At 28.0% G+C, this 142515-nt stretch overlaps 16 protein-coding genes across 33 annotated transcripts in view; 8 read left to right on the forward strand and 8 right to left on the reverse strand.

Moving 5' to 3' along the window:
- Window positions 1-317: 317 nt before the first annotated feature.
- Window positions 318-11766, reverse strand: LOC141535260 (acetylcholinesterase). Its single transcript, XM_074255118.1, has 6 exons — window positions 11555-11766; window positions 9118-9877; window positions 6821-7112; window positions 4722-5519; window positions 3792-3967; window positions 318-1028 (listed from the first exon to the last, which is right to left on the reverse strand). The coding sequence occupies exons 2-6, from the start codon at window positions 9836-9838 to the stop codon at window positions 895-897; spliced, it is 2121 nt and encodes a 706-aa protein (XP_074111219.1). The 5' UTR covers window positions 9839-9877; window positions 11555-11766; the 3' UTR covers window positions 318-894.
- Window positions 11767-21859: 10093 nt separating this feature from the next.
- On the forward strand, window positions 21860-25025 carry LOC141534274 (uncharacterized). 3 transcript variants are annotated; one of them, XM_074253534.1, is made up of 6 exons: window positions 21860-22137; window positions 22728-22849; window positions 23183-23339; window positions 23501-23692; window positions 24658-24763; window positions 24828-25025. In XM_074253534.1, exons 2-6 carry the CDS (start codon window positions 22840-22842, stop codon window positions 25023-25025), a joined length of 663 nt encoding a protein of 220 aa, XP_074109635.1. In that variant the 5' UTR covers window positions 21860-22137; window positions 22728-22839. The 3 variants fall into 3 exon arrangements, with proteins under 3 accessions (XP_074109635.1, XP_074109636.1, XP_074109634.1); XM_074253535.1 differs by lacking the exon at window positions 21860-22137 and having other exon boundaries at window positions 22700-22849; XM_074253533.1 differs by lacking the exons at window positions 21860-22137; window positions 22728-22849 and adding an exon at window positions 22880-23123.
- Window positions 25026-25168: 143 nt separating this feature from the next.
- Window positions 25169-27885, reverse strand: LOC141534276 (NADH dehydrogenase [ubiquinone] 1 alpha subcomplex subunit 1-like). Its single transcript, XM_074253536.1, has 3 exons — window positions 27656-27885; window positions 25686-25772; window positions 25169-25319 (listed from the first exon to the last, which is right to left on the reverse strand). Exons 1-3 carry the CDS (start codon window positions 27752-27754, stop codon window positions 25287-25289), a joined length of 219 nt encoding a protein of 72 aa, XP_074109637.1. The 5' UTR covers window positions 27755-27885; the 3' UTR covers window positions 25169-25286.
- A 355-nt stretch (window positions 27886-28240) lies between these two features.
- Window positions 28241-32114, forward strand: LOC141534624 (uncharacterized). 12 transcript variants are annotated; one of them, XM_074254076.1, is made up of 9 exons: window positions 28391-28546; window positions 28746-28983; window positions 29181-29367; window positions 29435-29511; window positions 29866-29944; window positions 30028-30172; window positions 31184-31369; window positions 31444-31564; window positions 31919-32114. In XM_074254076.1, the coding sequence occupies exons 5-9, from the start codon at window positions 29878-29880 to the stop codon at window positions 32069-32071; spliced, it is 672 nt and encodes a 223-aa protein (XP_074110177.1). In that variant the 5' UTR covers window positions 28391-28546; window positions 28746-28983; window positions 29181-29367; window positions 29435-29511; window positions 29866-29877; the 3' UTR covers window positions 32072-32114. The 12 variants fall into 12 exon arrangements, with proteins under 12 accessions (XP_074110173.1, XP_074110177.1, XP_074110178.1 ...); XM_074254077.1 differs by having other exon boundaries at window positions 29435-29507; XM_074254075.1 differs by having other exon boundaries at window positions 29181-29336.
- Window positions 32115-32261: 147 nt separating this feature from the next.
- Window positions 32262-34716, forward strand: LOC141534623 (uncharacterized). Its single transcript, XM_074254069.1, has 5 exons — window positions 32262-32658; window positions 32737-32887; window positions 32976-33164; window positions 33556-33661; window positions 34282-34716. Exons 1-5 carry the CDS (start codon window positions 32571-32573, stop codon window positions 34435-34437), a joined length of 690 nt encoding a protein of 229 aa, XP_074110170.1. The 5' UTR covers window positions 32262-32570; the 3' UTR covers window positions 34438-34716.
- LOC141534625 (uncharacterized) lies at window positions 34477-42451 on the forward strand. The gene is made up of 6 exons (XM_074254083.1): window positions 34477-34616; window positions 34742-34830; window positions 34897-35044; window positions 35164-35352; window positions 41700-41805; window positions 41872-42451. Exons 3-6 carry the CDS (start codon window positions 34968-34970, stop codon window positions 42115-42117), a joined length of 618 nt encoding a protein of 205 aa, XP_074110184.1. The 5' UTR covers window positions 34477-34616; window positions 34742-34830; window positions 34897-34967; the 3' UTR covers window positions 42118-42451.
- A 4118-nt stretch (window positions 42452-46569) lies between these two features.
- Window positions 46570-49187, forward strand: LOC141534824 (ketohexokinase). The gene is given in 5 exon segments (XM_074254403.1): window positions 46570-46872; window positions 47241-47565; window positions 47633-47886; window positions 48654-48821; window positions 48823-49187. Coding segments are annotated over 5 exon segments (1158 nt in total). The 5' UTR covers window positions 46570-46732; the 3' UTR covers window positions 49094-49187.
- Window positions 49181-52714, reverse strand: Firl (firelighter). Of its 2 annotated transcripts, none has more exons than XM_074254404.1 (7): window positions 52128-52663; window positions 51900-52054; window positions 50897-51074; window positions 50632-50761; window positions 50311-50434; window positions 49905-50030; window positions 49181-49375 (listed from the first exon to the last, which is right to left on the reverse strand). In XM_074254404.1, exons 1-7 carry the CDS (start codon window positions 52266-52268, stop codon window positions 49306-49308), a joined length of 924 nt encoding a protein of 307 aa, XP_074110505.1. In that variant the 5' UTR covers window positions 52269-52663; the 3' UTR covers window positions 49181-49305. The 2 variants fall into 2 exon arrangements, with proteins under 2 accessions (XP_074110505.1, XP_074110506.1); XM_074254405.1 differs by lacking the exon at window positions 49181-49375 and adding an exon at window positions 49421-49822 and having other exon boundaries at window positions 52128-52714.
- A 3303-nt stretch (window positions 52715-56017) lies between these two features.
- Spab (space blanket) lies at window positions 56018-60700 on the reverse strand. The gene is made up of 5 exons (XM_074254582.1): window positions 60543-60700; window positions 59906-60090; window positions 59542-59671; window positions 58553-58705; window positions 56018-58443 (listed from the first exon to the last, which is right to left on the reverse strand). Exons 2-5 carry the CDS (start codon window positions 60062-60064, stop codon window positions 58208-58210), a joined length of 678 nt encoding a protein of 225 aa, XP_074110683.1. The 5' UTR covers window positions 60065-60090; window positions 60543-60700; the 3' UTR covers window positions 56018-58207.
- A 1662-nt stretch (window positions 60701-62362) lies between these two features.
- On the reverse strand, window positions 62363-68975 carry Flz (transmembrane serine protease filzig). The gene is made up of 6 exons (XM_074253665.1): window positions 68608-68975; window positions 65414-67825; window positions 64141-64327; window positions 63789-64054; window positions 63554-63708; window positions 62363-62781 (listed from the first exon to the last, which is right to left on the reverse strand). Exons 1-6 carry the CDS (start codon window positions 68699-68701, stop codon window positions 62620-62622), a joined length of 3276 nt encoding a protein of 1091 aa, XP_074109766.1. The 5' UTR covers window positions 68702-68975; the 3' UTR covers window positions 62363-62619.
- Window positions 68976-82210: 13235 nt separating this feature from the next.
- Np (serine protease notopleural) lies at window positions 82211-125300 on the reverse strand. Of its 4 annotated transcripts, none has more exons than XM_074254802.1 (10): window positions 125239-125300; window positions 93685-93787; window positions 89487-90851; window positions 88796-88939; window positions 84581-84754; window positions 84186-84262; window positions 83995-84095; window positions 83230-83501; window positions 82981-83135; window positions 82211-82843 (listed from the first exon to the last, which is right to left on the reverse strand). In XM_074254802.1, exons 1-10 carry the CDS (start codon window positions 125257-125259, stop codon window positions 82679-82681), a joined length of 2577 nt encoding a protein of 858 aa, XP_074110903.1. In that variant the 5' UTR covers window positions 125260-125300; the 3' UTR covers window positions 82211-82678. The 4 variants fall into 4 exon arrangements, with proteins under 4 accessions (XP_074110903.1, XP_074110905.1, XP_074110902.1 ...); XM_074254804.1 differs by having other exon boundaries at window positions 83230-83432; window positions 88796-88945; XM_074254801.1 differs by having other exon boundaries at window positions 88796-88945.
- On the forward strand, window positions 99133-106250 carry Npf (neuropeptide F). Its single transcript, XM_074254806.1, has 3 exons — window positions 99133-99289; window positions 103368-103651; window positions 105915-106250. The coding sequence occupies exons 2-3, from the start codon at window positions 103443-103445 to the stop codon at window positions 106186-106188; spliced, it is 483 nt and encodes a 160-aa protein (XP_074110907.1). The 5' UTR covers window positions 99133-99289; window positions 103368-103442; the 3' UTR covers window positions 106189-106250.
- LOC141535097 (uncharacterized) lies at window positions 101012-124575 on the reverse strand. The gene is made up of 7 exons (XM_074254887.1): window positions 124444-124575; window positions 121875-124346; window positions 120222-120503; window positions 111896-114211; window positions 106782-109532; window positions 104385-104404; window positions 101012-102484 (listed from the first exon to the last, which is right to left on the reverse strand). Exons 1-7 carry the CDS (start codon window positions 124448-124450, stop codon window positions 101012-101014), a joined length of 9321 nt encoding a protein of 3106 aa, XP_074110988.1. The 5' UTR covers window positions 124451-124575.
- Window positions 125301-126655: 1355 nt separating the features above from the next.
- On the forward strand, window positions 126656-128557 carry Bin1 (histone deacetylase complex subunit SAP18). Its single transcript, XM_074254807.1, has 2 exons — window positions 126656-126797; window positions 127956-128557. Exons 1-2 carry the CDS (start codon window positions 126726-126728, stop codon window positions 128349-128351), a joined length of 468 nt encoding a protein of 155 aa, XP_074110908.1. The 5' UTR covers window positions 126656-126725; the 3' UTR covers window positions 128352-128557.
- Window positions 128558-128709: 152 nt separating this feature from the next.
- Window positions 128710-133375, reverse strand: Cos (kinesin-like protein costa). The gene is made up of 2 exons (XM_074254805.1): window positions 133239-133375; window positions 128710-131829 (listed from the first exon to the last, which is right to left on the reverse strand). The coding sequence occupies exon 2, from the start codon at window positions 131803-131805 to the stop codon at window positions 129304-129306; it is 2502 nt and encodes an 833-aa protein (XP_074110906.1). The 5' UTR covers window positions 131806-131829; window positions 133239-133375; the 3' UTR covers window positions 128710-129303.
- Window positions 133376-134513: 1138 nt separating this feature from the next.
- The window catches only part of LOC141534173 (uncharacterized), an 8332-nt gene continuing 330 nt past the window's right edge, over window positions 134514-142515 (forward strand). The window contains exons 1-4 of the mRNA XM_074253348.1: window positions 134514-135378; window positions 139079-139315; window positions 140731-140971; window positions 141964-142515. The exon at window positions 141964-142515 is cut by the window's right edge and continues 330 nt beyond it. Coding sequence (XP_074109449.1) covers window positions 139081-139315; window positions 140731-140971; window positions 141964-142102 — 615 coding nt within the window. The 5' untranslated portion in view covers window positions 134514-135378; window positions 139079-139080 and the 3' untranslated portion in view covers window positions 142103-142515. The remainder of the gene's footprint in view (window positions 135379-139078; window positions 139316-140730; window positions 140972-141963) is intronic.

Consider the following 142515-nt stretch of genomic DNA (forward strand, 5'->3'; position numbering starts at 1 on the left):
AACAAATAATTTCTCTAATTATTAGCATATAAAATAATTGAACAAAAAAATTTTTTTTTATTTTTAATTTACAAACAACTGTTTAACTTTTTTTTCATTAATTACTGGAAATAAATTTTTTTTTCTATTTTTAATTCATAAAAAATTGTTTAATTTTTTTTTCAAATTTTGAACTCACCAAAAATTGTTTAATTTTTTTTTATTTAATTATTAGCAAATAAAATTGAAAAAAAAAAATTTTTTTTTTAATTTAAAATTTCTAAAAAATTATTTAATTTTTTTTTCTTCAATTTTTGAATTTTTTTTCATCACCCAGCAGCAAATAAATTTTTTTTTTAAATTTTTAATTAAGAAAAAAAAAATGTACAAAATTTTTTTTAAAAATGAAATTATTAAAAAGAAAAAAAAAAAACTGAAATTTATCTTCTTATAATCCTGTGTATCTTATGTACATAGTCGAATATATCTCCGTAGGTATGTATTTATCTGTAACATATGCAGTACATAATATATAATATATAATATAGATATATATCTACTGTATAGCATTTTACGTAAAGAATGATATGTCTGCGATTGTATAACGAGTTGCAGATCGATTGTTAATCGAGCGTAAAAATCAAATCGACAGTCACTTAATCCGCAATTCGTGAAGCGAGAATAAACTCGGTGTAAATATACATGCCGTGTTGAATATAATACGAATATAGTGACAAAATTTTATAAATTTAAAGTAATACTTACACGTATTATTTATATTTTATTTTACAAATGAAAAAAAAAAAAAAAAAAAAAATAAATAAAATGAATATAATTATTTTAATAATAATTAAAATATCTTGAGAATACTATATATCAATAATAATATTTGTTGATGAGTGACTAGATGTAGCTTCAAGCCGGTATGCTGGTGATGGGCAGTACTGAAAACACTAAGAGACTGGTAATTGCCAGACAGACCGTAAAAACAGTGTCCGTACCCGACGTACTGCCACTGCAGGTTTCTTTTGATGACATCTCCAGTGTATCTAAATAAAAAAACAACAAATATTAATTAAAATAATTATTTTATCCGTGGATTTATATTGGTTGAATAAAAAATCAGATTTTATGATTCTTATGATACTTTTTAATCTAAATTGTCATCTCGCGTGTGTTATTATCCATCTATCTATCTATTTCAACATCAATAATCAACATACATATCATAATAGACTAGTTTTATACCTTTTTTATACCCACGAGAGGTATGATATAAAATGACGGTTAATATTACCCTCAAGGGATCTTTTTACCTCTCAATGCTCTCTCTATATAATAATAATAACAATAATACTCTTACTCTTCCGAATTGTAATATAAACTTTTATCCTCCAGGCCATATAAATGCTTTTTAACAATATTTATATGAATTTAAAAACTAGGTTACGGGAATTACTTATCACGCTCTATTTTTATGGGTTTATCAACAATAACTAATACATCACGCTATTTAAGTATCTAATCGATATTATTACAGGATCTGTCAATAAAATAATATATTACCCGCCGAACAATATCCACAAATTCGATAAAAATAAAAATTTAGGGGGATGCACGTCAGTGTAATTAAATACAATATATTAATACGGATTTGAGGGATGAAAAAGCTCAAAGGGAGAGACACGTGGTGCATTCATTTTATTCTTATTATTATTTTTATTTCTAGATTTGTGAGTGTAATGACGGGAGCAAGGATTTACACAGAATCTATTTCCCCTAAATAATAAAAAAAATATTGTACAGAGCTGCATCGGAGGGGAGAGACGAGGGTCTCTCCCAAACACGAATCAGCTTCATAACCAGCTGTTAAAGCAACAGCAGCAGTAAAAGCCCGCCAGGACGTAGACGTAGACGTCAACGTCGGGATAGGAAAGAGAGGTGAACCAGGCGTTTGGGTGTGCGCGACCCGCCGATGCGGTGGCATCGATCCATACCGGGTAGAGTCTCTCACACTCCCTATCGTTGCTTTCACGTAATACTACCCGTCCCGCAATTCCGCTTTTCCTAACTATATATATATATATTTTTTTTCTGCTTTATTATAACATCCAGTGTCTTTTTTCTTTTTTTTTCTTTCTCTAGTGAATCTAGTCTCCTTGAGTGTACTCAAACTCACCAATCTCATCTTAAGATGAGATGACTTTTTTTTTACATATATACAAACGATTATTCTAATATACATATATATTTTGCTTATATATATAGAGATGCTCTTGAAAAACTTTTTAACAGAATAAATCTTGTTGGATAATTTTTAGTAGATTTCATAGAAATCTAACTATTGCAATTTTTGAAAAATATTTGTATATTCTTACTCAGCTCGTCAATCTGAGTCAGAAAATGTATATGGTTCAAAAGTTTGTGTACATACGATATAACCGGCCTTGTCTCTACTCTAACTCTCTCAATTTTTAACGGATCTTCATTAAACTTAGCGTCCATATTCTACGGATAATTACCGAGGTTAAGTTCGAGAATGAGATGAATCGGTCGGTTATTTTAGAAATACGAGCTGATTCAAAATTTTGAAAAATTCAACTTTTTTTGGTTTTCCTTGCAATAACTTTTGAATGCAATAACTTTTCATATTTTTGTAAATTGTATCTTGAAGCTTATTTAATAACCTTCAATTTCCATGCTTATTCATTTCCCTCAATCAAGTAGACCACGAATAAGAGCAGATTAAAAATTTCAAAAATCGCGAAAAAATTCAACTTTTTTTGGTTTTTCTTGCAATAACTTTTGAATGCGATAACTTCGTTTTTTTTTCGTAAACTGTATCTGAAAGCTTATTAAATAAGCTTTAATTCACATGCTTCATTATCTTCCTTAATCAATTGTGTCAGAAATGACGATAAATTAAAAGTTAATTCTAATTAATGAAATTTCATTAGTAGATTTCATAGAAATCGAACTTTGTCGTTGGTACTCTGCGTCGGAATTTTAAAAAATTGTTGTACATCCTTACACACTATATATGGCTTAATACCAAGGTTAAGTTCGAAGATAAGCTCAATCAATTGAATAGTTTCGAAATTAGAAAATTTTGAAATTTTCAAAATCGTAAAAATTCACATTTTCTCACTTTTTTCCTTAAATAACTTTTGATTACGATAACTTTTTGAACTTCTAAAAATTACATCTGAAGGCTCTTTAAATCAATTTTAATTTAAGTACCATATTATATGTGTAGTCTTAAAATTAAGTCATAATCCGCTATGCTAAATATAAAAATTTGCTATTGCACTCGTTTTAGTAGATTTCATAAAAAATCAACAATTTCCAAATTATTGGAAAGTTATTGTATTGTAAAAATCGAATTTCGATGAGATTGATTCACTTAAAAGTTATTTGGGTTTGAATATTCCAAAAATAGTGTTCTGTGAAATTCCTATCAGATTTTTAAGCTCAAAATTTTAAATATTTTATTAATTTATATTTAAAATAGTGAAAAATGGGAATTATTATTATCAAAATGAAATCTACTTCCGTTCCGGCCTTTTTATTTGTTAAAAAAATTTTTTTGGTATAACTATTAGTCTAATGTGGATGATAAAACGATTTATAGATGCACGATTTGGCATTAAGCCATATCCCACATTTGTGCGACAGGAAACCGCTGAGCCGCGCGGTTGCCAATTACGCGACAATTAACGAGATCGATTGTCTCTTTGAAGCTCCTGCTGTAATGCTAAGTGATATGACACCCGACGATTATATAAGTTAATTTAATGAAGTTAAATACTCACTGGTGTCGGCAATGAGGTTTGGGAGGTAGTTTTTCCAGAAAGCACACTGTCGCACTCTTATCCCCTGACCAACTTCGGTGGTGTTTGTGTCTAGAGTTAAATATTCTAGATTTTTAGCCGTGTGTTGGGGCCAGAATGCTTCAGTCCACGATCCGTCGTCTCCCATATTTGGATCTCTGTTAAATATAATAAATAACAAATTATTTGTTTAGTATATCTTTACCAGATAAATAAAATAAAAATAAAAAAAAAATAAAAATATTTAATTTTTTTAATAATAATTTTGTTATAAAAAAATTCTTCAAGAATTTCCACTGATAATTTTTTTTAAATTTAAACATTAATTTTATTACTATAAAAATTTCTTTAATTTTCATGTAGGGAATTTTTTTTTCATTAAATTCTTTTGATAATTATTTCATTGCCATGAAATAACAAATTATCTATTTAGTAAATTTAATTTTTTTAATAATAATTTTATTAAAAAAAAATTCTTCAAGAATTTCCACTGATAATTTTTTTTGTAAATTTAACATTAATTTTTTTTACAATAATTTTATTAGTGTAAAAAATTTCTTTAATTTTCATGCGTGGAATTTTTTTTATTAAATTCTTTTAATAATTATTTAATTGCTATAAAATTATAAAAAAAAATTTTTTTAATTTTCACATAATAAAATTTTTTTATCAAATTTTTTTAATAGAAATTTAATTGCTACAAAATTTTTTTAAAAATTTCCACACAATAAAATTTTTTTATTAAATTTTTTTAATAGAAATTTAATTGTTAAAAATTATAAAAAATTTTCTAATGCCTTTAAAAATTATTTCAGTGTCTTAAAAAAACATTAAAATTATCTCTAAAAAAAAGTTTGAATTTAAAACAATAAAAAAAATTAAATAAAAATAAAAATTAATAAAATAACATACCCAGTTTTAGCAAAATTAGCCCAATAACGCATCATCCTTTTAGAAAGAGTAATTTCTTGCGGAGTGTATCCTTTAGAAGGATCCAGGGGTTCTCCAAAAATATAACTAATTTCATCAGCATGCATAACCCCGGTCCATCTTGGCCAGGGATTATTAGTAGATCTGTGCTGATAGTAGTACATATAAACAGTATTCCCGGTCTCAGCGTACCGAGCTGCAAATTCATTGACATTGCAGGTAAACTGATAGTCCCCGACAATTTTGTCAATCGCATTGCGATTAGCATTGGGATCATCGGGATTTAGCCAATTAGTGTATTCATAAATAATAGCGCGCCTCGCTATAGAATTAACATAGGGATTCAATTCAGTAACAGCTCTGTGAAACTCTTCTTGAGAAACTTTAACATCCTCAGTGCCGTCTATGCGGAATAATTCTGTCAAATAGTAAATAATAAAATAATATCCCTCCTCGGTGTTTGATCCCATTAAAATGTTAGCTTTTTTGAAAGAAGCGGTGGCAAGTGACTGCTGGGGTGTTTCGTCTAAAAATGCCCCGTCGATAACCGGGACGAATGGAAATTCACATATACCAAGTGTGCCCCATTCATTGTTAACTAAATCCAGTGGATCTATTGTTACAAGACAATCAATCACTGAGCGTAAATTATTTCTATCGTGAGGACATCCAACAGCTTCGGCTAATCTTAATCCACGTACAATAGATTCCTCACGGGATATTATTGCCCAGGGAGCTGTTGGTGAGCCGGACTGCATAATTGCTTGGTTAAATAGATGCCTATTGTTTCAAATAATTAGTATTATTTTTATTTTAGTATTTTATTGGTATTAGGACTCTTGATACCCTGAAAAAATATCCCTGAGACTAAATATCACTGCGACAAAACATTTAAATATATAAATATTAATTTTCATTTTTTTTAAATTAATTAATAAGGTACCCGCGGGTAATAAGGCCTAAGTGATATATACACGGAGAAAATTAAATGATAGAAATTATCATCAGTTAAAATCAGGATGACAACAGTTACTATCAGGATGGTTATATTTACTATCAAGGATAGTAATTAATATTATTGAATTCTATGAAAAAATTGATCAAAAATTCAATAATTTTCAAGTACATGGAAAGAAAATTAAAGAAAATATATTTAATATATTTATATATATTATATACATGTATATATGAAAAATATATAAAAAATGCATGTGGGTACTCAAACGAAAGCTCTTGATGAGTGTAATCTAACATCAGGATGAGCTTATATCAGTATATATTTACGTCTTTGACTAGTTTTTAAACCCTGATATTTAAATTCTACTTACTACCTTAGATAGTAGCTGCTATAATTCCTGATGGTAAATGTTACCATCAGAAATTATAAATATAACTATTTAGGATAATAATAGTAATTAACTATAATTAACATACAGGATAGTAACAATTATTATAAATATGGTAAATGCTACCACCTAGATGATTTCTACAACCATCTAAATAGTATTCACTACGATCAGGTTGATGGTAAAATTTTTTACCACATCTAGATAGTAACTGCTATTATTTAATTTTCTCCGTGTAGAAATGCTATTTAAAATAACCGCTTTCGCTAAAGTCTTCTCTAGTAGAGAAGAGTAGAAGAGTTCTCTAGTAGTAGACGCCGGTACCTTAAATATTAATTTTTTTAAGATTAATTAATACACGAAAAAAAAAAAATGGAAAAATTACATTATATAATGCAAACGTGGCCCGTCGAAAGAACATGAATTATTGATAATTGTCAATAAAATATTTACTTTTCTGAAAATTTTGAAGAATTGATCAAAGAAATTTTTTTTAATTCAATTAAAGCTAGTTTTTTGTTTACCTAGACTGAAAAAAATATTTTTTTTCAAATTTATTGGATTGAATTGTTTTATTGAAAAATTTAAGACAAAATATTTAAAATATTTTGTCTGGGATTTTTTTTTTTTTTAGGATATTTTATCTGGGGATATTTTTGCCGGAATATTTTGTCGGATTATCAAGAATCATGGAACAATTGTATCAATTATTTTAGGATGACTTTGCGGAATTACCTGGAAAGCGGCGAAAGCAAGTGCATTGAAACAGATACCGCGCCTGCGCTCTCTCCAAAGAGGGTAACATTATCCGGATTACCTCCAAACGCGGCGATGTTGTCCCTGACCCACTGGAGCGCCATCATCTGATCAAAAAGCCCGGCGTTCCCTGGGACGTCCGAAGTACCGAAATACATGAACCCCAAACTGGCGACCCGGTACTGCATTGACACCAGCACGATGTTCTCCTCAGAGACCAGGGTCTTCGGGTCGTATACGTCTAGCGTCGCTGAGCCGGAGTAAAACCCACCTGGAGCAAACGCGTGCCAACGCGTATACGCGTGGCTGCTGCAAACGAGATCGTATCGAGATGCGCTAACGATGAGCGCTTACCGCTTTATTTGCGGGGTTTTATTCCTTTCTTTCTTTTTTTTTTTTTTTTTTTTTTTTTTTTTTTTTTTTGCACGCCTCATAACTTTAAAAGGTTACTCCTGATTAGTCAAGGTCAAGAAAAATTCTCATTATTGGAAAAATAAATTTATTTGCTTGAATTTTTAAATAATTTTATTAGCTAAAGAAATTAAAATTTTTATCTTTGGGTTTTTTTTGCTAAAAAAATTTTTTTTTCGATTTGAAAAAAAAAATAAAAACAATTTTCAAATTTTTAATAAAAAATTATTTTTCTTCTTAATTATTTTCTCGAGCAAAAAAAAATTTTTTTTTTACAAGAAATTTCACTTATTCCAACAAAATTAATTCTCTTGCTTTAAGAGATACGTATGTTGATTCAAGAAAATTTATTTAAGTCAAGAAACTCTTCTTGTTTTAAGAAAATTCAGTCTCTTGCTCCAAAAAATTTTGTTCTTGATAGAAGTAAATTTTCTTGCCTTGAGAAAATTTTTCTCTTGCTCCAAAAAATTAAATATCTTGATAGTAAATTTTTATTAATATTTTTAATGACTAACATGTCAAATGGGAAGATCAAATAATATTAAATCATTTTTTTTCATTCAATATGTATAATTGCACGCTAAAATAATATAAAATGGGTATCAAATATTCAAGAGAAAAATTGTCTCAGGGTGAAAAAATTTTCAATTCAGCGACGTTTCACCATGAACCATGGCTTCTTCAGGTATCTATTACATACAAACATAATTACACATTACAAAATTATCCTACACAACATATTTTTTACAAAACTTCTTTAAACAACAAAAAGAACAATATTCTAGAAAATGTTTCAATAAATTTTTCAAAAAAATTTTCTCCTAAATTCTCTTCAAAAATTTTTATAAATTTTTTTTTTGTTATTTAAACAATTTTAAAAAATTTCTTTTTGTTGAGGAAATTTTGTAAAGAATATTGCTAATGTGTAATTATGTTTGCATGTAATAGATGCCATGGTCCATGGCGATATTAAGATAGAAAGAATTGATCCATAATAACCTGAATCACTTAATTTAATTATATTCACTGTAATCTGAATTACTTCGTAGGATAATTTTTTTTTTATTTTTATTACTTATTCTATGCATTTTATAATTTCATTACTCACACTGAAAAAAAAAATTAACTTGAATCAAGAGTAAAATTCTTGAACCAAGAAAATAATTTTGAAGAACTTTATTGTCTTGAATCAAGACAAAAAATTTTTAAATCAAATAAAAAGTACTTAAACCAAGTGAAATTTCTTAGTTTAAGGTAGTACTACCGGTTTTAGAATTGACGTTCAGAATTTAATGAAATTTGGTAAATTGGTACTTTATAATATCATAACTAAGTAGTAAAATTTTTGAAAGCCTGGCGAGTCCTGAAAAAAAGATATTAATATTTACACATTTTTGCTTTTACCATTGATCCTTATGGAAAATCACAGACTTTATTTTATTTCACAAAACTGGACGTTCAGAATCTAATAAAAATTAAGACAACCAGAGTAAATAACATCTAGAACATATTTTATAACAGTCAGTATGGTTTCCGAGCATATGAGAATATTTATTAATAAAAAACATTCAAAATTTATCTCTGTCTCTCTTTCTTCAACGTGATTTAGTATAAGAAAATCTACTACGTTAATAAAATAAGGTTAGGCTTTGGGATTTGACTCTTGTGGTAACGGTAGTACTACCTTAAGAATTTTTAAACTCAAACCAAGAAGATGAAATTCTTCAAAATTTTTTTTTCTGTGGAAAAAATAAATTTTTTCTTAAAAATTAAAGCACTGTTATGAGACGTGCTTTTGGATTTTCCAAACTTAAAACTCTTACTGCAGCAAAGTAGAAGAAAAAAAAAAAAAAAAAAAAACTCACCACCAAAAATCCATACCATAACAGCGGCGTTCCTCGGACGAGGCTGAGGAACGACGACATTAATGTAGAGACAGTCCTCGCTCAAAGGAGTGTTGGGGTTCCACATGGTCGCTCCGACAAAGTCCCCAAAGACTGTATCGAGGATCTGGACGCAGCTATTAGGCAGCTGGGTGGCGTTAAGTATGCCATCCCACCGCTCGGCCGGCCGAGGATGCCGAAATCTGAGGGCTCCTATCGGCTTTTCCGCGTAGGGGATGCCATACCAGGCGTCAACCTTCTTGCCGCTGGCGGCCGTCTGGGTGACACCTTTCACTCGGCCCTTCCTCGTCTTTACGATCAACGAGTCATCTCCGGGCTCAGTAAATAACGCCTCTGCCCTGGCTGCCCCGAGATCCTCAAACTCTTTCAAACTGTCCAGCTGGTGGTGCTCCGCCGCGCCGCTGGTCATCTTGAGCGGAATGCTCTTTTGCGGCTGCTGGCGATGGTGGTGCTCATGCTCGTGCTCGTGGTCATGCTCGTGCTCGTGCTCGTGATCGTGGTTGTGCTGCTGCTGCGGCTGCTGCTGCTGCCCGAGCTCTTCGTGGGAAAAATCCGCATGGTGACGACTTCTGTGCGAGGGTGTTGCTCTTGCTCCCAAGTCCAGCGTTGACGCAACAACCACCGTTAACACTACCAACGTTTCTACATTAAGGAGGGCGCTTCGACCTCTCGTCATTGCCATCGTCCTCGCGCCACTCCTCTCCTCAACTCCCCTTCACGCCTGAAATTCCAAAAAATTTTTATTTATTTCTAATTTACGAAAAATTTCATCGGGATGAGACATTCGTTATTTATTATAGTGACAGCTACTAATCACTTGATTTCGATATTAAATTATAAATTCTGGCTTTTACACTTTCTACATTAAGTTCTGTATAATATTTATTTTTTTGCCACCCCGATGTCCGCTTTACTAATTGAAACTATAAAAATTAACCGGAATCCGAGTGAATTTTACAGTTTATTTTTTTCCGTGTGATAATTTTCGTAATAGTTGACAAATGTTATCTGATAACTAAAATTAAAAATTTTTGTAAAGTCTTGCTACAAATATTTGTTGAAATTACATTAATAAGTGTTAAAATAATTTACGAAAATTTAATCGGGATTTTTTATTTCTTCTTTTCGATTATTTTTTATTCATTAAAAAAATTTTTTAAACTAAGAAACATTTGTTGATTTAAATAAATTTTATGTCGATTTTTTTTTCAGTGCAAGAACATAAATTATTGATAATTGTCAATAAAATATTTTCTTTTTTGAAAATTTGGAAGAATTGATCAAAGAAAAATTTTTTAATTCAATTAAAGATATTTTTTTGTTTACCTAGACTGAAAAAAAAATTATTTTTAGAAAAATTAGCAATAATGTAATCTATATTATTAAAAGAATAAGAAAAATTTTGTGTCCAGGATAGTCATATGACAAAATCGATTATTTTAGTGAAATTTAGTATCAATGCAAAGGTCTTGACTTAAATCTGTACCTTTTCAAGGTTTCATATCATTCTCACCAATAGTCAATTTATGATGAAAAGTATTTAGGCTGCATTCAAAAATTTTCTATCTCTAGATACATAGTTAAAAAATTACTTTGTATTTTGAGAATTGAGTATTGACATTTTTAAAGATATAAGTTCACTCCGACATTCTACTCATCGAGACCTTTCATTTGAGTACCCACATCAATTTTTCATATATTTATATATATTATATATATGTATATATGAAAAATATACCAAAATGCATGTGGGTACTCAAATGAAAGCTCTTGATGAGAGTAATATTGGGATGAGCTTATATTTTTAAAAACGTAAATAGTTAAGCAAATACGGTGCAATTTAACAAAATTCATTATTTCATTAAGCCAAATTTTATTTATTTATAGTTTAAAAGTCACGGCAGTCATATAGTGACTGCAAGGTTGCTAGTAATTTGTTTGAAATTTAAAACAATTTTACTTATTAGCTGAAGGAATAAAAATTTTTCTTCTAAATTGTGATATAAACAAAATTTTGGATACAGACATACAGACACCATCGCAGAAATAGTCAGAGATGCTTTCTAGAACCTCAAAACGTTGAGATATAATGAAAACTCGATTTTCGAAAAACAATAACTTCCCGATTTTTTTAAATTTTCAATTTTTTTAGCGGGAAGATAAAAATTCTTATTTCTTCAGCAAAAAAAATTAAAATTTCAATCAAATAAATTTCTAGTTTGTAAATTTTTTTAAAAATAATTTTTTCTCAGTTAATTGTAATAATATCAATTATTAATTTTTTTTTTTTTTTTTTTTTTTTTCAATAAAATAAATTCTTTCCATCCAATAATAAATCTTTCTCTCACAACATTCAAACTTGAGTTTATTGTAAACAATTTTATTTACAAACTTTTACCTCACGTCGATGAGGACGCCCAGACGTCCTTCTCCGTTGACAGGGGGATGCTGATTATCGATTTTAATTGCCAATCACTTAATAATTCAATCACTCTGACAGTAACAATTGGTCTTTCTTGTGGGAGAAAGGGATTTATCATCAAATTACACGTCCCATCAGCTACATCCCCGAATAATTATCAATCATGTTTTTTTTTTTTTTTTTTTTTTTTTTTTACCCTGAAAAAAAAAAAAAAAAAGTAATAGTAAAGCAAAAGCATAATACATAGATTTAACAACGATGTACGAGTAAATATATACTATAGTGTATAGGTGATATGTTTCAGAATCACGCGAGGGAGCATGCGATAGTGGCCCGTTACGAGAACCAACAAACGAAAAGTAATCCTCTTTCCTCGTTCCTCTTTCTTGTCTTAGCTTTATCCTTCCGTACCACCTTTAAACTTTCAGCAGTATATATAACTGTATAAATATATATAGCACAACTAGTACAACCAACCCCCAACGAGTTCGGTGTAACGAGTGACCTAGAGGTGTCACTGGATTAACGTGCTCCTAGGCTATCCATAACTCTCGACTACGACCCTCTCGACTCTCAACTCAACTCTGTATTATACATATATATACTTTGATACATATTTCCTTTTCCAGGTGAATTTTACTTACATTTTTATCACTCTCTAGCACATTATACACCCCGATGATACCAATATATATGTATGTATATATAAAATAGAGCTGGACGCTCTTTAAATGCTAATCTTCCGACATCAAAGTGTCATAAAAAATCTGATATCCTTTTTTTCACCTAAAAAAGTTTACTCGTGACATTTACTCTTAACAGACAGTTGATTTTTATTTTTTTTTAATTTTTTCGAAGGGCAAATAATTGAGAAAATAAAAAATATTCAAGTGAATCGTTAAAAGCGATCACGCGAGAGCGATATCGCGAATTATGACAGGCCCATATCTTATCAATCGGTCAAGGTTAAATTTTTCGTCATCAGTCATGATATAATAGGCACAATAAATGATTCTGTCTACAATAACGATTCAGATAAAAATTTTAATTGGAGTGCAATACAAAAGAGAGAGTATTTTATATCGGAAAATCAGAGTAATCTGTAGATGAAACCGAGTGTTGACTCGATGGTAATCGAGAACCCATTTAAATTTTATGACAGCTCTCTGGAGACGTATATATGTGTATATATATATATATAGTAAAGGGGTATTGTGTGGTAACGATGGTCATCGTTGATAACGAGAATGGGCTCGGAATAGCTCCCTACTTTACTATACACTCCTTAGTGCCATTATTCGCCCATTTCCTTCCTGTTCCATACCGCAACCCGACAGACCTCAAATAGACTCTGCAATGCACTACCATATACATATATATATATATATATATATATATATATATATAATATATATCTAACAAGGTAATATCTACACTCTCTCTTCAACACACACGTTTAATATAATAATAATAATAATAATAATAATAACTATAATAACATGGACTTTTTATTAGGTCACACCATTACATCATACGATTGTTGTTATAGATATAAATTAGTGGGACGCAGGCCAAGTTTTACCGTGACTTGGGTTTTAAATTTACAATATTAACTACGTATGCCCTAATACTATTAAATTCTTCAAATAAATCACTACTGAATTGACATTGAGCTTGCATAAATAAATTCATTCATTATTAAAATTTAATGATATAAAAAAAATATTAAATATTTATTTTTTTCAACATTAAAATTCTAAATTATAAAGTGAAATTTATTTATTGATTTTTCTTCTTCAAATTTATTTGATTAAACTTTATATAAATATATCATCAGTACTTATGTGATATTATTTAATTTTTTCCATTTGAATTTTTTTTAAATAAATAATAATAATAATACAATTAAAAAATAAAAAACATTATATTATAATTATTTTTAGATTTTCAAATCTTTAGAAAGAAAAAATATTTAATTACTATTGTTATTAATAACATAAAATTTTTGTAGAATAATAATAATAATAATAATAATAAATAAAAAATTTTTAAAAAAGTTTAAAGAGGACAAAGAAATTATAAAGAGGCGCATTGCGTACATTTGGGCATATACGTATATCTAAATACAGAGAAGAGTCTCTCTGAATTGAATTTCATACAGTCGATTTGGTTGTACGAATATATCCGTATGATGGCGCTTCTATTTTTATTATTTTTTATTTAAAAAAAGTCGTCTAATAAAGTCGAGGATGCTAGAGGTATGTGATAAAAAGCAGCGGTATTATCTATATAGAATAAGGATTCGCGTAGGTGCTAAAGAAGATATACATATGAGAGAATGTTGAGAATGTGTAGAGGATGATGCAGTATTTGCCGCGTTAACGGCCACTGGTACCAGACACCGAAACCTATTTCCCCACTGAAACTACTTTATACCGCACTATATGGCTTTACTAAACTGAAATTTCTATCTGCCTTTTGGCCTCAGCTACCCTCTATTCCTGGGTCTACATTTACACTACTTCCTTCCTTTTTTCTTTCTATTTATCGAAAAAAAAAAATTTCATCCTTCCATAGAAACTTTTTTTGTAAATGATGAATAGTCTATTGCCTGGTGCAGGATAATGCAACTGATGATGCAGCAATGCGGCATATGTGCTAATACAAACTAGCAGCGGTAGTAGCCTAGAGACATGTTCCAACGATTGACCCCACATACAAAGAGGCAGCATAGATCAAGCGCTATTGCTGCAGCAGTAACAATAACAACAATAATCGCAGGAGTTTCTGCGTATGCACAGCATCAGTATCAGTATCAGAGCCCCGCTATTGCTTCTGGTTATGCTCGAGCTTTAGCCCCGGCTTTCTGATACATAATGCAAACTGTGCTATCAGCAAACTCCTGTTTACTTGCTTCAATATACTCACTCGCTCACGGAATTAGCTGCTGGTTATTAATCGTACGAAATAATTCGCTGAAATGAAAAACTATTGAATTAACATGTCGGGGATTTTATTTTTATTTTTTTTAATTTTTTTTTTCTGGCTTCTGAATCAAGCTCGATTGTAATTAAACTAACAAGGAACGAGAGAAAAAGTGATTAGAGTTTTTCGGGCGAGAGAAACTTTCAGAAGAAAATAAAATTAAACTAATGGTAAAATAGATGTATAGGAAGCCAAAGGAGAGATAAGTGTGTCGAGTGTGTGCGATGTGTTTTATAGAGATAAAGGAAAAAAAAAATAAAAGGGATAGAGTGGATGGAGAAAGAGGCGCAACGATGAAATTCTCTAAAGCCTACACTCTAGTATCGATTGACCCCGACGACGGCTACGGCTACGACGACGACGACGACGACGACGACGACGTTGTACTATGGTTAGCCGGTGGATTGTGCGCCAGAGAAAGATAAACTCTGTATCAGATAGACGGATAGAAAGCAAGAGATGAGAAAGCATAAAAGCTGGGATACTCTGGTACGCTGGCTGGTGGTACTCCTGCTCTACTCCGCTACTGATGATGCTCAGAGAGCAAGAGTCCGATCCTGAGAGAAAAAGTGAGTGGAAAATGCTTTTTTATTTCTCACAACCTTTTCACTCCCCTTTTGTGTACTCTCGCTCTTTGAGTAATCGATGAAAGATAATTAAATTCGTTAACATTTTACACATACATCAATAAGATATTACTATTTTTTTTTTTTTTTTTATCATTTTATTTATTTATATACTCTCAAGATATGGCTAAATTATTTCCGTTTCAATCGATTGTCCTTGTTTTATTTCCATTTGATAATAGTCTTTTTATAAACTTAAATCGTATCATATTTTTTAATAAATTTATTACAAAAAAAAACTAATTTATTTAAAAATTTTTTAATTTAATTTTTTTCTAAATTTTTAAATTTTAAACAAGTTCAAAGAGCGTTATCATATTTTTTCATAACTTTATTATAAAAAAAACTAATTTATTTAAAAATTTTTGAATTCAATTTTTTTTTTAATTTTTAAATTTTAAACAAGTTCAAAGGGCGTTATCATATTTTTTTTATAAATTTATTACAAAAAAAAAAACAGACTAATTCATTTAAAAATTTTTTAATTCAATTTTTTTCTAAATTATTAAATTTTAGACAAGTTCAATGCAATATATATTTGCAAGAGTCTAGAGGTCTTTAAGCGTAACTGAAAAGAAGTACAACTCAAGAAACGTTAAAAAAAAAAAAAAAAAAAAAAAAAAAAAAAAAAGCGTACAGACTGATGACTGAAAAGTCTAGAAAGGTCAGAGGATATTTTTGGCAGGTTGCCCAACAATTCTATTGTATTTTACGACATTTTATTATATTTCTCTTTGTTGTTTTATTTTATTTCACAGTCGAAAGAGTACACAACAGAATTTGATGTTATGTCATCCCTCGGTTTTGTTAATTTAAAATAAATAAATAAAATTTTACTTTTTTTTTTTTTTATTTATAAATAATAATTGGGAGGTATATCATCCCGAATATAATTAATAATTATTTTATTGGTATGAATAGGAAGTGTTTCATTTCCTGGATTACTCGATGGTATGTGTGCTATTGAAGGATTGAAGGAGGATAGTTTATAGTTAACGAGTTTCTATGGGTCAACAGAGAGTTAAGAGGTCAGTTTCAGAGTATTAGGTATATATGGAACAAAGTATTGTACAAGTGTGCATGTACTCTTGTTGGTAATACTTCCTTCTTGAGTTAATTTTGTGGATGAGTTAAGAATTTTAATTTTACGAAAATTTAAGTATAATAGTATATTACACACCGAGGGAAGTAAAGTAAGAAATGTCTCAGATCACATGTAATTGTTGGCCGAGGCGAAGCCGAGGTCAACAAACATGTGATCTGAGGCTTTCTTATTTACTTCCCGAGGAGTGTATACTATTTTTTTCCCTGACGAAGGTGTAAAGCGGAAACTTTGTTTAGCGCAGCGGGGCTAAAGTTGACGCTTTACACCCGGAGGGGAAAAAAAGTAATATAAGAGAGAGTTGAGGGCCTCTTGAGTATATACTTTTTAAGTACCCACGTGAGTCAATTATTTTATACGTGACAAAAACTTTTAGTTTACTTTGTAACTACTTATTTTATTTTTATGAATTTATTTTCATTTAAATTAAGCCTGCGCTCTTAAATTCAAAAAATAATTCATTCATTTCTTCATTTAAATTAAACAATTTTTTTTTAATAAATAAATTTATTTATTAATGAGGGTGAATTTAGCAGACAGCTAATTTTTAAGAATTTGTAGATTAATTTTAATTTAATTGTTGTAAAAAAAATTTTTAAAATTGCATAAAAAAAGTTTGTGAAAATTTTCATATGCATTTTTTAATTTTATTTCTTTTGTAACAAATAAATTGTTTACAAATTATCAAAAAATGATCAGATGTCTGCTAAATTCACACTCACATTTATTAATAAATTTATTAAAATTTTTTTTTTTAATAAACTTATTTTTTAGTAAATTTATTAAAAAAAAATTTTTTAGTAAATTTATTAAAAAAAAATTTTTAATAAATTTATTGAAAAAAAATTTTTTTTTAATAAATAAATTTATTAAAAAAATTTTAATTAAGATAAAAATTCTTGAACCAAGAAAATAATTTTCAAGAGTTTAATTGTCTTGAATCAAGACGAAAAATTCTTGAATTAAATAAAAATTTACTCAAATCAAAAAGACAAATTCTAAAAAATTATTTACTTGATTCAAATAAATTTTTTTTTCTATGTAAATAAATTAAAAAAAAAAAAAAAAAAAAAATATCAATTTACGTTTGATATAAATTCATACATTCTAGACGTCCATCTCTGACAAATTTTCTTATTACTTCAACTGCGTCAACTCAATGCAGAATTGAATAATAAACTTTAATTTATTGCGTTCATATACCATTTTATTCTTCGATTATTATTATTATTATTTCCTTCCTCGTTTTCATTTTTTTTTATAACTAAAACAATAAACCTACATTCATTGTATATAGTGGTAAATATTGTAATTTTATTCATACATTCATACTCATTATAATTATTTAAATAAAAAACTGCTAAAAAATATTAATTTTATTTTTCGCAACTTTTATCTCAATAATTAATGCGAATAATTTTATTTAAAAATAAAAAAATGACTAGGTCTGATAAAAAAAAAAGCGCATACCTACTTGTTAGTAAATCCAGCGGTAATTAATCGAAAAAAATAGATAAAACAATGACAACGGACGGAATCTCTTGATTATTATTTATACAACTTAACTATTATTTTTTTTATCAATATTATTGTTGTTATATTTATTATTATTATTGGGGTAAGTAATAACTAGTTAATTAAAAAAAAAAAAGGAATTTTAAGAGCGATTAATAGTGAACTCGATAAAAAAATAAAATGGATTTAATTTATTAATTATCGTTTAATTAAATAACATTTAGCGATGAAAAATAGTGTATATAACACAGCCACACTTGGACACGCACGATGTAGGCCGGCTAACGGTTCAGGCCGTACTGAGGACTCCTCAAAAGCTACAGAGCTTTCCTAGCTGCGATACCTCGACAACAGCCACCGTACCGCGGATACAGACACACGGGTGTATAGCTATAGGTATCTAAAAGCAGCAGAATCACCAGCACCAGCACCAGCACCAGCCACCAGCAGTAGCAGATATACAGATATATAGATATACAGATATAATATTGGTGTATAGACAGGAGATTGTAGAAGGGGATCTGTAGTAGGGTAGGAGCTTTATTTCAATCTCTTTTGCTTATTCGCTCTTACTTACACACCCTAGATATTTTATACTATTTCATCTCGTTTTTACGAACTTATACAATATGTATTCCCCTTTTGTCCTGAAACTCTCCAGACTTTTATCGCTTTTTTCTGGAAAGATAATTAGATACATTCCTAAATTTCACTTTTATAGAGCTCAAATTTTATTTTATCAAATTTATTTATTGAGAAAAAATTTTTTTTTTAGAAAATTAATAATTTTATTAATTATTAAACTCGCCAGATTTTTATCGCTTTTTTCTGAAAAGATAATTAGACACATTCCCAAATTTTACTTTTATGGACCTCAAATTTATTTATTGAAAAAAAAATTTTTTTTTTAGAAAATTAATAATTTTATTAATTATTAAGCTCTTCAGACTTTTATCGCTTTTTTCTGAAAAGATAATTAAACACATTCTCAAATTTCACTTTTATAGAGCTCAAATTTTGTTTTATCAAATTTATTTGTTAAGAAAAAAATTTTTTTTTTTAGAAAATTGATAATTTTATTAATTATTTATTTGTTTGAAAATGAATTAAAGAAATAGAATTTTTTTTTTATTATTTATTTATTTATCGTCGCATAAACGTCTAGGTCATGAGCGTCTACTAAAAATTACATTATTGAATAAATTATTTAAATAATTAGATATAATAGATACAGTATTGGAGAGATCGGTAAATCTTTATTTTGGTGGTCATTTTTAATTTTTAATTTTTATTAAGATTTTTATCGTCGTTTAAGTTCTTTGCCAGTTTCATGGGCATGGTTTAACCAGGGTATTCCTCTAGAAGATGGTGTATTGAGATGAGGGCCTCACACCTTGGGCATTTTTCTCTGGCTAGTGGTGTCATTAAGTGATTGTGGGTCAAATATGTGTGGCCTATTCTCAGTCGGATGTATATTACTTGGGTTCTACGTATGTTTGATGTTGGGGATAGTTCCCATATATTTAGCCTTATTTGGTGTAATAATGATTTTGTGTTCATCCATATGCCGTTCAATTGTGCCCATATATATATGTGTTCACCAGATTTTTAAATTCATCAGGTACACGGAAAGAACAAAATTACACTGCATACTCTCCCATATTATACTCAGTGTAATTTGAGGTGAAAAAAAATTTCAAATATCAAATATAACCCAGATTATACTAAATTATTGTTGTATTATACTCAGTGTAATCTCCGATTTGATCAAGTAATTTTTCTGGTTATACCGCCCTAGATTACACTGGATATAATCCGAAAAAAATATCCCGTATAATTTGAATTATACTCAGTAGAATCTTGGATTATATAATTTTTTCAAAAATTGTGCTGTTCAACTTTTTTCTTTTTTAGTTGATAAATTTTTTTGAAAATTAAAAAAATTTGTGAAAATTGTGATCAATAATAATCAATAATAATAGTAATAATAATAATAATAATAATCAATAATTTTTTCAAAAATTTTGATATTCAACTTTTTTCTTTTTTGATTTATAAATTTTTTTGAGAATTTGTTAAATTTGTGATGACTAACTTTTTTTGTTAATTTTTCTTTTTTTTTTTTTTTAAGTATTTTTCATAAATGCAATGCAATGCATGGATAGAAAATATTCAAAGAGCATTTAAGCACAATTTTTCCGATAATTTGGAATTGAAAAATTTTTGATAAATATTTTCAAGTGGGGTCACCATTTTAATTTTTATTTTTTTGAACGAAAAAATTAAAAAATTAATTACTAAATTTGATACGATCTGAAATTTTTTTTCACCACAGATTACACTGAGTATAATATGAGAAGATATGCAGTGTAATTTTGGTCTTTTCGTGTATAGCTGCAATGTCTGTTATTTTGATACCTCCTGAACGGAGAGAAAAGAATATAAGTTATTCCTATGCAGAATGTTAACCATTACCATGTTATACATACACTGAAAAAGTAAAATTCTTAACTGGAGTAAATTTTCTTGGCTTAAGAAAATATTAAGGAAGATTGAAAATTTTTTGAATGAAGTCAGTTTCTTAAGTCAAGATAATTTTTTTGAGCCAAGAAAATTTTTTCTTGCTCCAAAATAACTTTTGTTTTCCTTAAAATTTTCTTGGGGCAAGAAATTTATTTTTGTGTGTAGTAACGGAAATTTTTGTGAGAACCCTGTGTAAATTTGCTAATAAAAATTTTAGAAATTTTGATAAAAATATGAACAATCACTCATTCGATGGGGAATTAAATTCTGAAAATAATGTTGTTTTTTTATTCTTTTGATGAAAATTTCAATTTGTTATTTATAAAAAATATAAATAAAATAAAAAATCTCAGTTTTTTGTAAATAATTCAATAGCTATTGGTGATATCAAAAATTGAAAAAAAGATCCTTAAAGAGGAGGAAATTTCTGAAAAAAGTCTTGACTCGTGGAACTCTCGCTTGAAAAACAATAATTTTTATTTAATGTTGAAAATAGGGTTCCGCGCGACTTTTGTCACACGGCCGCGCCGATGCTAAAATACGACAGCAGTTGTGCTAGTGCTGTTTTTGCTGCTTGATCTACTGCCTTATTGCCATGTAGTTCTTGGTGTGATGGTACCCATGCTAGGACCGTATGGAGTCTGTTATTGTTGATTTTATGGAGCTTGCTTTGTATAATTTTGACTCTGGGGTCTTTGTTGGTGGTATTAGTTATGGTCAGTTAAGATTATGGCTCTATAAATATTTTTCTATGTTATAATATCAATTGCCAATAAAAAAATTTTTATTGTAAAGATTTTTTAGCCGGGTTAAAACAAAAAAAAAAAAACAGTAAGAATAGTGAGAAAATTTTCAATCAGTCGCCATTTTTTAAAAATGAAAATTTTCAAAATTCTGTACGTGCGACGATAACTACATCCTTACTGATTAAAAAGCAATTTGGGTTTTTATTTTCAGATGATCCGTTTTTGAGTTATTGAACCGACCATGGAGGGGGAAATTTTTTCTAGTGCTCTACGAGATTGTTAATAACTTTGTAATAATTAAATATTTTTTAATAAAAATTTAGGGTAATAATCTTTAATGTACCCTTAATAAAATAAAAAAAATCCGATCCCTAAATTCCTTTATTTTCCCTGTCAAAAAAATTCCCGAAAATCACATCTTTTTTTCGATCATCAGTGACGTTTCTCCTTAAAAATTTTTTTGTTAAAAAAAATTTTTGGATAAAAATTAGCAAGTTGTTTATCTGAAAAAAAATTTTTTTTTTAAATTAACAATGCAGTAAATAATTTATTTTTTAAAAATTTTATTAAATAATTAAATTTTATAAAAATTAAAAATAAATGAAAAAAATGTGGTAAAAATATTTCTTTTTATTTAATATTAAAATTATAAATAATTTAATGGAATTTGATTACTGATTTTTTACATCTTTAAATTACTTATTTAAACAATCAATCAATTGTAGTACTTATGTAATTACAAAAATATAAACTTATTATCATGTATGTTTACCTTGGCATATAAATAAAACAAATAAAATAAAAATAACTTATTCGAATGGTTTAATTTATTACAAGAAAAATAAACTGAGTAAAAAAAAAGAGATAGAAATTAAGAAGAGGCGATTGAATGTCTCGAGATTACAAGAGATTTAATGAGAGTTCCTATTAATGATACTTAAGGCTTCAAGTAGGAACAATTGAAACGAGAGTTCGTAATTCAAGTGGAAAATAATAAAAAGAGAATATTGCGCACAAAAGGCTACAGACAATTCATTTTATTTTATTTTTTATTCACAACTTGTGAGTGTAATAATGCGTGTGTTTACAAATCCGCGCGTTAATTAGATAGAGAAAAAAAAAAAACAGAATGATTTTTTATTAATCTTGTGATAAATAAAAAAATTAAACGTCTAAATTATTATTAAAAAATTTTACACTTAAAAATTAAAAAAAAAAAACAATGATTTTTTATTAATCTTTTGAAAAATAAAAAAATTAAACGTCTAAATTGTTATTAAAAAATTTTATACTTAAAAAATAAAAAAAAAAAAAAACCAATGATTTTTTATTAATCTTGTAAAAGATAAAAAAATTAAATGTTTAAATTATTATTAAAAAAATTTTACACTTAAAAATAAAAAAAAACACAATGATTTTTTATTAATCTTGTGAAAAATAAAAAAATTAAACGTCTAAATTATTAAAAAAATTTTACACTTAAAAATTAAAAAAAACAATACAAGTGCAATTTTTTTAATAATTAATTTGTAAAAAAATAATTAAACGTCTAAATTATTATTAAAAAAATTTTACATTTAAAAATAAAAAAAAAATACAAGTGCAATTTTTTTAAATAATTAATTTGTAAAAAAAAATTTTTCTGATTTCAGTAAAATGATAAATGATAACATAAGAATTTATACAAAAGCCAATGGACGATAATGATACCATATAAATATAATAGATCAGTCGATCCATTACATTCAGTTAATATTTTGGCGAATGATAAAAGGTATTAAATTTTTATCTGGCAAAAGTATTAAAAAAAAAAAAAAAAAAAAACATTGTTTAAAATTGAAAATATATTGTTTATTATATCTTCATAAGTACACAGTATTTTAAACAAAGTAATAAATTACAACGTAGGTTAAAAGTTAATTATAAATTAATACGGGATGTTAGAGCATCCATCATTTGATTCGTTATGAAATTCTTCGAGGTCATTTTCACGGTCATATTAATCGCCGATAATGTTATTGGATATTATATTATTGTTCAGGATCCAGGTGAGTTTTTATTTATTTATTTTTTAATAATTTTATATTTTTACTTTTTTATTAATTAGCTTCAACAAAACAAAATGACGATGAAAAATTCCGGGAGTTTCTTGAAGTTAAGTTACGTGAAGTAATGAAGAAAGGAGATATAGAATTGGGAATCCCTGTTCTTGATCCTTTTGTTGGAAATGATAAAACTATTGAGTACAACAGTCAAAACCTTGCGTTAGTATATCTTCTTTTATTGATTGGTTCTATATATATATATATATATATATATATATATATATATATATATATATATATATATATATATATATATATATATATATATATATATATATTAATAAATAAGTCTATTGATTATTTGTTTGTTGTTTGTTCAGATTCATTGGAACGTTAAATGATTTTTATTTGAAAGAGTTATCGAGTTATGTTGTTAAAAGTTCTAATCTCAATCTCTTGAAATTTCGAATTTCATTAAATATAACATTCCCAAAAATAGTTTCAAGTGGTTTATATCAACTTGATGGTATAGCTTATCAAGATGTTCCAATTTATGGTAAAGGAAATTTTCAGTAAGTATTTTATTTTGTTTACTTAAATATTTTTTATAATAAAATTTTATTATAAAAAAATTAATTCCAATGTCATTTTACATTACAATAATTTTGATATTTCTTCTTTTATCTGATTATGTAAAGACTAGCAACCTTGTAGTCACTATGTGACTTCCGTGACTTATGAATTATAAAAAATTAAAATTTTGCTTTATTAAATGATGATTTTTGTTAAATTGCACTGTAATTTTTTAACTATTGACCTTTTTTAAGATACAAGCTCATCCCGATGTTACACTCATCAAGAGCTTTCATTTGAGTACCCATATGCATTTTTTATATATTTTTCATATATACATGTATATAATATATATAAATATATAAAATATATGAGAAATTGATGTGGGTACTCAAAAGAAAGGTCTCGATGTGTGTAACATAGGGATGAGCTTATATCTTAAAAAATGTCAATAGTTCATAAAATACCGGGTCATTTCTTAACTATGGACATTTTTAAAGGTATAAACTCATCCCGATGTTACACTCATCAAAAGCTTTCATTTGAGTACCCACATGCATTTTCATATATATATATATATATATATATATATATATATATATATATATATATATATATATATATATATATATATATATAATATATATAAATATATAAAATATATAAAAAATTGATGTGGGTACTCAAATGAAAGGTCTTGATAAGTGTAACATCGGGATGAGCTTATATATATTAAAAAATGTCAATAGTTCACGAGATACCAGGTCATTTCTTAATTATGCATCTAGAGATCAATTGACTATAAGTGAGAATGATTCAAAGCCTTGATAAGGCCCAAATTCAAATCAAGACCTTTGCAACGATACTAAATTTCACTAAAAAAACTAATTTTGTCATATGATCATCCTAGACAAAAAATTTATCTGATTCTTTTAATAATATAGATAATATTAAATTTTTTTAGATTTGTTGTATCAAATTTTTCAATTTTCGCTGAATCAACTGTATCACTTTCTGGCGGCGTTTGCATAAAATCATTGGATCTTAAACTTTCACTTGAAAAAATAGAAGTAATTATTATTTTTCTAAAAAATAATTAATCTTAAAAATTCTAATAAAATTTTTAATTAATAGTTTAATGCAACGGGAATCTTCTATGACGACAGTACATCGATAGTATTGAGCCAAGTAATATCAGATGTATTACCGGAAATAGTAACTGTTCACTATCATGACAATATAACGGCGATAGTTGCTGAGAAAATAATTGATATGGCTAATGAAAAGCTAGAAGGTAAAACTTGGAAAGATTTACGCGAATGGCTTGGTTAATTTAATAATTAATCAAATTTTTATTTTTAAACATTTTTTCTACAACTAAAAAAATTTTAACTGCAGAAATAATATTTTTAATTCAATTCACATTGTTATTATTGAGAATTTATTTGTGAGATTGTGATTAAATTAAATCAATATTTGAAATTAATTATTTAGAATTTTATTACGATAATAATATTTTAATTATACATATCGCAATAATTAATTTTAATTTACAAGTTATCTATATGAAAGTTTATATTTTATTTTAGCGATCTAATTATTTTCATCTGGGAGGCTTTCTAGTCCCTGAAAAATATTTATTATTATTAATATATTATTTAAAAAAATTATTATTATACTGAATGAAGTTAAGCATTTGATTATTTTTAGGATTTTTTTAACAAATAAATTACATAAAAAAAAAAATTTTTTTTAAATCAGATTCTTCATTAAAAACGTTGAAAAATTATAAATCCATTTTTCAAATAATTTACTAGTTTTTTTGTCGATTAAAATCTTTTATGGCAATTAAATTATAACTTGTAATTTTTTATTAAAATTATTTTTTAATAATTTTGTTGTTATAAAAATTCTAAAAATTCACAGATGTCTGTTTATTTCAGTATCATTAATTTTAATACAAAAATTGTTTTAATTTATTTAATAATTTACCTTAATAATCCACGGAGCACCTCCAACTCTTGAATCTCTGCTAAACATGTTCCGATCAAAAGTAGAATCCAATTGTCTTCTATAATGCTGTAATATAAATGAAACTAAAGTTAGTTGACCGCAAAAAATTTTCATTTTTTTTAATTAATTAAATCTATACACATATAAGAGATTTTTAGGTATATAGTGACTCATCACAATATCTCTGGACCTATAAGGCGTAGAGACTTCAAATTTGGTAGGAATATTACTTTAGCTATGAGGAGGTCAGCTAAGAATGGATTTTAAGAAATTCCTCCCTCAAAGGGGTTTGTGGGGACGTTAACAATGAAAAATTCCAATTTTCAAACCACAGCTCCTATAGACTCCAAATTTGATAAGAATCTTCTGTAAGAGATGTAGAAATAGTCTATGAACGAATTTTACGATAGATCACCTCACAGGGGGTTGCGGGGGTGGGTATCAACAATGAAAATTTTTAATTTTCAAACTATAGCTTCTACAGACTCTGAATTTGATAGGAATTTTCTTTAAGTGATGTAAAAGTTATTTATAAACAAATTTTACGATAGCTCACGACACAGGGGTTGCGGGGGTGGGTGTTAACATTAAAATTTCAATTTCCGAGCTGTAGCTCGTATAAGCTCCAAATTTGGTAAGAATCTTCTGTATGTGATGCAGAAATGATTTAATATCGGATTTTATGACAACCTACTCCCAATATGGACTGCGGGAGTGGATGTTAAGAATGAAAACTTCAAATTTCCAAGCTCTAGCTCCTATAGGATCCAAATTATATGGTGATTGCACATTGAAAGTTACAATGAATATTAGCTAGAATTATCACATGGATAAAAGGTACAAGCCAATCCGATGGAATTTAGAATCTGAGCAAGTCAAAAAAATACTCCAATTAAATTTAAGTCTAGATTTAAAAATACAATTCTATAAAGTGCCCAAAAGAGCGGGCGGGTAACAGTTAGTAATAAATAAAAAAATATTTTTAAAAAATTGCACATTTAGTTTATCAAATTTTTTACATATGGAATTTTTTTTTGATAATTTAATTAATAAAAAAAATTCTAAAAAAGTTTAAATGACGGCTAACCTAATTTTCATTTAATATGAACATAATATTAAATAATAACAACATAAAAATTAATTCAACAGATATTCAATCATTTTAAAAGTTTTTTTTAATGAAGATTGAATTAGCCGACACCTAAAATTTTTTAAAACTTTTTTTTTATTGAAAAAATTATTGCAAAAAAAATAAAAAAATAAGTGCAATTTTTTAAATATATTTTTTAGCTCTAATTTAATCAATGAAAAAAAATCAAACAATTAAAAATGTGGGCTAATTTATTACACTAAAGTTGACAGACATTAAAAATTTTCTAGAATTTTGTAGCAATTAATTACTAAAAAAAAAATTAATTAAAAAGTTTCACATGTGAAAATTAATATAAATTACAAGTGAAAATTTTTAGAAACATTTTTTTATTGTAATTAATTTGTTAAAAAAATTTTTTAAGTTGATAGCTGACCGCTAACTTCAGTATTATGCTAACTTTAGTATTATATTTTTGTAACAAATTAATTATCGCAAAAAAATTGAGAAAGTAAAATTGACATGTCGAAATTTTAAAAAAATAAAAATGCAATTTTTTACCAATAATTTCATTTGATAAATTCAATTGTTCAATAAAATTTAAAAATTGTCAGTAATAATAATAATAATAATAATAATAATAATAATAATAATAATAAAATATCAAAAGTAATTAATACTTGTAATTTTTATAACCAAAAATCAATGACGTAACAAAAAAACTTTTAATTAATCATTAAAGTAAGATGGATGAATATTTGAATTTGTCAATTATGAAAATAATTTAAAACAATTATAAACAATTGTAATTAATAATTAAATTATTTATAAGTTAATTTTATAATAAATAAAAACTTACATTTCCATAAACGGCTTTGTTAAAGTACCAAGCTGAGTACTGTGGTAGCGCCAAACAAATGACAACTATAGCACCCGATGGTATGCATTCCCACCACATTTTTCTTCGTTAATAAATAAACAAATATATATTTTTATTAATTTGTTAATAATTATTAATAATCTTTAAAAACAAATCTCCAAATATTTTTAATACCAAATCAGATGCTTATTATTATTATTATTGTTTTAATAGCGACTGCAGCGAACTCTGTAGTAGAAAAATATTACTAAGTCTTGCGCATGCGCACAAGTCTTATCAATTTAAAAATTTTTTAATAAGATCTTTTTGTTTCATATTTTGTCAAATAATTTTTTTTTTATAAAAATAAAAGTATTGATTATTAATTTTAATTGTCGAAAAAAAATAACAAAATTTGATTAAAAAATTATGTAAAAAAAAAAATCTTTTAATTTCTAGAATTACTTACAAAATGCACACTAGCTTGATAAAAGAATGTGAATCATGATAGATAAATATTAAAATCTGGACTTTTGACCTATATTTATCAAACAAAAAAAAATTTTTTTGTAGAGTTATTTACTATTGTTAGTCATAAAATTATCAAGAAACTAACAGTTGTGTTTTGTGTCTATCAGTGTAGAAAATATTTGTATTGATTGTTACTTAATGCGCTTGGTAATTTTACAAAAAACGAAATTACAACTTTCAATGTAAAAGTGTAAAGTATTAAGCCAATTTAACAATAATCATAATATTTAGTAGTATTTTTGCAGTCACCATGTGACTGACGTGGCTTGTGAAATATAAATAAATAAAATTTTGCTTTATGAAGTAATGAGTTTCGTTAAATTGCATTGTACTTTATTAACTATCGAGGTTTTTGAAGATGTAAGCTCATCCCGATGTTATACTAATCAAGAGCTTTCATTTGAATACCCACATGGCATTTTTTATATATTTATATATATTTATATATATAATATATATAAATATATAAAATATATGAAAAATTGATGTGGGTACTCAAACGACAATTCTCGATGAGTATAACATCGGGATGAGCTTATATCTTTAAAAATGTCAATAGTTCACAAGAAACAAGGTCATTTCTTAATTACGTATCCGGAGATAGAGCACTTTCGAATGCAGCCTAAATACTTATCAAAATGAATTTACTATTGGTGAGAATGACATGAAACCATAAAAAGGCACAACTCCAGGTCAAGACTATTCCAACGATACCAAATTTACCTATAAAAACCAATTTTATCATACAAATTCTCTGGGCACAAAATTTTGCTTACTCTCTTAATAATATAGATAATGTATGAAAGATAAGTACTTATATTTATATCTGGTAATAATTTTTTCAAATTTATTATTGCTATTATTATTATAATTTACTTAAAATTCTCAAATAATAATAATAGTTCAAAAAAAAAAATTATTACAATGTTAAATAAAATGAAAATAATATGAAAAACTAATCATTAATATTAATTAAAAAAAAATAATAATCTAGAGTTGTCGTAAGTATTAGGATAACATACTATTACATATAATACAATAGTATTTGTCAATGACATAACTTTACAATCGACGGCCTTGGACTTTTGTTGTTATTATTGTTATTATATACAGACAAAAAATATTAGGAAAAGTTTCTATTGGAGAGAAGGTAATCAAAAACCGGCTTACAACTTCGACATGTAACTACCGCTAGACGCTAGAAACCACCAATATATTTCAAAGTTATATAACGTATATACATTTCAGAGATTACTGACAAAAAATAAAATAAAATAAAATCTAGGTCCTAGATCAAAGATAAAGATTACTAGGATTAAAGGCAGGTACAATAAATAAATATACATTATTATTATTATTTTTATTATTATTGATTTTAAAATAAGAAAATTATATACTCGGATTATTGGAGAATAAAGTGTACTTGATTTAGCGATAAACAATAATCTATTTACATAAGTGTGTGATAGCAGATAATATTTTTTTTATTATTTTGATAATATAGCTGTGATTTAGATTATTTTAATTTTAATTTTATCTTAAAAATTTATTGATAATAATAATAATAATAATAACAATAATTTAAAAATGATAATAATAGAGTATAAAGAGATAGTTTTTAAAAAACATTATTTATTTCTGTAATTTATTCGGTAAATATCGTATCTTATTATTTAAAGAGATAATTAAAAATGAGAGTGATTATTTTTGCAACAATTGTAAGCCAAGTGATTTGTTTGCCATCTCAAGATTTAAATCGTAAAATATTTTCTTTATCTTTTTAATCAGTTAATTTTCTTTAAATCAATATTTTTGCTGTAATTTTGTATTTAATTTTTTAGATATCGATATTGAAAAATATGACCATTTAATTTGGGATTATTTGGAATATTATTTGAGAAATTTTATGAGGACAAAAAATCCGGTACTTGATCCTTATGAAGAAGAAAATGAAATTTCAATTCAATACAACGATACTAAATTTTTGTAATTAAATAAATCATAATTCGCGACCTAAATGCCAAAAGGGCGTATAAATTTTTTTTTTACTAATCGCTTTATTAACATCTAATTCTAAAAATAAAAAAATAAATTTCTGAAGCCAAAAGGGCGTATGTTTTAACTTATACCCCCTTTTAGCTTTAGGACATTGAAAATTTAGTGACCTAAAGCTAAAAGGGCGAATAATTTTTTTTGCCGATTGCTTTGAATTGTGATCTATATGTTACTCATTTTGCTGCAAAATTGAAAATATATATTTATTATTAAATTACAAATAGGTATTTTTAAAGGTTATTAAGGAAAAAGACCCAGTTATTGACACTTGAAATTTTATTTTAATTAAAATAAAACAAATCAACTCTAATAAATTAATAAATATAATTTTTGAATTATAAATTTTAAGAAAATTCGTTTTTTGAGAACATTTGATTTTTTGAATTAGAATAAAATTGCAAGTGTCAAACAACTAGGCTAGTGTCAATAACTGGGTCTTTTACCTTATTACAATTTTAATACGAATTCTGTTTATAATTTTAATTGAAAAAGAAAAAGAAAACAGTAGCGATATCTAACATGGTTGCTGAGTCAGAGGCGCGAAATTCAACAATATTAAATGATCTCGATTTATTTTTTAGAGTTAAATTTTATATTTCAGAGCAAAATTGAAAGTTTTTTTATACGCCCTTTTGGCTTTAGGCTAAACTTATTCTAAAGCCAAAAGGGCGTATGTTTTGAGATATGCCCTTTTGGCATTAGTACGTCGAAAATTTTTTTTTGACAAATCTTCACCTTTTGAGCAGCTCTAAGTTGAATAGCGAAAAAAAAATTATTTATACGCCCTTTTGGCAAAAAACCCTATCTAGCTTCTGTAATACGCTCTTTTGGCATTTGGATGGTGAATTATAAACTTTTTTTAATTTAATATTAATATTCACATTTATTTTATTTTAAATTAAGTTGAAGAAATAATTAATCAAATTTTTTTTCAATCTTTAGAGTAAAAGCAAATTTCAGCGATTTACATATAAATAATTTATCAAATTATGATATTATGTATTGCAATGGTGATGATAAAGAAAATATTATTTTTGGATTAAATTTTCCTAGTTTAACTATCAACGGATCTTACGACGTTAATCTTCGTTACTTAGAAAACGATATCATCGGCAAAGGACAGTACAAGTAATAATAAAAAAATAAAATAAGATTATGATAAATTAAAACATTAATTATTTAATTTATTTTTTTTTTTTAAGTTTGACAATAACAGATTTAAGAGTTTTATCTGAAGCTCAAATATCTTCACGGACTTATTTAAAACGTAATGGAATTTATTTCAAGTCTCTTGCGGTCGGAATAATACCAGGAATTTTTAAAGTAAATATATATTTATTAATAAAATTTATATGATTTTAGATTAAAATTTTTAAACTTTTTATTCAAAGTTTAAACTCTTCAAAATAATATACAGTAAAAAATTTTGCTTCATTGCGTCAAAAGATTTTGTGTTTAATATTTAACACTTTTATGTGTAAATTTAATATTTATTGTGTTAAATTAACATGAAAAAGTCTTAAATATTGAACAGAAAAATTTTTTACTGTGTATCATGTTAATTTTTTATCAGTGTAATAATTTTATTTATTCATGAAAAATTTATCTATAAAATTATTTAAAAATTTATTTACAAAACAAATACTAAAATGTTTTTTTTTTTTTTTTATCAATTAGTTGTCAGCAACAAACATATATTTAGACAGCGAAAAAGAGCCTAATAAATGGAGCAAGAAAGTATCAAAGCTCATGCCGATGATGATTTTTGACAGTCATGAAATTATAGAATCACATTTATCACAAATATTCCTTACTTATCTAAATAAATAATCTTCTTTTTTAAAGAAAGAAATAAAATTATTATTAGCTGCAAGTTTTTAAATATTTTTATCATTTATTTTAGCCAAATTTTCAATTTTTTTGTAAAAACCTCTGCCAAAAATCCAATTTCAATTTTTATTGTTTTTCTTCCGTTCAAGACCTAGTTAGAAGTCTTAACTAGAGCACATATTTTTTTTTTCATTTCAAATGATCCTGCCAGGAGTTCTACTGATCACGCGGACGCATCTCATAATCAAAAATTTTTTTGATCATTGAATGATAAAAAAAATCGATTGATTGACTCAGATGATTAATACTAATCACAAATCATTTTTATCAGTTGATTAACATCTGTTATATTTTGTAAATTATGATAATATAAAATTAGAGTATAAATGGAATGATAGTTTTATTATTAAGCCAGTTTATAAAATTTTTTCCTGACATTCACGTGTAATACCCAAGACTTAATAATTAAAACTTTTGTTTTTAAATATAATATCTTAAAATGAAAGTAATAATTACTTTTGCTATATTTTTGGTTGTAAACCAAGTGATTGTTCGAGTGATTGGTTCATCAATTGAAACTAAAAATGGTGAGACTTTTTTTTTACTATCTTAATAATAAATTTGTTTTTTTAAAAACTTTTTTTTTTTTTTTTTTTTTTTTGTAGAGACGGTTTTATTATTAGAGCGAAGTTGGACTTCACAGTTGCAAGACTTTTTGGAGTATGATTTGAGAGAAATTATGAGATATGGCAATCCAGTTTACGATCCTTACAAACAGAGTCAAAAACAATTTCAATACAATGATAATAAACTTTCGTAATTTGATCATATTGATATTGTCTTTTTAATTAAAAAAAAAGTTTATTTTTTAATTTTTAATTACATCAATTAATTGTTAAATTAGATTCAAAGGTACGTTTGATGACTTTAGTGTTGACAATTTGTCATACTACACTATAAAAGAAGTAAATGTCAATTTTTGGAATCGTAAAGTTGATGTCGATTTATATTTTTCTTCAATATTTTCTAAAGGATTTTACGATGTTAATTTTTATTATAACAGTAATCCTTATGTTGGAAAAGGACAATACAAGTATTTTATGAATTATTATTATTATTATTATTATTATTATTATTATTATTATTTTCATTAATAATTTTAAATTGATGTTGGATAATGATAATAATGTAACGTTCTGAATTTTCCAGCCTAAGATTTTAATAATTTCTCTCACGATGTTTAGACTGGAGCCCGGTGACTCAACAATCTTATCACAAGCTATTTCCGTTACTACGCAGATAATACATTTTATTCATCAATAACGAAGGAGTTAAAATTTTTAAATAAAAAATTTAGTTAAGCATTATAAGTTCAACGGGAACAACAACAACAACAACAATAATGATAATAATAATAATAATAATAATAACAATAATAATAATAAAATTTTAATAAGAAATGTAATTATAATTTTTTTTTTTAGAGTGATTCTAAGAGGCTTGAGAATCTATATTGAAGCGTGGGTTTCCATTTGGGGTGGCTTTCATGTCACATATCTCAATACCTATTTGTCCTTAGAGTCTTTTGAGGTAAATAATAAAATTTAGAATAATAAAAATTATATTGTTCTACAACTAATAAGGGGGCATCCCTTAATTACGTGAGCTATTTTTCGATCACTTTAGACTCCTCCCTCCTTTAGGTGAGATTTGTCTGACTAGACCCCCCCTCCCTTTCCCTTTCCATTACGTGAGATTGACGCTAAAAATATTTCAAATTAAAATTATTTTTATTATTCGAAAGAATAATAAACCATTCAAGTATACTATAGTTAATTTATTTAAATTAAATTTATTTATTATAAATATTTTTTATAAAATATAATAAAAATTGATTATAAATAAATTAAATTAATTTATTTAAATAAATAAAATTCAAAGCAAAAAAAACATGAACTAAATGATTTTAATAGACATAAAATTTATTTTATCGGGAAAAATAAACATTCAAAATAATTTTTTTTTAATGTCTGTAATATTTTATATTTTTTTAAGTTGAGGTGATATTTTTTATTACCCCCCCTCGGTTTAGATAAGATTTGGTGAGATTTCTTTGGACCCCCTCCCATTCTGAGCTCACGTAATTAATGGATGTCTCCTAATAATAATAATAATAATAATAATAATTACTTTACACTTTTGTATTACAGTTTTCAGGATCCAACAAATTATTAAATCAAAATGACACAATAATTTGGAACCAATCAATATCTAAATTGGTACCAAAGATAATAAAAGAAGATCACAATGCATTGGCATCTTCCATTTCAAAAAAATTAATTGTTTTTATAAATCAAAATCTCTGAAAACTTTTTTTTTTACTTCGACTATTTTATAAATAAAATATTAAGCTCAATGATAAATAAAATTAGAATAAACAAAAATTGATTTTATTGTTTTGAATGTATTCACTAATAACGATATGTAAACAATAATATTATTCACATCAGTACTTGCGTATTTATTTATTACACTCAAAGATCAGGTAAACAGATTGTTACATTTGAATAAAGATAAAAAATGTATATCCTTCTACCGCTGATAGTAGTAAGGTATATATAATAAATCTTTGATTGCTAAAAAAATCAGTTTGTTATTTTTTTCTGTTAGTAAAGTGTAAATAATGAAGCGGTTTATTTGTGTCATTTTTTTAATAGTAATTAGCCAAGTTATTGGCTCATAAAAAAATCACAAAGCAGGTGACGACAATTTTCTTATTTTTTTTTTTTTTTATTGAATATTTTTTTTAATTTTTTTTTTTTTAGCTCTTATATTTACGGCAAGAAATTTAAATAGCCAATTAAAAAATTTTTTTGAAAATGATCTAAGAAATATTATGCGAAATAATGAACCAATTCTTGATCCGTATAATTCAAATGAACAAATAATGGAATACGATGATGGAACATTAATGTCAGTATTTTTATTTTAAATATTTTATTTATTTAAATTATTTAATGCCAAGGCATTGGCCGAATGTTATCCTTTTTTTTTTAATTAATTAATTTAAAATAAAAATTATTTATTTATAGGATAAATGGAAAATTGAGTGATTTTATTGTTTACAATCTATCAAATTATATTGTAAAGAATTCCAATGTAAATATTTGGAATAGAAAAGTAACTATTGAATTGAATTTTCCCACGATAACTTCCAATGGATTTTACAATTTAGATGCTCGATATAAAAATATTCCTTATATTGGAAATGGATATTACAAGTATGCTTTTCTTATTATTATTATTATCATTTATTTTATTATTTTTTAGTAGCCCGTGTAAAAAAAAATTGTCCTAAAAGAGTCATAAGCTTTTTTTTTTTTTTTTTTTTTTTTTTTGGGCGAGAGGAGGGAAATCTTCAAAAGACACCGGCCAGATGTTGGTTGCCGGTAGTGTGGGATTTTTACTCACTAAAACCCTCCCCTCTCTTGTACCTGATACTGCGGGACCGCGTTAGCATTACTTCGCAGTACCAGGCCCCCTCCATGCTGCTCCTGCAGCTTAATCCTCCGCTTCTTCTTCCTCCACTTCTATTTCTTTCTCCTCTTTCCTCTTTTCCAGCAGGACCTCTCTTATATATCTCGTCATAGCCGTCCAGTTGTTCGTTGATGCCAGCATCCAAGGAACGACGTCTTCGGGCCTTTGTGGCACTTCCCTTTCTTCCTGCCATCGCAGCCGTATTTCAGACCAACGTTGACAATCAAAAAAGGTGTGCTCAGCAGAGTCAGCAACTCCCGGACAGTAAACACAGTAGGGGTCGTTTCGGATCCCCATACGATGCAGGTAGGCGTTGAACTGTCCATGACCAGTGAGGAACTGTGTGAGATAGTAGTCTACCTCGCCACAATCCCTCAATACCCAGCCACGGATCTGCCCAACGAGCCTAAAAGTCCAACGTCCCGTCTCCCCAGTTGCCCAGCGCTCTTGCCAGAGCGCAAAAGTCTCCTCCCGTTCGCGGGTTCTCACGTCCATCAAAGATCCTTCGCCAGCCCGTCGGGCGTCCCAAATCCGTCTCCTCTCGAAACCCATAAGGTCGATTGGAACCACACCTGAGACGACCAACACGGCTGCTTCCGAGACCGTTCGATAGGCGCAAGCTATCCTCAGCGCACCTCTCCGTTGTACCGATGCCAGTTGCCTACGATATTTCTCTACTTTGAGTGCCTCTCCCCATATCTCTACTCCATAGAGCATGATCGAGTTTGCAACACTCATGAGAGCTCGTCGGCAGCTGCTCCTTGGTCCCCCGATATTCGGCATAAGCCGGGAAAGATTCGCCACCATCGCTGATGCCTTAGTGGCCGCACTGACAATCTGTTCTCGAAACGTTAGTTTCGAGTCAATCGTCACTCCAAGGTATTTCAGAGCCCCCCGACTCTCTATGTGTTGATCCACAACAAAAGTCTGGAAAGGACACGGAAACCACCTCTGAGCTGTGAGTACCACGACCTCCGTCTTCGCCGTGGCCAGCGATAAACCGTGGTCGTTAAGCCACGCGTTGATTGAAACTGCAACAAGCCGCACCAATCCCTGCGCTTCGTTTTCATTCCGCGCAAGCATTAGCGCTGCTACGTCGTCAGCAAATCCCTCCAACTTAACCTCACTCGGTAGGTCTAGGCGCAGAAGCGCATCGTAGAGGACAATCCAGAGTTCTGGTCCGAGGACTGAACCCTGAGCTGCTCCTCCGCTCAGCTTCTTCCTGGCCTGTCCTGTAGTTGTCTCATACATCAAGTAACGATCACTTAAGTAATCATTTATGATGCGGATGAGATACTCCGATAGACCTAATTTCCGAAGCGCCCCCATTATATCCGGCCATCTTGCCGAATTAAATGCATTCTTGACGTCAAACGTCATCATGATGCATACTGGACGGCAACGATGATGACCCGTCCAGGCCTGTTGAGCAAATGAAAGCGCCTCCGAAATGGCACCAATTGTGCTGCGACCCGGACGAAAGCCATGTTGGTTTTCAGCCAGGCCACCGGCATCGGTCACTTCTTTCCGCAGTCGATTCCTGATAAGGGCTTCAAAATCTTTCCTGCGACGTCCAACATGCACAGTGGTCTGTAGGACGAAGGTGTATAGGGCGGCCCCTTACCTTTATCTAACAGAACCAACCGTTGCAGTTTCCATCTTTTCGGAAAGATTCCAGTCGAGATGCAGGCGTTGAAAGTATCAAGGAGCAGTTGTTCATGCTTTTTTATAAGGACCTTATAGGCCTCGACGGGGATGCCGTCAGGACCCGGAGCCTTACCTACCTTGAGGGACTTTACAACTGCCCGCAGCTCCACTGCTGTGAAAAGTGGGCACTCGTCATCGGATATTGCACTTTGAGTGCATACCCGTTCCTCGCGCTCGGGAAACAGGGTTTGTACTATTTCCTCCATCCTATCGGGTTCCATAGGAGCTACTGAACCGCGACCAACAAATTTGCGAGTGACGATCCGGTAGCCGTTGCCCCATAGATCATTATCCACTTCTCTGCAGATCGCCTTCCAGCACCTCCCTTTACTCGCCTTGATCTCCGTGACGAGTCGCTTCTTCGCCGCTTTGTACTCTTCGTTCTTTTGCTGCCCAGTATCTCGTTTTCGCGACCTAAGTGCTTGCCTCCGAAGACGCAAACACTCAGCCCTGAGCAGCGCAATCTCCGTTGTCCACCAGTAAACTGGCTTCCTACGATAGCTTGCGGAACGGCGAGGCATAGCAGCGTCGCACCCTGCAACAATCGCATCCATCGTTTGTCCAACCAGTGACTCAACATTTTCGCGCGACTCTGCAAATGAGTCAGGAAGCGCGTCAATTCTATCTGAGACCGCATTTTGGAATGCGCTCTCATCCAGGAGTGACACTCTCCATCCTGTTTGCTTCATTTGTCGCTCCGGCACAGTAGGTGGGTTACCCCTCACACTGTTGACCGTGTACGAAATATATTGATGATCACTGGCCGTATACTCCTCCAGAACAGCCCAGTCTGAGATTACTCCCGCAATCCGTTGAGTAGCAAACGTTAGGTCTAAGATCGACCAACGCACGCCAGCTCTCCGGAAAGTGGATGTATTTCCCCTATTCATAATGACAAGATCGGAACCTGCCATCATGTCCAGGAGCTCATCACCCCGCGTGTCACTATATTCCATTCCCCAATCGATGGACTTTGCGTTAAAGTCACCACCTATCACTATCTCTCCTTCAAGATGGCGGACTACTCGCTCGAGATTGTCAACCTTCTTTCGGAAATCCGCAATAGGCTCGCTGGGGGTGAAATAACATGACACGAAGGTAACTGCTGGTGTCTCAACCCACACAATGCCATCCCTCGATCCACCATCACGCACAGAAAGGCGACTTCGATCCGGAATCCAAATTGCCGCTGTGCCCGTAGGGTCACAGTACCAATTTGGCCCAGACACAGAATGGTATTGCTCTGATACCAGAACAATATCCATTCTGTTGTCACGATTTCTAGCGTAAAGTAGATCAAGGGCAAGTTTGCACCGATGTAGATTTACCTGCAGCACCTTAGCCATTTTTCTTTTGGAGCACCTCCCGATATGTCGTACACCGTCCAGAACCTGCCACGTGATCAAAGGCTCGCCCGTTTCCCACCGTTTTACAGAGATGGCAGCACGGAGTCTTGGTACAGGCCTTTGACCGATGACCTGCTTCACCACATCGCCAGCAACAACTGCTTCGGTCCTCCTCCGCCCTGCACGAGCCAGCTAAGTGACCCAGTCCATGACATCGGTAGCACCGGTCAAGTCGTTCCCAGCGGCGTATTCGGCCCATCACCCAGCCAACCCTGACCCTGCCTAAGGCCTCCAAGGTCGCAGCAGTCCCGAGTCCAGCCTCGATGAAAGCGCGGACGCCTCCCCATTTATTGGGTTTCGTGATTGACACGTTGAGACCGTCTACGGTCCCATCGATGGCATTTCCCAAGGCCTCCCTGACCTCCTCAACCGTCGTAGCGGCGTCCAGCCCGTCCACCACCACCGTAGCGGTAGGGGCAAGATGGCGCACCTCCACGTTTACTCCGGCTACCTCAGTAATCCTCTTACCAAGCGTCGCACGATCCTTTACAGATCCCTCGAACTCGATAAGGAGACCACCTTTTCTGGCAGTCCTCACAGCCTTAATCCCCAAGCCCAACTCCTCCGGATGAAGTCCCGAGCGCAAAGCCCTCAGTACTTCAGCAGGAGACCCGGACGTACCTGGATTAATCAGTACTGCCTCCGGTCGTTGTTTCCTCCTTGGCCTGCGTTCGTCCTTTGATGCTGTGGTCCGTCCTGGTCCTGGTCCTGGTCCCCCAGTTCCTGTCCCTGGTCCTGCTGGCTTTATCACAGCTGCCTGTTTAACTGCCTATTCTGCCTTCTTTTTCTTCTTCTTCTTTCTCTTCTTCCCCTCCACCAGTTGGAATGGTTCCTCCTCCAGTTTCTTCTGGTTCATGTCACCCGTCTTTACCTGCGTTTGGAGGTCTGCAGCTCGTTTACCCTCGTTATCAGTACGCTGCCTCTTCCCCTTTGCCGTGACGACTGTGATGCTGCCATCCGGTTGCCGCAGTACATTTTTTTCCGGTCGAATTGGTGGGCTGGGTGCCGGTCTCTTTTTATTTTTTGGGGCTGGCGTAAGCTCTTCGTGCTGCTGCGAGGTTGATTTTTGGTTCATCAGCTGCTCGAGCAGCAACTGCCTTTCTTCCGCCTCCCTGTCTGCTAGTAGCCGTTGTTTTTTTTTCCAGCACCCACGGTTGATGAGAGTCTCCAGTAACAACCTCTGGGCCTCCTTGACCCTGTTTGTCACCTCCGTGGGTACTGTTCTTTTCACTCTTATAGTGGCAAGCACCTCCTTCATTAGCTCCTGCAGTTCTTCCAGAAGCCGGTCCTCCTTTCCAATGGCCTCGTCCCTCTCGTCGAGAAGAGCGGCCATCTCCTTTTTCGTACTCCCAGTAGCTGAACTAGACGGGGGGGCCATGGGGTCCACCCCTCCGTCCAAACGGTCGCTGGCTAACGACGACAAGCAGCCCGTCTGCAAACTACTTGCCGCCGGTACTGGGGTATCCCTCCCCTGCACCGTAAACTGATTTGTGTTTGTGGTGTTCATTTCCATAAACCAAAAGAGTAGCTGTAACCCTAGCCAGGAGCCCTTACAGGGTGCTATCATCCGGAGCCAGATGAGCCCTGGTTTTTTAACGAGGTTGTTACTCCTCCGGCTCCTCCTTCCCCTCCCTGAAAGAAAAAGGCCCCGGGCTTGCCACCGGTATAGCGGAGTTAAAGAGTCATAAGCTTAAGATCCTAAACGTGACACAATTTAGGACATTTTTTTGACAAATTTACACTGAAAAAAAAAATTCTTGACTGGAGTGCAAATTTTTTTGGCTCAAGAAAATATCAAGGAAGATTGAAAATTTCTTGAATGAAGTTAAAGTTTCTTGAGACAAGATAAATTTCTTGAGCCAAGAAAATTTCTTCTTGCTTCAAAATAACTTTTGTTTTCCTTAAAATTTTCCTGGCGCAAGAAATTTGTTTTTTGTGTGTATGACACCAAACCGAAATAAAATTTCGATTTTAGAAAAATATTTTCGCAATTACTCAGAGAAAAAATATTGTAAAAAGTACTTTTATAACAATTTTAGGATAATTTTGAAAAACTTTTATGACAATTTTATAACACTTATGACAATTTTAGGATACTTTTAGGATAACTTTAGGACACTTTTATGACAATTTTAAAATATTTTAATGAAAATTTTAGGACATTTTTATGACTACTTTTATGATATTTAAATGTCCTAAAATTGTCATAAAAGTATCCTAAAATAGTCATAAAATTGTAATAAAAGTATTTTCAAATTGTTCTAAAATTATCATAAAAGTGTCCTAAAATTCATATTAGTGTCCTAAAATTGTCATAGAAGTATCCTAAAGTCGTCATAAAAGTGTACTAAGATTCATAAAAGTGTCCTAAAATTGTCATAATATTATTCTTATATTTTACAGAAGTTTCTTAAAATTGTCATAACAGTATCCTAAAATTGTCATAAAAGTACTTTTTACAATATTTTTTCTCTGAGTAATTGCGACAATATTTTTCTAACATCGAAATTTCATTTCGGTTTGGTGTCATAAATTTGTCCTAAATTGTGTCACGTATAAGATCCTAAGCTTATGACTCTTTTAGGACAATTTTTTTTTACACGGGAGATTTCAATAGAAATCTAACTATTGCAAAGATTCTCAGAACGAAACTTTTGAAAAATTTTGCTATATTCCGACTTAACTCGTTCAGCTGAGTCAGAAAATATACATGGTTCAAAAGTTGATACATGTATATTAGGGTATGCCAAAATGTATCTTCTTTGATGGACCTTTTAAAATTGGCATTTCGAGTTCCGCTTTTAACAGGAGTTGTGTTTGGGCATGTCCTGACATATTTTAAGCGTTAAGGATTTATTTAATTTTTATAGAATTTTTTAACAGGAGTTTTGTTTAGGCATTTTTGCTGGAATTTCAAAATTTCAAAATTTCAAAATTTGGCCGAACAAAGCTAATTAATTAATATTGAAATTTTTTAGCGTGACTGTCCGAGATTTTTCGCTTTCAGCTGAAGTGTATATTAAAATAATTGGAGGTGTTCAAGTTAAATCTCTCGATTTGAAAATATCAATTGGAGATTTTGATGTAATATAATTTAAATAATATAAATTATAAATTTAATGAATAATTAATAACAATATTGAAAAACAGTTTCTAGCGTCAAGCGACAGTTTTGGCGATGAAGAAGAATCGAAAGATTGGAGCGCTAATATATCTCAGCTGGTTCCTACTGTTATTGATGAACATCATGACCCAATTGTAGCATTTGTTACTCCGAAAATAATAGCTGTTATCAACCAACAGCTTCAGAAAAATTTACTTAAAAATGATAATAATAATGCAGATATTAGTATTTCTAATGTTTCCGGTTATAATACCGGTAAAATTCGAAAATAATGCTTTGAAGTGGGAAAGAATAGGAGTTACGGATAATCATTACGTGAAGCGTTCCAACATTCACGTAACAGGATATTTTTGTGGGAAGGTTTGAGAAAGGATTAGGGAAAGGGACTTCTTAATGTGAGTGTATACAATATGCGAGAAAAAATTCGAATAGTTCGGACTGGGATTCGAATATTCGGACTGGGAATATTAGTATTTCTAATATTTCCGGTTAACTCTGCTTTCATACTTTGTATTAATTATTATGTAAATACCCATACTAAAAAACATTGCAAAGGTAATGTTGAATAAAAGAGATTTTATTTACATTTTTAATAAAAAAAAATATTCTTTATTTTATTTTGTAATAATAAATAATAGTTTAAGAACTATAAAATTCGCCTTTGATTTGTATTATCATCAGAGAATTTTTCCTTTATTTTTTATTTATAATTTAGAAATTATTTCATGTCTTTTTTTTTTTTATTTACTCACTAAGAAATTTCTGATAACTAGCAACCTTGCAGTAACTATGTGACTGCCGTGAGTTGTGAATTATAAATAAATCAAAGTTTTGCTTTATTCAATAATGGCTTTTGTTAAATTGCACTGAACTTTCTTAACTATTGACGTTTTTGAAGATTTAAGCTCATCCCGATATTATACGAATCAAGAGCTTTCATTTGAGTACCCACATGCATTTTTATATATTTTTCATATATACATTTACATAATATATATAAATATATGAAAAAATGATGTGGGCACTCAAACGAAAGGTCTCGATGAGTGTAATATCGGGATGAGCTTATATCTTTAAAAATGTCAGTAGTTGACAAGATACAGGGTCATTTCCTAATTATTGATATTTTTAAAGATTTAAGCTCATCCTGATGTTACATTCATCAAAAGCTTTCATTAGAGTACCCACATGCATTTTTGATATATTTTTCATATATACCTATACATAATATATATAAATATATGAAAAATTGATGTGGGTACTCAAATGAAAGATCTTGATGAGTGTAACATCGGGTTGAGCTTATATCTTTAAAAATGTCAATAGTTCACAAGATACAAGGTCTTTTCTTAATTTAATGTCTAGAAATAGAGTATTATCAATTTCAGCCTAAATACTTATTATCATAAACTGACTATCGGTGAGAATAGTATGTAATCATTAAAAGTCACAACTCCGGGTTAAGACTTTTCCAACGATACCAAATTTAACCATAAAAACCCATTTTATCATATAAATACACTGGCCACAAAATTTTGCTTATTTTCTTAATGATATAGATTATTCAAGTTAGTTGTAATTATTATGTTGATTATTAATTAGTTTTTATTTAATAATTAAATGATAATAATAATCCACGAAAAATTATTCTCTGTATAAAATTTGTTTTACTTTATTAATTTTTTTTTTTTTTTACTAATTAATTCATATTAATCAAGTAAAAATTTTTATATAATTGAATAAACTTGAAAAAAAATCTGATAAAAAATAATAAATACCTTAAAATACAATAAACATAATAAATATGTCAAAATAATAAACAGTTGAGTTCATATGACAGCATTAAGTGCTGTCTTTTAACATTTAAGTATTTTTTTTTAATTAAACAATTTAGTATCAATCAAAGTAATTGATTAGTGCAAAAAATATTTAATTTAAATAAATAAAACTTTTTAACTAATGGAATCAAAAAATCCATTTCTCGCACAATAATTATTTAAAGGTAAGAAAAGTTATTTTTTCGCTTAAATTACTCGAAAATATTTGCCCTAAAAAATATATATATATATATATATATATATATATATATATATATATATATATATATATATATATATATATATATATATATAGTCGTTATATTAATATACAATCTCACATAAGTATAAATATTTAATTATACATAATCGATTCATTTTTAAATATTTCAGATAAATAATCATGAAAGCGACAATTTGGATGATTTTATTATCAATTAACCAGGCCATTTGCTCGTCGCCGCCATCCGACAGTAAATATCCTTTTTTTTTTTTTCATTCAGTTACGTGTATAATTAAAACTATAAATAATTTAATTTGTGCAGCTGTTTTGCGGAGTTCAGATAAAAGATTGTCGAACTTTCTTGACCATGATTTAAGAAAAATAATAAGAGAAAAAGAACCAATTTACGATCCATATTTATCTGATCAACATATTATTAACTACAGGAATAAAATCATAAAGTCAGTAATTTTTAATTCTTTAATCGAAAAAAAAAATATAAATTTAATTAACAGTTATTAATTTTTTTGCAAATAGCTTTAAAGGTAAATTCACCGATTTTGATATTAAAAATTTATCTCACTACATTGTCAAAAAATTGAGCGTTAATTATTGGCTCAGAAGAATTATCGTCGACTTGAATTTTCCAAAAATAACATCTAGCGGAAATTATGATATTTCTGCTCGTTATTTAAACATACTTTACGTCGGAAAAGGACATTACGAGGATTTTTTTTTTTATTAATTAATAGTTAGTAATTATTTACAAGTGAGGTCAACGCTATTTTGAGCCATAACTGGGTCAAAAATTAACATTTTCAAATTTTTTAAAAATTCTGCTTGTTTTTAAGGCGCATTTATGATAAAAACTGTCGTGAAAGAAAAAAATAAAGATTTCGGTAACTTTTTTGCCTTCACAGAAAAAAAGGTTCACTTGAGCCAAGAAAATATTTTTTTTCCCAATTATTTTCTTAGAAAAAAAATTTTTTTTTTAAAAGAAATTTCTCTTATTTAAACAAAATTAACTCTCTTGCTTCAAGAAAAACGTATCTTGATCAAAGAAAATTTATTCAAGTCAAGAAAATCTTCTTGTTTTGAGAAAAATCAGCCTCTTGCTCCAAAAAATTTAGTTCTTGATAGAAGTAAATTTTCTTGCCTTGAGAAAATTTTTCTCTTGTTCCAAAAAATTAAATATCTCGATAGAAGTAAATTTTCAATAATATTTTTATTGATTAACATGTCAAATCGGAAGATCAAATAGTATTGAATCTTCCTAAAGTATCTATAAATCTTGATCAAATGTAAAAATTTATTTTATCAAGTTTTTATGATAATTTGAATTAAGAAAAAATTACTTCCACCAAAAATAGAATTTCAAAAAAAATTTTTCCTTCGGCCAGCACAACTTCGGTCTTCTATCAGGCACCCGAAAATTTTCTTGAGCCAAGAATTTTGTTCTCCACACGGAAAAAACAAGATGACACTGGATATCATCATAGATTATACTGAGTGAAAAAATTTTTTAGATAGTAGCTAGTATAATCTAGATTACAATGAGTATAATCCAGATATCACGCAGTATAATCTAAATTTTTTATAGCTACTATCTGAAGTTGTTTTTTTTACCCCAGATATCACTGAGTATAATCTGGGATGATATCCAGTGTCATCTTGTTCTGTCCGTGCAGTCGAGAAATATTTCTTTCTGTGTTTAAAAGTTGGAAAAAATTTTGGCTCTCACGTTTTTGGATAAAATTTCTATTTGATCTTTTTTTGATGTTTTTGATATATATTTTTTTAAATACATAAAAAAACAAACAATTAAAGAAAAAAAAAAGGTTAAATATCAAAATTTTCTAAAAAATTTATAAATTTTTTTGAAAATTTGTTAAAATTGTAATGATAAACTTTTTTTTTTTTAATTGTTCATTTTTTTAATGTATTTTTCAAAAAAAAAAACATAAATAAAATCAAATAGAAATATCGCTTAAAAAAATGAAAATTAAAATGGTTGACCCACTTGTAAATATTTACCAAATTTTTAAATCTTATTTTATCAAAATAATTTTACAAAAATTTTTTTTTTCAGCTTAACTGTTACAAATTCATTAGTTTCTTTTATAGTCACCACAAATATGTTCGGCAAAATTGAAGTTAAGAGTGTTAAATCAAAAATATCCTTAGGAAAATTTGATGTAATTATTTCTTTAATTTTTAATTACTTATCAGAAATTTTAACAATTAATTTAACAGGTTTCAGCCACAAATGATTTTTTAAACAATCAACAAAACAAAAAGTGGAGTGAAAATTTATCAAAAATCATTCCAAGGATGATTGCTGATAATTACAAAGCTATATCTTCATATTTATCTAAAAAACTCGTTGTTATTATAAACGATCAAATAAAAAACCACGGAATGTTTGGTTGAAAATTTTAGAATTTTTTAATTTAAAAATAATTTATTTTAATTGAGGATTTAGCGTCGAAGAGGAAACTTAAAAGGTCACACATACCATCCGCTGCTAATGGCAAAATAAATTTTTACACTTTGTACACTATGACTTACGAGTAGTTGATAATAAATCTTCAATTGATTAAGCAGAAAGCGGACTAGACTTGCGCGTATTATTATCAATTGAAAATTATTATTGTGATGATAAAATAATTGTTGATAGTGTCAGTTGGGTAAGAGACAGCTGTTTAATAAGTCTTTTGTTATTACTGTTTCAAGAATAAAAACAATGAGATAGCAGTAATATATTTTACTTATTTTTTTTTAATCATAAAAAATTATTTATAATTTAAATTGTAGAATAATTAAGTGCAAAAAAGTAGAAGATTTAAAATGATTTCGTCTTTTTATGAAAAATTTGTTGGAAGTTCGCAGCAAGAGTCTTCCAGCCCTAAAATTTTGTGTGTCGGACTTGTGTGCCTTGACATTGTACAAACATGTAAAGATTTTCCATCAGAAGATACTGATACGAGGTAAGTATTTTTTTTTTTTTTTTTTTTTTTTTTTTTTTTTTCCCAAGATAATTGAGTGAAAGTTAATTTAACCGGCATCAAAAATTTTTTTATTGAAAAATAATTACAAAATAAAAATTTTTTTTATTGACAAAATAATTCCAAAAAAATTAACTAAAAATTTTTTTTTATTGAAAAAAAAAAATAAAATAAATTTTTTTTTATTGAAAAAATAATTACAAATAAACAAAATAAAAATTTTAATTAAAAAAAAATACCATTGCAATTTTTGACAAATTTTGTTTAGTTTGCTAATTTAATAAATTAAAAAAAATTATAAGGCTAACTTTGATATTATGATGATTAATAAATTTATTCAAATTTTTTAGATGCATTGATTATAGATGGCAACGCGGTGGTAACGCTTCAAACAATTGCACGGTATTGTCCAGACTAGGAAGTAAATGCGAATTTTTTGGCACACTTGGAGCAGAGCATCATTTGAAATTTTTAAAAGACGACATGCTTAAGTACAGTATTGATTTTAGTCATTGTCCAATAATTGATAAAATTGGTTGTCCCACGTCGACAGTTATATTGAGTTTACAAACCGGATCCAGAACTATATTGCATCACAATCCAAATTTACCAGAACTTACTATTGAAGATTTTGAAAAATTAAATTTAGATAATTACCGCTGGATACATTTCGAAGTACCAAAGATGATTTTTTATTTAAGTGTTTTAAAAATATTTAATCAATTTTTTTTTTTTTTTTTAGGGAAGAAATATTCCACGAGTGTTGGGGATGATGCAATCTATTGAAAATTACAATAGTAAATTAAAATCTATAAAATCAAATAATAACAATATACCGATAACAGTTAGTGTGGAATTGGAAAAAAATAAAATAGAATTATTGGATTTATTGCCGTATGCAGACATTGCATTTATATCAAAAGATTTTGCTTGTAGTCGAGGATATAGTAATATGACTGAAACTATTAAAAATATTTCACGTGATGTTAAATCTGGGTAAGTTATTATTATTATTATTATTATTATTATTAGAAAAAGAAAATTATAATAATTACAACAATAATGATAATGAATTTTAGAAAAGTTATCATTAGTTTTATTACTATTATTTTTACAGCAACTAAAAATAATAATTAGCAACTCTAGTGAATTGTAAACTATAAGTAAATAAAATTTTGCTTTATTAAATGATGACTTTTGTCAAATTGCACTGTAATTTTTTAACTATTGACGATTTTAAAGATATAAGCTCATTCCGGTGTTACACTTATTAAGAGCTTTCATTTGAGTACCCACATCAATTTTTCATATATTTCATATATTTATATATATAATATATATAAATATATGAAAAATTGATGTGGGTACTCAAATGAAAGGTCTCGATGAGTATAATGTCGGGGTGAGCTTATATCTGTAAAAATATCAATCGTGCAGTAGATACAAGGTCATTTCTTAATTATGTATTCTCAATATTTATCATAATAAATTTATTATCGGTGAGAATAATGTAAAACCTTGAAAAGGCATAAATTCAAGTCAAGACCTTTGCAATGACACTAAAAAAACTAATTTTATCATATGACTATCCCGAAGACAAAATTTTTCTTAGTCTAAAAAAAAAAAAATAATAATAATAATAATAATAACTTTTTGAAATTTATTGTAATAATTTCTTTAAACATGAAAAATTATTATCATTATTATTTATTACTATTCTAATAATACTAATTAAATTATTAATGCATGAAATGAAATTACAGAGCGACAATTATTTGTGCGTGGGGTGACAGAGGAGCAATGGCAAGAACACCAGATGGTACAATTGTTCAATCACCGGCATTTCCTCCAACGCAAATAATTGATTCATTAGGTGCCGGCGACACGTTTACTGCAGCTGTATTGCACTATTTAAACCACGTTAAATTGAAAAAATAAATTTAATATAGTAAATACAGAAAATACAGATCAGATAACTAAAACTCAACAACAATCAGATCAGGATCCATCATCATCAAATGATAATATTGCTCCTAAAAAAATAACATTTAATTATAACATTGAGAGTTTAGAGTACAGCAACACTGACTTTATTGATCAAACAATTTTACAAGCAGCCATCACATTTGCTTGCCGTACTGCCGGTAATAAAATTGGGTTCAAGGGTTACGATCATTTACAATCAACTCCAGTCTGTTTTTAATGATTATAGATTATAATAATAATAATAATAATAATAATATAATTATTATGTATAAAAATGTATTTTTTATAAATAAATATAAATTAATTTTTGATTTATAAATTTATTATAATTTAATTATAAAAATTTTACAAATCTAATACCCAAAATTTATTATTTATTATTCCAAAATTTATAAAAATATCAATCATTACAATTTTTTTTTTTTTTTTTCAACTATCAGCATTAACTCCGCTGTTTAAAAATTCTTTTATTGCGATACCAGCTTTTTCTGGAAATAACCTAGAATAAAAAAACAAAATTAATTAATCAACTCAAAAAAATAAATTTTTCAATTTTTTTTGAATAAATTTTATTAGGAATAAATTTTTATTTAATTTACAATAAAATAAATAAATTTTTTCATAATTTTTAATTAAAAATTGTTAATAAATTAAAAGCCGCATTATTTGTCACAATTAAAATGAACTAGAATTCAAATTTGGGCGCGCAGGCGCGCGCATGAATTTAAAATTTGCATATATTTTTATGTTTTGATATATTTGACCAATTACGTTACGAATATAGTTTGCTTACAAGATATATTTTCATATTTTTCGAATATTACGCCAACGAATATTTTTCAATATTCTGTATTGTTCTGTTCAGCCCAAAAAATAAAAAAATAAGTTTCAACCTCAAAAGTTTACCCCCTATCGTAGTCGCTCATGACCTTAGTAGTTTATGTGACTTTAAACAAACAAATTAAAAAAAAAAAAATAAATAAAAAACCGATAATTTTTTTCCATCTAAAAATAATTATAAAATTTACCTTAAAATGCAATTTACAGTATTCCAATATCTAGGAATAGTAACTTCGGTGAAATTTCTTCTTTGCGCGGTAACAATAAGGGACGCGGCTTCCTTTGGAGGGACTAGTGCCATAAAAGTGGGAAATCTATACCAAAAATAAAATCATTTAATATTAAAATAATAATTCTTTAATTTAATACACAGAAAAAAAAATTTCTAGGACCAAGAAAATTGTAAGGAAGACCGAAATTATTTTGGAGCAAGAAGAAATTTTCTTGGCTTAAAAAAATTTAACTTCGTTAAAAAAAATTTTAACTTCATTCAAGAAATTTTGAATCTTCCTTAAGATTTTCTTGATTTAAGAAAATTTACGCTTAACTTTAAATTGACTTTCTTTTTTTCTAGGTATAAAAATATAAATTCACCTCATATGTGGTTTTTTGCAGAGACCAGTATCAATCATGTACGGAAAAATGGTCGTAAATTTAATATTATTCTTCGGGTAATTTTCGATCCAATTTAATTCGTCATGCAACGATTCCATCATCCCTAATTATCATCAAGTGATATTTAATTAATATAATTATTTAAAATTAGAAAAATCAGTTTTGTTAAATTAAAAAATCAGTTTGTTAAAAATTAATATAAAAATCAAAAAAATAATTCTCAGATTGATTTTAATTGATATCAGTTGTACAAATATAACACATATTTGCGATATTATCATTCCTATAATTATAATTTACCTCTGACAGCGAATTTCGAGGCGCAGTAAGGCACAAGGTTTTTCAAGCCAATCATTCCCGCGATTGAACATAACGCAACAACGTGACCGTAATTATTATTAATCATCATTGGCAAAAACTCCTCCAGTATCTAGATTATATAATCAATTTTTAATGATCCGTTATTAAATATGTAAATAAATTTAATTGTCTTTTTTTTCATTTAAAATTTACACAGTAAAAAATTTTGTCATTGCGGGAAAAAATTCTTTTACACTGTACGTACCCAAAAATGAGCGAGAACATTTATATCCATTATTTTTTTTACAGTCTCTGGAGAGTAATTTGAAAATTTTTCACAAGGCATTATTCCAGCATTGTTAATTAATATTGTCGGGTGGCCAACTTCGGATTTAACTTTTGCTGAAATTTTTTTTACTTGTTCTCTATCAGATACGTCACATCTAAATGCAATAATTCAATAGAAAATTATTTTAAAAAATAATTATTTTAAGTTATTAAAAAAATTCATTATTAAAAATTATTATAAAAAATTTATTAAAGCGAATACCTATTTAAAATTCTTTAACCTAATAATTATTAAAAATGATTGAAAAAAAAAATTTTTTAAAAAAAGCAATTAAAAATAATTTTAAAAAATAAATTTTTTTTTTTTTATTTTATTCATTTAAGGTCGCCTTGTGACTACAAGGTCATTGATGACCAATTAAAAAATAATTATTTCAAGTTATTGGAAAAATTAAATACTAAAAAATATTATAAAAAATTTATTAAAGAAAATAACTATTTAAAAATAATTAAACCCAATAATTATTGAAAATGATTGAAAAAAAGAACTATTAAAAATAATTTTAAAAAAGAACTATTGAAAATAATTAAAAAAAATAATTATTGAAAATAATTAAAAAAAATAATTATTTCAAGTTATTCAAAAAATTAATTATTAAAAATTACCGTAAAAAATTTATTAAAGAAAAAAACTATTTAAAATTTTTTAACCCAATAATTATTACAAATTTTTGAAAAAAAGATTTTTCAAAAATAATTTTAAAAAAGAATTATTTCAAGTCATTAAAAAAATTATTATAAAAAATTTATTAAAGAAAATAACTATTTAAAATTATTTAACCCAATAATTATTAAAAATTATAAAAAAAAATAACTATTAAAAATAATTTTAAAATATTATTGAAAAAAAAAATCAATGTTAGAAATTATTATCAAAAAATAATCTTGAATTTTAACTGATAATAATAATAAATACAAACTGATATGCATGAGCAGCCGAGGCCCCGAATTTCATTATCTCCGTTACAGTTTCTTGATTACTCTGAGCATTTAAATCCCAACAGACAACAATTGCCCTAAGTGATGCATATTTGTACGCCAATTCACGACCTATTCCATGTCCAGCCCCGGTAATCTAATATAAATAAATAAGTAATTAAATTAAGTAACATAAACCCACAAAAATAATAAAAAAAATATATCTTTACCAGAACTATTTCCCCAGCAACATTTTTCTCTTCAACCGGTACGATTAATCGGTATGCACTTTCGATAACATAGTAAATAATTTTAAATAAAAGCAGACATGTGTCTGCTGCAATAGTTATTGCTTCATACGCGGTTACCATTTTTATTGGTTTATTTAAAAGTTAATTTAAAATACCTTTCTATTGACTAGAATTTATTCGCAATAGTTGCTCAATTTTACTTCACTATTATTATTATTATTATTATTATTATTTCAGCAGTGCAAATGTACTTATTTTCAGGAGCAAAAGTAATAATAAAGAAAAATCGATGCTATTAATACTTTATAAAGTTTATAAGTGAATATAACGAGCGAACATATCGCGACACGCACACACTGCACTGGATAACGATCGAAATAGAAATAAATTTCTTTTTATTTTCTGTTGAAATTTTTTTTATGGTTTAGTAAAACAAAAAAAAAATTATTTAAAAAATTTATAGAAAATAAAATAAATAAAAACTTTTATTTGGTGAAATAAATAATTAATAAAATATATTTGTTAAAGATAATGCGGATCGAACGCGAGGAAAGTTGCCAAGTCTCGCGCTCAATTCGACTAGTGTATATGGTGTTTTATATTTTTATTTTTATCTTATTTATAAAGTGCATTTAATAAGTATGTTAGAGTAGGTTTGAGTGTAAGGTTTATATAGGTTTATACTTATTAAGGTTTAATAAGTATGTTAGAGTAAGGTATAAGTGTTTGTACTGTCGTCGTCGGCGTTTCAGCCACAACTGAATGAAATTAAAAGCAACTATCCTTAACGTCGTACTGCCTTGAGTATATTTCAGCTATCGCTATTATAATTAAGACCAATACAAAAATAACACGCTTTATCATGTTAATAACAATAACAATAATATCCTTATCGCTTAAAAATATATTTTTCATCTTTCAATCTACTTATCTCTGTTTTTTAAAAATTTTTTTAAATTCGGAACACATTTATATCTTCAAGCGAGCCCTATTTAAATAAATATTATGTATTTCTTTATTTTAAATACCAAATAAAGACCGGGGTTATCACCAAAAGTTATCATTATTCTTATTTGTTAGAATACACGATAAAAAATGAACAAAGTCGAGTTTTTATTGTAAAAAAAAAAACATTTGCATGATAAAATAAAAAGATAAAATTTCAAATTTTACGAAAGTTAATTAAAAAAAAAAAAAAAAAAAAAAAAAAAAAAAACAACAACAACAAAAATTATAAATGAACATAATGAGACATATGTACGCTTAGTCATGCTGCTGATAAGGTATAAGTGAAGCTATTTAAGAGGCAAGTTTATTTGATTGGATTTTTCCTTGTGTGCAGTTGTCTTGAGTGAGTACGAGTTAATATATATATTTTTTACACACATGGATTTTAGCGCTCTTGGTGTTTTTCTACTTATGCAATATCGTTTTCGGTTAAACTGTTGCTTTTTTTAATTTTATCATTTTTTATTTGTTTATTTTGTAAAAAAATAATTTGGGCTTTAAATTTCTGATCAATTTTGTGGAAAAAAATTTTTTTGAAAATTTTTATAGAATGAATAATAATAATAATAATAATAATAATAATAATAATAATAATAATAATAATAATATTTGCCAGGAGATATTCCCCAGGTTGTTGAGAATGACAGTTGCAAAATATATTGGAACATGCCATTTGCAACAACCCGGCGGATAGATCACAACAAACCTGATATTGTGCTCTTCGACAAGGCCACTCGTGACATTTATTTCATTGAGTTCTCGGCCCCGGCTGAATACAACATCTCAGCCAAAGAAGAGCACAAAAGACAAATATATCAGGATCTCCTGTTTGAAATTGGCAAACTTTACCCAGGTTACCGTGTCAAGCTTGTCGTCCTGATTGTTGGCGTCCTAGGAGGGATGAAACAGTCTTTTGTATCCTCACTTGCCAAAGTTCCAGCTTGCTCATCAAAAGCTGAGTTCTTGGCAGTTGGGATGCAGAAGGCTGTTTTACTTGGTTCTCTCCATCTCTTAAGGGAAATGACTTTGGCCTGCTGTGATCACTAACCGCCTCGTTGTGCGGAGTGGTCCAGCAGTAACGGATGGAGCTCAGGCTGGGCCCTCGGAGAATCGGACTCCGGGGATAACCCCCCTGAGCATTTAATAACAAAATAATAATAATAATAATAATAATAATTTATTTTTAATTTTTTGGAGTTTCTTTCTTTTACTCCTCAAAATTTGGTTTTAACGTATTAATATTTAGATTTTGGGTTAATGGCTGTCCAGTCTAATAAACAACATTTTCATTAATTAATTGTGATATATCGCCGGTATTTCTCTCCAGGCATCATCAAACATTTATTATGTTTTATATTACATTTATATACATTTTTTCTCTACGTCAATTGGTATGAAAATTTTAAATAACAATTCAATAATAGTTGACAGAATATTATTGTCGTTACTGGCAATAATATTCTGTCAACTATTATTAAATTGTTATTTAAAATTTTCATACCAATTAACGTGGAAAAAAAATGTATTTAAATGTAATGATGATATCGATGGTATCAGGCTTATTGATCCCTGGACAAAATACCCCCGACAAGTTATCCTTCGGATTCGTTATAATTTTTGAAAGTTAAAAAAAAAAAATTATTCAAGGGCACAGCATGTTTAAAAGCGTATGTGTTTGTCTAATATCGAATAAACGGTATCAATTGTCGGGGATATTTTGTCCAGGGATTAATTATCATGGAACCGATATCGATTCTTGACGATCACAAAGATTAACTCACAAATCAAATAATGTTAACTTTTAAATTCCGCATTTTACATAAAATTATTATGAAAATTAATTTGTTATCACTGTTATTCATCTCTGGCAAACATTACCCCCTGATATTATTGGTGCTTCAAGTATTGAGGTCTTTAAAACCAAACTGTTTAATTATTTAATGGAGCAAGAGACTTAAACTAAGTTACTTATTGTCACTCCCGGTGTTATTATAAATAATATTGTTGCCTATTTTTGACTGTATAACAACAGATATCATATTAACCCATCTACCTTAGTTAAATCATATAAAAAATTGAATTTAAATCATATTATAATTAATAATAAGTATTTTTATTGTTACCTTCATTATATTCTAATGCTTATTTTATTGTGTCTACTATTTTAGAAATTATTTTGTATAACTTGCCATTTGGCAACAGCCTTGGCATTATTAAATAAATAAATAAAATACTATAGAAAATAATTAATGTCTGATGATGCCTGGAGAGAAATACAGGCGAAATATCCCAATTATTTAATAAAAACTTTGTTTATTAGACTGGACAGCCACTGACCCAAAATCTAAATATTAATAATAATAATATTAATAATAATAATAAAATTTTTCCAAAAGGAAGTATTATAATTTTATTATTAAGTTTTAAAAATTTAACTATTTGTAAAAGTAGTAATAATCATAATAATTGATGAATTTAATAAAATTTATTTTAATAATATAAATTAAGAATTAATAATTTAAAAATAATTACTTTGTAAAGATTATTAATCCTGTTAATGGCTACGGCTGTTGGGTTTGGTTGTTTTTAGATAAATAAATAAATAAATAAATAAGCAAATAAATAAATAATTAAATAAATGAATACATAAATAAATAAATAAATAAATTAAAGATTTTGTATTTCTACAAGGTATTATTTTGTTTTTCAATTAATAAAATTGGTAATAATTACATTCGATCTTGACCTGACAGTAAAAAAGTGACCTAAATTAATATCATGGTTTTTCAACCGGTTTTAAAATTTACCTCTTACTTTCGCTGGACTTTTTTAATATATTTATAAATAAATAAACCCATAAATGAATATTATGCACAATTATTTATTTTGTGAGTTAACTATTTTATTATACCTCGTGAACAATAAAATATAATTATTCCACTTACATAATGTATATTTATTTATATTAATACATAATAATAATTATGGTAATAATAACAACAATAATTGAAGAAAAGTTGATTGAAGGTACTTTTGACTCGCAGCCTAAATGGCCTAAAATATTATATTTATTCCTCTTTAGTTTTTATCAACAATCTATCCATCAATTCGTAAAATAAATAAATTAAAAAGAAAAAACATTAGTCTGCGATTAAATACCAAGAAAATAATTTTTATAAATTTTTCAAACAATTAGCCATTTAATTTTTCTACTGTATAAAAAAAAACGTAGTACAAAATTAAATAAAAAAAAAATAAAAATATTTTTTTTATACCAAAGACTTTCATTATTTACTTTCATTAAAATTTATTTATTATTTTCAAGAAATAATATTTATTATTGTATAGAGAGCTTATTTTCTGAATTGAAGATGAAAATATATTTGTATATATATATATATATATATATATATATATATATATATATATTTATTTATTTATTTAATAAATAGAATATGTTGTAATAACATTTTATAATTAATATATATAATTTATTTATTTTTTTTTAATTTTTAATTGCATTATTAGGCATTGATCATCGATTTTTTTTAAATATATATATATATATATATTTATGTGAGTGATATGTATTTTTAATCACTTAATTATTTTAATAAAATTATAAATATACATATAATTTAACTATTTTTAAAAATTTTTCTGTCAAAATAAAAATAACCCGAATTGAAATTAAAATCGTAAATTCAACGTATTGAACGTTCAAATCGTAAGTTGAGCGTATTAGACTTTGAAAACGTAAGATCGACGTATTGAACGTTAAAATCGTCATTTGAACGTAATGGACGTTAAAAACTTATGTTGAACGTACCCAACGTATTATAAATATTAAGAGAACCAATAATTGGTGAAAATAAGTAATATTAAAACTACTCAAATAACTAAACATGCTTGAATCATAAATAGACAAGAAAAATTTTTTTTTCAGTTTTATTAGGGAGATTTTACATTTCTTAACTTAAATTTACTATTTTTTTTGACGGAAATGCTTTTTCAAAATTTTTTACCCTCGGAATGGTTTCCAAAATTATGTATAATTTTATGAAATATAATTCATACGATTTTATACCAAAAATGGCCTCATAAATCTCCATATGAAATGATAACTTTTTATAAAATTTTGTACCACTGCACTGATAAAAAATTTAACTTGATTCAAGAGCAAGAATTTTGAACCAAGAACACCATTTTGAAGAAAAAGAATTTCTTAAGTCAAGAGGAAAAATTCTCTAGTCAAGATATAATTCTTGGTTAAAAAAAATTTTCTTGATTTAAGAATTTTTCTTCTTGAGAGTGTTGTTTTCTTTAAAATAGTGTTCTAGGTTCAAGATTCTTGATCTTGAGTCAAGTTAAATTTTTTATCCGTGTGGATTTTTACAAAAAAAAATTAAAATTTTGAACTTCCCGCTAAGAAAATTAAAAATGCGTAGTTATTTGAGTAGTTTTAATATTACTATTTTCACCCATTGTTGGTTCTTTTCATATTTATAATGCGTTGGGTACATTCAACATACGTTTTTAACGTTCATTACGTTTAAATGACGATTTTAATGTTCAATACGTTAAATCTACGATTTAAATTTCGACTCGAAAATAAGCTGGAATTCTAATCACAGCATTTGATATGTTTTAAATATAATATTTTTAAAAATTAAGTATTATATTTTTAATTGATTAAATTTGTGCTGTAGTTGAGGATATTATTATCTATTATATTATTTATATATTTTCTCATGATATGTATATATATTTATATATATTATATATTTCAATAGATTAGCTTATCGCCCTAACAAATATAACTTGATATGTCTTTTATTATTCAGTCGCAATAATCAGGAAGGATATTTTATGGAAGTCGCACATCCTTTTAGCTTAATTTATATTTTTAAAATAAAAATTCAAATTTTTAAAACAGAATGACTAGATTAATTACTAAATATCTTTTTTCCCTTTTGTCAAATAAATATCCGAGAATGTTTTTTAAAAAGTTTAAGCGAAAAAAGTATTATATTAGATATTTAATTGTTTTATTATATGAATAAACCGCGTTTGAAGAGAATTCTATTATTTTGTCCAGTAATTCGCTTTTCTCCTGACGTGTACTGTACTACGGACTTTATTTGATCAGTAGCCACGGGGCCGATGCAGACCAGAGGGTCTTTGAAGTACGAGCAGACCTTTCGGGTTGACTGACGATGACGACGTTGAACTTGACAGCAAAGACCTCTGGTAATGTCACATTCGCTTGAAATGGTACATTCTTCACCTGTTAATAATTTTTTTTTTTTTTTATAAATTTTTATTATTATTCATTATGACAGAATTTTATTAATTTTTTTTTTTTTTTCTTTTTAAGAAAAAAAAACAAAACTTACTGTATTGTTTATTAGAAGTAATTGGGGGTTGGCATGACCTAGTATCAGCTCCAATGACATCAGTACACATAAGACCTGTTTCACAGTCACTGTCTCTTCGGCACAATTCTCCTTGTTTTAACCCGAATGGGTACACACAAAATCCTTCGTTATCTAAAAAATCAAATAAAATTATTCTAAATAATTACTTCATTATAATCTATATTATTAAGAGAATAAGCGAAATTTTGTGGTCAGTGTATTTATATGATAAAATGAATTTTTTTTTATCAACAGTCAATTTATCATAATTATTTAGACCGCATCCGAAATGCTCTATCTCTAGATACAGAATTAAGAAATGACCTTGTATCTTGTGAACAATTGACATTTTTAAAGATATAAGCTCATCCCGATGTTACACTTATCAAGAGCTTTCATTTGAGTACCCACATTAATTTTTCATATATTTTATATATTTATATATATGAATATATGAAAAATATATCAAAATGCATGTGAGTACTCAAATGAAAGCTCTTGATGAGAGTAACATCGGGATGAGCTTATATCTTTAAAAATGTCAATAGTTGAAAAAGTACAGTGCAATTTAAGATAATTCAGAAACGACCCTGTATCTTGTGAACTATTGACATTTTTAAAGATATAAGCTCATCCCGATGTTACACTTATCAAGAGCTTTCATTTGAGTACCCACATAAATTTTTCATATATTTTATATATTTATATATATTATATATATTTATATATGAAAAATATATCAAAAATGCATGTGGGTACTCAAATGAAAGCTCTTGATAAGTGTAACATCGAGATGAACTTACATCTTTAAAAACGTCAGTAGTTAAAAAAGTAAAGTTCAATTTAACAAGTCATTATTTAATAAAGCAAAATTTTATTTATTCATAGTTTACAAGTCACGGAAGTCCCATAGTGACTGCAAGCTCGGTAGTTAATTATAATTTATTTAATATATCTTAATGACGTACCTCGATCAAAGATGCAAATTTGACCTGAGCAACAATATTCATTAGAAACGCATCTTCTATCTTCACAAGGATCATCAATAGTTTCCAATCCTTCCGCAAAATTGTTCGCATAATTTCCTGTTAGCGGTCGCTGTTAATCGATCGAACCATATAACATTATTATTTTTTTTTAATAAAAAAAAAATATTTAATAATAATAGTTTCGATTGAAAAAACATTAGAATTATTGTAATATGATCGTGTGTCTTAAAACAGTTGATAAAAAAATATAAAAAGGACTAATCGATGATAAAAGGTGAAAAGGTAAAACTCCTATGTGGTATATAAGTTATATGTTATAAAAGGTGTACAATCAAAGTATTACCTGCATGTACGATGGTTTGTATCCACCCGAATGACCACCATAACCGAGATTAGATAACATCTCCGGAGTAAAACGATTAAATAAACCCCCCCAGGCATTTACTTCAATGTGCTGTTGCATCATCACAATACCAATCAATATTCTCAATTTATTAATCATTTTTTTTGGGTTAATAGCTTTTTTTTCTGAAAATAAAAGAAAAAAAATAACAAACAATGCTTCTATGAAAACAACTCAAACAAAAGCTATTTAAAAGAACAAGGTCATTAAAAGGACGAAGGGAAAAACAATTAATTTTATCGCAAGTATAAAAAATGCACGAACATTGATTCAATAAAAATTGAATTAAAAAAATTGATTTTAGACACCGATATTAATTATGGTTGTGTTAAGTGATGTAAGACTAAAGAATAGGGTCTTATTATTACATCGCAAGTGACATTTATAAAATGTTAAAGAGTTTAATATAAATTATCGTTTTTTTTCTGCCTTTTAGCTCCATAAATCCGATTAATTAATTAATTAATTAATCAAGAGTTTTTTTAGAGGGTTGGGGGAGGGGCAAAATAAAATTTCTTATTTATCTGACTTATAATTATAAAAAAATAAAAATTGCGTAATAAAAATAAATACTTACCGGTAAAATAAAAACTAGCACAATTTTTTTTTAAGAAGAAAAATAAAATATTTATTGTTATTTATTTTTAAGCCAAAATATATCAGTACTGTCGAGAGTTCGAAGGACTGGAGAAAACTGGTAGGAACCGTGTACCGTGTGTGCTGCAGAGCTTTACATTACTCTTCTTCAGCCGCGACTCTCTAGTGGGAGCGACAAAATTCACGCATGCGTATTTTTTATAACAATTTTACATTAAATTATTTTTTTAATATCATTTATTCATGAAATTTTTACCCTCATACAATAAAAATAAATACGTATTATGATTATTGTTATTATTCCGATATAAATCTCTCCCCTCGATGAAATCCCCAAAAAACATCAATTAAAAATGATCATTAATTTTATTTTATTTTAAATTTGGATTGTTGAAATAATTAAATCAACATTTTATTTTAACTAATTATTTTTTTCGATAAGTTAGGAAAGATAATGACGTTAATAATGACGTTTTTTATAAAAAAGTTCGTGATGGAAGTTAATTTAAAGCGTAGGCGGTAGCTCGCGCTCGTTCTTTCTTAAAAGTTTAACAGATGTATCTTTCCTACTCTCTCTTTATTGATCCGTAGAGCATCTCCCATACATTATAACTTCCAGTCACACTCATACATATATATATAAATGTATGGCTATACATTTATACATATTCAACCCTTAACATTTATATAACAACGGATCCTTGTTCTTGTTGCATTAAAATCAGATAGAACACCGGGAACTTTAAAATTTTATAACTTCACCTTAACTTTTGTTTAAATTACACGGAATAAAATAAATTTATTATATTTATTCATGAAGTTATCTATATATATATATATATATATATATATATATATATATATATATATATATATATATATTTTTTTTTTTTCATACAAGGTCAAATTTAAATACTGCACAGAAAAAAAGGTTCACTTGAGTCAAGAAAATATTTTTCTTCATAATTATTTTCTTGAGTGAAAAAAAAATTTTTTCTTGACACAAGAAATTTCACTTATTCCAACAAAATTAATTTTTTTGCTTTAAGAAATACATTTTTTAGCTAAAAAATAAAAATTTGAATTAAATTAATTTATTATTACAATATTGTGCTTTTTTTAAACAAATTTTACTAAAATAAAACATTTTATACTTTTATGTTGCTACTTTCAAAAAATTGTAAGTTCATTTGAACTAAAAAAATATTTTTCTTCCTAATTATTTTTTTGAGCGAAAAAAAAATTTTTTTTTAACAAGAAATTTCACTTATTCCAAAAAAATTAATTCTTTTGCTTTAAGAAATACGTTTTTTAGCTAAAAAATAAAAATTTGAAATAAATTAATTTATTATTACAATATTGTGCTTTTTTTAAAATAAAGTTTACTGAAATAAAAAATTTTATACTTTTCAAAAATAATTTTATGTTGCTACTTTTAAAAAATTGAAAGTTCATTTGAACTAGGAAAATATTTTTTTTCCTAATTATTTTTTTGAGTGAAAAAAAATTTTTTTTTGACACAAGAAATTTCACTTATTCCAATAAAATGAATTCTCTTGCAAGAAATTCTCTTGTGAAGAAATTTTTCTGTGTGGAATAAAAAATCAAAATGTATTTTTTTTTTTTTTTTTTTTTCAATAAATTTATTGTTTAAAAAAATAAATAAAACTATTGATAAAACAAATTTTTAATTATATAAATAAATAAATTTTATACACATAAATAATAATAATTTATAATACAATTAAACTTAAATATATATTTTGTATAGTACAAAAAATTTGTACGAAAAAAAAAAAAAATAAATAAATTATTTACAACATTGAATAAATAAATAATTAATAATAAAAAACCGAATATAAATTTTTTCTAAGGGGATCATTGGATTATTTAATAATCAATGACCGTCTTGTACAATTTATCTCAGTACTTTGTCGAAGATTTAAATGTTTAATATATATATTAGCATGACACGCGTGCATAAATAGGTTCTTTTATTTGTACACATGCTCTGTTGCTTTAAGAGTAGATTGATTTTATTTGGGTTGATAATTATGTCAAACGCCGGTGACACTGTGGAGCCAAGGCTTGAAGTACGCTGTCCTCATGTAGACACCTGGTAAATACGGAGCTGCGCATTTTATACCGTGAGACACTGTACCGACTAAGAACCATCTTCCGTCTGGTTTTTCCATCATTAGCGGACCTCCACTGTCGCCCTTTATTTTTTAATTAGTTTAATTAATTATTAAACACATTTTTAGATTGATTAAATTAATAATTTTAAACAGAATTATATAAATTATGTTAATAATTAAAAATTAATTTATTTAATAATAAAAAAATATTCATATTGGGCTGCATTCAAAAATGCTCTATCTCTAGATACATAATTAAGAAATGACCTTGTATCTTGTGAACTATTGACATTTTTAAAGATATAAGCTCATCCTGATGTTACACTCATCAAGACCTTTCATTTGAGTACCCACATCAATTTTTCATATATTTTATATATTTATCTATATCATATATATGTATGTATGAAAAATATATAAAAAATGCATGTGGGTACTCAAATGAAAGCTCTTGATGAGTGTAACATCGGAATGAGCTTATATCTTTAAAAAAGTTAATAGTTAAGACAATACAGTGCCATTTAACAAAATTCATTATTTAATTAAACAAAATTTTATTTATGTATAGTTCACAAGTCACGACAGTCACATAGTGACTGCAAGGCTGCTAGAATTTATATTAATTGAATTAAGAATTTTTTTTTAATTTTATATTAATTGAATTAATTATTAAAAAAATTTTCAAATTAATTTAATTAATAATTTTAAGAGTTTTATATTAATTAAATTAGTAATTAAAAAAATGAAAAAATCAATTTAAAAAATTTTGATATTAACTGAATTAATTATTTAAAAAATTTCCAAACTAATCAAATAAATATTTTATCTTAAAAATAATATATATATTAATTACCTCACAAGAATCTTTTTGACCATTAGCATACCCAGCGCAAAGAAAACTGTCTAAAATAAGTTTCGAATGGCCCGCAGTCCTGAACATTTCTTGACACACTGAATTTTCCATAATAGGAACTTGAACTTCTTGAAGAATCGACGGAACTCCGCCGTCTGATTTAAAAAAAAAAAAAAAAAAAAAAATTCACAAATTTAAATAATTCCTTATATTATTATTATGATTATCGACTTACTGTATTTGACACGACCCCATCCAGTCACAGTGGCCATTCTCCCCACATAATCGGTATTGTCATCGGGCATACAAATAGGAACTATGTGGGCGTCAAATTCAACGGGCTTCTCGAGCTCAAGGATCGCCAAATCGTTAGCAAACGACGCGGCGTCATATTCGCGATGAACAATAACTCTTCTTACGTTTCTTGACACACTTCTTCGCTGCTCGAGCTCACCTGAGATGTCATATTCACCGAACACTGCAACTAGCGACGCCAAAAATCTTTAAAAAATAAAAAAAAAAAAAATAAATTTTTTTTACAATTATTATGTTAAAGTAAAAAAAAAAATGTAAAAACAAATTTTTACCCAGGTTGACAATGCGCAGCAGTAATAACATATTTTTCAGTAATAAGTACACCTCCACATTTATTTTTCGTAAATAATCCAAGCCATGTGGCTTCGCGTACCAATACTTGCCATGGCCATTCACCAAATGTTGCATTTCTACCACCAACAACACGTCCTGTCTTAATCATTGGTCTTACTCCACACTCTAACAAACAAATTTATTATTTTATTAATTAAATATATAATTAACTACCGAGGGAATTTTTTTTTAATTAAATAAATAAATAATATTAATAAATTACTTAGATATGCTTAATTATTTTTATAAAATTTATTTTATTAAACAACAAGTTATCATAAATAAATAAATAAATAAATAAATAAATAAATAAATAAATAAATTAACAAAACATTTGATGAAAATAATGTTATTTTTGATACTGAATTAAATTAAATTAAATTTTTTTAATTTTTATGACAAATATATAATTTAAAAAATTTCACATGTGAATTTTTAAAAATATTTTCATTATTAATTTGTTATAAAAATTCCAATAATTTTTAAATATTCATACAGAAAGAAAAATTTCTTGACTGGAGAACAAAATTCTTGGCTCCAAAAAATTTTCGGGTGCCTGCAGGAAGACCGAAGTTGTGTTGGCCGAAGTAAAAATTTTTCTTGAAATTCTATTCTTGTCGGAAGTAATTTTTTTTTAATTCAAATTATCATAAAAACTTGATACAATAAATTTTTATATTTGATAAAGATTTTTAGATACTTTAGGAAAGCAGCGCCACTTACTTCAGTTGAGAAAAAAATTTTCTCACCTAGAGAAAATTTTTCTCTTGAATATTTGATACCCATTTTATATTATTTTAGCGTGCAATTTTACATATTGAATGAAAAAAAAATGATGAAATATTATTTGATCTTCCCATTTGACATGTTAGTCAATAAAAATTTACCATCAAGATATTTAATTTTTTTGAGCAAGAGAAAAATTTTCTCAAGGTAAGAAAATTTACTTCTATCAAGAACAAAATTTTTTGGAGCAAGAGGCTGAGAATTTTCTCAAAACAAGAAACTTTTCTTGACTTAAATAAATTTTTTTTGATCAAGATACGTATTTCTAGAAGCAAGAGAATTAATTTGCTGGAATAAGTGAAATTTCTTGTGTAAAAAAAAAATTTTTTTTTCGCTCAAGAAAATAATTAGGAAGAAAAATATTTTCTTGGCTTAAGTGAACCTTTTTTTCTGTGCAGTATCATTTTTATTTTAATGAAATTTCACCTCTACGAAAATCCGGCGTTGTAGAAAATAGAGTAGTCTCAGAAGCGGAATAAGCCTCAGTAGTTTGTTGAAATTCAATCTTCTGTGTAGTTGAAACACTACTACTGGTAACATTAACCTTTTTAGTGGGTTTGACAGGTCGTTTGGTGGTGACAATAGGTCTCTTGGTGCTTGAAACAGTAGCCGGAGTAGTAACAGGCTTTGTAACCTTAACAGGTTTTCCAGTAGTAGCTGCATAAGTGGCCGGCTTAGCAGGTCGCTTGGTGGGTGGTTTTTTTGTCGTAACTTTCTGCTGAGTGGGTCTTTTCGTCGGAGGTTTTTTAGTAACAACTGACGGAGTCGTTGTATTTTTCTTACTATAAACAATGTCCTTTAAATCCTGAAAATTTCCTTGCAAAGAATCCACAATTTTATTGACAAAATCGTCAACTTTGTTGGTCAGAACTTCGTCTTCAATAAAATTGGGCGTGTGAATTTCATTTTCATTCTCAATTTCAATTTCTTGATTGGTATTATTCGAAGCTTCGACAATCGTCGGCTTTTCTTGCTGAGAAGTCGGCGTAGAATTGGTCAAATTAGGATTGCGGTCTGGAGGGAAGTTAATCAAATGATCGTTAGTCGTAGTCGCTCCTTCGGGCTCATCGCTTTCAGCAGTGACAATATTACCCCCCTCTGGCTTCTCTGTAGGCTTGAAAACAATCGTATGAACCGGCGTCAAGCCTTCATGAGCCCACTCCAGATCAGTAGTCTGTCCAGGCCTCAACTGAAAACTAGGCTTACTCGACCAAGCGGACAATGTCGTCCAAACAGTCGGCTTTTTGGTCACTACAGTCGTTGTTATTGTCGAAGAAGACGTTGAAGTCGCTCCACTTCCACCAGAAGGCTTTGGACTCGTCGAATCTTTCAATTTAACATTAATAAAGCTTGTTGAAATAATATTACTGCTGCTTGAAGTGTCAGCGCTGGTGTCCGTTGAAATAATCGTGCTTATATTGTGGGTTATTGTAGTTCCCGGTTTTTTAGTTTGATTCGGCTTTATTGTCGACTTTACCGGTTTTAGCGACGAGGGTTTGTTTGAAGAATAATAAGATGAAGAAGAGGAGGAATAAATTGGTTTATTTTGCTGATTATTACTATTATTATTGATAGGTCGCTTGGTAAACGGCTTAGGCGAAGTAACACTGGTAAAATCATTGGTCCCAAGTGGTCCTAAAACAATAACAGTAGGCGCGGGTGGGAGCGTCGTTGGCTTAGTGGACAAATATTGATAATTAGAAGGCAAACTTTGAGTGGTTGGATAGTTGTAATTATTTTTGTGAGTAAAATCGGAGGACAAAATTATATTAGCAGGTCGGGTTGGTTTGCTTTTAGTTGTGGAGACGAGCGGAGTTGAGGAGGCGACTTGATAATGGTAAAAATTAGCGGGTTTTGTTGATTGAACGGGTTTGTAGTATGTATAAGGAAATGTTTGAGTGTTTGTCGATTCCGATGTGTCATCGATGGTCACCCATCCGTGAATTGATGAGCTTCCGGTATTTAATTGTTGCGTGACATGGGAGGAAGATGCGCTCGATCCACTTGGCGTACTCCCGTTTAAAATCGATATTATATGATTTATCGCAATCTCCTCTTTGTGAAAGTCATTTGAGTCGTCGTGTTTTTTGTTCCCGGACAGAGTGTTAACGCGGACTAAATTTGACTCCGTGTTGGAGGAGACCAGGTGGGTGTTCATGTAGTGGGTGGGACGCAAGCGAGTGCTTTCGGTGCTGGAGCCCAATTTTTTTGTAGTTGCGACTGCGGGGGAGGAGGAGTGGGAGGAGTGGGAGGAATAGGAGGGGGAGACTGTGGACCGATTGGTCGGTCGGGGCTTGAAGGAAAAATCGATCTTGTTGTCGATCGCAGTCCCGTTTTGGTCCAACAGAACTGTATCCAGGTGCGAGTTGTTGCTCGCGGGAAGCCCGTGGGAGAATAAACTAGGCAAGTGATACACCGGATCTATTTGGAGAACCTGATCCGGGCGCGTTAGTGTCGCTACCGGTTTAAGCTCCGATGACTCTTGTTTGTTCTGGAGGCTGTTGTCGGGGTTCTCCAGCATGTCGGGCTCAGATAAATCGTCCATGGTGCTCGGATGAGGAGTTGAGCTCAATTTGGTTCCTTCTAGGGGTTTTGTTTCATGCTCCACTGGAGGGAAGGTCGCTGATGAGAGCAGAGAGGAAGACGATGAGGACGCTGGCAGTTGACAGCAAGCTCCGAATAAGAAACCGTCCATGCAAGCTCCCACCACTTGCCCGTTTCGTTGGCTGCATTCGTAATTGAACATGCAGATTGATGGGTCCTCACCACGCACTCGCGAGGGGCTTGATGGCCGACACACTTTTGGCTCTATTCGGTACCCACCGAACAACTTCCGGCCTTGAAACAGATAAATTGGGGGTTAATTTTTTAGATTAAGGAAAGTTGTTGTTTTTAGGTTTTCAAATTTTGTCTGGTTGCGTGGAAAAATTGTGTTGGAAAATTTTTTGACAAATTTTTAATAAAAATTTAATATTTAATTTTTGACACAAAAATTTGGAGTAAAAAATTTTAACACAAACATTTGTAAGGAAATATTTTTTTGTTAAATTTTTAACTCAAAAATTTGTGTTAAAAAATTTTGTATTAATTTTTTATTAAAAGTTTGTGTTAAATATTTTTTTTTTTAATTTTTAACAAAAATTTGTAGTGAAAAAAATTTTTTTTTAATTTTTTCAATTTTTAACATAAAAATTTGTAAGAAAACGTTTTTTGTTAAAGTTTGGACTCAAAAATTTGAGTTGAAAAATTTTATGTTAATTTTTTAATAAATAATTATATTAAAAAATTTTTAACATATAAATTAGTAGTAAAACATTTTTTGTTAAATTTTGAACTCAAAAATTTGTAAGAAAACATTTTTTGTTATAGTTTTGACTCAAAAAATTTGTGTTGAAAAATTTTGTGTTAATTTTTTAATAAATGTTTGTGTTAAAAAATTTTTTTTTCAATTTTTAACACAAAATTTAGTAGTAAAATATTTTTTGTTAAATTTTGAACTCAAAAATTTTTGTTGAAAAATATTGTCTTAATTTTAAATAAAAATTTGTGTTAAAAAATTTTCAACACTTTTTTGTATTGATTAAAAATAATTAACATACAATAAATAAACTTTTAATTACCTCGACTGTGCTCTGAAGGTGTACTCTTAGTAGCAAATACGCCTAGGCAGTAGCAGTAGACTACAAGTAGATAAACGTATCTTTGTGAAGCCATCTGTAAATAATAAAATAAAATTATAGATCGATTTGGGTGAAAAAAATCTAATAATAAAGTCCGCAGGTAATAAAACAAGTAGAGTAAGGTGTTTCGTAATTAATAAAATCAATGAGCATAGCGAGGATGGACCATTTTAGCCGGACAGAGCGGTAGCTCTAGTATGTAGAGTTGGGTGCGTGATCTACACGTTTTAACTCCGTGATTCACGCACGCACTTTACGCGAATACCTTTATGTTTGTTTGCTGCTGGTGCTTCTGCTCCTTCTGACGATTTTATTTACCGTTATACAACCGCGTATTCAACTATATATACCCGTACATGCTCGCTACAGTGAACACTATATTTTGCTAAATATATACATAGTCCACACATACACTTAACAATTATCGGTGCTAAACCGTGTGGATTAACGTAAATTTAATGAAAAAAATCACCGGTTTGATGTTATTATTATTTTTTATTTTTTTTATATACTTTACTAAGTAAACATTACGCGTGTAAAAAATCAAATCCTGTTTGATATCTATCATTTAATATTTACTTCAACACTTTAATTAAAAATAATTATTAATAAAAAATTTTAATTTATTTATCGCAATTTTATTCGCTTTCATCAAATTTTATTTCATAAAAAAATTATTAAAAAAAAAAATTTCAATTTATTATTTTTTTTTTTATTTATCAAAATTTTATTTAATTTAATAAAATTTTATTTAATAAAATAATTATTAATAAAAAAATTGTAATTGATTTATTTTTTATTTATAAAAATTTTATTCAATTTAATAAAATAATTATTAAAAAAAATTTTTATTTATTTCTATAAAAATAAAATTATCTATTTAAAAATAACATAAAAATTAATCGTGTTTAAACAATAGCTTTCTAAATTAAAATATCTTATAATTTTTTTCTTTTAAAATAAACAATTATTAAAAAAAAATTTCAATTTATTTATTCATTTTTTATTTATCAAAATTTTATTTAATTAAATAAAATTTTATTTCATAAAATAATTATAAATAAAAAAATTTTAATTTATGTATTTTTTATTTATCAAAATTTTATTTAATTTAATAAAATAATTATTAAAAAAAATTTTTATTCACATCTATAAAAATAAAATTGCCTATTTAAAAATGACATAAAAATTAATCGCGTTTAAACAATAGCTTTCTAAATTAAAATATCTTATAATTTTTTTCTCTTAAACTAAACAATTAAGACCGGCAATAATAATTTTTATAATCAATTAAATTATTATATTACGTGTACAAGAATCATAAAAAATAAAATATTAAGAGGAACAATAACAACAATAACAGCAACAATAAAAGGAATTTGAATAATAGCATTTAAACGGTAATACTTAGTAATAATCAGTACGCATCTAATGTAAATGGGTTACTTGTTTTATTATTATCATTTATTATAAAATATATGTATAAAAGTTGCGATGGAGAAAGCTCGTTCTTAATTCTGTTGAGCAGACGTCCTCAACACAGTAATAAAGCAAATATATTGTAGTAGTAGTAGTAGTAGTAGTAGTAGTAGTAGTAGTAGTAGTAGTAGTAGTAGTAGTAGTAGGATACCTTGCCAGTGTCTTTTTATTAAACAGAGTATAGAACCGAGTTTTGCTAAATCTGGGTGACCTGATTGTTCCCACCCTGTACTGAGTTTAACTTAAGGAATATCTTTAAACTATTCCTCATTCTCGGACATTCTTAACTACAAAATTCCTCTTTCTCTCTCTACAAAATTAATATTTTTTTTTCTAAGCCTGACAATAATATTTACGAGCAATAATTTATTTCACTTTCTTTAGAATTTTTTTTTTTTTTTTTTTTTTATCAGTAAAGAAAGGATGAAAAAAAAATTTAAAGATGAGTAATACATGAGATGGATATAATTATTATTATATTAGTTTTCTCAGAAGCAAATCATTCACGTCAAAGTGTGGACCGTTAGTAAATCTCTTGTCAGTGAACGCATCATCAACAAATCAAATCTACATTTTACATTTACTGTCTATTCAACGGCATTTTAACTATATAAATATATTTGTATAGCAGTGTATATTTATTGTGTATTATAAAACACGTGGAAATCGGTACAGAGTATTTAAAAATTTTTTTTTCCGAATTATTTGTCAAATTTTTTAAATAAAAAAATTTTTTCGGAATAAAATTATTTTTGAAATAAAGTAACAAGTAAAAAGATGTTTAACTTGTACCACGAGGCTGCGACCGGTCACGACCAACGACCGAGAACCTGATCTTGAAAGTAGGACAATGTGACCTTAACATTAAAAAAATTTTTTGTAAAATTTATCTGTAAAAATTTGAAATAAAACTTACCATTAAATTATATTAATAAAAAGATAAAAATTGTAAATAATTCCTTTTAATGGACAACAATAAACATATCAATGATAAAAAAAATTAAAATAAGTCCAACACTTCACTAAAAACAAACCAACACCTTGGCGAACTTGTCATTGAGTCCCGAAGAAGATTCGCCGGGGGGAAAAGAATAAAAATAAAACAAAACCGAAAGCAAACTGGACCGATAACCGTCGTTTTATCAACTATCAATCCATCCGGAAGGTAATGTGGACGGTACACGTCTGACCGGCATGGCATGTGCCGGGAATGCATCGGCAAAGTCATCAGAGATTGGATAGAGCATTGGTATGGTATGGTATGGGCTATACACACTTCTTTGGTCCCCACTTGTTATTATTGTTAACTCTACTGGTAGTACTTGTACTTGTACTTGTATGTGAGTACCGAGGCTTCATTTATACAAATAGGCTTCGATGTGGTGGTAATCGCGAATCGCGAGAGAGTTGAGACTAGACAGGACAAGACGGTAAGTCCCGGAAGAAGTTGCTGAGTTTTAGAGAAAGGTAACATTTATATATAAATATACAAATATACAAATTAAATATATAAATATAATATAATAGTCAGGTATAAGTGACAAGCTAAAATATCTTTAGTGAGAATATGGGCCTCATTTTCAAGAGGGGACTCAACTTGTTCTTCCGGAGGGAGCTGAGAAGGGGCACAACAGAGTAGGGACTTATTTACTTCCAGGGTAAAGGAGGGGGAAGAGGAAGACTATGCCTAACCAGGATCACCATTGATTTATTCAATTGTTATTAATTAATTAATTAAGGATTCATTTTTGAGGTGATCTGTCCTTTTTATTGCCGGCTGGATGAAAAGCTCAATGATAAGGCCCACGGAAAATTAATAGAAAAAAGAGCTCAGAAATAAGTGGGCCAGCGATACGACCAGGTCAAACTGCTTAAGAAGGGGAACAGCGACAGCATTGGAATTGCCATCGGGATTGGTATCGGCAACGACACACTGTCCTACTACTTGGAGTTCCCATATTTATGTTATCTTTGTTGTTTATTATTTATTATTTATTATTTAAGCGGCCGGGATGGTAATCAGAACTCGTAGCGTTAACATCTTAGTTACGTGTATCACGGCGAGTTAATTTGCAAAGAAAAATTTATTTAATCAAGTCTTTTTTAAAAAATTCAGTTTTATTTGAGTGGAAAGATTTTTAAATAAAAAAAATTTTTTCGGTTGTCAATTTTATTTGATTCAAAAATTTTTATTAAAATTAATTTAAGATGATAAAGCTCTATGACATTTAATTAAGCCTACGAAAAAAAAAAAAAAAAAAAATTACATTATACAATGTAACGTGGCGCTCTGGATAAAAAACTGGAAAAATTACAGTTTCAAATTGTAATTACAGATTTTGTAAAAATTATATTGTAAAATGTAAATATTACAATTAAAGCTCAGATAATTAATATTCAAAGTTTAAATTTAGAAAAATGTTGCTTCGAACTGCAATTTTTCTAGTTTTTTATACGAAGCGACGTTTATTACTATTTTGAATGTAATTTTTCGACTCTTCTTTTTTCATTTTGAGAAATTTATTTAATAACTAAATTTGTTAAAAAAATAATTTTTGAAAAATTGCATTTTCAATATTTTAAAATTTCTAAATATCAATTTTTTGCCATAATTTTTTTGTTAAATAAATTAACAAATATCTGCTAGACAATTAATCAATTGTCATTAGACCCCCCCCCCAAATCATTTTCTAGGTTCAAAATTTTTTTTCTAGATTCAAGTTAATTTTTTTTTAGTGTGATTAAATTACGCTTTAGTTTTTTTTAGACGGAAAGTTCAATAAGAGTAAAAATAAATTAATTTACAGACTATTCATAAAAAAAATGATTTTTTTTTTAATCATAAATCTGAAATTAACGTTAGCAGTCACTTGATAATTTTTTTTTTTTTTTTTAACCAAACAAATTTGTCAAAAAAAAATAAATTTTGAAAAATTACATTTTCAATATTTAAAAATTTCTAAATGTCAAATTTTTGCTATAATTTGTTTGTTAAATAAATTAAAACTTTTCTGCTGGATAAATTTTCATTAGAACTCTCCAAAATTATTTTTTATACGTTCAAAATTTTTTTTCTGAATTCAAGTTAATTTTTTTTCAGTGTGATCAAACTACTCTTTAGTTTTATTTAGACGGAAGGTTACATTGATGATAAATGATAAACGTGTGAGATGGTTCAAATTTTTTACGGGTTTCTGGGTTACGGACCGAGGGAATGCCAATGAGTCATCCCAAAAATTAACGTGGGTAGTTGTAGCTTGTAGCTTGTAACTTGATAGCTGATGGCTAATGTATTGGGAGACTTTCTTATATCTTATTTAAATTGTCACGTGGAGTCCAATCGGGCGACGGGTTGGAGACACAGGTGGTTACCTGGTTGCCTGGTGGAATGCATAATCGATAACGGTATGCTCAAGTTCCCAAAGTATACTCGGATATATAGGAGAACAGAATTTTTTTTTTATTACATGTAAATTCTGAGGAAGATACCCGAGGATTGGAGTCAATCTATTGCGGTACGGGTCGATTGGACCTCTGGTAGATATATGTGGGTTTTGTTCATTTAATTATTATTTTAATTTCCTATAGGTCGTTCCGTAAATTGCATACATGTTGGCAAATTGATTACATAGATGTACCGATAGAAATTTAGCTTGACTTTCTTCAGGTGTAATTATTCAACATAAATTATTACTTGTCGTACACTTATTATTTGTAATTGAGTAAATTATTTCTTACTAAGTAGAATGATGATAGAATAAATGCAACAATGATTTATGTTCTTTTTTTTTATATTAATTAAAAAATTTCTAGTTATTTTATTTTAAGTTAAGGGGTTACATGGGTTTCACGATTTTTTTTTAATGTTTTATTAAATTCTACAACATCTCTAGAATATTGTCCTAAAGTTTCAAATCAATCCGAATAATAGTTTCGGAGATACAGTCTTAAAAAGTTGCGCGCTCAAGGGGCTGTTTTATTGAAACTCAAAACTTTAAACGCGTTTTTTTCAAAACTATGTTTTCAAAAACGGTACCCACGATTCCTCGAGAACTACCCAACCGATCTTGATGAAATTTTAGACAGGTCTTCGAGGTATAATTTACAAGGTCTTGAATGGAAGATTTTTTTTTTTTTTTAATTACAAATATTTAAAAAAAAAAAAAATTCCGCAAAATTTTCAATTTTTTTGTAAAAACCTCTTCCAAAAATCCAATTTTCATTTTTTTTTCTTCCGTTCAAGATCTAGTTTGAAATCTTAACTACACGGAAAAATCAAGATGACACTGGATATCATCCCAGATTATACTGAATGAAAAAAAATTTCAGATAGTAACTAGTGTAATCCAGATTACAATGAGTATAATCCAGATATTACACATTATAATCTGGATTTTTTTAGCTACTATCTGAAATTTTTTTTCACCACAGATATCACTGAGTATAATCTGGGATGATATCCAGTGTCATCTTGTTCTTTCCGTGTAGAGCACAAATTTTTTTTTTCCGAGGGCTCGCTGGAAACGGCGTCACATTGGCAAAGTTTTTAATATTTTTTTTTTTTCAAAATTTCAGTAATCCTTTATTAAGTGGAAACACCACGGTGACAATCGAAAAAAAGAGGTGATTTTCGGGAATTTTTTTGACAGGGAAAATAAAGGAATTTGGGGATCGGATTTTTTTTATTTTATTAAGGGTACATTAAAGATTATTACCCTAAATTTTTGTTAAAAAATATTTAATTGTTACAAAGTTATTAACAATCTCGTAGAGCACTAGAAAAAATTTCCCCCTCCATGGTCGGTTCAATAACTCAGAAACGGATCATCTGAAAATAAAAACCCAAATTGCTTTTTAATCAGTAAGAATGTAGTTATCATCGCACGTACGGAATTTAAAAAATTTTTATTTTAAAGATTTTTTTAGCCGGGTTAAAACAAAAAAAAAAAACATTAAGAATAGTGAAAAAATTTTCAATAAGTCGCCATTTTTTTAAAAATGAAAATTTTCAAAATTCCGTAGGTGCGACGATAACTACATCCTTATTGATTAAACAGCAATTTGAGTTTTTATTTTCAGATGATCCGTTTTTGAGTTATTGAACCGATCATGAAGGGGGAAATTTTTTCTAGTGCTCTACGAGATTGTTAATAACTTTGTAACAATTAAATATTTTTTAACAAAAATTTAGGGTAATAATCTTTAATGTACCCTTAATAAAATAACAAAAATCCAATCCCCAAATTCCTTTATTTTCCCTGTCAAAAAAATTCCCAAAAATCACCTCTTTTTTTTCGATCGTCGTGGTGTTTTCTCTTAAATATGTATTTTTAAGATAGTAATAAGTTTGAATAAAATATTTCATTTTTTTTATTAGAAAAAAATTGCTGAAAATAGACCATTTTTTGGGTTTCCTGAAGAAACCCATGTAACTCCTTAAATTAAAGATTCTAATAAAAATGTAATTTTTATTCAATTGTACAATTTCCTAGATTCCAAGCGAAAGATGGACGAAAGATGTAAAAAAGAAAACAAGATTATTATATATAATATCCGAGAATTTAGTCTCTGACCCAGACCTTTGACTGGAGTGTGATGATATGATCTTGACGGGTCGTTTAATAAAGATTCAGTAACATTTAGCCTTAGTAACTCGGTTCATTTGAGCTGAGGGCAACTTTCCCATCGAAAGGCCAATTACGCTGGTTATATTTTACATTGCAGAAATTGCAACAATCTTTTCTAATACAAGAGAGTTGTTGAGGAAAATTGTGTAAATATCGAGCAGAGGGTAGCTAGCAGCAGTGGGAGGCGGTAGGAGCAGAATAATAGTATAGCTCGCGTATGTATAAAGTTTGTCTGGCGACCCTGGCCCGGAGTACCTGAGTACCGGATAGTCGAATCAGCTGCTCTGGTGGTCTGGTACTAGCTCGGAGCTCTATCGAACCACCCCTACCCCTTACCTACGTCAAACTATTCTGTTACGTCCTTGCACTACGTCGTCACACTCTACTCCTTTTGTATGTACGTACGTACCGTCATTTAATTTTTATACCTTTTTTTACCTTGCTCATTTGTATTCCCTTCGAGGGACAATACTTGGGCGATAAAAAAATAAATTTCAGCATATCTATTCGAAATCGTTTACTATAAACTAAATTGACACACGTGTTTTGATTGACATTATTTATTATTGTCAATGTTGATATTTATGTATCATTTATATTTATTTTATACGTACACGGGAAAAATTTTAAACAAAATAAATGTTATATAATATTAAAATAATAATAAATTTTATATTGGAATTAAATTTATTTTCAAGTTTAAATGTTATGAAAATAAAGTTAACCGAGTTTTAAAAATTTTGATAATTTTTTTTCATTGAAAAAAAATTAATTTTATTTATAAAAAGTTGGAACAATTTTTTAGAAATTTACTTGAATGTTTAAATGTTATAAAAATTAAGTAAGAGGATTTTTTAAAATTTTTATAATTTTTTTTATTGAAAAAAAAATTATTTAATTTGTGAAAAAGTTAAAAAAATTTTTTTTTTAATTTTTTAGAAATTTATTTTAATGTCTAAATGTTATGAAAATTAAATTAGCTAACTTTTAAAAATTTCAATAATTTTTTTTATTGAAAAAAAATTAATTTAATTTGTGAAAAAGTTAAAACAATTTTTTAAAAAATATTTTAGAAATTTATTTGAATGTCTAAATGGTAAGAAAATTAGTTTAGTTGGCTTTTAAAAATTTTTGTAGTTTTTTTTATTGAAAAAAAAAATTAATTTCATTTGTAAAAAAGTTATAAAAATTTTTTTAAAAATATTTTAGAAATTTATTTGAATGTCTAAATGTTATAAAGATTAAATTAGCCGACTTTTAAAATTTTTTATAATTTTTTTTTTATTGAAAATAAATTAATTTTATTTGTCGAAAAGATGGAGCAATTTTTTAGAAATTTATTTGAATGTCTAAATTAATTTAATTTGTAAAAAAGTTGGAACAATTTTTTAGAAATTTATTTTAATGTCTATATGTTATAAAAATTAAATTAACCGACTTTTAAGAATTTTTATAATTTTTTTTATTGAAAACAAATTAATTTCATTTGTAAAAAAGTTAAAACAATTTTTTAAAAATATTTTAAAAATTTATTTTAATGTCTAAATATTATGTAAATTAAGTTAGCTGACTTTTAAAAATTTCCATAATTTTTTTTTATTGAAAATAAATTAATTTAATTTGTAAAAAACTTGAAAAAATATTTTTGAGTTTTTATTCCAGAAAAAATCAAAAACGTCGGCCAATTTTAGGATTATTTTAATTTTTAAAATAAAGTAAGAAATTTAAATAATTTTTAAATGATCCCTCACAAAAAAAAATATTTATTCTATTAAATCAACCTAAAAAAGTATTAAATAAATTTTTTGACGCAATGACGCAAAATTTTTAACTTCGTACAATAGCACAATTATTTTAAAAATGAAAAAAAACTCAAACAATGAACAACGTGATAAAAAATCTGAAAAAAACAAATTTTTTTTATTTACAATTCGTGAACCTCGGCAATTTAAACTTGAACGTGATATTGAATAAATATTATATTGGATTATTGATTTACCTTTTCATTTACCGTGTAATAGTTTTAAATATAATAATAAAATAGTCTCCCAGTCAATTGCAACTTTCACCGAGCACTTAACCCAGTCCAGTAACATTTATATACAATAGTTACACACCCGCTACTTTTTCGGTGAGAACAAAAGAGAAAAAATTTAGTGTTTAGGTGAAAGAAAGGATGATGAATGAAAAAAGGTATCGATTGGTGTCAATGTGCTGAAAAAATATTTTTTTGGGTGACGTTTTTTTTTTATTTACTTTTTTTTTAAAATTGGTAATTCTAGTGAGGAGACACGTACAGATTGCAGTTAGAGGCCGGATGTCAAAAGGAATGGAAAGAGTTGAAAAAATAACCGGGTCTTGTATATCTTCCATCATTTCTAGGTCATAACAATTATTTTTTGCAGTCACTAGATATAATAAAAAAAATATATAGATAAATATTAATTCAGTCTTTATGTAATTAAATTTTTTTTTTTTATTAATTTGATTACTGGTATTATTAATTCTCTCTTTTTTATTAGAATTTCTTATTATGTTATTTTTGTTTTTTAAATAAAAAGAAAAAGTATTCTTAAAGATTATCATTATACATTTTTATTTGTATTGTAATTAGCTTGAGAAATAGTGCGGATTAGAAATAAAAATTGGATTTTTAATTTAGGTGAAAATAACAATAATAATCATAATAACACTCACTGTTAAAAAAATTATTATCTGTATTATTAAGAAAATAAGAACAATTTTGTATTCTGAAAAGTCGAGTGATAAAATCGATTTTTTAGTGAAATTTAGTGTCATTGCAAAGGTCTTGACTTAAATTTGTGCCTTTTCAAGGTTTCATATTATTCTCACTGATAGTCGATTTATTATGATAAATATTGAGGCTGCATTCAAAAATGCTCTATCTTTATAGCTACATAATTAGGAAATGATCTTGTTACTTGTGAACTATTGACATTTTCAAAGATACAAGCTCACCCCGACATTATATTCATTGAGACCTTTCATTTGAGTACCCACATCAATTTTTCATATATTTTATATATTTATATATATTAGGGTGGGTCAAAAAAATCGAATAATTTATTTTTGATTTTATACTCTGAAAAATAGGTTCGTAGACACCTAAAAAGAATTCTCTCCAAGTATAAGCTCTTAATTATAACGGGAAGGTCCTCCGCTTTGCGGGTTTCTATTTTTTTCGAATAATCAGATAAAAAAATTTATATCTCGCTTCCAACTGCTTGGAAAAATATTCCGTGGCATAGATTTTGTGAGAAATTGAATGCTTTACAAAAAGGTCTCTTATGACTTTTTCAAAAACTCAACCGATTAAAAGATATTCATAGTTGAAGTTTGGCTATTTTAAGGAAAATATTCGTTTTTATTATGAATTTTATAAGTCGATGAAAAAAATTATTTCGGATTGCGGAACTCATGATTTTGTAGGAAATTTACTGCTCTACAAAAATGGTCTCTTATGATTTTTTGATTAAGTGAAGCCGTTACGAGATATTCATCGTCAAACATTAACGAATATCAATATTTCCAGTTTTTGATCAATAATTCGATAAATTTTAATTTAAACTATGAGTTTCAGGAAAATTTACATAAATTTGAGTTTCGATCGATAAAGAAATGTTATAATAAGTTAGATAAAGAATTATTGGAATTATCATTGATTTTCCTTGGAGAAATGCCTCAAGAAAAGATTTCTTTCAAACGTCCTGGTGCTGTTCATCATGCTAGATGGATGGCTAAGGCCATTTATAGTTTGAAAATGTATCTATTCAGAGATGAATTCAAACTCTCTCAGAAAGAATTGCATGGTCTTCGTCATTTCTGTATTTTTATAGTCACATTGTATTTAAAAGCTTGGTTTTCATCAACTTCTGCAACAATTGCTGCTTATCATGACTTGCAGTTTATGAAAAATTTATTGGAGTACAAACATATCAATCCTTTGATTTCTTCAGCTACGTGTGAAAAAATGATTTCGCACTTATGGTATTTGAGCGATGAACTTGCCATTTTATCACTGTTTGACGATGGCGTTCCATTAGAAGTAAAAAAAGTATTGTTGAAGCTGTTAATACTCGTGAAGGTACAGATTCTAAAGCTAAAAGATTTGTAATTGCTAAAAAGATTTGAATTCATTGGCGCAGAGAACTCTGAGTGACTTTGTGTCTAAAAAGTCATTAAATCTTTTCAAAATCTTCGATCTACCGTATGACTTTCTTGATGTCGATGTTGAATTATGGCCTACTAATGAGAGTTATCTCGAAAATAAAGAATACTTTCAACAACTAAAAGTTGTCAATGATTCAGCAGAGCGAGCTGTTGCATTAGTCAGTGAATATAATCAATGCTTGACAAAAAATGAAGAACAATTCCAGTACTTATTGCAAGTTGTCAAAAACATCAAAAACATTCCCAAATTGTAATAAAAGAAATTATTTATAGTAATAGCGTACTGTTATGTTAAAAATATAGACAATTATATTGCAATTGATAATTCAATAAAAAATTTATCTATAAAAAAGTTAAATACTGGTTGTTTCTCACTTGATTCAATACTTTTCATATTAAATTTGACAAAGAAATATGTCATTCACTTCAAATTAAACTAATCATTGGCTATATGTCGAAAAAAATGCTCTAATTTCTTGTTTTAATGCAATCAAACAAGCTCAAGACTGAAAACAATATTAAAAAAATTGTTTATAACATTTCTTTATCGATCGAAACTCAAATTTATGTAAATTTTCCTGAAACTCATAGTTTAAATTAAAATTTATCGAATTATTGATCAAAAACTGGAAATATTGATATTCGTTAATGTTTGACGATGAATATCTCGTAACGGCTTCACTTAATCAAAAAATCATAAGAGACCATTTTTGTAGAGCAGTAAATTTCCTACAAAATCATGAGTTCCGCAATCCGAAATAATTTTTTTCATCGACTTATAAAATTCATAATAAAAACGAATATTTTCCTTAAAATAGCCAAACTTCAACTATGAATATCTTTTAATCGGTTGAGTTTTTGAAAAAGTCATAAGAGACCTTTTTTGTAAAGCATTCAATTTCTCACAAAATCTATGCCACGGAATATTTTTCCAAGCAGTTGGAAGCGAGATATAAATTTTTTTATCTGATTATTCGAAAAAAATAGAAACCCGCAAAGCGGAGGACCTTCCCGTTATAATTAAGAGCTTATACTTGGAGAGAATTCTTTTTAGGTGTCTACGAACCTATTTTTCAGAGTATAAAGTCAAAAATAAATTATTCGATTTTTTTGACCCACCCTAATATATATCATATATATGTACATATGAAAAATATATAAAAAATGCATGTGAGTACTCCAATGAAAGCTCTTGATGAGTGTAACATCGGGATGAGCTTATATCTTTAGAAACGTCAATAATTAAGGAAGTTCAGTGCAATTTGACAAAAATCATTATTTAAAAAATTACCCTGTATCTTGTGAACTATTGAAATTTTCAAAGATATAAGCTCATCCCGACGTTACACTCATCAAGAGCTTTCATTTGAGTACTCACGTCAATTTATTATATATTTTATATATTTATATATATCATATATATGTATGTATGAAAAATATATAAAAATGCATGTGGGTACTCAAATGAAAGGTCTAAATCAGTGTAACATCGAGATGAGCTTATATCTTTAAAAATGTCATTAGTTAAGGAAGTACAGTGCAATTTAACATAAGTAATTATTTAAGAAATGACCTTGTATCTTGTGCAATATTGACATTTTTAAAGATATAAGCTCATCCCGATGTTACATTCATCAAGACCTTTCGTTTGAGTACCCACATGCATTTTTATATATTTTTTATATTTACATATATATAATATATATAAATATATGAAAAATTGATGTGGGTACTCAAATGAAAGCTCTTGATGAGTGTAACGTCGGGATGAGTTTATATCTTTAAAAACGTCAATAGCTTAGGAAGTACAGTGCAATTTAACAAATTCATTATTTAATTAAGCAAAATTTTATTTTTAAAAAGTATTTCCGAGCTGAAAAACTTTCATAAAAAAAATCCTTATAACCATAATAATAAAAATCGGTAAAGTTATGAAATCTTTTTTATAAAAATGATTTACTTTCGTTGTAATGAAATTTTTCGTAAAATATAGGAGAAAAAATGAGGTTGACCGTCACAATGACGTTTAGCGAAGATTGAAACCATTTTTCGCTTTCAAATTCATAAAAAACTTATTTAAAAAGGTAAAAACATTTTTTTTATTTTTTTTTTATATATATTTAAGTACATTGTGTATATCAATGAATTATTTACATAAGTAATTATAATTTTTTTTTATAATTACAATTCAATTTGTATTAATTAAAATTAATTGTTCTGTATATTTATAATAATAAATTATAATAATAACATAACAAATTATAATATTTTTTTTTTTTACAATAAAAATATTTTATAAAAATGCAAGTAATTTAATTAAAAATCAAATTGATTATTATTTTTATAAATAAAATCAATAAAAAAATAACTTGCATTTATTTTAGTTATATTTAAATATCCTACTGCAATTCGTTGCATTTTCATCTGAGTTAGGCGGTATAATAAATAATAATAATAATAATAGTAAATATAGTGATTATATAGTATTAATATTTGTAATAATTAAAATAGTTATATTAATATTGATAAGTAGCAATAATGAATTATTATTATTAATTAGTTAACCAGATGAAAATGTAACAAGGTTTATTAATTATAATACTAAAATTGTTCGATTGTATTAATCATTCATCACTTTTACACAGATAATCATATTAAATCAATAAGATTAAAATGATAATCCATTAGTTAAATTAAATAAATATAAATATTATTTAAAATTGTAGGATTTGATTAATCCACTCTCTGAACTCGGAGATTCTCGTGTAAACGCCAGGTTGGTTTGGCTCGGCGCATCCAATCCCCCAGCTAATTACTCCCGCGAGAATCCACCGCTTGTCACGCGGTCTCTGAATTACCATTGGACCCCCGCTGTCACCCTTTAATTAATTAAAAAAAAAAAAATTATTTTTAATAGCGCTAATAAATTTTTTAACTAAAAATTATTTGGAAAAATTAAAAAAAAAAATTTGATAAATTAAATTACTTAAAACAAAAAAAATTTTTTTTTTAGTACCTCGCAAGAGTCAAAGCCTCCATTCCTCCAGCCGGCGCAAATAAATATGTTGGGTATGTGCTCATTGTACCCAGCATTTCTGTACATACCCTCGCACATTGAATTATTGATAACAGGTACAGGAACTTCCTGAAGCACCGATGGTAAAGGACCCTCTGAAATAATTAATATATTTTTTTGTATATTATTAATTTTTTTTTTTTTTCCCGGGTATTATCAGGTAAGAGTAGTTAATAAAAATTAAATTACCATCGTAGAGTCTACCCCAGCCAGTAACATAAGCAGTATGACCAACGTAGCCTTCATCATCATCCGGGAGACAAATTGGCAAAAGATTTGGTTGAAATGGTAAAAGCGGTTCGTAGAAACGAAGGAGAGCAAGATCGTACTCAAAAGTCCTTGGATCGAATTGCGGGTGACTTGCAACTATTTGCACGCGTCTCTCTTGATAACTATAAGGTTCATTTTCATTTGCTAAATCATGTTCTCCCATTCTTAATAATAAGTCACCTGGTGGTACGCTAAAATAAAAAAAAAAATAATAATAATAATATTCAATAAAACTTTATTATTATTGACTTGGAATTTTTGTTAAATAGTAATAATAATAATTGGTAACCTTGCAGTCACTATGTGACTGCCGAGACTTGTGAATTGTAAATAATTAAAATTTTGTTTTATTAAATCATAACTTTTGTTAAATTGCACTGTATTTTTTTAAATATGGACTTTTTTAGAGAGATAAGCTCATCCCGATGTTACACTCATCAAGAGCTTTCATTTGAGTACTCACATCAATTTTTAGATATTTTTCATATATTTATATATATATAATATATATAAATATATAAAATATATGAAAAATTGAAGTGGGTACTCAAATGAAAGGTCTTGATGAGTGTAACATCAAGATGAGCTTATATCTTCAAAAATGTCAATATTTCACAAGATACAAGGTCAATGTTATTATTATTAACTTTTTTTTCTATTAAATAATAATAATAAAAAACATACTTTTCAACACAGTGAGCAGCAGTTATTGCCCAATTTTCGTTCAACAAAGCAGCCCCGCATTTGTGAAGGAATGTGCCTGTTCTCCATTGTCTCAAAGAAATCTGTCAAAAAAAAAAAAGCAAATAATTTTTAAAATAAACATTCACTCCTTATTAATACTCTTTATACAAAACAAAAAGATAAATAATTACCTGCCAGGGCCACTTGCCATAAGAGCTTCCTTCACCACCGACAATTCTCGATTCTGGGAACAATCTTCTCCCGCAAACTGCAAGAATAAACATTGTCGTATTTATTCCTTTTATCAAATTAAGATCCATGATCGCCATATTGCGTGACCACCAATAAATGTTAAATCGAAAACTGGATTAACCGCTTGTGAGTACCTCAACTTTTTTTATTATTTTTAAATTTATTTTTTTCATCCAAGTTCATACATGAAGATATATATCTATATATACTTTTATCACTTTAAAAGGCTTTGCTGATTATTCGAGAAGAAAGAGAGATAAGGATTTAATCGACTGAAGCTAACTCCAAGCGACAATTGTTAAAGTATTATAACAAGAGCGGGTTAAAGCAATACCTTGTTTGAAGTCCGACATGTTGAGCCATGCTGCTGCCGTTTCTGGAGAAACTCCACTATCCAGATTTGGTTTAAATGTGCTTATACTGATCGTCGATGCTCCAGAATCAGCAGTCGATACAGGTGGTTGTGTCGTCTGAATCGTTAAAGCTTCTGTAGTCAGCTCTATCAATTCTGTTTAATACAATACAATAATTAATACATTAATAAATAATAAATTAAATAATATTTTGAATCTTACGCAACTAATTAATCAACTAATAAATCTAGAATTTAAAAATATTAAATATTTTTAGTATAAGTCGATATTTCAAACAGGTCTTATTCAAATCTTATTTGTATCTCTTCATATCGCGTTCCAGATGTCATAAGGGCGTATAATAAAAATTGTGTTTTTTTTTTGTCCAAAAAAAATTTTTAGTTCGAAGAAAAATTTTTTTTTTGGTTTTTTACACGTTTCATACAAAAATACGTAATTCCCGAAAAAAACCTTTTTTTATACGCCCTTATGGCTCCCGGGATCTACCTCGGATGCAATCTTTTTTTGGACTTAGAAAAAAAAACAGAATTTTTATTATATGCCCTTATGGCATCCGAGGTAGATCCCGGGAGCCATAATGGCGTATCAAATTTTTTTTTAGCATTTCTCCACATTTCGGATAAAACTAATTCAATTTCCGAAAAAAATTTTGAATTTCGTATATTTTATGAAAATAATTTTCCAGATGTAAAAGATAGATAAAATCTATCATACTTATCATTTGTCTGGTTTTGATAATTTTTTTCATCATTCCGAGGCCGAAAGTTCGTTTTTCTTCTGTTTTCTTACATGAAGAAAGTTACTCATTTCAGACTGCTCACAATTAGTGACAGTTTCAATTACTGTATTTTTTTGTTTTAGTTTTCCTCCCGTGACATTACTGTCAACACTATTATATACGCGGCAATAAAATTATAATTTAATTATATGTGTAGTTAAAAGTAATAAAATTTGTTCACTTATATAAACAGAATAATTAAATAAAATATTAAATACAATGATATGATAAAAAATTAAAATTATTTATATAAATGTAAAGTTTTTTATAATTTTTACGAGAATTTAAATAAAAATATCACTTAATAAACAAACTTGTGCATAAAAAAAATAAATTATGAGTTCATCGGAGTGTTCATCTGAAGAGTCTGAAGCTGAAGAAGTGCGACGAAATATTGCTGCGGAAGCTGCTGAAATTATCCAAAATTTAGCACCCTCAAAATCTGTGCAACGCTACAGAAATTGCTACGATCAATTTATCAGTTGGAAGGCTTCAAATCGTATTAATTTCATCAATGAAGATGTTTTATTAGTATATTTTAAAGATTTATTTAAAACCTTGGCACCCCCGACAATTTGGAGTCGCTGGTCGATATTGAGAACCATGATTAGTATTAATCATAGCATCGAGATTAAAAATTACAATAGATTGAAGACACTAATTAAGAATGATGCTAAAGGTCATCATCAGAAGAAGGCCAAAGTATTCTCATGGAATGAGATAAAGAAGTTCATCGATGAGGCACCGGATGAAGATTATTTAATTGAAAAAGTAAGTAACAATTATTACATACAAATTTTTGTGCCTAAAATTGTCATTTATGTACATATTTATTTATTTAATTATTTATAACAAGATAGGTTTATTTACATTTATTTACAAAAACTTCATTCCAGGTTGTTGCGATTTTTGGTATTGCTGGAGCAATGAGAGGTGGCGAATTTCCAGAACTACGAGTAAAAGACATCGAAGATACCGGCAGTCAGCTGATTGTTACCATCTTGAAGACAAAAATAGACTATCCTCGTACTTTTGTAATTGGCCCGGAATACCGCAATACAATTTTGCAGTATAAAGCTCTACGACCTCAAAACTCCAATACGGATAGGTTTTTTTTACACATTCAGAAGGGTCGATGTGTACGTCAAGTCATCGGCAAAAATATATTCGGACAAGTCCCTAAAAAAATTGCTACATATTTAAATTTACCCGAACCCGATAAATATACTGGTCACAGTTTTCGACGTACGTCAACAACGTTGTTGGCTGATTCTGGAGCTTCAATGATGACAATCAAGCAACACGGAGGTTGGAGATCAGATGCGGTAGCCAGTGGATATATTGAAAATTCAATCCGGAACAAAAAAAAAATTTATGATCAAATTATGAATATTAGTCAATCCTCGGCTACAGTGACACATACATTAACTTCGACAATTCAAACAGCACCAAACTTGCAATTGAAAACTCATCCAATGACAGAAGCTCCTATGATGTATTCAATGCCTATTGCATCATCAGCTGTTACAAATACAGTTACATCGACAACAACAGTTCACACAACAACAACAACAACAACAACATCATCATCATCATCTACTTGTCCAATAAATTCAACAGTTTTAAATAATACATCCAGAGCATCATCGGATGTATCTTCACCGCTTGAAATGGATCATGATTTGATAATGGATTATTTCAATGATGATTTCTCAGCTCCAATCGAGGAAAAAAAGACTGAGCACTCAAAATCCTCGTCAAAACCTGTCCGATCGAATACTCGCTTTTCTGATAGTGGACTGCTTGATGCAAAGCGGAGGAAAAAAATTGCTCTGAAGAATGATGATATCCAAAATATTTTAAAAAGTATTCCCGAAAATGCAAATATCAAATTTGAAAATTGTAAATTTGAATTCCATTTTCACTATCATGAAAACAAAGAGAATTAATTATACTATTTGATTGCATTAAATTCAATTTTATTTACTGTTTTAAAAGTTAAGTTCTACTAATTATTGTATCAATAGTAATATTCAATGTTTCAAACGTTTAATATGCATCCTATTCTCTTTACTAACAAGTATTATTATATGAAGTATAATTATGTGAATCGTTTAAAATGTTCACATTACTATTTTTGTTTTTTTTTTTAATTTATTTTAAAAATAAAAAAAATTGTTTTTTTGTTAATTGATATTAATTACTTTGCATTTATTATCTGATTTATCTTTTTTTTTTTTTTTTTTTTTAACTTTTTATTTGTTTTTAGCGACTGGGGCCCCCCGCCCCCGCCGGGGCTCCGCCCCTGGACCCCATCGAGATTCTATCCCTAGATCTCAATATTAATTTAAGATTTACTTCAATAAGTATGTTATATAAAAAATATTGAACTTTATGTAAATTTATATATTTATTTTAACCTCATTTGTCTTTATTTATTTTGTAGAGTTATTATCGAACTTTCGGTCCTGGTATGATGAAAAATAGTATACGCGCCACGGGACGATAGTAGAACATTTTCAACCCCCGCTTTTGTCACCCTCGCCTTCGGCTCGGGTGACAACATTGCGCGGGTTGAAATGTCCTACTTTCCTCCCTAGGCACGTAATGTACTATTTAACTAATGTCAATTTTTTTTTTGCCATAATTATCTGCTAAGTTAATTTTCATAGTTTCGGCATAGTGACTGCAGGTTGCTAGTTTATTATGACACTGAAGTTGACAGTTATTAAAAATTGTTTTAGAATTTTAGTAACACTGAAGTCAGCGGTCAGCTGTCAATTTAAAAAATTTTTATAACTAATTAATTACAATAAAAAAATGCTTCTAAAAATTTTTATTAATTTCCATAAGTGAAACTTTTTAATTAAATTTTTTTTTAATAATTTAATTGCTATAAAATTCCAAAAAAATTTCTAATATCTGTCAACTTCAGTGTTATGAATTTTATAGCAATTTAATTGTTATAAAAAAATATTATTAAAGAGTTTCACATGTAAAAATTAAGAAAAATAACAAGTGAAAATTTTTAGATGTATTTTTTTATTGTAATTGATTTGTTAAAAAAATTTTAAAAATTGACAGCTGACGGCTAACTTTAGTATTATTTTTAATTGTTCCTGTGAAAGGACTATTATTTTTAAAATTTATTTAACAAGTACCCAGACTATGGATAGAGGTGATTATAAATATAAAAAAATCATTGACAAAATTTTCTTATTCATAATTCGTAAATTTCGGCAGTCGCATAGTGACTCCATGTTGTTAGTAAAAATAAAATAATTAATCAATTAATAAATAAATAAATAAATAAATTAATTAATTAATTAATTAATAATTAAAGTTTCTTTTAACTTTCCGCTAAGAAAATAAAAATTTTTTTTTCATTTCTTCTTACCTGGAACAGTAGAAGGGATTTTAGTAGGCTTTGGTTCGATAACATTTGTGATAAAAGGTTCATTTTCATTTCCGGGCTTTTCGGTGCTCGGAGACTGGATCATTATCCAACCGTCTGGTGTAGTTATCGGTGACCATTCTGGTTCTGTAACTTTTACGTAATAATAACAATTTTTGGATGAGAATTTTAACGAATCAAAAAAACCAAATTTTACTTATTTTTTAAGTATAAAAAATTATTTAAAAGACTTCAAAAATTTTTGGATCTAAAAAAAATTTGATTAAACAATTTTTTTCTGTCTGTATATTAAAAGTTACACTACTAGAATTTTTCAAACTGATATTAATAACACGACAGATGTAAAAATTCTCGAGAAATTAACTGTGAATAAATGAAATGATAGCGAGAGGTATATTAAGTTAAATAAAACAAGAAAAAAAATTCTATGAAACCAGGAAGTAGATTACGGTGGACTTTAACAACCGTTAAGATGCCTTACAGCTCTCGGAGTAGAATATTACATCTTTAGTCGGCATATATATATATATATATATATATATATATATATATATATATATATATATATATATATATATATATATATATATATATATATATATATATATATACAAGTATTTTAAATCAATGTGAACATGATACAATGACCTGAATACCATTCGAGCAAACTCACCTTCTAGTTGATTTGTCGTAGTATTAGATGCTGAAGACGAGCTTGGAATCGCTGTTGTGGTAGCCGGAGCTTTTGTCGTCGTAATCGTCGTCGTCGTCGTTGCTGCCGTCGTAGTAGTGGTTGAAGCAGTAAAAGACGTCGGAAATTTGGTTGTTTCTTCGTCAGAATTCGAGCTCCAAGTAATGAACCCAGGAGTTGAGCTTTTTTCGGTTGTTTCTGGTTCAGTTGTGTTTTTAACTTCCGAAGAAGTTGTCTTCAACGTTGTTGTTGTTGGAGCAGTTGTCGTCGAAGAAGTCGAAGTAGTTGGTACCGACGTAGTAGGAATTAATTTTTCAGTGGTAGTTATTTTCTCAGTAGTTGTTTTTAACGTCGTGGATAATTTAATCGGCTTGACGGTAGTTTTTATTGGATCAGCGGGTTTTTTGGTGAACGTAGCTGTAGTGGGGGGTTTAGAAGGCTTGGAAGGTTTGACGAAGGTCGAATTTGTGGAAGAAGGCTTGGAAGTTGTAGATATTGGCTTTTTTAAAGGTCTTTTTGTTGTAGAGGGTCTTTTGGTAGCAGGTCTAGATGTTGTTGGCTTTAAAGTTGTTGTCTTCAGTGTTGTTGTCTTTAGAGTTGTCGGTCTGGGTGAGGATGAAGGCGTTGTTGCATTTCGAGGCGGAAATCTTGTGCCAGGAGGATTTCGATCGGTAGTAGTCGATGTAAAAGGCTTGCTGGTTGTCTGCAAGGTGATTGGAGCATAAGTCTCGTGGACATCTTGAACAGTTTGGAATGTTGAGAAGACAGAGGGCTGGGTTGTTGTGTAAGGCGTGCTAATACTCGATGGTCTTGTTGTTGTTGTTGTTGTTGTTGTTGTTTTAATCGTCGGTTTTTGAGTAGGCGGAGATTTAGTTATTGTTGAGGGTAGCTTGGTGGTTAACTTGGTGGTTAATTTAGTGGTTAAAGAAGAAGAAGAAGAAGAAGAAGAAGAAGAAGAAGAAGAAGGAGAATAAGGAGATGAAGAAGATGAAGAGAATGATGAAAATGTAGATGGATTCTCAGTTGAAGAGGGAAAACTCTCGGGATTGGGTTTTGGTTTTATTTTTATGTCCGGTATGTCGTTGCTCTCGATCGGTTTACCGGTCGACAAAAATACCGGGGTAGATTGAACGGATTGAATGGACGGCAAGTCCTCGATCGCATTGTCTTGTGGCGATACATATGGCTCGTCGCTCAACTTGCAGCAGCTTCCGAAGTAAAAGCGGTCTAAACAAGTACCGAGATGAGTTCCGTTGGCTTTTACGCAGTTGAAGGCAAACATGCAGACTCCTGTTTCACCGGTTCTCAGCGAGACACACGGCAGATGACGGATGTTTCTTCCATTGCCTTTAAATATATAAATATTATTATATTATTATATTATTATATTATTTGTTAGATTTTTATACAGAAACAAAAATTATACAGTAAAAAATTTTTATGTTAATATTTAACACTTTTTCGTATTAATTTAAAACAATAAATGTTAAATTTACACATAAAAGTGTTAAATATTTAACACAAAATTTTTTACTGTGTATTTTTAATTTGATACAATTAAAAATTTGATAAAAATTCTCAAGTTTCTTGTTTAAAATTATACTTTTTTCAAATTAAAAAAATTTTTTTTTTCAACAAAAAACTTACTGCGTAAAATTGTAATTTCTTGAGTCATAAAAAAATTCTTGAAAATTTCAAATTAATTTCTTACGAAATTGTCAATATTAAAAAAAAATTTTTTTTTTTTGTCATCAAAAAGATTAATTAGGAAAAAAAGTAATGCCGGAATTAAATTGTTAGTTTTTTTACATGGAAAAAATTAAGAGTGTAATTAAATAATTTTTTAAAAATATTTAAAAGAATAATTTAAATAAAAATTATGCCAAACGCAAAAATAAAAATAAAATTAGCCATAAATTATTTATATATTTTCTTATTTAAAATTGTTCTTTTTTCAAATAAAAAAAAAAATTTTTTTTCAACAAAAAATTTACTGTGAGTAAAATTGTAATTTCTTGAGTTAGAAAAAAAAATTTTTTTAAATTTCAAACAAATCAATTTCTTACATAATTGTCCATATTATAAAAAAGAAATTTTTTTTTTTATTATCAGTGTAATAAAATTAAAAAAAAAAAAGTACTATTAATATTGTTTATAATTTAACTAATAATTTTTCTCTCGATTCAAATTAATTTTTTTTTCACCGTAATAAAATTTATTTTTCATAGAAATGAAAAGTTTTGAATAATGAATTGTTTACTCTAAAATATTATAAATGAATTTAAAATAAAAATTCAAGCGGTCTGAAGAGTTTGAAATACCTGTTTTTTCGATGCAGGTACTAAATATATATCTATATATAATCGAATTTATAATAAACGTCAGACTAGTTTCGGTGGAATGTAACAGGGACTGCAAGGTGCGTTCCGGTTATATTAATTGAAATAAATAATATTATAAAAGTAAATTTAAAATAAATTGGTGAATATTTGTGAATAAAAGTCTCTACATATAAACATATAAATATATGTATAATAAAAATAGTCTGTAAGCGGGAAATGAGCTGTTATGTTACATTAGGCTATGTTTGTGACCCACATCTACCATTTAACTGGCTAACGTTTATACACATCGAAAGCTAACGGGATTCCCAGCCGTACCGGCGGCACCTTCTTTGCATTGATACGCACACACTTATTTTTCACTCTTTTGCCTCATCACGACTATATTATAATATTATTATCATACTTTACGATGACAACCGCGACTACTACCATCAATATTGTTATTATTAATTTTAATATTTTTGGCTTACTTTCTTTTCAGGTGACCGGTTTAGTTTATTAATTTTTTCGCTTTTTTTATCGATCTAAATATTATTAACGGAAGTAAATAAGCTGGCGATGTAATGAACAGTTTAAATTTTATGACAATTTATATTTACGGATCTGGTAATCGCGGTTGTTTCTGTTACACTATTCTCCTAAATTAAAATAGTTAAACATTTCTTTTTGGGGTACAAAAGAACATTTTTTATTTTTTTACATAGAAAAAAATAAAATTTTATGTTAATAATTTTTTAATATTATTTAAATAATTAATTTAACTATAAATTATGTCAGAATTAAATTTTTTTACATTGAAAAAATTAAGATTGTAATTTAATAATTTTTTAAAAATATTTAAATGATTAATTTGATTAAAAATTATGTTAGAATTAAATTTTTAATTTATTTGCATGATAAAAATAAAAAATATTATTAAATAATTTTTTAATATTACTTAAATAATTAATTTAAATAAAAATGATGTCAAAGTTAATTTTTTTACATGGAAAAAATTAAGATTATAATTTAATAATTTTTTTTAATATTTAAATGGTTAAATTTAAAAAAAATTATGTTAGAATTAAATTTTTAATTTCTTTACATGGAAAAAATTAACAGAGTAATTTAATAATTTTTTTAAAATATTTAAATACTTTATTTTATTATAAATTATGTTAGAATTAAATTTTTAATTTTTTTGCATGGAAAAAATTAAAAAAAAATTAAAAAGTGTAATTAAATAATTTTTCAGAATTATTTAAAAGATAAATTTAATTTAAAAAATCGTGTAAAAATTAAAAATGTAATTTTTTTGCATGAAAAAAATTTTAAAAAAATGTAATCAAATAATTTTTTAAAATTATTAAAAAGATTAATTAAAAAAAAAAGTAATGCTGGAATTAAATTGTAAATTTTTTTACACGGAAAAAATTAAGAGTGTAATTGAATAATTTTTTAAAGAAATATTCAAAAGATAAATTTAAATAAAAATTATGTCAAACGAGAAAATAAAAATAAAATTAGCCAAATATGAAAATAAATAAACTCGATATCGCGAATAAAAATGCCCGAGCCGTTGACCGTGTGTGACCTAGATGAGTACAAATCCAGTGACCAGTCCGCCCACAATCGACCACGTAAGACATGAGGGTCAATGTCGCGCGCGCAATCTTTTCTTACATTATACAGTTTCCGTCTTTACTTTTCTTTCACGGCTTTCAGGTAGGCTTTCACATCAATCCGTTCTCTTTATTTTATTAGCGCTTTCACATAATTCACCCGTCAATTACCCAGCTATCAGCTTCATCTTTATTCAATTAAAAAGATAAACCATTAAATAATTAAACAATTACCATTAGTAATTAATTGCGGGTACAGCGGCCCGGCAACAATAGTCTTCACCAGAATATTTATGGCTATGATGTTTATCCAAATGAATCCACCCCTCGTCGCCATCTAAATTAAAAACATAAAACACATTTATTGTTAAAGTTCCATGTAATTTTTAATATCTCATCATCATCATCATTAAAATAATGCCAGTCATCTTATTGTCCGTTTTACACTCTCTCATCTCAACGAAGACAACTTAGACCTTGGGAAAATTCTCCTGACTTAATTGGATTGCGGTCGTGTACATTGACATTGAATGTAATCACTAAAAAATTACTCTGGTTTATTTATTTTATTTATTTTCAGAATATTATTTTTAAAAAAAATTTTTTGACAGTAAAACTTTCATTTAAAAATAAATCAATAATTTTTCGGGATGCGGGCTGACATTAATTTAATCTTTACTACTTTTTTTTTGCAAAGAAAAAAATTCTTTTAAATTTATACTAAAAAAATTAATAAAAAAATAAAATAATAACTGGTGTGTGCTTTCGTAAAAGTTGATAACAATTTCAGTACCGCTATTCGTGCTGCATTTTTTTTTTTAAATGAGGAGCTGATTTTCAAAAGGGTATCTTTTTATATTTAAAAAAAAAAAAGAAGTTTTTTGAACTTTTAAATATTAATTACTTTAAGAATTATAAAGATTTCTAAATGAAAATCGAATTGTAGCTTCACAATTGATAGTACTTTATAGCAAAATTAAAAAAGTTCGATAAAAATATTTATAATTGAATTTTTAATCAATTTATAATCAAAAATGAAAAGATACCCTTTTGAAAATCAGCTCTTGAAATATTTAAAACGTACCTTTTAAAAACTAACAAAAAAACAATAAAAATTCCTTGGAAGTTTTTACACACAGGTCATTATGATCTGTTAACCAATTCACCAAGTCACCGAGTTGTAAATAAAACAAAAACTTCACTCGACACTTCACAACAACAACAACCAAATTTTGGTTTATTAAAAAATAATACCTTCGAGAAAAGAAGGATCTGTTAACCGGTCAGCGAGCAACAGATCCTCGGTAAGGAGTACAAGTCGGACAGCCAGACACAGCAAGGATTGCAACAAATCCTTTTGAAGGAAATAATAGCAGTTAGGTAAAATAGGAGAGGAAGAATAGGAAGAGTATAAGGATAGGAAGGATTTAAATATAGTGTCAGTTGACTGTCCTCACCTTAACTGAATAGATGTTGGATCGGAGGCAGTTTGAGGCAGTTGGACTTAGTGACACTTGTGACAGGGAACCTCGTGGATGTTGGAGTGGTTGTGGGCTCTGGAGAAGCCCTCTAGGCGATTGGTAAAGTAACGTCTAGAGTCCCGAAAGTATCTTCGCTCTGGTATGCCGTTGGACAACCTCCACTGGCTCGCTCTTCTTGTTGGCTTTTACTTTATTGTATGGTGTGTGCGTTCTCCACCATAACGATATAACCATAACTATACACTGCTCGCTGGTTGCTGCTATTGTGGTGCCAGCATGTGTCTTGTGTGTAAATACATATAAAATATATGTATGTGGTAAAAATACATATATAATGTACAAGGTGTATTAAGTGTATGAGGTTGAGGTGGTGGCAATGACCGTTCTCTTCGGCATCTCTCTCTTTCTTACTATCTTCCCCCCTCCCTTTTCTTTAGGCGCTTCAATGCTGGAGAAGGATGTGCTTATGCCACTTACTACATCGCCGTTGAGTTGTTACCAAAGCTACTTTGTTAAAGTTGGGTAAAGTTGGCTCGACCTCAACCGAGACCTCAAGTCATTACTCTTCATATATATATCACGTTTAGAGCTACAAATCATATTGCTCTTTCTTCTATATCACTCTGTTCACTGCATCTTACTTTTTTTTAAATAAAAAATTTTAATATAATGATCATGTCCAACTTCCCTTTCTTTTTATACAGCACATTCAACCGATCCGAAGATTCTATCATATTTTAACCCGGGATTTTTCTCTGACAATAACTTTTATAAAGAATTTTTATTTTATTACGATTTTTTGTCGTTATTTGTTAGGAAGTTTAACTACCTTAAAGCTTTTTGTCACTTAAGTCATTTATTTTATAAAAGATTTTAATTTATCATTATTAATGTTATTTCTTTTTTTTTTTTTAAATAAGGAAATTTATTTTTGACAGTAAATAGTAATAATTATTGTCATAAAATATAAAACGAGTAGTTTAATTATTTTTTAATATTATTTAAATGATTGATTTACATAACAATCATTTAACAATTTGATTTTTAATTTTTTTTACCTGGAAAAAATTAAGAGTGTTGTTTAATAATTTTTTCAAAATATTTAGGTGATTAATTTGAATAAAAATTACGTTAGAATTAAAATTTTTAATTTGTTTACATGGAAAAAATTTAAAAAAAAAAAAATGTTATTAAATAATTTTTTTGTAACGTAAATTCATTTATTTATAAAAAAAAAAAAATTTTTTTAATTTTAAAAATAAGGAAATTTATTTTTGCTATTAAATAGTTATAATTATTATTATAAAAAATAAAACGAGTAATCTAACAGATTTTTAACATTATTCAAGTAAAAATAAATAAAAAATTCAATTTTTAATTTTTTACATGGAAAAAATTAAAAGTGTAATTAAATAATTTTTCAACAATTTTTAAATAATTTATTTGAATAATAATTATGTAAAAATTTCATTTTCTTACATAGAAAAAATTAAAAAAAAATAAAAATTGAAATTAAATCATTTTTTAATATTATTTAAAAAAAAATTATGTCAGAATTTAATTTTTAATTGGTTTATATAGAAAATAATAAAAATGTAATTCAATCGTTTAAATGATTAATTTGCATAATAATTGTGCAAAAATTTAATTTTTTTGCATGGAAAAAATTAAAAAAAAATGAAAAGTGATATCAAATAATTTTTTTTTAATTAATTAAATAAAAATTGTCAGAATTTAATTTTCAATTATTTATATGGAAAAAATTAAGAGTGTAATTTAATTATTTTCTAACGACATTAAAATAATTAATTTGAATAAAAATTACGTCAAAATTTTATTTTTTTGCATGGAAGAAATTAAAAAAAAAAATGTTATTAAATAATATTTTTATAGCATAAATTATCTTATTTATAAAAAAAAAGAAATTTTTTTAATCTCAAAAATACGAAAATTTATTTTTGCTATTAAATAAGTGATAATTATTATCATAAAATTATCACTTTAATGCGTAAGAACTTTCGACTGAGTTAGTCACCAAAAAACTTGATCCTCCTTCCCGGAAATAATTTAAAAATGCATTTAACATACAATGGCACATAAAGTTATTTAAATAAAAAAATTGTAAAGATATTTTTAGACAGAGTATTGTGGAAAAAAAATATATTGTCCGGTAAATGTTTCTCCGGGGAAAAAAATGCAATTACTCAGACGTGATCAAGCTTAAACTGTCGGGAGGCATCATACTTCACGCATGATTAATTTTTTTAATTTAGAAAAAAAAATTTATTTCCTATTAAGTCTTTAATCGAGTGCTTAATTGTATTTTATTCGCTAAAAAATAAAATAATAAAAAAGAAAAAAAAATACAAAGCAACAAATATTTATACTGATGAAGGAAGAAATAAAGAGGAGCAGGTTAATTAAAAAGTTAAAAGTCGCTGCTGGTTCCTTGAACTAAAATTTTGATATAACATCGAGCTTAAAAGGAAGAGGGAGAAAATGATAAAATACAGTGGGCGTACAGATACTTTCTTTGTTTGGTGCAGGTGTAGGGTGCAAACACTTAAATTGAATTTTTTACCATGTTTTCTTTTACTTTGTGAGTCCTCTGACTTTCTTGTTCTCGTTCGAGAAGAGTTCGATGTACCTCCAAGAATAAACAGACGTAAGAAATAATAATAATATTAAAAGAGTTACTACGAAGGAGTAAATAAACAAAAAATAAAAACAGAAAAAGGGAGTCATTGTCTCTTACCGGTGCGATTAATAACCTCTTCACAGTTCTCGAGGGTTGTATGAACTTTATGTTTCACCATATGCTCGCTGTTGATCCGTGGTCATTAATCCACCAGTTTTTTACATTTTTTTATGTTTTATCTTTCTGATTTAATGCTACTTTATCACTGACATATGTAACAGATTGTATTATGTCGTCATTTCACAATAATTATAGCGTCAAATTTATTCCGAGAATCTTGTTATTACCAATTGTTTAATTTTTATTCCGATAAAATAAGTACTTTAATATATTTATATAAAATTTAATTGAATATTTTTAAACAAAAAAAATTACTCGATATTTTTGAGATCATTTAAGTTAAATTTAAATATTTAGATACAGATTTTAATAATCAAAAATTTATTTATTTATTTAATTATTTACGCAAATGTCAATTTTTAATTTTACGATTTAAAAAAAAATTCTTACGCTTTATTTTTAAAGCAAAAAATATAAACTGGTAATATTACTGTTAAATAATTTAAAACAATTTTCTAAATTTTATATATTTAATAATTAATTACTAATTAAACAAATTTTTTATTTTTTATTCCAATAAAACAAGTACAATAATAAATTTATATAAAATTTAATTTACTAATTTTAGACAAAAAAAAATACTCGACATTTTTTAAATCATTTAACTTCAACTTAAATAATTAAATGTAGATTTTAATAATTAAAAATTTAATTATTTATTTACGGAAATGTTATTTTTTAATTTTACGATTTAAAAAAAAACTCTTACGCTTTATTTTTAAAGCAAAAGAATTTAAACTGAAAATATTACAGTTAAATAATTTAAAACAATTTTCCAAATTCCTCAAATTTTATATATTTAATAATTAATTACTAATTAAATAACTTTGAGGAATTAAACCGGAAAATATTTATTCTAGAAAGAGGTGAAGAGGTAATAATAAAATAAATTCTTCATAAATATTATTTAATTTTCTCAAATAAATATCCGAGTTGTTTTACGTGGATTAAATATCTAAAGATATTAACAAAGTTTTATTTCCGGGAGGATTATTATTTATAAATCATACGTCAAACCGCATAATAATTTCGAGCAATCATAGATGATTTTTATTAAAAAAAAAAAAAAAACAATATTTTGGCACGTGGATTTAGTACAGGAAAAAGTTTTATCCCAAAGTAGTATGAGTATATATTTTAGTAAAGTATTTATATACTTATAGGTGAATGAAAGCTCGAGAATGGAGGGGGTGAAAATAGCTGGTGAATTGATAGCAAGAGCTGCTGTGATTGGCTGTTCCCTGCGCAAAAAGTAACCCGAGGGTGCGTAGTACAAGGGTTACCATTCAACCTACGTACACTCGTATATATATTTACGAAGGATATATATATGAAGGATAACGCGGGACATTTCTTCTCACCGTTATATCTGCAATCGTCGAGTCAGCATCTACCTCAGTTGCAGTTTATTGCAGCTTGGAAATTTTTCATTTTTTTTTTTTTTTTTCTAAGTACTCGCAATCATTTTTTATAATTACTGTTCTTAAAATAGATTAAAAAATTATTTTTTTTTTTTAAGTGGTTCGAATTAATTCAACAGGTAAGTTATAAAATTTTTTTCAATTTTTTGTGGACTAGTGTAATTTATTTTAAGCAAGTAGTGTTAAAAAATTGTGCTTAAAATTTTTTTATTGCATTTATTATTCAATAAAAGAAAAAAAAAATTTATATAAATATTTTTCACGAAAAATGTGATGTGATGTGCCGTGAATTTTCAAGTGACACAACTCCAACTAAATTAATTAACCGAGAAGTTTTTACGATACTTTTATTATCGTTAGAAAAAAAAATAATTAACCCTCTAAAAATATAAACAAAGTTAATAAAAAATCAACAAAAAATTTTACAAACAAATACTTATCTAACTAGAGTAATATATGGGGTATTCCATACCAAATCGACCACTTTTGAACCCGACCCCTTTAGATTTTGCTGAAACTTTTCCATCCTTTTCTACGCTTTGAAAAACATTTTTCAGAATTTTTGAGAATTTTTTTCTCCAACGTCAAAAAAGTTATGAATTTTTCAAAAAATGGCTTTATTATTTTCAAATAGCCATAACTTTTTTAAAAATTGATTTTTGGGTGACTTTTTTTTTTTAATTTTTGTTTTTGAATGAATTTTTCGAAAAAATACACGAAAAAAATTTTAAATGATCAATTATATAAAATAATCGGTTTTTTTTTTAGTAAAATCGTCATTTTTTTGAAGTTTGTCTTTTTTTTTTTTTTTTTTTTTTTAAAATATAGAAATAAAATTTACGGAAAAAAATTTTTTTCCATTATTGAAAATTTGACAATTTTTTTTTTAAATAAATAAAAAAAATCGGCCCACTCCGGGATTAGCGAGGATAGTTGTCAAATTAATTGAAGTTTTTTTTGGAAAAAGAAAAAAAAATGGCAAACTTCGAAAAAATGACGATTTTACTCAAAAAAACCGATTATTTTATATAATTGATCATTTAAAATTTTTTTCGTGTATTTTTTCAAAAAGTTCATTCAAAAACAAAAAATTAAAAAAAAAAAGGTACCCAAAATTCAATTTCTAAAAAAATTATGGCTATTTGAAAATAAAAAAGCCATTTTTTGAAAAATTCATAACTTTTTTGACGTTGGAGAAAAAAATTCTCAAAAATTCTGAAAAATGTTTTTCAAAGCGTAGAAAAGGATGGAAAAGTTTCAGCAAAATCTAAAGGGGTCGGGTTCAAAAGTGGTCGATTAGATACGGAGTACCCCATATATATTATTTATAGTATAAAGTAAGACAATTGTGTCGCGGTTAGTATATTTATAGTACAAATAGTGGTAACATATGATGTTAGAAGTATATAAATTAAACTTTGTTAATATAACCGAGTATTGTTTGTACAATCGATTTCAATCCCGAATAACGGATGATCCATCATCTTAACATTTAATTATCAACCAAGACAATTGTCTATTAATTAAATTTTATTTATAATATATTATTAACACATTGATCTCCACTGTCAACTACAATCATTAAAAATAATTTCCTATTTTTAAAACTAAAACAAAAACAATTTGTTCGATATTAACAATCTAAATTTAGTTGATGGTTACAATGACATTAAAAGTATACTTTAAAGTGATGCGTTTATAATTCAATAACAAATTAACGATATTGGCTTCCGGGTTTTCGATACTCATAAAAATGTCAGTCTAGTTAACTTTTAAAATTCTAAACCCACATAATTATTAATATATAAATAAATTTTAAAAGCAACAAAGCATATTTTTATCTAATGACCAAACAAGTGTTTGAATTTATATAAAATTGAGTTATTGGTTAGCGATTGATCAATATTGTTTCCATTAATTTCTTCGTTTACCCACGGTCCACTTTCGTCGCAGTGAACGTTGAATTTAAAATCACAGACCTGCTCTTTGGGGTTGAAATACAGATCTTTAGGGCAGTCCATCACCCAGGCGTTTCCAAAAGAGCATTTGCAAAATTTGGTGCAGTCTTTGTGAGCCAGGTGCACAGTTTGATTCTGAGGATTCGTTAATGGGCATGGTTTGACGCAATCTGCTGTAGAAGCGTTTTGTTTTCTGTAATTTCTGGTTAATTCAATTTTTGGATGCGCTTTTTGATCTCTTATACATCCTGCTGATTCAGGGTAGTCACAAACTTCAAAAATTGGATTGTAGTGAAGATTGTGTGGACAATTCATAACTGAAGGTTTTCCCCAATCGCACTTACAAAATTTGGTACAATTAATATGGGGCAATTGAGATGTATGTACTGGATTGTTGTTTAGAGGGCATTTACCAATGCAACCTGAATTGTCTGGTTTTTCTGGGGGAATTGGTGTTGAAGGCGTTGAAGGAGTTGAAGGAGTTGAAGGGGTAGAATGTGTTGAAGGAGTTGAAGGTGTTGAAGGTTTTGAAGGTGTGGAAGGTTTTGAACCATTATTATTAAAACATTGAGCTTCATTAGGATCAACGCAAGTTCCATGCGGCAAACTGAATTGCAAATGCAATGGACAATTTTTAACCTCAGCAATTCCATTTTTACAGTGACAATATTTATCACAAAGTTCATGAGCCACTAGAACAATTAAATCGGGATTATTATAAACTGGACACTCACTCGCACACTTATAAGTCACATTAAAAGGCCCCGGCGTTGAAATAATACCGTTAACGCGGTCACATTGAACCTCTTCTGGCTCTAAGCACATTCCTTCTTCAAGACTGAAGTGAAAACCTTTTGGACAATTTTTGGTCCATGGTTCTGTATTGTTGCAGCGGCAAAATTTGGTACAGTCTTCGTGAGCAAGCAGGTGAATTTGAGGAAGTTCAGTGCTAGGACAATTCCCGATGCAATTCAGAACCTTGTCACGGCAGTCGGCCAATGGGTTGGCGCAGTAGGTGTTGTAGCGAATTCCAGGTCTTGAATTGAGGTACAAGAAATTTGGAAGATTTTCCGGATCTTCAGTCTGTTGAGGAGTCATTGGAGTTGTTGATGTTAGAGAGGTGCAATTGGCTTGCGAGGGGTCCGCACAGGTGTTGAATTCCAATGAGAAATACAAATTTGGTGGACAAGGCATTTCAATCGGTCGGCCGTGATCGCACACGCAGTATTTTGAACAGTTCATGTGAGCCAAAAATATTATTGAACTGTTTATCGGTGTTTGGACGGGACATTTTCCGATACACTCTTCTGAGGCCGTAGTTCCGCCAGAAAAGATAATTAATAAAACTATAATGTTAATAAATTATTTTTAGAGTCAATATTTGATAAATTTGATAATTATTTACACTGAGAAAAAATTTTTTTGTAAAAAAAATTGACATTGTTGTGACAAGAAATTAATTTCGACGGTCTAATTAACAATTGATTTAACTCTTTATTTTTCAGAGAGTGATTTTTTACATTTTGATGCTGCAATAGTCAATCCATAAATTATTTGAATTATCCAAACCAAAAAATTATTCCTTTATTGTATATTAATTTATTTTTTAAAGTGATAATAAATTTTGAACTAATTGTTTTTTTGTATAAATGGAAAATTCTCTAAAATTGAGAGACAATTTACTAATTAGAGCGTCGATTTGTTTAAAATTTTTTCATAAATTTTTAAATAAACAACTTGCAAATTTTTATTAAAAATTGTTTTTTCCTAAATTTAACAAACGTTTTTTCAACAAAAAAATTACTGATAGAAAAATTAAAATATCTTTTGCAACAAAATAAAATTTGAAACAAATTAATTTTTTGACCCAACTTTGTTAATTTTTTTTTCAGAATAAATTTTATTTCCTAATTGTAAACTACTTACCGATAATAAATCGCGACATAATAAAATATTATCACGAAGAAACTCTGACAATTTCTGATAAATAAAATTTTTCTTTTCTCTTTTATATATCCTCAATCACTTAAAATTAACTGATATAAAAAAATATATAGAACCACACAATCATTAGTATTGATGCGATTTATCTTTTAAAAATTACTCAGAGCATTCTATAAATCACGGCCATCAATTTAATATATCTTTAAATTAATTTGTTAATGATAAATCATATCTCGAAACTTTATCTAAGATAATCAGGTACCCAAAACTAATATAAATCCTTTTTCTATTTTAGGCCTGATAACGACACTCAAATTGACACTGTACTTAAATCAGTCAATTTTATTTTATTTTTATTTATTTTAAAATTATGAATCGCATTATGAGGCTAAGTGAGAACATTGGCTCAACGCTGGCGCTTATTGTTCTAACCACGTGGATTTTTGGGTCAGGAGTGACTTGCGATGAGCCTGAGACCATGTCTAGACCCACGAGGCCAAAAATGTTGGGCAGTTCCGATGAATTGAGGAAATTTTTAGATGTTGTACGCGATTATTATACTGTCAGTAGTAAAGCAAGGTATTTTTTTTATTTCATTTGTAAAGAAACGCCTTCGGCAATTTACAACAATATGATTACATTTTTATGTGTAGAATTTTTAGTATTACTGATTTTATACAACACTGATAGAAAAACAATCTTGATTCAAGAAACTTTTTTTCTTCAAAATTTGAACTCTTGAAACTAGATATAGATATATTTCTTTCAAGAATTTTTGTCTCTTGGTTCAAGATAGGCGATAACATTGATTCAAGATGTTACCGATTTGTGTTAAGAATGGCTTTTTTTTTTTTTTTTGAGTCATTAATTTACTTATTTCCAAGAAATAATTTTTTTTCGGTATAACAATTAAAGACTATTTAGTTTTTGAAATATACTTTGATGAATTATTTTAAGTTTTTTAAACGATAATGTTATTTTGGATGAAAAAGTAAATGTATCGATTGAAGATAACATAGCTCTTAAGCCAAGAAAATCTAAATCAAGACAAGAAATTCTTAAAGCAAAATAATCATTTGTCTTCCCATTCAAATTCTTAGATCAAGAAAATATCTCTTGAGTCAACATAAATTTTTTATCAGTGAATACATAGCATCTGCAAAGAGAAGATATATTTGAGAAATTTAACAAATTAAAAAAGATTTTTAAATTTTAAAGAAAAATTTGAAGGAAAAAGTCTGTAATTACTATTTGATAGTTTATAATCACAATTTAATAACTTATAATCACTATGGTTGTCGAATTAAGGTACCGGTGGGTAATGAGGCCTAGCTAAGGGAGATTTTGAAAAAAATCGAAAATATTGCATTTAATTATTGCAATGTATCATTAATTTTTAAATTAATACATTAGCCATAAAATATAATGGAGTAATCGTAATTTCCACCATAAACAAACTCAGAATTTAATTTTTTCAAAAATCTTGCGAATAGGCCTTATTTTACTACGGTAGGGTAATAAGGCCTGCGGATTATACATACTGGAAATAGTTATACTATACTTGATAAAATTGGTATTAGAGATCAATCATCACTTAAATTGAGCAACAATACACAGAAAAAAAGGTTCACTTGAACCAAGAAAATATTTTTCTTCCTAATTATTTTCTTGAGCGAAACAAAAATTTTTTTTTGACACAAGAAATTTCACTTATTCCAAGAAAATTTATTTAAGTCAAGAAAAGTTTCTTGTTTTGAGAAAATTCAGCCTCTTGCCCTAAAAAATTTTGTTCTTCATAGGAGTAAATTTTCTTGCCTTGAAAAAATTTCTCTCTTGCACCAAAAAATTAAATATCTCGATAGTAAATTTTTATTAATATTTTTAATGACTAACATGTCAAATCGGAAGATCCAATAATATTGAATCATTTTTTTTCATTCAATGTGTATAATTGCACGCTAAAATAATATAAAATGGGCATCAAATATTCAAGAGAAAAATTTTCTCAAGGTGCAAAAATTTTTTTCTTATCTGAAGTAGGTGGCGCTGCTTCCCTTAAGTATCTAAAAATCTTGATCAAATATAAAAATTTATTGTATCAAGTATTTATGATAATTTGAATGAAGAAAAAATTACTTCCACCAAAAATAGAATTTCAAGAAAAATTTTTACTTCGGCCAACACAACTTCGGTCTTCCTTCAGGCACCTGAAAATTTTCTTGAGCCAAGAATTTCGTTCTCCAGTCAAGAAACTTTTTTTTCTGTGTAACTTTTTTGTTGAAAAAAAATTTTTTTAATTCGAAAAAATAACAATTTTAAATAAGAAACTTGAGAATTTTTGTCAAATTTTTAATTGTATCAAATTAAAAATACACAGTAAAAAATTTTGTGTTAAATATTTAACACTTTTGTGTGTTAATTTAACACAATAAATGTTAAATTTACCCATAAAAGTGTTAAATATTTAACCCAAAAATTTTTAACACAAAATTGTTTGACGCAAAATTTTTTTACTGTGTAATAATCATTATTAAATAAATTTTTTTTCTGTATAAAAATCTGACAAATAATATAATAATATTTATATATTTAAAGGTCTTCGGTCTTCCTTCAGACATCCGAAAATTTTCTTGAGCCAAGAATTTTGTTCTCCAGTCAAGAAATTTTTCTGTCTGTGTATCACTTAGGCCTTATTACCCGCGAGAACTTTAGTTTAAAAAAAAAAATTCTTTTGATATCTTTAATAAATAATAAACTCTGGAATTTATTAAAGAATAATAAAGTAGTTTACGTAGCTTGTCAAAGTGTTACTTTAATATTTGTTGTTTGATTATTGTCGTAGGTATGGAAAAAGGGGAGTAATCCCAACGATAATTGTTCACGATCGTCCCCACACACGTGTGATTATTAATTCACTGATGAAAACACTTGAAAGTGTTAAAGATAAACATCGAGAGCGAGAAAAAGTATTTAAGATTGAAAAAACAGCCGACACCGGGCACAAAATATACCATGATAATCGTGTTAAGCAAGAAAATAAAAAAAATATAAATATTCATACGAGAGTATTATTTAATTCATTATTACGAAGATGGTTATATCATTTTAAAAATTAATTTTTATTTATTTATTGAAAATTAGAAATTTTAATTGACTTGAATAATGTTCTGGCTATTGTGCAAATTGATTTAAAAATATTGACAGTATTTATTAAATTAAAATAAAAGTTTATTTGTTAATTTTTTTTACCATTCATTTTATTTAAAAAAAATAATATACATTTAATTAAAAATAAAAAAAATCACTTTTAATTTTACAAATTTTTAAATAAAATGATATTAGGTATTAAAATAAAGTGATATTAGGTATACGTATTTATATACATATATTTATAATATATATAGATATACATATATTTGTTGTATTTCAATTTTATCTAGAATAAATAACGTACTGATAACTACAGCAGGATAGAATGAAACAGAAAAAAAAATAATTTTACGTTATACAAATTCAATAAATGAATAATTTTTTAAATTTATTTGTTACAACAAAAATACTAAAAAAAAAAAAAAAAAAAAAAAAACAAATCTAGAGACTGTAATATAAATAATATATTATAATTATAGTTGTAAGCATTTAAGTATATAAATTTTTAACTCAAAGAATAAATTGAAGATTATTTTGTAAATAAATTATTTATGTTAACAATTAGTGAGTGCTCTTATTCCAGAGCAATTAGCGTTCATAGGATAGTCACAAACTTGAAGTTTTCTGTTGAAATGTAGATCGTCAGGACATTTCATAACAGTCGGTTTACCCCAGTCACATGTGCAATATTGCGTGCAGACTAAATGAGGTAAGTGTGTTGTACGAGAAATGACATTTACACGAGGACACAGTCCGATGCAATGTTCAACATTTGATGAAAAGTAATCATCGATATGTACTTTCTCTTTGATTATTGGTAGGTTAGTATCACTAAATACTGTTTGTGTGCAGTTGCAAGGTACTATACTTAGTTTGGGATCGTTTGACGTAGTTGGATTTTCAGTTTTTGGTTCTGCAGTCATTTCAACTGGCATTAATTTCGATGTTGATGCAACAGTAGGAATAATAACATCTACGTCCGTTTTTAGAGTCGTTGAATCTTCAATTTTTGGTGCAACAGTGGGGATAATAACATCAATTTTTGACTTCAATGTCGTTGAATCGTCATAATTTGGTGCATCAGTAACTAAATTTTTATTATCCGGTACTCCATTATCTTGACATGAAGAAACTGTCGAAGATCCTTTAATTTCAGCCTCTGTTGTAGTCGCATCGTCAATATTGGATGCAGTAGTATTTAAACCTTCAATTTTTGACTTCAATGTCGTTGAATCGTCATAATTTGGTGCATCAGTAACTAAATTTTTATTATCCGGTACTCCATTATCTTGACATGAACAAACTGTCGAAGATCCTTTAATTTCAGCCTCTGTTGTAGTCGCATCGTCAATATTGGATGCAGTAGTATTTAAACCTTCAATTTTTGACTTCAATGTCGTTGAATCGTCATAATTTGGTGCATCAGTAACTAAATTTTTATTATCCGGTACTCCATTATCTTGACATGAACAAACTGTCGAAGATCCTTTAATTGCAGCCTCTGTTGTAGTCGCATCGTCAATATTGGATGCAGTAGTATATAAACCTTCAATTTTTGGATTCAATGTCGTTGAATCGTCATAATTTGGTGCATCAGTAACTAAATTTTTATTATCCGGTACTCCATTATCTTGACATGAACAAACTGTCGAAGATCCTTTAATTTCAGCCTCTGTTGTAGTCGCATCGTCAATATTGGATGCAGTAGTATATAAACCTTCAATTTTTGGATTCAATGTCGTTGAATCGTCATAATTTGGTGCATCAGTAATTAAATTTTTATTATCCGGTACTCCATTATCTTGACATGAACAAACTGTCGAAGATCCTTTAATTTCAGCCTCTGTTGTAGTCGCATCGTCAATATTGGATGCAGTAGTATATAAACCTTCAATTTTTGGATTCAATGTCGTTGAATCGTCATAATTTGGTGCATCAGTAACTAAATTTTTATTATCCGGTACTCCATTATCTTGACATGAACAAACTGTCGAAGATCCTTTAATTGCAGCCTCTGTTGTAGTCGCATCGTCAATATTGGATGCAGTAGTATATAAACCTTCAATTTTTGGATTCAATGTCGTTGAATCGTCATAATTTGGTGCATCAGTAATTAAATTTTTATTATCCGGTACTCCATTATCTTGACATGAACAAACTGTCGAAGATCCTTTAATTTCAGCCTCTGTTGTAGTCGCATCGTCAATATTGGATGCAGTAGTATATAAACCTTCAATTTTTGGATTCAATGTCGTTGAGGAATCGTCATAATTTGGTGCATCAGTAACTAAATTTTTATTATCCGGTACTCCATTATCTTGACATGAACAAACTGTCGAAGATCCTTTAATTTCAGCCTCTGTTGTAGTCGCATCGTCAATATTGGATGCAGTAGTATATAAACCTTCAATTTTTGGATTCAATGTCGTTGAATCGTCATAATTTGGTGCATCAGTAACTAAATTTTTATTATCCGGTACTCCATTATCTTGACATGAACAAACTGTCGAAGATCCTTTAATTGCAGCCTCTGTTGTAGTCGCATCGTCAATATTGGATGCAGTAGTATTTAAACCTTCAATTTTTGGTTCATTAGTGACTGCATCATTTCCGGCAACAGTCGTCTGTTCTTCTGCAGATCCCGTAGTTTCATCTTTATTATTTACATAGAGATTACCTCCAATTGAAAAAATAGTAGTTGCATCATTTCCATTAACAGCAGCTGTGGTTTCATGTTCGGAGACTGAATCGGCGGATGTTGACATCAGCCAGACATTCGAGAGATATTCTGGATCACCAAGAACAATCGGAAAAATTGGAGGGAGTGTTGTAGGTACTACAATATCCGTACTGCCAACTGTAGGCGCTTCAGTTTCCTGATGATGGCAATCTGGATCGGGTTTTACACACTGACCGTACTGACTATTAAATACTAAAGACTCTGGACAGGTTTTAATGATCGGTACACCCCACTCACGGCAATGGCAGAATTTACTGCTGTTAGAATGCGGCAAAAGAAGTACATTGTCGGTGTTCCAAACAATCGGGCAGATTCCTAAGCAATTTCTACGATCGTCGCACTTGGCTAATTCCACTGGCAAACACATGCTCTCGTCTAGGCTGAAGTGAAAATTTCCTGGGCATTTTTTTACCGTCGGACATTCGTCATTGCAAAAACAATATTTAGTGCAATCTTGGTGAGCCAGAAGAGTTGGATTTTTACATGGATTTTTTGACTCTGGACATTTTCCAATGCACGCGTTGAACGGGTAGGATAATACGGTGCCTAATACTGTTGTTGATACTATCACTGTTGAAAATTATTTTAATAATTGTTAATGGTTAAAAAAAAAAATCAACTAAAGTGTAAAAATTTGATAACTTACCCAAAAATTTTAACATTTTTTAATTTTTAGATTTATGTTAATATCGTCTAACACTAAGAATAATACATTTAATAATGACAGGCGGAACTAATTTACCTCAATTTATATACTAGATTTTAATCTTTTAATTCCCAAATTTAATAAATAATAAATGATATCTCTGGTTGTATTTATTAAGTAAACTCACACCTATCAATGTTACTTTAGATTTACTTTATTTGATCCGACTGAGGTTTATCAAGTTTTAATTGTACAACGTAGCCCACAATTACATTTTTTTTTATTTATTTTAAAAATTATAGCTAATTTATATTAGTAAAAAATTATTTTTATCAGTTTGTAGAATTATTGGGCAATACTTTTAATTGATGTAAAATAAAAGATTTTTAAATAGAAATAATTATATTAATGTTATAAAAAAAAACTCGATCTAAATATTTAAGTTTAATAAATATAATTACAAATTACTAAGCGGGAATTTTTATTATTATTTCTTTGTAAAAAATCAGGTGAGTCTTTATCGATCTATTGTACAGGAACAAGATTGAATAAAAAATCATTTATTAATTTTAACGGTTAACAAATCAATGAAACTATAAATAAAATTTGTAAGTACCTCCAATAAATATTTTCTTCGTATTAAATAAATTTAGATGTCTATACAGAGCTATTAAAACTATAAAGCAATAGAAATAGAGTAGGGCTTGTTATTTTTATCCAGTTGGTCGATATTTAAGTATAAAAAGAGCTCTAATCTATCATTGAATAGTTTTACACAGTCTTTACAAAGTATATTATTGATTACAACTTATAATGTCTAGCAGTAAATTTATAAGTAAGTTATCATTTTTATTTTGCGATATTAAACATGAGAATTTAATCAACGGATAATCTAATTAAGATAATTCCTGAGCCATGATTCATAAAATAAATCTAACAAGTAATCTTATCTGTTTGTAGTTATTTTTTCGATGATTGTAATATCGATCTCGGGATCTCCGCGGATCGATTTTGGCAGCGGGAAGCTTTATTTAGAACCAGAGATGAATGTACGTACTGACGGATGTTCATTGGGAGAGTGCGACTCATCTAACCATGAATTTATCATATACTCTCATTTAAATTGCTCTAAATATTGTCTGTGCAATTGGGGACGCTATCACGAAATGGATTGTCCTCCGACGCTTTATTTCAATTCTAAAATTTTAAACTGCGATTTACCTCAAAATTCCGATTGTACCCCGCTCGAGTACTTTTTGGACAGCAAGCACTATTAAATTAAAACACAGTAAAAACTTTTGTGTCAGTGCGTCAAAAAATTTTGTACTAAAAATTTTTGTGTTAAATATTTAACACTTTTTTGTGTTAATTTAACATTTTTTCGTGTTAAGTTAATATAATTAATGTTAAATTCATACACAAAAGTGTTAAATATTTAACACAATAAATGTTAAATTCACATATAAAAGTGTTAAATATTTAAAACTTTTTTGTGTTAATTTAACACTTTTTCGTGTTAATTTAACACAATTAATGTTAAATTCACACATAAAAGTGTTAAATATTTAACACAAAATTTTTTGACACAATGACGTAAAATTTTTGATTGTGTATCAATGATCTTTCAATTATGTTTTCCTCAATTATTTTTTTTTTTTTAAATAAATTACAGCAAAAAAAATGTATTAAAAAAATTTCATTTTCAGAAGCTCCAAAAAAATTAAAAACAAATCCTTTTTTATACTTAATTTATTATTAAAGAAAAATAAAAATATGTCAATGATCTTCCGATTATGTTTTCTACAATGAATTTGTTTTAAAAAATAAATTATAGCAAGAAAAATTTATTAAAAAAATTTCATTTTCAGAAACTCCAAAAAATGAAACAAATAATTTTTTATACTCAATTTATTAAAAAAAAAAAAAATAAATAAAAATGTTGTCAAGTACTTGCTAATCTAAGTCTCATTTTTATTATTTTAATTAAACAACAATAATAGTGTTGATATGCGTACAAAGGATTCCAATTATTGATTTCTGTTTATATATACCGCAAAATTTAATTAAACTTATTTTATTTTATCACGAATGACGTAACATATGATTTATTTGAATCCACAGGTTGAAAATAATTAAGTATTGAATAAACATTAAATATAAATACAATACTTGAATAAATGAATAAAAACATTTAATATTAAAAACTTAAATAATAATAAAACAATAAAATTTCTAAAAGCTTTAAAATTATAGTATCAAATTTTTAATAATTATTTTCAATTGACACATTTAGCCTCTGCGATATTAAACCGAGAATTTCCTGGACAGAGTTCAGCGTAAGTCCGTCCCTTGATACAATGACAGTATTTGAACTGATCCTTATGCGACAGAACAACAGCGATATCAAAAATATCCTCTGAAGGACAATTTCCAACGCAATCTTCCGAGTCGATTTCTTTAGCGTAAAAATGGCGATTGAAATAATCCGTACTGCCGTGAGGTAACCAAGAGGTCGATGAAGAAGGACCGATTCCATTAATCCGGTCACACTCGACTATATACGGGTCATCGCAACGCGCGAGGTCCCAACTGAAGTGCAGACCCGAGTAGCAATTTTTGACTACAGGATTGCCGCGGATGCAGTGGCAGTATTTGGTGCAGTCGGCGTGAGACAGCATACAAGCTACGCCAGGGATTTCGTAATCAGGACACTCGCCGATGCAATCATAGGGTACACATCCTGCGATTGCTGGGTCCATACATATCATGAGTTCTGGATTGTAATGCAAACCCGTGGGACAGTTCTCTACCGTCATAAGTCCATTGTGACAAACGCAGAATTTAGTGCAGTCCTCGTTGGGATCAAGGCAAATCCTGTCGGGATCATCGTCGACGTAACATTGATTATTGCAACCTTCTGCTGGTGCCGGTGCCGGTGTTGTCGTCGTCGTTGTGGTGGTATTGGCGAAATTGTCACACCCAGCAATGTCCGGTCTTACACACATACCGATTGTAGGACTGAAATTTAAACCGTCTGGACAATCTTCAAGAGTCATCTCACCATCATTGCACAGACAAAATTTCGTGCAATCATCAGTAGGCCATTTGCAATTTCTACTTAGATCGCATGTATGATCACAGGGATCTTTTTTTGGATTCTCACAACCAGCAATTTCAGGTTTAACACATTCAAGATAATCTAAACTGAAATGTAATCCTTCGGGGCAAGAAACTATTGTTATTTCTCCCTGATAACATTTGCAATACATCGAGCAATTTGAATGCTTGATAAAACATGCTTTGTTTGGATCAAGATCACATTCTGATGGGTAACAACCTTCGGGTATTGGCGCTGGTGTTGTAGTTGTAGTTGTCGTAGTTGTTGTTGTTGGTGGTGGAGTTGTTGTATTACACCCAGCAGGTATAGGATCAACACAAATCCCCTCATCTACACTAAAGTGAAGACCTTCTGGGCAGTGTTTTTCAATAGGACGACCATCAACACACAAGCAATATTTATCGCAGTCAATGTGAGCTGTTGAACAAGTTACATTGTCGATAAACACTGGAGGACATTCAATAATACATCCTACTGGTGGCGGTTCACATCCAGCTACTTCCTTCTTTGTACATTTTTGAGATTCTAGGTGAAAGTGCAAACCAGGAGGGCAATTTTTCACAGTGATGTTAAGATTTCTGCAGATACAATATTTGTTACAATCTTCGTGGGCAAGGAAGCAGGCTTTAAAAGGGTCTTCTGTATTTGAACAACTGCCAATGCATCCATCAAGAGTGGTAACTGTTCCGTGTAAGCGATCGCATTTTGCTTCTTCTGGTTTAAGACACGTTCCTTGTTCAGGACTGAAATGGTAATTCTTAGGGCAATTCTTGACAATCACAGCACCATTTTTTTTGCATAAACAGTATTTCAAACAATCATCGTGAGCTATTAACATTGCACCGGTCAAATTCTCGACTGGAGGGCATTTTCGAACACAATCATAAGATGGTTTAGATTGGATGTTTGAATTTTTACACTGTGATTTTCCATGCGAGACACAAGCTCCTTCTTCAGCATCAAACTCCAAATTTTCCGAACAAGTTTTGACATTTGTATTGCCGTTTTTGCATAGACAGAATTTGGAACAGTCCTGGTGAGGTAAGAGGGTTGCTACGTTCTCAATATCATTTGAACATACTCCAATACATCTCAGGTCATTTTCTCTTTCTTGGGATGAATTGCCTCTAGAACCAAATATCGCTGATGTTTTTTCCCAAAGTGATTGCACCAAATTGGTTAAATTGGTTGTGTTTGTTGATTTAATAAGCATCGGATCTAAGCATTCACCTTCTTCGAGACTAAACACCAAATTTGAACGACACTCTTGTAAATACGGAATTCCATACTTGCAATTGCAGTATTTTGTTTTGTCCCGATTAGCGAGAAGGAAAATTTTGGTCAATTGATCGTTTGGACATTCGCCGTAGCAATCGTACGCTATTCGCTCGATATTTTTTGATAATTCAAACGGCGGGTTTAGTTGGAAATTTTCGATTGTTGAGACCGATGCAATGTCGTTTAGAGCGACGATCGCAAGTAGTGCTAAAATATAAATTATTTGATTTTTGTTTAATTTAAAGTAAATTGAATTTAAGTACTCACCCCAAAGCTTAAACATTTTAATTGAAACAATCAGAGAACTATTTAATGTGAGGATAAAACAAAATTGTAATTCTTTTTATATGCGAGGATTGATTAGTGATTATTGATAAAAAGTAACTGATAGGGCGGTAACACGATAAATCATTTTAATTTAAAGGTGTCTTAATACGTGCGATTTATTATCTTTATCGTGTGCTGAATTTATCCTAAATTAATATAGAGACCTATTAGAGTGAATGTCCGCTGAGTTATTTTAATCTTTTATATTTTATCATTCATTTTTGATGACTAAATATTTAAGATTATTATTTAAGTTGATCAAGTGACAAACGCTTGACTTTTGATCTTCATGGAAGTTGATTTTTAAATTGAAGTGGCGTTTTCAAATTTAAATAATTAAAAAACTCCAGGTTTGATTAATTATTATGGTATTCAATCTATACAGGGTGTCTCTGAAGTGGCGGGAGTAATTGTTGGGGTCGATAGAGAAAAAAATACTGAATCGAAAGTTCCTGAGCCAAAAATTTTTTTGGGCCATAGAATTTGAGTTATGAATTAAAAACGATAGCCAATCAGAAGCGCGCTATTCGAGAAATGAAAATGAGCGGGGAAGTAGAGGAGACGCGAGAGTGAGATGCTGCAATAGCAGCTTACTCGCTCACACAAAGCCGAGCATGAGAGGGGATTGTGACGCTATGAGCCGAGTACGTAAGTGTGAATGAGTGGATGTATGAGGTCGCAAGCGGACGGCTTAATGTATGAGTGTGTGTCCGTGTATCGCAGCATTATTGGAGGCGTTGTAACGCTGAATTAAAGCTAACCGGGTACTCTAAGACAGAGGAAAAATTTTAATTTTTATTTTTATTCGAAAAAATTTAATAAAAAAATAAAAAGGCCCAAGATTTAACCAGACCCACAGAAACGGAGAGTAAATTTTTAATTCTCATTTATTTTGCTGGGGATTATTTTCAAATACAAAAAAAAAAAAAAGGCTAAGATTCAACTGGAATCTTAATTGCTTAATAAAAGGAGTAAAGTGTAATGATGTGAATGCAAACTAATAACATTAAAGTAAAGTTATCCTTGAACTGCCGAAACACCTGTAGATTTTTTTGAAATGATTTCTTTGCTAAGAAAAAGGGAAACTAAAATATCAAAATTACTAAAACGTGAATGCCATTTCTTTTTCATATTTTCTTCGACATTTTACCTGTCAGTGAATAAAAAGAATATTTAAATTGAAATATCAAAATTATAAGGACTTGAATTCAATGTTTTGTTAATTTATCATTTGACATTTTACCTATCAATTAAGTGATAAATAATTTAAATTAAAATATCAAAATTATCAGGGCTTGGGTGCGATTACTACTTAATTTGATACTTGGGATTTTACCCGTCAATTCATTAGAAATTTATTTCAATTATAAGATCAAAATTATGAGAACATGAGTGCGATTTATTTTTAATTTATTATTCAGGATTTTAACAGTCAATTGATTGATAAACAACTTTAATTAAAATATCAAAATTATCAGGACCTGAGTTCAATTTTTTTTTAATTTATTATTTATTTACCTGTCAATTAATTAAAAATAATTTTTATAAAAATATCAAAATTGTTCGGACTTGAGTTCAATTTTTTTCTTAATTTATAATTTGACATTCTACCTGTTAATTCACCGATAGATAATTCTAATAAAAATATCAAAATTATTCGGACTTGAGTTCAATTTTTTTCTTAATTTATAATTTGACATTCTACCTGTTAATTCACTGATAGATAATTCTATTAAAAATATCAAAATTATTCGGACTTGAGTTCAATTTTTTTTTTTAATTTATCATTTGACATTTCGCTTGTTGATTAAGTGATTAATAATTTTAATAATAATATCAAAATTATCAGGACTCGAGAGCGATTTTTTTTTTCAATTCCTTATTTGACATTTTACCTGTCAATTAATTAAAAAATAATTTTAATTAAAATATCAAAATTATTGGTACTTGAGTTCAATGTTTGTTTTAATTTATTTTTTGACATTTTACCTGACGATTAATTGAAAAATTATTTTACAGAATAATTCCCAGCAAAATAAATGAGAAATGAAAGTTTTCCATCCGTTTGGTTGGGTCCGGTTGAGTCTTGGGCAATTCCTTCTGTTTTCAAAAATTATTCCGAGCATAAGAAATAAGTAATAAAAATTTTCTATCTGTTCGTTTTGGTCCGGTTGAGTCTGGGGCCTATTTTCTTTTTTGAAATAATTTTGTCAATTAATAATTGATAATAAATTTTTTCAATCAGTTTTTATCGTCTTGTCAAGATTAGGCTGATTTTTGTTCAATAAATTTTTGTTTGTTATTGAAAAGAGAAAATAAATTTTTTTGCATTCTTCTATTCTTGGCTCTGGTCGAGTCTTGGGCATTTTTTCGTTTTTAAAAATAATTCCTAGCAAAATGAATGGGAAATAAAAGTTTTCGATCCGTTTGTTTGGGTCCGATTGAGTCTGGGGCCTATTAATTTTTTTAAGAATAATGTTGTTAATTAATAATTGATAATAAAATTTTTCAATCAGTTATTCGAAGTCTGTTTGAGATTGGGCCTTTCTTTTCAAGGAAAATTAATCTTGGTGATCAAGTAATAAAAAATTTCTATCCGTTTATTTGGGTCCTGCTGCGTCTTGGGTCTATTTTTTTTTCTTAATAATTTAGTTAATTAATATTTAGAAATAAAATTTTTCGATTTATCTTTTTCGGGTCCGGTCGAGTCTTGGGCAATTTTTTTGTTTCGAAAAATAATTCCCAACAAAAAAAACAGGAATAAAAGTTTTCTTTCCGTTTGTTTGGGTCCAGTTAAGTCTGGGGCCTATTTTTTTCTTTTTTAAAAAATTTTGTTGATTAAAAATTCATTATAAAACTTTTCAATTATTTTTTCTTGCTCCAGTCGAGATCAGGCCCTTTTTCAAAGGAAAATAATTTTGCTGATTAAAAATAGAAAAACAAAGATTTTCAATTTATTTTATTTCGGGTCTGGTCGAGTCTAGGGCATTTTTATCGTTTTCAAAAATAATTTCCTGCAAAATAAATAAGTAATAAAAATTATTTATCCGTTTGTTTGGGTCCAGTTGAGTCTAGGGCCTCATTTGTTTTTTTAATTAGTTTTGATGATCAACAATAAAAATAAAATTTTTGGATCATTTTTTCTGGGTCCGGTCGAAATTGAGCCTTTTATTATAAAAAAGTTAATTATGATGATTAAAAATGAATAGTAAAATTTTTTTATTCATCTCCCTTTCGGTCTGATGGAGTCTTGGGCATTTTTTTCGTTTTTAAAGATAATTTCCAGCAAATTAAGTAAGTAATAAAAATTTTCTATCCGTTTGTTTAAGTCCGGTTAAGTCTGTGGCTTATTTTCTTTTTTAAATAATATTTGATTAATAATAAAAATAAAATTTTTTAATTAGTTTCTCTTAGTCTGTTTGAGATTGGGCCTTGTTTCGAAAAGAAATTAATTTGGCTGATTGAAAATGAAAACAAAATTTTTCAATTTATTTTTTTTTTTGGGTCCGGTCGAGTCTTGGGCGATTTTCTTCGTTTTTTAAAATAATTCCCATCAAAATAAATAAGTAATTAAAACTATCTATCTGTTTGTTTGGGTCCGGTTGAGTCTGCGGACTATTTTTTTTTTAAATAATTTTGTTGATTGAAAATTAATAATAAAATTTTTCAATCATTTTTTCTTGCTCCAGTCGAGATTGGGCTCTTTTTTAAAGAAAAATAATTTTGCTGATTAAAAATAAAAAATAAAATTTTTTCATCCATCTCTTTTTGGATTCCAGTTGAATCTTAGCCTTTTTTTTTTTTTTTTTTGTATTTGAAAATAATCCCCAGCAAAATAAATGAGAATTAAAAATTTACTCTCCGTTTCTGTGGGTCTGGTTAAATCTTGGGCCTTTTTATTTTTTTTTATTAAATTTTTTCGAATAAAAATAAAAATTAAAATTTTTTCCTCTGTCTTAGAGTACCCGGTTAGCTTTAATTCAGCGTTACAACGCCTCCAATAATGCTGCGATACACGGACACACACTCATACATTAAGCCGTCCGCTTGCGACCTCATACATCCACTCATTCACACTTACGTACTCGGCTCATAGCGTCACAATCCCCTCTCATGCTCGGCTTTGTGTGAGCGAGTAAGCTGCTATTGCAGCATCTCACTCTCGCGTCTCCTCTACTTCCCCGCTCATTTTCATTTCTCGAATAGCGCGCTTCTGATTGGCTATCGTTTTTAATTCATAACTCAAATTCTATGGCCCAAAAAAATTTTTGGCTCAGGAACTTTCGATTCAGTATTTTTTTCTCTATCGACCCCAACAATTACTCCCGCCACTTCAGAGACACCCTGTATAAGAGACTTTCTATAGATATAGTCACTCATCACGATATCTCTGGAACTATAAGACCTAGAGACGTGAAATTTGGCAAGAATATTCCTTTTGCCGAACAGAGGTCAGCTAAGAACGGATTTTACAAAATTCTACCCACAAGGGGGGTTGCGGGGGCGTTAACAATGAAAAATTCCCGTTTTTAAACTATAGCTCCTATCGACACCAAATTTGGTAGGAATCTTCTGTAAGAGATGTAGAGATAATCTATAAACGAATTTTACGATATCTCACCTCACAGAGGGTTGCGGGGGTGGGTATTAACAATCAAAATTTTTAATTTCCAAGCTTTAACTCCTACAGACTCCAAATTTTGTAGGAATTTTCTGTAAATGATGAAAAAATAATTTATGAACGAATTTTACGATATTCTACCCCAAAGAGGATTGTGGGGGCGTTAATAATGAAAAATTCCTGTTTTTAAACTATAGCTCCTATCGACTCCAAATTTGGTAGGAATCTTCTGTAGGAGATGTAGAAAAATTCTATGGGCAATTTTTACGATAGCTCATCTCACAGGGGTTTGCGAAGGTGGGTGTTAACATTAAAAATTTTTAATTTCCAAGCTATAGCACCTATAGACTCCAAGTTCTCATTTCAAATTTTTTTCTTCGTGTCAATTATTATTCATTTTTGAAAAAAAGCCATGCAAACATTATAATGATTGCATATTGATTAAGTTACAATGAATATTAGATGAAATAATTATATGGATAAAAGGTATAAGCTAATTCGATAAAATTTGGAATTTGTGAAAATCAAAACAATACTCTAATTAAATTTCAAGTTTAGATCTAAAAATCCAATTCTATAAAATGCCCAGCGAAGCGGGCAGGTAACAGCTAGTTAATTTTATATTTAAATAAAAATTTACTAAAAGCTTTTTGTAATTTAGCTCATTTTTTTTTTAACAAATTAAATAATCAGTTAAGATTTTGTAAATTGAAAAAGTTTGTAAGTTCTCGAAATAATAAGATAAAAATTTTATCGATAAATCAAGATAAAAAATTTTATCTAAATTATAAAATTGCAATGATTTATACTCAACTAATTATCAAGTTTAGAATCTTTTTATCAAAAAAATTAGTCAATAAATTTTTTTAAAGGTACTAAAATATTTATTTATTAAATTTTTTCATACAAATTAATATAATAAATATTGAAAAAAAAAAAAAAAAAATTAATTGAAAGTTTTATCGCTATTATTTTTTTTCGGCGAAAAGGAATTAATTTTTATTTTACATTTTAAATATTATCAATCGAAAATGATAAATCACCAACTTATAAAACGCATCTTATCTATTCATATTAAATTTTTTTATTATTTAAGCAATAATTATTTCCTGATAGATGACAACAATACTTGTTAATTAGATCGCCAAAAATTAAAACGAAATTTTTTAGTGTGATTACAACCAAAAATAATGATAAAAATAATTCCAATCAGCCAAATAATAGAAATCAGGCAATAAATAATGATAAAATTATTTTCTTCCGATTCACTTCCGGCTGAATTATCAAGACCGAAGTCGTCTGTTCCTCTGACATGACATTCAACCTTTTCCGGACGGTCACAAATTCCATCGCGGGAATTGAATCTCAAATTCGGATCGCAATTTTTGACAATAGCCTTTTTTTGGTTGCAGTGACAATAATTGGAGCAATTACTGTGCGCCAAAAGTATCGCAGCATTAGGAAGGTTTTCATCAGGACATGTTCCGACACAACTGTTATCAACTCTGTTAAATTTTTCCAATGCGGAAGTTCCAAGAATTATGGTGATTACTACAAAAAATTATTCAATTACTTATCAATTATAATTATGATGAAATAAAAAAAATTCTCACCCAAAAAACGCAACATTTGATTTAAAATTGAAAGAATTAATTTATCATTCTTTCTTAGAAGAAATATTTATCGACAATATGATGGCCAAAAATCTAACTGAATAATAGACAGTCGACTGTCACGAAATATATGTATAGCGAAGGAGTAATCTTATCACTATAATGTATTTTAAAGATCCAAATTTAATAACATGATTTTTAATTCAAGATTAGAGTCGATTTCAAGTATTGAATAACTACGCAATATTTATTTACATTAAATACTTCGCAATTACTTATTTATTAATGGAAATAACTTGTATTGTTTTAAAATAATCTTGTATTTGCTTAAAATATATTTTACCTTTAGATACTATGGGTGACATTCATTTATCCCTGTTCGTATTGCTTTTGTGTATTATTGAAAATTTAAATTTTTGGACATTTGAATAAATGAATATGGAAATTTCTAAAAATGAACATTTGATTTTTTGGAAATAATAATAAAAGTATTTAAGTAAAATTAGACATTAATATAAATGGACATTTATCAAAATGGACAAATTATTTAAATTTAATTACAAATAATTAAGTTTAATGAACTAATTGATATTTTAGCGTTTTTCGCAAAAATCTACAAAGAAGATGTCTTGGTATCCGAGTTCCCAGCTCTTCTGATATCTTTTTTACTTTACGCACGCCAAAAACCCTAATTTTATAATTATCAATTTTATCAACTTTATAATTATTTGAAATTAAATTTTTACTAATTTCCATTTAAGTAAGTATTTTTTTATCAAAGTTCATTTATTCAAATGTCCAATTTTACAGATTTCATTTTTATTGATGGGCATTTATTCACTTTTCCTAAAATTTAAATGTCCATTTTTTTAATTGTTCATAAAATTATATATTCATTAAGTGACTGTTCCATTTATTCAATTTTTATTGGTGTCTTTTTATATTATTATCCATTTTCATAAATATCCATTTATATTAATGTCTAATTTTACTTAAATACTTTTATTGTTATTTCCAAAAAATCAAATGTTAATTTTTATAAATTTCCATATCCATTTATTCAAATGTCTATAAATACACATTTCCAATAATACAAAAGCAACACGAACAGGGATAAATTAATGTCACGCATAGTAAATTGTTCATTTTTAGATCAAGGTTATAAGGTAAAAAAAAATACAAAAGACTTATGCATCAATCATATATTTAGATAAATAAATAATCAAGTCAATAAATTACAATAGCAGTGCTAGCTTATATGTAATCTAAGAGATCATATTTGTAAATACTTTTTAACAGCAGAATTAATAAGCTGGTTGTCTTTTACAATCAGCTCTCTCGGGATAATCACAAGTTTGTTCCAATGAATTGAATTGAAGGCCTGGTGGACAGTTTAAGACGTAGGGAATCCCATGGCTGCATTTGCAGAACTTTGAACAGTTTTGATGTTCAACCAAAACTGTATAATCTATGGGATCATTCACGGGACAAGGTTTTAAACATGCATCTGATGCAGAAGTTTCATTTTTGGAAGTAGATGATTCAACAACTGGCTCAGAAGTCTCATTTACTGCCTCAGAAGTTTCAATTTTTCGGACAGTCGTTTTCTGATTGCTTTCCGAATTGGAGCATCCAGCGAGTTCAGGTCGATCGCAAAATTGAAGCGTAGGATTGAATTCTAATCCAGATGAACATTCCTTCAACCATTTTTCACCGTCTTTACAGTCGTAGTAAAGCCGACAATTAGTTTCATGAGGAAGCAGGGGTTCAGATCCATCTTCTGGGCACTCAGATTTTGACACCGCGGGTAGGTCGATTAAGTTACTAGATTCGGTTGAATTTGGCTCTATGGGCTTTATGGTTTCCACTAGGTTACTCAATGTCGTCGTTGACAATTTAGCAGTTGTTGAAGACAATGACGATGAAGATGATTGACATTGGACGTTTTCTGGCCAATTACAAATGTTCAATTTGGAATCAAAATTCAAGCCAGCAGGACACTGATTCAAAACAAGTTGTCCGTTAGTACAGACGTAAAATTTGCTACATACACATTCGTGGGGATACAATACCCCATTGTTTGAATTGTCAGTAGGACATAAATCTGAGATGTTAGTTGATGCTGTTGTGGATTTTATTGTAGAAGTGTAAGAAATTGTCGTAGAAGGATTAAGTGATGTTGATTTCGAACAATTAGTTTCGTGAGGCCACACACAGACTTGACGAGGTCCATCGAAATAGAGTCCTTGGGCACAACTCAATAGAACTAATCTTCCGTGGTCACAGTTGTAGAATAAAGAGCAGTCAGATTCATGTGGATATAAAATTCCAGATACGCTTGATGTGCATTCAGGAAGTGGAGTAGGCAGTGTGGAGATTGTTTCATTGGAGTCAAAGTCATCGGTGGTGATTATGGTGGGAATGGTGGTGCTGATGATTTGAGTGATGGTGGTGTTTGTTGTTTCCGTTTGATTGGTGGTGATGGTTTGAGATGTTGATGATGTTAAAAAAGTTGTTGATTCTGACGGTCTAGAAGTTGTTTCAGTTTCTTGGATCGTTGATTGAGTTGTTGTTGATGGCTGAGCTTCTGTTTCTGTAGAACTCGGCACTGAAGGCTTCTGAGTTGTAACAGTTGTTGATTCTGACGGTCTAGAAGTTGTTTCAGTTTCTTGGACCGTTGATTGAGTTGTTGTTGATGGCTGAGCTTCTGTTTCTGTAGAACTCGGCACTGAAGGCTTCTGAGTTGTAACAGTTGTTGATTCTGACGGTCTAGAAGTTGTTTCAGTTTCTTGGACCGTTGATTGAGTTGTTGTTGATGGCTGAGCTTCTGTTTCTGTAGAACTCGGCACTGAAGGCTTCTGAGTTGTAACAGTTGTTGATTCTGACGGTCTAGAAGTTGTTTCAGTTTCTTGGACCGTTGATTGAGTTGTTGTTGATGGCTGAGCTTCTGTTTCTGTAGAACTCGGCACTGAAGGCTTCTGAGTTGTAACAGTTGTTGATTCTGACGGTCTAGAAGTTGTTTCAGTTTCTTGGACCGTTGATTGAGTTGTTGTTGATGGCTGAGCTTCTGTTTCTGTAGAACTCGGCACTGAAGGCTTCTGAGTTGTAACAGTTGTTGATTCTGACGGTCTAGAAGTTGTTTCAGTTTCTTGGACCGTTGATTGAGTTGTTGTTGATGGCTGAGCTTCTGTTTCTGTAGAACTCGGCACTGAAGGCTTCTGAGTTGTAACAGTTGTTGATTCTGAAGGTCTAGAAGTTGTTTCAGTTTCTTGAACCGTTGATGATGGAGATGTCGTCGTCGTAGCTTGTGTCACAGTAGAATTAGATCCTGCAAACACAGTTACCGTTGATACTTGACTAGTTGATGATTCTGTAACAACTTCCGTAGTAGCCTCTGTTATTTTTGAAGAGTTATTAGCTTCCGTCGACTCAGTGGTTACCACCCACTCAGTAGAATTATCTGTGCCTATACTTGTTGCTTCCGTAGGTACTGCAGTAGTACTAGCAGATACATTGCATCCAGCTCGATACGGCCAATCACAAACTTGTAACTTGGGGTTGAAATGCAGCCTGTTTCCAGCTCCATCCATCAAAGGACACAACATCAAGATTTTACGACCGTTCGAGCAGGAATAAAATTTCGAGCAGTCAAGCTCGTGAGCAATGTGAATGGTTGTGTTAATTGGGTCCACTTGCGGACATTCTGTTGGAATTTCATTGTCGGCAGTGAATGCGCTTACCAGTTTTATTGTCAGGATGACAGTAGATAACGTAAAATGATCTATTAAAAAATTTATGATGATAATCAAGCATAAATTATTAAAATTATAGGCTGTTAATATTTTATTTTATTAAAGTATATAAAAGCAATTACTTACTTTGCATTTTTATTTTAATTATAAAATAATTTATTAATTAATTATGTCTATATATTCACCACTGTAAGAATTATTATCAACTGAATTTGTTGTTAGACAATCGCGGTTTTATAAAGTTGCATTGTCTTATCAATTCTTCATAAAACAAAACAACAATTATAATCTTTTGTACATCAAGGTAATTATAAATATAATAATGATCTATAAAATGTAATTTAATATCAGCTATTAATAAATTCTTAGAAATTAGATAGAAGCGTTCATTGAATTTGCAAAGTAAATTACGGGTAAAAATAGAATTTTGATTTATTGCTTAATAACTGCAAATAGTTTTCGTTGTAAATTTTAAAGACGCAAATATAAATAATCTGCGAAATATAATCAGCTGTTTGTTTACATAAATTTGAATGTTATTGATAAAAATTGTGATCAATGTCAATGCGATAAATGTGTGAAGGTATTCTTCTTAAATGACGTAGATTATTATTAAAGTATGAGTGTTTGTTGCCACGGCGGAAGTAACACATAATTCCTAGTATATAACTGATATCAGATAAGCCAGATTAATTACCGTAAACTATTGAGTTAAGGTTGTGGAAGCATTCTTCATTTTTTTTTTTTTTTTTTTTAAATTTTTAAATTTGTAAAAGAAGGATTAAGCACTATCAATATCAATGTAAGCTGGAAGATTATTGTTGGAATAAAAGTATAGACTTTTTAATGTTGTGAGCATGAATAAGCTTTTGTCAACATAGGCTATCAAAATATTGTGTCATTAGAAGCTTTTAAACTTACCTTGAAACTATTTGGTGGCATTCATTGTTGTTGGAGTCTTCTTACATAATTAATTTCACTTTTTAAATTCATAAATTAATTTTTCACTTTGAATAATACTGTTTTTTGTAACTGAATAAATTTGTCGGATGAATTTAAATGAGATTTTGAGATTTTTACAATATTAAGAAAATATTAAAAAATATCCATTTTTAAATGATACTTCAGTTTGCAGGCATTTGATAATTTTTAATTTTTTAAATAAAAATTTTGAGTAAAAAAATACTTTTTAAAAATTGCACTTAAAATTTTCTGCATGTCAATTTTTTTTTTATTGAAAAAATATAAAAATTAATTTAGCAGATATTTAATAAATTTAATAATTCTTTTAATAAAAATTGTGGCAAAAAAATTATAGTGAAATTAGCCGACAGCTGTAAAAAATCTATAAAAACTATTAATGTAATTTTTTTTGAAATTTTTTATTATAAAATTTATTTATGACATTGAATTTAGATGTCACTTCACAATTTTTAAAATTTTCGTTAACAAATAAATTATTTAAAAAATGGAATTGTAGAAATTTTATGACACTGAAGTTGACAGATATTCAAAATTTTTTTAGAATTTTATAGCAATTAAATTATTATTAAAATAAATTAATTAAAAAATTCCACATGTTAAAAAATTAAATAAAATTACAAGTGAAAATTTTTGGAAGCCTTTGTTTGTTGTAATTGATTTGTTAAAAAAATTTTTAAAAATGACAGCTGACGGCTAACTTCAGTATGATGAAATTTTAATAAATTAAAAATGCAATTTTTTTAAAATAATTTTTTAAAAAAAATTTTTTTGTTAAATAAAATTAAAAGTCATAATTTATTTAGTATAAAAAAAAATTTCTAAAATTTGACAACTGTAGGTTAACTTCAGTTTCATAAAAAAAAACTAGAGAAAAAAATTGACATGTAGAAATTAAAAAAAAACTAGAAATGCAATTTTTTTAAAATAATTTTTCGAAATGACACTAGTTAGCTGTGACTTGACAATTTTTTAATTTTATTTAACAGAAAAATTTGTTCCAAATAACTATTTTTAATATATTGCATTTTTTGTTTTTTCTAATCTCTAGATGTCAATTTTTTTTTCTTATTTTTTTTGCCACTTATTTGTTACAAAATTTTCAAAATTATTAAATATGTGCTCAGTTAATTCTCATATTTTTCGGAACAAATTCGTTTGTCAAATAATATTAATAAATTGTCATGTGACGGCTAACAATAATTTGTTGATTATTATTTGAATAATAAAAAAAATTAAAAATTGCTAAACGTCTGACAATGGCAATGTCAGGAATAGAAGTACCATCTAGCGGAGTGAGTATGCAATAATTAATTTTTTCTTGCACTGTGGCGCCATCTCGGGAACTGTCATGCTTTCAGCACCCATGTGGACATGTTTGTTGTATAAATTTCTCCCATAGAAAAAAAAAATTATTAAATACAAAAATGGCGTCAATGGTTGAATCTATGGTTGTTGATGATAAGCAATTACCGGAAAAACCAGTCGATAGAGAAAAGGTTATATTATTTTTATTAACAAATATTTAATTTTAATTATTTGCAATAATTTATTTTTTTTTGCGCACATATAATTTTTTAAATTTTATATTCTAACCTCTATTTTATCATCATACCGCTAACACTTTTTTTTTTTTTAATTAATTATTGTGTATTTGGAGTATGAAAATTAATTTAGCAGATATTTGATCATTTTAATAATTTTTTTACAAAAAAATTTGTTCTAAAAAATTAATTTAAAAATTGCATTTTTAATTTCTTAAAATTTGAATTTTTTTGCCTTAATTTATTTACTAACAATTTTTTTAAATTATTAAATATGTGTTAAATTAATTTTCATAAAAATTATTACAAAAGAATAAAAAAAAAATTTCATTTGTAAAAAACATGAAAAACTATAAGTGCAATTTAAAAAAAATGTTTTTTTGTTTTAATTTAATTATTGAAAAAAAATTAAAAACGTCGGATGATATTAAAGTTAGCTGTCACTATTACAATTTTTTGATTTTTTTTTTTTTTTTTTCAATAAATAAATTTGCTCCGAAAAATTATTTATAAAAAATTGCATTTTTCACTTTTTTAATTTTCTAAAAGTCAATTTTTTGTTCTCTTTCTTTTTTGCCATAATTTATTTGTTTAAAAAAATTTTTTAAATTAATTATTATCTGCTAAATCGATTCTTATAAATGTCGATTAACTTTAGTATTATTAATTTTTTAATTTTATTTAACAGAAAAATTTTTGTCAAAAAATTATTTTTGAAAAATTGCAATTTTTATTTTTCTTAATTTTTACATGTGAATTTTTCCTTCTATTTTTTTTTATCACAATTTATTTGTTGAAAAAATTCTAAAAATTGTTAAGTATCTGCTAAATTAATTCTCATTAAAATTTCTAAATGTCAATATTTAAAAAAAAATTTTTTTTCTATAATTTATTTAAAAAAAAATTTTTTTTATTTATTAAATATCTGCTAAATTAATTCTCATTAAAATTTCTGCATGCTAATATTTTTTACAATTTTTTTTTTCTATAATTTATTTGTTAAAAAAATTTTTTTTAATCATTAAATATCTGCCAAATTAATTTTCATTTAATTAATAATTAATATTGTTATGATAAAAAAAAATTGTGACTAACAATAAAAATTTTTAACAGACATGTCCGCTATTACTACGAGTATTTTGCAACACTGGCCGTCACCACAACATAATGGACTACAGCCGAGGAAACGTCCCATCAAATGAGCTGCAAATTTACACATGGATGGACGCAACACTAAGAGAAATCACCGGCCTAGTAAAAGAAGTTAATCCAGACGCGCGGAGCAAAGGAACTTACTTTGAATTCTCACTAGTTACTCCCGAGGCACGTAACTCTGGTTACCGAATGCGCGAAATTGGTGTGACCTGCTCAGGACAGAAAGGAGCTGATGATAACAAAACACTTGCTCAAGTAAGATTTACCATCGGCGACTACCTAGACATTTCGATAACTCCGCCAAACCGTATGATGCAGCCAGCTGCTAGACGTGGTGGTCTCCGACAATATTAATCTCCATATCTCCATTTAAGTTTAAATTAAGATTATTTATCCAGAATTATTATCTTTTGGTATAAATACTTGGTAATTTCTTACTGATTATTATTTACTTTAATTTTATAATAAATATTTTATGATTTACTGAAATGTAAGAAAAAAAATTTATTTACATTTGTCAAAAATAATTACAATAAATAACACAATTAATAAATGCCAAAGAGTTTTATATCTTTGTCTCTAAATTTTAATTATTAGTTATATAATTTTTTAATTGTTTGATTACTAACACTGGTCTGTACTTTTTAATCATAATACTAAAATCAGCAGACATCTGTAAGTTTTTTTTAATTTTATCAAAAATTAAATAGAAAAAAAAAATATTTTTTTTTTTAAATTTGCAATTAAAAGTTTAATTAAGAAATGATCTTGTATCTTGTGAACTATTGACATTTTTTAATTTATAAGCTCATCCCGATGTTAGAGTCATCGAGACCTTTCATTTAAGTACCCACATCAATTTTTCATATATTTTATATATTTATATATTTCACAAATACCAAATATATAAAATATATGAAAAATTGATGTGGGTACTCTAATGAAAGGTCTCGATGACTCTAACATCGGGATGAGCTTATATCTTTAAAATCCTCAGTAGTTGAGAAAGTACAGTGCAATTTAACAAAATTTATTATTTAATAAAGCAAAATTTTATTTATTTATAGTTTACAAGTCACAGCAGTCACATAGTGACTGCAAGGTTGCTAGTTTTTTAAATTTCTTAATGTAGAATTTTTATCTTAAAATTTGTTCATATTAATTTATAAAAATTCCCAGATGTCTTTCAATTTCAGTCAAATTTTTTAATGAATATAATTGTAATTTTATATTATTGTCAAAAATATTAAAAAATTCCTAATTATTTTGGCACTTCTAAAACAATCTTGAAATAAAACGAAAAAATTTACTTTTTCTTATTGACACAATCAGTTTTCTGAATAATAATTTTGTTTCTTTCTCTAGTAACTTTAGTCATCAACTTATCCTGAGAAGAAGGTTTAATATCATTAAAATCATGTCTAGGATATCTACTAGAACCTTGACTGGCCCACTTGGGAATATTCAACATTTCCTTGAGTTTCTTATGAAGAGTTTTATTTTCCCTCCTAAGTTTCTCCATCTCCATCTCCTCCTGATGATCAGCATCCTGATGATTAAAGTTCCTGACAACCATTTGAAGTTGCTTATCATTGCTTGCTCTTCCAGTCATGGCATAAGAACTGGGATAATGGGAGTGCTTTTGCTGGAACTTGACGATAAGATCATGATTATTTTTCCTCAACCTCTGGCACTCGGCCTCGTAAAGCGCATTCTGCTCATCGAGGACCCCGGTGCTCTTCTTGAGCTCGATAACTTTATTGTAATAAACATGGAACAAGTCTTTGAGCTCATTGTCTCTCAAATTAGACAGAAGCTCGTTGATCATCTCCTTATTGCTGACACTAGACTCTTCAACATTGCTTTGACTATTTTTACTCATCCCTCCCAATTTAGACAGCCGCGAAATCCTCGAATTTTTCTTCTCAATCAACGTATCAATCATTTCAATGGACTCATTCCACTCCAGCTTCTTCCTCTCTTCATCCTCAGTCGGTTTCCTCTCCTGCAATTTAATCTTCTGGACCAAGTCCACGGTCTGAGTGACCAAGTTCTCTTTATTGAACCTCAGCTCTTTAATTTCATCCCTCAGAATTTTAATCTCGTTCCTATCATTGGCTTCTTTAAAATTCTCCGCCCTCTCATTCAAAGACTTGATCTTCAAAAATTCCAGCTGAGACCTGGAGCTCAACAGAGCCTTCTGATCCGCGTCCTTCATCCTGGAACTAGCTCTTTCATCCTCAGACTCGCTCTTCATCTCCTGAAGCTTCGATTCAGTCAAATTACACTTTTCAACCAGCTCCTTAATTTTCTTCTGATCCTCCGCGACTTCATCCTCCAGCTGGCTCTTCCTCTCTTCCTCCTTCTTTAGCTGCCACTGCAGCTTCTCCATCTGTACTTTCGAGGCATTTAGCGACATCTCCAGCTCAAGAATCTTCTTAGCCGAGTCTCCGGCGATCTGTTTGATTTTTTCAATGTCCACCAGTCTCTGCTCATAGTGAATCGCAATATTTTTGTATCGCTCAACATCCCGCTGGCACTTTTCATTCCTCAAAGAAGAAATAGACTTGTCAGTCGCCCACCCGCGAGTACCCAGTTCTTTCTTAACTTTGAACCGCTTTTTATGCAGCTTTTGTTTCCGAGACTCGGAATTTTTAACCATATCACCGATAAATATTTCTTCTTTCATTTTTATCGTCTTCTGAAGTTCATCAATTCGTTTGTGAGCGTCGTCGAGTTCTTCTTTTATTATTTTAACTTGAGTCTGTTTAACTTCGTTGTTCAAAGTCAGAGTCTTCAAAGTTTTTATCGGCTCAAGCACGTCGTTGCTTTTTAAAGCGTCGACCAATAGGTCAGGCGAGTTGTCATTGATGCACTCATCATTTAATTGCTCTTGATAACACTCCGGTAATTTCAATCCTGAAGCAAACGCAGCAACGTCACTGCACATTTCTGAACCTGGTAACATTGAATTTCTTCTCAGAGATTTATTTCTTATCGGTATTGGCTTAACTATTTTACAATCATCATGCTCATTATTATTATTGTTATTATTATTATTATTATTATTATTATTATTATTATTATTATTATTATTATTATTATTATTATTTATATTACTGTAATAATTATTATTGGCATTAATACTATTATTATTCGTCAAGTGTTCTGTAATTATAGGAATAAAATTATCATCGTCAATATTGTCAATAATAAAATCCGTCTCGCGTTTTAATTTGTTCATACACTCGTCAAGTTTCTCCAAAAAATCGGGATTGTCGGAATTAATATCACTCTCATCGTCTTCCTCGACGTCTACGTCAGACATTGAAGTATCTGAAGAAATACGAACGGGATTTGATTCATCAGTTTTTTCATCGGTTTCTGTAACCTCCTCGATTCTTTCAAGCGAACGGCGAGTGTTCTCGTACCCCTGGAGACTCGCAGTCTCGTCGCTGGTGATACACTCCTCGTACTCTTGCTTCATACACAGCCACTGCTCTATCTGGTCCTGCTCGTTGTGTGGGAGGATGTTGCTAGCTACCAGACGGTTGAAGAGTCCTTCGGCATTCGACACTAGCTTCAGACGCTGAGTTGCCGCGAATTCCAGCCGGAAAATATCCGCGCTGGTGCTACGCTCGTCGGAGGTCGCTGTTGTTATTGTGTCGTGGGTTTCGTCTATTATTTGCTCGCACTCTTCGTCACGGGGATCACTTTGCAGCCGGTACGGGTCTTCTATAAATCCTGAAGAGTAGTAACGGTTCTCCATCATTTGTTGGGGGGTTATCCATGATCCGTAATGCATCATTGTTTTTTTTTTTTATTTTTTATCCTGAAAAATTTATGATTATTATTTATTATTTATTATTTATCATTTTCGAGTACAAATTAAATTATATAATTTTTTTTTTCTATAATCACTTATTAATAGTAAATTTCTTGAACCGAGAAAATTATAAGGAAGACCGAAGTTATTTTGGAGCAAGAAGAAATTTTTTTAGCTTAAAAAAATTTAACTTCGTTCATGAAATTTTTAGTCTTCCTTAAGATTTTCTTGATTTAAAAAAAATTAAGTGTAGTAAATATAGTAATACCTAATACAGTGCAAGCTAAAAGAATATTAGCCTATCAAATTTGACTGAGCAAAATTTTATCCTTATTTAAAATGGATTTTATAAATTTTATATTTTATAAAAATAATATTATTGTAGTAATTATTTTAATGTCACAATTTTCAACTAATTATCTATTTGTATCCACTCTTTCAGTTTTTTATTTGTTAATTTCTTTTTATCATTCAAAGTTTTTATTTCAGAGGGTAATTTTTTGAAATATTTAAATGCTACATAGAAAGCACATTGTGTGGAAATTGTTGTACTTATTTTTGGGAGACAGTTGCTTATGTCTTTTACAAGATATTCTATCATTATAGAGATTCATGCAATTTTCATAGTAGAAAGAATTATTAGAAATTATTTTATTAATATTTTTTAAGATAAATTTTTTTTTACAAAAATTAGAATAATTTTTTAAGATAAATTATTTTTTTATAAAAATTAGAATAACACTGTAGTTGACAGATATTAAAAATTTTTCTAGAATTTTGCAGCAATTAAATTATTAAAAAAAAATTTAATTAAAAAGTTTCACATGTAATAATTAATAAAAATTACAAGTGAAAATTTTTAGAAGTATTTTTTTATTGTAATTAATTTGTTAAAAAAATTTTTTAAATTGACAGCTGACCACTAACTTTAGTATTATAAATTAGAATGACAATAAAGTTAGACGACATCTAAAAATTTTTAGAATTTTTTTTATTGAAAAAATTATTAAAAAAAAAAATTAATTGAAAAAATTTTAAATGTAGAAACTTTTGAAAATTATACGTGCAATTTTGTAAAAATACTTTTTTTGTTCTAATTTAATTGATAAAAAAAATCTAAAATTGTTAAACGGATAATTTTAATGTCATAAAGTTAGAATAAAAAATTAATTAAGAAAATATTTAATAATTTATGGCAAACAATAATTAGAAAAAAAATTGACATTTAGAAATTTTAAAAAATTAAAAATGTAATTTTTTTAAAAGTAATTTTTAAAAACAAATTCGTTTGTCAAAAAAAAAAAAAAAAATAAAAAATCGTCAAGACTTCTAACTTTAATATAATGCCTTAAATAAATGAAAATTACTTCGTAAATTATTAAAAAATAAATCAAAACAATTAATTATTGACGTACCTGGATAAATAATTATATTTGTTTATTGTTTATTACAATAATGAAAAACAAAAACAAAAACATTCACTCCATAATTATTTGATGTTTTTCACTTGACTTGGAATAATTACAATCCAGATGATCGAGTCCAACTTCTCTACAGGTCCTGGAATGTCATTATGGACATCTACTGGAAGATTCCATCGTGTAAAAAATGTAAAAATACTTGCAGTTGATAAAATGTTTTCAAAATGTCGGCACAGTAGAATTTGTTTTTACAAATTTTAAATTACCCGCGGTTTAGTTTTAAATAAACTGCGTCACTGAAGAGGGCAGTTTAGTAGTTCTGCGATGTAAATGAAGTTAGCCGACATTTCACAATTTTTAGAAATTTATTATTGAAGAAATTTTAATTAAACAATTTAAAAAAAAAAAATTGACTGGTAAAAAACTTGAAAAACTATAAGTTCAATTTTTTAAAAATATCTTTTCAGTTTTAATTTAATTAATAAAAAAAATCAAAAATTTTTATGAAAATTAATTTAGCATGACATTGAAGTCAGCTGTCACTTGACAATTTTTTTATTTTCTTAAACAAAAAAATTTGTTCTAAAAAATTACATTTTTAATTCATTAAAATTTTTATAAGTCCATTTTTTTAATATTTTTTTTTGCTGTAATTTATTTATTAAAGAAAATTAAAAAAATTGTGAAATGACAGCTAAATTTAAAGACATTAATTTAGCAGAGAGTTGATAATTTTAAGAATTTTTGTAACAAATCAATTATGGAAAAAAAAATTGACATTTAAAAATTTTAAAAAAAATACAAAAGCAATTTCTTAAAAATAATTTTTTGGAATAAATTTATTTGTTAAAAAAGAATGAAAATAAAGTTAGCCAACATTTAAAAATTTTTAGAATTTTTTTTTTTTGTTGAAAATATGATCACAAAAAAATAAAAAAAAATTTTGCACGTGTAAAAAACTTCAAAAAATGCAAGTGCAATTTTTTTTTATTTTTTTGTAATAATTTTTTCATTACAAAAAAATTCTAAAAATTGTTAAATGTCGGCTAACTTCATTTTTTTTATTAAAAAAATTTGTTCTAAAAAATTACTTTAAATTGACGTCCGCGGTCAATTTTAAAAATTTCAATAGTAAATCAATTACAATAAAAAAATGCTTTTGAAAAATTGACAAATGACAGCTAACTTAATGTCATAAAATTTCCAGATGTCTGCTAACTTCAGTATCGTGTTCCGCGCAGCCGCGCGAAGCTTCTAGTCAGTCAGCTCGCGTCTTTACTGCAAACTGGTTGGAATCTCGGCCTCTCCCCCTCTTATAGACTGTCATGTTCAAATAATTCCAGAATATCTTAAAATAATCAATAATTACTCCAATTAACATTATAAATTAATTCCGCGATAATTATTTTGTAAGAACAACCAAGTGAGAGTGAAAAAAAAGTGAAAATATCGTGTGTGAAGTGAAGTAGGACAAAAATATAGGCTTGTCGGGTTCCCGCGTTTTTGGTGTATGTAAATAACATGACATGTATACTCCGCAACGGTGTTCGGCGGTCTTGCTCAGTAGTGCACGTGGATCGATTGTGTCAAGACGTCTGTATACAAATAAATTCGATCTGAGAAAATAATAATAAGATATTATTTTATTGTTAAAATATTTTGGTGTCTCGGTAAAATATCAATGAGAAAAAATTCGAGAGACAAAATGGCGGAATTTTCCCGCCAAAATGTTAATTTGACAGGTGCATTATAAAGAGCTCACTTGTAATTAACATTTAGATTTTTTTTTGGTCTCAATTCGAAAGTAATGGTGTCATGAAGGCTAAATTTTTTTTGGCGTAAATATTTAAGTGATCGTTGACCTTATTGGACGTGTCTCATCGTCGCGGCCGCGCTTTCACCCGTTTCTTTATTTACTTTTTTTTAATACCGTCGTCGGTTTATCTTTACTCGTGATGCAACTACTTAATTAAACTTCCGTATTTGTTATTTAACTGTTTACTTTGTTATTTTATTTATTTTCTCACCAAGTGTCATTTAATATCCGTGAGATTTGTTTTTGTATAAAAGTATAACTTTTTTTTGCTGACAGTTGTTTTTTGACAATTGGCTATTTATTTATCAACATTTAAAGGTAATAATACTCATTATAATTTTTAATTTTTAATAAATAATTTATTTAATGTCAGAGTTTTAGTTACAAAATTTTTTAAAAGGTAGATTGTAGTATTTTGGAGGTATTGATGGTGACCAATCAATAGAAGGAGACTAAGATGAAAAAGATGGTTGATTTCATATATATAAATATATATTTATTTGTAATAGCTAAAAATAGAAAGTATTTAACAGTTTTTTTTTAATTTATGATAAATTTTAATTTAGCAGATATTTAATAATTTTTTTTAACAAATAAATCATGGCAAAAAAAAATTAAAAAAAAAAATTGACATGTAGAAATTTAAAAAAATGAAAAATGCAATTTTTTTAAAATTATTTTTTGAAATTAATTTTTTTGTTAAATAAAATAAAAAAATTGCCAAGTGACTGCTAACTTTAATGTCATAAATTTATGTTTTAAAGTAAATTAAAAAAATTTTCAAATTTTAAATATCACAATAATAATAACAATTAAATAAATCAAATTAATTTAGATATTTAAGAATTGTAAGAATTTTTTATGACGTTTAAGTTAGCTGTCACTTGACAATTTTTTAATTATATCTAACAAAAAGATTTATTCCAAAAATTATTTAAAAAAAATTGCATTTTTTAATTTTTTTTTTAATTTCTAGATGTCAATTTTTTTTGCCATTATTTATTTGATATAAAATTTTTAAAATTATTAAATATGTGCTACATTAATTTTCATGAATTTTTTATGACACTGAAGTTGATAAATATTAAAAATTTTTTTAGTTCTTTCTAGCAATTAAATTAATACAAAAAAAAAATTTAATTAAAAAGCTCTACATGTGAAAATTGATGAAAATTATAAGTGAAAATTTTTAGAAGCATTTTTTTATTATAATTGATTTGTTAAAAAAATTTTTTTAATTCACAGCTGACAGCTAACTTCAGTATTATAATTTTTTTAACAATTTATGACAAAAAAAAATTGACAAAATTTTAATAAATTAAAAATTCAATTTTTTTGGAAAATTTTTTTTTTTTTTAAATTAAAAAATTGGAGTGACAGCTTAATTTAATGTCGAAAAATTAATTTTGATTTTGCTAAAAAAAAAAAGTAATTTTACTTTGAGTTAAAACTAAAATTATTTAAAAATTAATAATAAACAACAAAATTTTGTAATTATTTTCACAACTTTCTAGAGTTTAAAATAAAAAAAAGTATGTGTTAATTATGGGTTTTAAACTAAGAGAAAGTTATTTTTTGGGCTCATTTCAATACGTGTTATGAGACAGTTCACTGATAAATTTTATATCAATATTCAAGAAGTGTAATAGTTATGTTAATCTAATAATTAAAATAATTATTCCTTATTAGTTTTGTAAAATCAAAGACTTGACTTTAATAATACTTATCAATATTAAATTATATATTTTGAATTTTGAAATAGAGAATGATTCATCAGCGGACGTTTACAAAAACTTATAATTTTCAATTGCCTATTATCTATTTATTATTAGTTAATAATTTCCAAATATATTATTATAAAAAAAACAAAACCCAAATTATTACATTACTTAGATGTGTAAAAAAAAATATAACAGCAAATTTAATTAAATAATTACATAATAATCGTGCTGGTGGCTTTCTACTTGCGTGCAAGGACATGACGCAACTTTTTTTTATGTGTTAATGTAAACTATTGAAAATAAAAGTGTATTGCCGGGACGGAATAAATTATAAAACTCAGCACTAAAGCCGTTACTGCAGAATTTATTTATAATTTAATATTATTTATTTCCGTATTAAATTTATTATTCAAGATATTAACTTCCATGTTTTCTTTACTTATGACTTTTTGTTTGTTCACCGTCACGCGTTATTAACTTACAGCACAACTAAATTTTTATAGATTTACATATTAACACACAAACATACACACAGGCAGCTGTAATTAAATTAAAGAATAATTATTTAGACTAGAATCTAAAAAAAAAATAATAACATGACCTACGATCTGCAATTGACATTCAACAGCTAATCGCAACTCTACAATTATAAATAATATACATTTGTAAGTATTTACGATGCCTAGAGATCGAGAGGATATCAGCGTGAATATAAAATTTATTTTACGGTTTAAATTCACAATGCATGAACATAAGATAAGTGATAACACTTGTCGTACATGTGGGTTGTCATTTTCCAATTACTTAATAATGCTGAGCTACAAATGAGATGTCAGACGGGAATAATAATATAAATGTAATGTTCATTGTCAAAAGTTGAATGTCTTTTTAAAAAGTATCATTTAAATTATGCTTGTTAAATTATTATTTAAAATTCAAGGCAAAAAGCAATTATCGTTGTGATTTATTACTATTTTTATTAGTTTGTTTATCACTATTTATTTTGGGTCAATGTATTCTCTGATACAAAACAATGACCTTTTTTGCTTCTTCTTCGTATTAATTTTTATTTTTCTTAAAAAATTGGTTCCATGATTCTTGATACACCAATAAAATATCCCTTGACAAAATATTCTAAAAAATATAGCCTCAGACAAAGTTTGTTACCGTGTTGTGCCTTTTTATCATAGATTTTGTGTGGGTTTATTCGATATTATTAAGGGGGAACACCACTGTGACGATCGAAAAAAAAAGAGCTGATTTTCGGGAATTTTTTTGATAAGGAAAATAAAGGAATTTGGGGATCGGATTTTTTTTATTTTATTAAGGGTACATTAAAGATTATTACCCTAAATTTTTATTAAAAAATATTTAATTATTACAAAGTTATTAACAATCTCGTAAAGCACTAGAAAAAATTTCCCCCTCCATGGTCGGTTCGATAACTCAAAAACGGATCATCTGAAAATAAAAACCCAATTTGCTCTTTAATCAGTAAGGATGTAGTTATCATCGCACATACGGAATTTAAAAAATTTTTATTTTAAAGATTTTTTTAACCGGATTAAAACAAAAAAAAAAAAAAACAGAGAATAACGAGAAAATTTTCAATCAATCGCCATTTTTTTTCAAATGAAAATTTTCAAAATATTTATATCCATAAGTAAATAAATAAATAAATAAATATTTTGTCATAAAATTAGAATAAACAATTAATTAAAAAAATATTTAATAATTTATGCCAAACAAAAATTAGAAAAAAAATTGACATTTAGAAATTTTTAAAAACTAAAAATGCATTTTTTTTTTCATTGTTTTTATAAAAATAATTTTTTTCTAATTTAATTGATAAAAAAAATTTAAACGTCGGCTAATTTTAGTATCATAAAATTAGAATAAAAAATCTTAAAAAATCAATTAAGAAAATATTTAATAATTTATGGTAATCAATAATTAGAAAAAAAATTGACATTTAGAAATTTTAAAAAATTAAAAATGCAATTTTTTTAAAAACAAATTTGTTTGTCAAAAAAATTAAAAAATCATTAAGACTTCTAACTTTTCTTTTCTGTAAAATTACCATCATTTGTAAATTGTATGCAAAATTTTTTTTTTGGAAATTTTTTTTTTTTTGTATTTTGTATTTTTTCTGGTTTCTATTTTGGCAATATTTTGTCCGGAGATATTCATTTTGAGGATATTCTGTCCAGGATATTTAGTCGGGGATTTTTGTTGAAGTATCAACAGTCTTGATACCTTAAAAATAAATTACATTTTTAAAATATAATATTTCACAGATATGGAAAAAAATCAACCGAGTATGTCGTCAATGCCAGCACCTGCTCCAGGAGTTCCAGCAACTTCAGGAGCAATGGCACCCTCGGCGCCACCTCCAGCTCTTCCACCTTCATATGAAGAAGCAATGGCCCAATCAATGACCATGTCAATGCCAATGCCTATACCGAATCCTTCAATTGCGCCAATAAATGTCTTACCATATCCTGGAGATTCCCGAGTACCTTTGAACGCTCCCTGTAAGTTATTATTTAATTATTAAATTAATATTTTTAATTAAAAATATTAAATAATTATATTAAATTATGATTATATTAAATAATAATAATATTAAATAATGACCCAATTTTATTGACAAATGAATTATTAAATTCGAGTATCATCATTTAAAAGCACTCATATCAGTGTCATCTGCAGAGATTTGTAGTGTATGTCTATAAATATATACACAAACTCCCATTATATTCTATTTTTGATATCTTATGGTTATAAATTAGTACTCGGTGCACTGCTATGTACTACTAATGCTTATATTAATGCGATTATTATACGGATTTATGCTAATGAACATTTTTTCACACGATAAATTAACTCTTCAGCTTTTTAAATTATTTTATTTAATCTATTTTTTATTTAACAATCATTTTTTCGCTATTAATTTTTATTTAACCATTTTTTCCCATCATTACTTTTATTAACAATTGACTAAATTTTTTTATTTTATTTACTTAAATAAATAAAATAAATTATTTTTGTGAATATTAAAAAAAAAATTAATTAGAAGACAGACGAGATAATAATGAATTTTTATCCTGACAAATTTGTCCTCATCCTCAGATTCCACGGTAAGTAAATCCTTAATCCTTCATTATTTTAATTACTAATTTTCATTAATCATTACCTCACTACTTATTTTTTTTTCTCCTTATTTAGAATAATTAAAATTAATTTTTGAAACAGAAAAAGACAAGATGTAATTAAAAATGCCTGGACTAAATAGATATGTGCTTATGGACGGAAATAACAAACAGGACCTCTAGGAACTTGATAGTTGCTTTATTCGTGAATTTTTGACACTGTTTGTTATTTATTTATTTATTTGGATGGCCGGTAGATTGGGTAGTACTTTTATCGTTTTTTATTTTTATTTAAATTCCTCATGTCACCGTACGAGTGACGTATCGCATCAATGATACGAGAGTTATCTCTCTGGGCACTGATATTGAACTTTTCGCCTTCACTCTTCTATTCGTCAGAAACGGGTAATACAATTCGATGCAATATACACTCCAATGCTTCTCAATATCATATCAAACAAATATTATGCTTATCTTTTCTTCTATTAATTCAATTACTATTTTATCACTAAAATTAATTTATTAATAATTGAAATTTAGTGTATTAACTACTGTGTGATAATTTTACGATTAATTGTTCTTTTATTAACTACAGCAAAAAAAAAAATTATTTTATCAAAGATTTATTCATTGAATTTTTTTTATCGAGTAATTCAATGAATTTAAAAATAATCAACTTGGAGATTAATTTAAATTTAGATCCTTCGAGTTATAGACTAGTTAAATAAAATATAAGCAAACTATTACGGGAATAGTAGCCACGTATTTATTATTAAGTATTTTTTTTTTTTAAATAGATGTTCCACCACCAAATATTGATGGAGCAGGTCCTTTTGATTATACATCACCACGTAATTTACCTCCATCGTATCCAATAACTTCAGAAGTACGAATGGTTCGTCCATCTGGGACTTATACATTGGCCTCAAGTCCTGTCAAAATGCAATGTCCTTCTTGTCTAACTGACATCAAGACGTCTACAGTTTCTGACCATCAACCAATGGCTCACATCTGTTGTCTTATTCTTTGTATTCTTGGGTAACATTTTTATAATTAATATTTATTTATTTAATTTTTTGGCAATTACTTACAAGTCGGGTCTACCATTGTAATTTTCATTTTTTTAAACGAAATTTTTTTTTTAATTTTGGTATATTTTTTTGAGAAATATATAAAAAAATGAACAATTTAAAAAAAAAAGTTAATTATTATAATTTTAACAAATTTTCAAGAAAAATTTGTAAACTTTTTCAAATTAAAAAAAAATTGATTACCACATGGAAAAAACAATATGACACTAGATATCATCCCAGATTATACTCAGTGATATCTATGATTAAAAAAAATTTCAGATAGTAGCTAGAAAAATCTAGATTATACTGCGTGATATCTGGATTATACTCATTATAATATAGATTATACTCATTATAATCTGGATTATACTCATTATAATCTGAATTATACTGCTAGCTACTGTCTAAAAATTTTTTTTCACTCAGTATAATCTAGGATGATATCCAGTGTCATCTTGATATTTCCGTGCACAACTTTAACAAATTTTCAGAAGAATTTGTAAATTTTTTGAAAATAAAAAAAAATTGATTACCACAATTTTAACAAATTAAAAAAAAAATTTTTTAATTTATTAAAAAATTGTGATATTTGACTTTTTTTTTAATTTTTCGTTTTTTTTGTGTACTTTTCAAAAAAAAAAATATATCTATAATTCAAAAACATAAAAAAAAGATAAAATAGAAATTTTATCCAAAAACATGCAAGTCAAAATTTTGAAGACAAAATAGCAATCGAAATATTAAATTTTTGATATTTTTGATATCACTACCATAAATCCGCCGTAAAAACAAGCAGAATAAAAAAAATAACAAAATGTTAATTTTTCACCTAGATATGGCCAAAAATACGTTTGACTCCACTTGTAAATAATTACCAACTTTTTTTTTTTTTTTTTTTTTTTTTTTTTTTTTTTTTTTAATGGAATATATTGAATAATAAAATTGATTTTATTACAGGTGTTGTTTATGTTCGTGTCTACCATACTGTACAAATTATTTCATGACAGTGCATCACTTTTGTCCACGTTGTAAAATTTATATTGGGACGTGGAAAGGTTTCGAGCCGTCGAGACGATTGATGGCAGTCAGAGTTTAAATTTTATATTAGTTAACTTAATATTAAATACTAAAATTATAAATATATATTATATATCCACAAGTCTATATTAATAACTACATTAAAACAAAAAAAAAATTTAACTAATTAAAAATGTTTTATTATTTTTAAAAGAAACTAAAGTCCGGTGTCTGATAATTGAATCAGCGATGTTTGAATAAATTATTTTGCTAGATTTACTATGACCATGACATAAGATAAACGCTTTACTTGAAAGGTGTCTAATGCAACAAAAAAATGAAAAGTATAACTATAATGTAACTAATTTTAATCAATTGATATATCTATATATGTATTCATATATTTTTTCCGCAATGACGTTGCTTCTATTGATATATATTTGTCAATTAAAAGTAATTACTTATAAATTTTGCTGACGATATTGATAATGA

This window comes from Cotesia typhae, unplaced genomic scaffold (genome assembly GCF_013202065.1).
Source record: "Cotesia typhae breed Kobodo isofemale line unplaced genomic scaffold, CoteBio_Ctyphae scaffold_13, whole genome shotgun sequence".
Classification (NCBI taxonomy): Eukaryota; Metazoa; Arthropoda; class Insecta; order Hymenoptera; family Braconidae; genus Cotesia; species Cotesia typhae.

Excerpts from the sequence above, each read along its gene's own strand:
- LOC141534274 (XM_074253533.1), top strand. The coding sequence starts at position 23,042 with ATGAAATTCTTCGAGGTCATTTTCACGGTCATATTAATCGCCGATAAT. Across the intron at positions 23,124-23,182 it reads TATTATTGTTCAGGATCCAG|CTTCAACAAAACAAAATGAC; the intron begins GTGAGTTTTTAT and ends TTTATTAATTAG. Across the intron at positions 23,693-24,657 it reads TATGGTAAAGGAAATTTTCA|ATTTGTTGTATCAAATTTTT; the intron begins GTAAGTATTTTA and ends AAATTTTTTTAG.
- Spab (XM_074254582.1), bottom strand. The coding sequence starts at position 60,064 with ATGATTAATAAATTGAGAATATTGATTGGTATTGTGATGATGCAACAG. Across the intron at positions 59,672-59,905 it reads ACAAACCATCGTACATGCAG|CGACCGCTAACAGGAAATTA; the intron begins GTAATACTTTGA and ends ATCGATTAACAG. Across the intron at positions 58,706-59,541 it reads AATTTGCATCTTTGATCGAG|ATAACGAAGGATTTTGTGTG; the intron begins GTACGTCATTAA and ends TTGATTTTTTAG.
- Bin1 (XM_074254807.1), top strand. The coding sequence starts at position 126,726 with ATGGCGTCAATGGTTGAATCTATGGTTGTTGATGATAAGCAATTACCG. Across the intron at positions 126,798-127,955 it reads AACCAGTCGATAGAGAAAAG|ACATGTCCGCTATTACTACG; the intron begins GTTATATTATTT and ends AATTTTTAACAG.
- Np (XM_074254801.1), bottom strand. The coding sequence starts at position 125,259 with ATGCCACCAAATAGTTTCAAG. Across the intron at positions 84,263-84,580 it reads CATGTCGGACTTCAAACAAG|TTTGCGGGAGAAGATTGTTC; the intron begins GTATTGCTTTAA and ends TTATTCTTGCAG. Across the intron at positions 83,136-83,229 it reads CTGGGGTAGACTCTACGATG|AGGGTCCTTTACCATCGGTG; the intron begins GTAATTTAATTT and ends TAATTATTTCAG.
- LOC141535260 (XM_074255118.1), bottom strand. The coding sequence starts at position 9,838 with ATGGCAATGACGAGAGGTCGAAGCGCCCTCCTTAATGTAGAAACGTTG. Across the intron at positions 7,113-9,117 it reads TATGGTATGGATTTTTGGTG|GTGGGTTTTACTCCGGCTCA; the intron begins GTGAGTTTTTTT and ends CGTTTGCTCCAG. Across the intron at positions 5,520-6,820 it reads TTGCTTTCGCCGCTTTCCAG|GCATCTATTTAACCAAGCAA; the intron begins GTAATTCCGCAA and ends TTGAAACAATAG.
- LOC141535097 (XM_074254887.1), bottom strand. Across the intron at positions 120,504-121,874 it reads TTGTAAAAGACAACCAGCTT|TAATCACCATAATTCTTGGA; the intron begins ATTAATTCTGCT and ends AATTTTTTGTAG. Across the intron at positions 109,533-111,895 it reads TAATATCGCAGAGGCTAAAT|TGATAGTATCAACAACAGTA; the intron begins GTGTCAATTGAA and ends AATTTTCAACAG.
- LOC141534276 (XM_074253536.1), bottom strand. The coding sequence starts at position 27,754 with ATGTGGTGGGAATGCATACCATCGGGTGCTATAGTTGTCATTTGTTTG. Across the intron at positions 25,773-27,655 it reads ACAAAGCCGTTTATGGAAAT|CATTATAGAAGACAATTGGA; the intron begins GTAAGTTTTTAT and ends TTTATATTACAG. Across the intron at positions 25,320-25,685 it reads GTGCTCCGTGGATTATTAAG|GGACTAGAAAGCCTCCCAGA; the intron begins GTAAATTATTAA and ends AATATTTTTCAG.
- Firl (XM_074254404.1), bottom strand. The coding sequence starts at position 52,268 with ATGGTAACCGCGTATGAAGCAATAACTATTGCAGCAGACACATGTCTG. Across the intron at positions 50,762-50,896 it reads ATGTTCTCGCTCATTTTTGG|ATACTGGAGGAGTTTTTGCC; the intron begins GTACGTACAGTG and ends TATATAATCTAG. Across the intron at positions 49,376-49,904 it reads ACTGTAAATTGCATTTTAAG|GTTATTTCCAGAAAAAGCTG; the intron begins GTAAATTTTATA and ends TTTTTATTCTAG.
- LOC141534623 (XM_074254069.1), top strand. The coding sequence starts at position 32,571 with ATGAAAGTAATAATTACTTTTGCTATATTTTTGGTTGTAAACCAAGTG. Across the intron at positions 32,659-32,736 it reads ATCAATTGAAACTAAAAATG|AGACGGTTTTATTATTAGAG; the intron begins GTGAGACTTTTT and ends TTTTTTTTGTAG. Across the intron at positions 33,165-33,555 it reads GTTGGAAAAGGACAATACAA|AGTGATTCTAAGAGGCTTGA; the intron begins GTATTTTATGAA and ends TTTTTTTTTTAG.
- LOC141534625 (XM_074254083.1), top strand. The coding sequence starts at position 34,968 with ATGCGAAATAATGAACCAATTCTTGATCCGTATAATTCAAATGAACAA. Across the intron at positions 35,353-41,699 it reads ATTGGAAATGGATATTACAA|CGTGACTGTCCGAGATTTTT; the intron begins GTATGCTTTTCT and ends GAAATTTTTTAG. Across the intron at positions 41,806-41,871 it reads TATCAATTGGAGATTTTGAT|TTTCTAGCGTCAAGCGACAG; the intron begins GTAATATAATTT and ends ATTGAAAAACAG.
- Npf (XM_074254806.1), top strand. The coding sequence starts at position 103,443 with ATGAATCGCATTATGAGGCTAAGTGAGAACATTGGCTCAACGCTGGCG. Across the intron at positions 103,652-105,914 it reads ACTGTCAGTAGTAAAGCAAG|GTATGGAAAAAGGGGAGTAA; the intron begins GTATTTTTTTTA and ends TTATTGTCGTAG.
- LOC141534624 (XM_074254072.1), top strand. The coding sequence starts at position 29,878 with ATGAGAGTGATTATTTTTGCAACAATTGTAAGCCAAGTGATTTGTTTG. Across the intron at positions 29,945-30,027 it reads GCCATCTCAAGATTTAAATC|ATATCGATATTGAAAAATAT; the intron begins GTAAAATATTTT and ends TTAATTTTTTAG. Across the intron at positions 31,565-31,918 it reads TAATACCAGGAATTTTTAAA|TTGTCAGCAACAAACATATA; the intron begins GTAAATATATAT and ends TTTATCAATTAG.
- Cos (XM_074254805.1), bottom strand. The coding sequence starts at position 131,805 with ATGATGCATTACGGATCATGGATAACCCCCCAACAAATGATGGAGAAC.
- Flz (XM_074253665.1), bottom strand. The coding sequence starts at position 68,701 with ATGGCTTCACAAAGATACGTTTATCTACTTGTAGTCTACTGCTACTGC. Across the intron at positions 67,826-68,607 it reads ACCTTCAGAGCACAGTCGAG|GCCGGAAGTTGTTCGGTGGG; the intron begins GTAATTAAAAGT and ends ATCTGTTTCAAG. Across the intron at positions 64,328-65,413 it reads AACGCCGGATTTTCGTAGAG|AGTGTGGAGTAAGACCAATG; the intron begins GTGAAATTTCAT and ends TTTGTTTGTTAG.